A 144,179-nucleotide genomic window follows, 5' to 3' on the forward strand; every position below is an offset into this window, starting at 1 on the left:
ACTATTTTACTAGAAAATTTAATATTACTTACGTAATTTCGAAAGTATCCCAAATAATAAGACAATTATATAAATACACTAGACGCATGCGAGTTACTTTGCAATGCTTTTACACTGTTTTGCACCGTTTTCAACCGTTTTGCACAATGGCGTCACACGAATATATTAGTGATCCTCTACGGAGTGATCGGCATAACAGCAACCAAAATATTTCGCGTGAATTTTGCACGAAAAATCACGCGAAAAAGATCAGGATTTCAACTTTAAATTGCCGCCATTTTGTTTAAGATTAATAATTCGGAAATTTCTCTCCGTCAACCTGAGGATACATTAATATACTAACGAAATCTTTTTTGTTTTTTGATTTTAGATAATCTGGTTCCGAATGACATGCTCACCGCAAAACCAAATTTTGAAAAATGCTTGTGTGTCGGTTGTTACTTTATTATAAACGTAAATATTTTTCTACGAAAAAATTATCAAATGTTCTTTAAATGTTGCTCTTTTAAGCGCAAAAAGTTTTGTAAAATATACGCTTCCGCTTCTTCAAAAAAAAATCACAAATCTCTTTTCGGCCGCCTGACTAGGTATAACCCCTTAAGGCATTTTTGTCGGGTTAAAAATGTTATTTATTCATATTTTCTAAATTGAAATAAAACTACATGTTTTTGTCCCAATTACGGTGCCCTGAAAAGTGCGTTGTCCTATTACGGTGCCCCCAATTGCGGCGCCCTTTTTTGAGTAACGTTCCCGCGGTTAGGTTATGTTTTCGAACTTTGAACTGTTCAAAACATTTTTTTCTCTACGAGAGGTGTTTGTATGTAATTTTAATATTACCTTTTCATTACAAAAGCAAAATTTGCAAATATAAATTTCTGTTCACCCGTTCTGAGAAACGAAAGTAAGGTTAGGTTTAGCAGTTACAGAGAGAGCCAGTAGTGGACACCGAGGGGCTCGGTACTAGGGACAAGCGTTAAATTCCTGTCCCTATTACTGGCTTCACTTTAAAATTACGAAATCATTTCAAAAGTGCTCATTTTGCTATTTTTTCATAAAATTGGAACCTTTTATAATATAATTAACACCTGCCTGGAGTCTATCAGGGGGACCAAGCCGTCTTTGTTTGGCTGAAGTTTTCCCGTTTAGTTAGCACCGCATTGGTAGGAGGCGCTAGGTACATCACACACGCATACCTACGTGTATCAGTGAGCACGCAACACAACCTTTCGACGTTGGTGAAATGTTACCATGACGACCGTCGTCATTTAGAAATGTTTGGCGCAGACACGAGGAAGTGTCCTCACTTTCCCTGGTTTACCCTTTCTAAGGCTGTCTGACCATGGATTGTCGCGTCAGTGACGCGTATGCAGCAGATAGAAGGATATACAAAGAAATTGAATATATTTTCTTTTCCTAAGAAAAGAAGAAATATTCAATTTCAATGTTTATCCTTCTATCTGCTGCATACGTGTCGCTGGCGCGACGATCCGTGGACAGGTTTTAAAGTAAACGGTGCATTACACGTATACACATACACATACGTCCCGATTCACACCAATTCACACATTCACAGTTTAGTACGCACCTCATTGGTAGGAGGCGCTACAAACTCTGCTTCAACTTTCGTAAGAGGGAAGCTTGGCCCCCCTGGTTCCAAGTGCAGATAGAACAAAATCGTAGAGGAAAATTTTGCACTGTTTAATAAACTCTATCATCCTGCGCAGTTACTTTTTTCGTAGGTGCGGCGGTACACTTGAAAACTGCATTTGAACTCATTTTTTAAATGGAACCATACAATTTTGTTTACATGAATTTATTCCTTGCGTTATTCTGCGTATAAAAAGTATAAGGTAAGATAGTCGAAAACTCAATAGCTTACGAGATATTTAATTTTATATTGGAAAAAATATTAGTACGAAGTTTCATCGTTTGGGGGCGCCACTTTTGGCATATTTCGTAATAAAATTAAACATCTCGTAAGCTATTGAGTTTTCGACTATCTTACCTTATACTTTTTATACGCAGAATAACGCAAGGATTAAATTCGTGTAAACAAAATTGTATGGTTCCATTTAAAAAATGAGTTCAAATGCAGTTTTCAAGTGTACCGCCGCACTTACGAAAAAAGTAACTGCGTAGGATGATAGAGTTTATTAAACAGTGCAAAAATTTCCTCTACGATTTTGTTCTATCTGCACTTGGAACAGAGATACAGCCTGGCAAAGTTGCTTTTTATTACATGGGAAGAAATTAGATTTTTTTTCAATTGGGGGCGCCACTTTTGATCACGTTCCGATAGATGGCGAGCAGCGCCATTTTCTCGGGTTGGGTGTTCTGTTTTACCCTACTGTTAAATTTTCAAAAAACTTCTTCGAGCAATAAATAAACAATTTTATTTTGCAAATTAATTGCATAATAATCTATAAAGCCCCCAAAAGATGCCCACGACCTCAGATCGTAAATAAATAAATGTACCAACCTTTTGCGTGTTCGAGAACATAACCTTTCTTTCAGCGAATCGAACTACCGCAGGAAATGAATTAATTTGCATAATTTTGCAGTTGTATCTTAAAACACAAACCTCCTCCCACCTTCGTTATATTTAATTAATTGCTAACAGGTCAAATCCATCGCGGTCTTTAGTAAACGTTCATTTTATTCAATAAATTACAGACCCTAATAAACAATCAGTGTAAAAATAAAGTAAAATTAGGAACAGTTACCTTACAATAACAATACTTTGCATCGTTTCTATTAAATTACTTTCGGCCTCATATACACGTGTACATCATAAAAAAATACATCACATTTCGTAATAAAATTAAATATCTCGTAAGCTATTGAGTTTTCGACTATCTTACCTTATACTTTTTATACGCAGAATAACGCAAGGAATAAATTCATGTAAACAAAATTGTATGGTTCCATTTAAACAATGAGTTCAAATGCAGTTTTCAAGTGTACCGCCGCACCTACGAAAAAAGTAACTGCGCAGGATGATAGAGTTTATTAAACAGTGCAAAATTTTCCTCTACGATTTTGTTCTATCTGCACTTGGAACCAGGGGGGCCAAGCTTCCCTCTTACGAAAGTTGAAGCAGAGTTTGTAGCGCCTCCTACCAATGAGGTGCGTACTAAACTGTGAATGTGTGAATTGGTGTGAATCGGGACGTATGTGTATGTGTATACGTGTAATGCACCGTTTACTTTAAAACCTGTCCACGGATCGTCGCGCCAGCGACACGTATGCAGCAGATAGAAGGATAAACATTGAAATTGAATATTTCTTCTTTTCTTAGGAAAAGAAAATATATTCAATTTCTTTGTATATCCTTCTATCTGCTGCATACGCGTCACTGACGCGACAATCCATGGTCAGACAGCCTTAGAAAGGGTAAACCAGGGAAAGTGAGGACACTTCCTCGTGTCTGCGCCAAACATTTCTAAATGACGACGGTCGTCATGGTAACATTTCACCAACGTCGAAAGGTTGTGTTGCGTGCTCACTGATACACGTAGGTATGCGTGTGTGATGTACCTAGCGCCTCCTACCAATGCGGTGCTAACTAAACGGGAAAACTTCAGCCAAACAAAGACGGCTTGGTCCCCCTGGGCCAGCCCGGCCCTCTGAAGGTTAACCGAGGCATGATAGCGAGCTTGTGATGGCAACAATTAGCTGGACGCTGGTAGCGAGTCATCAACTACTGAAATTTTCAAGTTTCCTATTATTCATTGCATCTTCATGAAAGTGGTATCAATAGATTCCAGAGATTTTTCTAATCGGAATGAGTCCAGCGCTACACGTTATTCGGATTGTTTCTAATGCCCATACAGCACATTTCGTTACAGGAACGTTGCAGCAACCTTGCGATGTTGCATGGTTGTAGCGTAATATTACTGTAACGTTGCCGTGCAATATTGCACAGGGCGAACATAGGAATATTTTGCAGAATGTAGAAATTATTCCACTTGAATATCATTAAAAATCAATCCAATAGCAGTACTAGCACCGTGTTTCGACTTATTTTCATTCGAAAACTTTGAGGAATCCATTGCCAACACTTTTATAAAGATGCATTGGGATAATACATAGTGCTGGTCAGGCATTAGGGATTACAGTGATCAGACAGTAGCGCAGAGTCATTATTAGTCAGCCCCATAGACATATATAGACGGAGCAGAAGCTGGGGCTATCGGCGAGGGGAGCGGTAGGCTTGGAAGTGAAAAGGCAGACATGAATTTTAAAAAGAGCATTAAATACAGTGTCAAATAAACAGTTTGCAAAAGTTTTTTACAACTATGGTTAAAAAAAAATGATAAAAGAAGAATTAAGTAAACGTAAAATATTTTAAATTATCCATCATTAAGAGGGAGTAATTTTTCCCCATTTTCCGGTGCAAATTGCATTCCGATATCTTTTATAATTCAAAAGTTATACGAAAAAGGCCCCAAATTCTTCAACCCGGGCCGGGAAATTCCAAATAGCTCTTTGCGACGTTAATTTGAAAGAGACCATCCTAAAATTTTCGAAGCTCTGGAATTACTGCTGTCCAGCGGTCGCTGGCAGCTCTCCGACCGCCGGGCCGGTGCATGGTGTAGTGGAATGCGTCCGTGAAGCGCTGTTGCCATTTTACGTGTTCGCGCGAGCGCGGGTTGCGAGATAAAATGCTAACCCTGTATTAGATAATTAGGTGATATTAGATCGACGTTATCGAAGGAGTCGGTTGGTAGTAAAGGTGTTGAACAGTATAGAGACAAAAAGTGTAGAGGCAGATGGAGTAAAGGCAGACAGAATAGAAACAGAAGATGCCGATATAGACGGCGTACAGTCGAACAGAGTAGAAACAGCCGGAGTAGAATCAAACAGCGTAGAAGCGAAAGATACGTTCACATTGTTTCCCTTATTACCGAACGTAATATTTCGCGTTAATTCGTAATGCTAATGTACAACGCAGATGCCAAAGTATACATTAAAAGTCAGGTTTATTCTATATCTCATCTGTGATATTGCATAGTCCTGCTTTTAATGGGAATAGCTTTAAGATTATGCTTATACATTCTTCGAAAAGAATTTTGTAAACTATATTTATTTAGTTCAAACGTTCTATGTGAAATGATTTTATATTATCCATACTACTTCCGATTAGTTTTAACATAAAGCAAATGAGCGAAGGAGCGATGAATGGATAATTTAAAACGAGATATTGAAAGAAGCGAAAAGACGTATTTCTATTATTGTCTTCCTTTTATCCTTACATTAATAAAACGTTAAAGGATAAAATATGTAATATATTTGATGAATCTTTTGATGTTGGTGTGATGCAGATTTCAGATTCCGGTGTCTATACCTCTCAGCTCTTCTTTCGCTGTAACATTCGCGAAACCTTGATACTTAATAGGATAAGCTAATTGATTTCCTTTGTTCCAGGTATAGAGTTCCTAAAAGGAGAAAAAATTCAATTGGATATTTGCAAAACCATACCTTGATTTACTAAATTAGAAAAGGTTTACTTTTGTTTTATGGTTATAGCTCACTGCTGTAGTTTTATGGTAAGGATTTGTGAATGACAAATGAACGGGTATCGTAACATTTTTATAGAGATCGAAAGCCAATCTGAAAAAATTCGGAACATTAAGCAATTGAACTTTTCAAAGTTTTAGCAACTGCTGCGCGTCCTTCTTTCTTTGTAAACACATCGCTACCGTATTTTCATTGTTTCTTCAGTGACACTATGAACAGCATAAAGTACTCCTCCAGCAATAAACATTTCTCCAAATTTATGATTGTCGATACTAATATTCCATGCATACTGAATACTCATCTTATTCGCGTCCATTTTCATTACCACTGTATTATTCGACGGTAATCCATATATTATCCATAAGCCTATTATCAAAAGCAATCCAAAAGAAGATTTATCAATTTCGTTGCTAGGGAAGGTATTATTTAAAAAATAATTCGCGGTATAATTACCATTTTCATCGACATTAAAATCAACATAATTAAAGTTATGGTTCGGCGTGTAAAGATAATTTCTTGTGTTGACAAGTAATCCCGGAAGATATAACTCGCACCTCGAGGACTCTTTATCGCACCTTTGGTCAGAGGCTGATTGAAGATTGAAGCGATAAATAGACGATCGATTTATTGGATTGTAAAAAAAAGATCTATTATATACTATGTGCCCATTCCCCTATAAATGGACGAAATATAATGGAAGATTTCAATTTGAAAGTAGAAAAAGACACAAATCATTAAATAATACCTGAAATGGATAAGGTAACGTAATGGGATATGAACTAGCATTTTTAAAGTGGTCCTTTGATTTGTACTCGTAAATATAAGAGGTATCATTCTTTCGGGTAACCCATAGTTTATCATGATAGCCATCCGATCTTGAAGACGCATCGTGCATCCAACTGCCATAATGATCATCCATCGTGCCTTTTAAAACAGGTTTCCCTAATGCTTCTATTACGCCGTCTGCAGAATCGAATAAAGTAACAAGTTTGACAAGTCATCTACGTATTCAAACCGGGGGAAAATGGACCTAGTGATCCTCCAGGGAGTGATCGGTATAACCGCAGCCATTTTGGAGCAAAACCGGAAATAACATAACCTAAACGTTTATCTATCTCTTTCTATCAGTATTTCTCTCTGTCTTACTTTTTTACAGTTTCTTTCTCTGTCTGCATCCGCTTTTGCTCCAAATAGCGGCAACCAATCAGCGACGATACACGTTGTTCCGATCACTGCCTAGATTATCACTAAATGGACCCTACTTTACCTGCTAATCGCGGCGGAAGTCCAGTAAAATTGACGTTTCTGAGCGGCTGGACATTTAAATATTCGGCGACGTCTGTAAAGGTACATCTTAAAACAGGGCAAGCCGCGCAAGTTTCGTGCGGCGCGCAAAGCTCTTCTAAATCGACGTGTTGTGGTGCAGGCTCTCCATACGTAACATGTTGCTGCTTTGCTATCTTTAATCTTTCCATACTTTTCATGTCATCTGAAATTGTTTGGTGGAAATTTTAATGAAATAATTATTCAAAAAGTATAACCATCAAGATGGCTGAGAACATTAAAATATCCGACCATAGACTATAAATGTGCCTTTAGTGGTATCGATGTCATTTTTAGCAACGCAGTGATAGGTACCGTGATCATCCAAAGTTATTCTCGCAATCTTCAAGCGCATTTTAAGCTAGAAATCATTTAAAAATCTGTAAAGACGAATAAATTTGTCAACTAATATTATCGTATATTACCTTATACGCGTCTCTTCTATCGTAAACTTCTAGTCTGTATTTATTAGACATTTGAAGGCGACCACCGTCCCCGCGTTCCCAGTAAACATTCGGCTCTGGAAACGCCTCGACCTCGCATATCAGCGTTGCGGTACTCTGACTGCGTACAAGAATCATTTGACTGCGTATTCGAATGAAAGGCGGAACTGAAAAATAATACTTCCTCTGTCTCAAATCAAAGATAAAAAAAATACAGACACGCGTGTATAAAAATAACACTTACATTTAACTTGAAGCTTGAACCTTTTAAAGGCTCTTGGAGGAACCCCATTGTCAGCGACGCAGGTATATTCTCCCATGTGTTCTCTATTCACAACGCTGATGTTAAATGTATGCCCAATAACAGACGTCACTGTTTAATAAATTACATACTTATCAAATAATATGCTAAACTATTAAAATTCAATAATTGCTGAATTTTATTATAAGAATTTGTATTCGAAAGTACAGTGTCAGCATTTTATCTTGCAACCCGCGCTCGCGCGAGCACGTAAAATGGCAACAACGCCTCACGGACGCATTCCACTACAACCATGCACCGGCCCGGCGTTCGGAGAGCTGCCAGCGGCCGCTGGACAGCAGTGATGCCCGAGCTTCGAAAATTTTAGGATAGTCTTTTTCAAATTAACGTCGTAAAGAGCTATGTATTCGGTTGAAGAATTTTTTGTTAATGTCAGTTTTTTGAAACGCCATTATTGTGGCTTTTACACGCAGGTGGCGAAAAATCTCTCCGTACAGGGGTATAGCACCGCGGTCAACCCTGTCGTAGCTAAAGTTTTTGAAATTGAGACGGGTACGAGACCAGTCGACATTGTTTTCAAACCTCATTACAGTGATCTGGGGTGCGAGTGGTAAACCGATCATAAAAGCGGAGCGCGCGGCTCGATTACCTGGGCCGGGAAATTCCGCACAGCTCTTTGCGACGTTAATTTGGAAGAGACCATCCTAAAATTCTCGAAGCTCGGGCATCACTGCCAGTGGCAGCTCTCCGAACGCCGGGCCGGTGCATGGTTGTAGCGGAATACCTCCGTGAGGCGCTGTTGCCATTTTACCTGTTCGCGCGAGCGCGGATTACAAGATAAAATGCTGACCCTGTACAAGCATTGTGTTTTCTATTACCATGCCAAGACCCTACAGGAATCACAGCACCATCGACTCTGGACCACTGAATGACAGGTTGCGGTTTTCCACTCGATGCACATTTCAGTCGTACATTGGTTCCCTCGTGAACAGAAATTATTTCTGTAGAATTTAACGTGGCTGGTGACATTCTATCGTCTGAAAAGTTCCAACAGGAAAATGTTGTTTCACCAGATAAGAGTTTTGACAGTACCATTGTTTAAAAGGTCTTACCCAAAATGGTAGGAGGAATCAGTAAATCATGTACATTATAGTCATTCATGTTCATCTTCCAGGCTGTTATCCCTGGTCTGCCATCCTGTCCGGATAAGCCTTGTTTACCGGAGGGACCCATTTCTCCTAAAGTTGTTTACATCAGCACCGTATCTCTTTTTCATCCATGCGCAATTAGAATGAGGGAATTTGAAATAAGTTTAAGTTACCGCGCGGTCCAGGTGGTCCTTGTGGTCCCATTTGACCCGGCCTTCCTAAAAAAAAACAGTCGATATAAAAAGCTTTAAATTCATAAAGTAATAATCCCATCAAAAACATTTCATGTACAAAATTTAGCCAAGTCTCGTGACTCTTTACCCATAAAAAATTGGGAGATCTCATGTAGAACCGAGTCTAGTGCTCTCATTAATTCTGACACTTTCATTCACAAATCACTCCAAGTTTACATCTTTTGTTGAAGAACATTTTGTGACTTGGCAATTTTGAGCGAGCAGCCCGAAATCCCCGCAGAGAAAACGCGGATCACTACAGAAAATCCCCCCGGACGTCCCCAAACGCCCTAAAAAAAGAGGACAAATCCGGGGAAACCCGGACGGATGGCAGCCCTACTTTTACGTAATATTTTTTTAACCTTTCATATATCTTTTTTCGGTAAACGGGTGGGAGTATTTTTTCAAATTTTTTAGCGGACACCTGAGGGCTAAGAGGAACGTGCCTATCAAAATGCATGCTTATGGATTCGTGGTTCCAGAGAAATCGACTTTCTTTCATAAATTGTTAGTGAAGAAGATTTTTCCAGATTTTTTAATTTTTTCTTTCTTTGTATCCCAAACACTACCTTTCAGCCAAAGTTCAAGTTTCTAGGGCTGCGAGAAGTGTCTGATTGTTGATGATCGGTCAGTGTCGAAACAACGAAACTTTGAGTTCAAATATCTTATGAACTAGAAAAGATAGAAATGTGAAATTTCGAGCTTTAGTTCCGTTTGCAAAGTACTCTGGATAAATAGAAGTTTCAGGTTTCTGGGTAACTTCAGCACAAAGATATAGGGGGGTGAAAAGTACGCTGAGTTGCTTCCAGAAAAGAGTGCTACAGCTGTGCTTGCCCGACACGGCTCGGCGGGGACACTGCCGTGCCCGCAGATACGCGGTACGTACCATCTGTTCCATTCCGTCCAGGCCGACCAGGAGATCCATTTACACCTGGTTTACCATTTACTCCCGGTAGACCGTCCAAACCGCTACGTCCAGGAATTCCATCCAGACCAGGTTCGCCCGGTACACCGTCTCTTCCATCAAAACCAGGAGGTCCTACGTCACCTTTTGCTCCACGAGGTCCTGGAGGACCAGTTAAACCTGGACTTCCCGGCGCTCCCGGTAGCCCTGGTGGACAGTATTTCATTGAAGATCGACAAAAGTTTTCAATCGCGTCCACCTAAAACACGCAATGGCTATCAATAAAATTGGGCTGCACTACGGTATGACCCAACCACCGTATTGAACCGAAATTTTGAGGGGTTGGGCGGAAGGGGGAGAGAACCTCTAATATAAAATTTTAGCTGCGGGTATTTGTTAGTTTCTGAGATATTAATAAAAAACTTTCGGCATAATACATTGAAATCTACCGACAGTGGCTCTCAACCATAATCGTACGCTCTTTAAAATCGCATAACATTTTTAAAATTGGTCCAAACGACTTGAGTTTTTTTGAGAAGCTAGAAGGATTAGTTTGCTAAATGTTTCATCGTTTTGAAAAAAATGCAATTGGCCGAAGTAGCAAAAAAAAAAAAAATAGTAAAGGTCGTTTTTTCAACTTTTTTTGTGAGCCTGTAATGAAAATTCAAAAAACCTGTTTGTAGATTGAAGTAAGTTGTATACGTGCCTAAAATTTCATGAAAATCGGTTAACGTTGCTCTGAGCTATAAACGCTTAAAGATCGCAGAATAAGGTTGAGAAATATCCATGGCTAAAAGTTTACATTACAGGTCCCCCCTCCCTCCCGCCCAACACCTCGAAATTTCGGTTCATTCCGGTGGTCGGGTCATACCGTAGTATATCCTAAAATCATACACATATTCACGCTCTTTAATAATTTTAGAAGAATAGTAAGAAAATGAACCTGCACACGAGTATCCGCATTTAGCCAAACCCAATCGTGCCCCATAGGTGTAATAGGGGAGGACGCCAAACCTGGCATCGCTACGGGAGGCGAGGTCACCTTTTTAGACTCTTTTACCATATCTTTTTCCTCCCAAATCTGAAATACAAGAAATGCAAAATACAAGATATAACTTTTCATACACGGTATATAAACGACATATACTCCAGATGTATCCGAGACTTTATTATCTTCCGCCATAGGCAGCGCACTGCTTCTCTTTCGCCGTATTAATTTCTCAGCCTCTAAAATATCCTGTTTTCGCACGATACGAATGTCCGACTCCACGTCTACTACGTAATTGTAAAGGTAAATAGATGTTAAAAACTGCACCACGAATTGAATCAAGATAAGGAGAAAAAGGCTCCATGGCTGCAGCATCCATTGGACTGATTTTATTGAAGACTTCCTTTCCATGATCGTTATTTACTCCGTGTCCCTGAAAATCAATTAGTTTGTCGTTTATTGCTTTCGCGGGAAGAACAATGTTTCAACACTCACCGAAGAGAGGTTTTGTGTCCCTAAAGAGATCAATATCCCTAATACATCAAACGAGAGGGGAGAGCGCATAGATTCAAGTTGGTTGATTGGTTACTATCAAGTAATTTAACGGAGTACTGTACGTCTGTAACGTGTACCTATGCTAGTTCGATCGTTCAGGGATCATGAATTAGGATGACGATGCATTAAAGAGAATAAAGTACATTTGAGCTTACATAAATTGCGAGCATTTTTTTTTATTTAAAGTGTCATTATAATACTGGTCATTGTATTTCCAAAGGCTTAAATAATTTTTCGAATATTTGACGAATATACAACGAAAGAACTGTTCCTTGATAAATAATAAGTTATTCCCTAATAATTGCCACGGATATAGTAAATAGAAAATAGTCTCTTCTCATTACTGCAATGTAAACGTACGCATCTAAAGAATCTGACACTTTAGCCGGCAACCGGTGTTATCACACCGCTCATTACGCATGCGCGCATTACTTGCTCGTTCTTTCATGTTGCAAAAACAGAAACGCATACACTAGGCGCCAGAATCGGCTTCCCTTAGGAAGTTTGGCAACGTTGCATGTCACTAGGCACAACTCAGCGGTTCTAGTGACATGCAACGTTGCCAAATTTCCGAAGGGAAGCCGGTTCTGGCGCCTAGTGTACATACATATCGCGGCTTATATGCATGTAGTTTCTAATTTTAGATCAGCATGGCAGCAAATTTAAAAGGATTAAGGGCTCCCACAGACCGACGCAAATAGTCGCGGCGGCAGCGGATCCGCCGCGGTTCTGCCGCGGCTTATGGGCAGCCTTATTAGTCCAGTGAAATTAGACGGAAATCCGCCCAATCTACGGAATAATTCCCACCAAGCTAAAGTTTGGTATGGGCCTTTATTTGGTCGTTTTAAACAATATGTCAAAAGTCCCCATTGACCCGACCGCCGCTAAAAATTTTACAGAGAGTTGAAAAAAATAACGGGTTTTTCGCGAATATCTCATTATCTAGCAGTTTTACGACAAAAATAGTTATTATACAATTTATAGCTTAGGAAATTCTCTACAAAGAAGGTGCTGTGAGTTTTTTTGTAGGAGTAATCATTTTCGTGTATGTCGGGTTACCACGTTTCAACCCCCATACTTTTTATAAGAATAGATCTCGAACCCGGAAATTTAAAAATTATGAAACTCTATAAATATATAGGGGATGTCCTCCTGAGTACAACGCAATTTTGTTTGCTGCCCAAATTCACTACAACAGGGTGCAATAGACCCCCGTTTTTTTTGTTTTGTATTATTACTGGCAAACTGTATGATAGAAAAAAAATGTTCAGGAAAAAGTTACTTCTTTTAATTAGGACTATCATTTGGTAAATTATAGTTCTTACAGTTCTTATGGTTCGCGAGTTATAACACAAAATCGAAAAAAAACGGATTTTCAGGGGTGTAAGAACAGAATTACATATTTGTAAAGCGCGCCAAGCGACAAGGCGTTCGCCGTGGAGCGTCTGGCCGAAAATAGACGATCGAGGTAGGCCTCCGTCCGCAGTCGACTCGTCGAATAAAGTAGTTGTTGCTAACTAGCAGAACGAACGACACGTCTACGTTTTATTAACCTTCCCCGATTCCCTTACAGGGGTCCATTTCACCCCCCTAGAGTGAATTTGGGCAGTAAACAAAATTACGTTGTACTCAGGAGGCCATTCCCTACATATTTACAGAGTTTCATAATTTTTTGAATTTCCGGGTTCGAGATCTTCCCTTGTTAAAAATATGGGGTTGAAACTTGGTAACCCAACGTACATGAAAATGGTTACTCCTACGAAAAAAACTCATACAACCTTTTTTGTAGAGAATTTCCTAAGCTATAAATTGTGTAGTAACTATTTTGTCGCAAAACTGTTAGATAACGAGATATTCGCGAAAAACCGTTATTATTTTTCTCAACCCTCTGGAAAATTTTTAGAGGGTGAAAACGGACAAATAAAAGCACACACCAAAATATAGCTTGGTGGGAATTATTCCGAAGACAGATATCCTAATTTCACTGGACTATATCTGATCCGCCGCGGTTCAGCAGTTTTTTTATCCGTGGCTGCTTATGGGCAGCCTAAAGGCTGATTCAGACACGTCGACCAATTTAGTCGAGTAGCGAGTAATTTAGTACTTTTTCGTGTGTGAACACTAATATTTAGTCAAGTAGTTTAGTAGAACAATGCTAAATTACTAAATTACTCGCTAATCGACTAAATTGCTCGACGTGTCTGAATCAGCCTTTAGGCCCGTTGCAGACGAGCGGTTTGCGACAGTTTGCCGCTGCGTTCATTCGCGATGAAGCAATACGTGCGTCCGCCAAAACGAACGCAAACATACCTACCGCTTAGTAGCCGCAAAACTTAGCGTCCCGTGTGAACTGCCTAAATTTATGTTCTGCTAAAGGTGCGTCTCCACCAGCGTTCGCGAACTGTTCACGAACAGTATGAGAATTAAATTTCCTGTTCGCGAACTGTTCGCTGGTGAGGACGCACCTTTACACGAGCAATGGTTATAAAAAGTTTGCGAACAACTTGCGAGCATTGTTTGTGAACAGTGTTCAGTAACTGTTCGCTTGTGAGGACCCACCTTAAAACGCGCGCGGAAGAATGCCGCGGCGGCAAACTGCCGCAAACCGCTCGTCTGTACCGGGCCTTAAGGCTCCCACAGACCAACGCGAATATTCGCAGCGCGGAGCGGATCCGACGCGGATCAGATAAAGGCTCTCCCCAAACCGGCGTGAAGCGCATCCGCCGCGGATCAGATAACACTGCCCATAAGCCACCACGTATAAAAAAAACTGCTGCCTTATCTGATCCGGATATTCGCATTCGTTTGGGGGAGCCTTAAGGCTGCCCATAAGCAGCCACGTATAAAAAACTGCTGAACCACGTCGGATCCGCTCCGCGCCGCGAATATTCGCGTTGGTCTGTGGGAGCCCTTATAGGCCGTCGCCCATTACGCTGCAGCGAACGGCGGCGACCACAGCGAAATGTTCGTCGCCGCTGTTCTGTCTTATGAGCGATGCGTGGTCGCCGCGCGTCGGCCTAGTGGGCGACGACCTTATATGATCCGATTGCATAGAAATAACTAATAGAAGTATTTAGTGCTTCACTTATTAGAATTTGGTGTATTTTGAGAAAATAATCCCCTTCATATTAAACATCTCTGCATTTTATGAAATAAAGTCCGCGGTAGGCGTCTGCCTGTTGTTCGGGCTAATCTCCAGAACCAATGGACGAATTGCGATGCGGTTTTCAGTTTTATATAGTAATTCTCGGGGAAAGTCTGGGCGTATCAAACATTAACCTATGATAAAACTAAGTCGAGCAGTGATGATTTTAGTGGAGCATTCCTCGAGGTCGATCGCAGTCGCATCGCAGTCCGTCCAGTGGTTCTCGGGATTAGTCCGACCAAACAGACGGCTACCGGAGACTTTATTTTATACTATGCAGAGATACATATAACAAGCCCGGAAACGCCGGGTACTTTAAGCTAGTTAAATATAAAAATAATAATAATTTTGTTCAACACCTGCATGAAAATGGGTGTTTTTTTTTGCGCCTGCTGAGCGGGAGCAAACTGACCAATTTCAGACTAATTCGCGTTTTCCAATTTTCTCCCAAGGGAAAAAGACTTTACGCGCACGCGTATTCGCAATTTTTTACTCTGCTCCCAAGGAAACTGGAGTTTGGCGTTACCCTGTTGTATGAAGATGCATTTGGTTCGACTAATCGTTATCGATCATGGTTATTTTTTTGCGAATCGCTCAGCAGGCTATCAAAAGCACACCTTTCATGCAGGTGTTGAAAAAAGTATTGTGCGTGGCAAGGGAGAGACGCGGTTTTGCCTCGCGTGAAATGCTTCACGCTCGTCGAAATCGCTTTCTTCTCTCCCTTGTCACGCAATGTACTATTGTATTCACATAAATATACAAACGTAATACGTATTTATAAATTCGATGAATCTTTCCATCGAAAGTATTGCCGATACTAAAGTCATTTCTTCATCTTCTCTCACAGTCTTTTTCATTAAGTAACGCTATTTCTATACTGTTACCACTATTTTCTGTACTTATTTCCACGTTGTAAGTATTAGCCTATGAAAAGAAACAGTTCATGAAAATCTTTACAAAGTTTGAGATCGATATAGAGTATGATAAATCTGAAAATACCAGTTGCAACGAGGCTAAGAAATATCTGGCTACTTCGCAGGCAGGTTTGTCGCGAACCACATTGTCGAAATTACTCCTCTTTTGATCCAGGGCTTGCAAACTTTCTATTATGCGAGTTGCATAATCGCGAATTCGAAACGTAGGCCTGACTTCAGCCTCGGATAATTTCTCTTGTAAGGAAGCGTGCCATTTAGCTACAGTCTGGTCTAATTCCGTTGTAACGTCAGATTCTTTACAGATCTCCTTCATTTTATCCTCGATTAATGCCTGATAATCTGGCAATGAATAGGTCAAATCGGTATCTGAAATTGGCGTCTCTTGTTCATCGTTTTGTAAATTAGGGGGTTCTTCACTAATCTCGGGGGAATTGTCACGAATCGTTAATGGCAGTTCTACATCAGTAGGTGAAGAGCTTCTGCTCATTACATCATCGGTATTATTTTCAACCAAATCGTTTTGGTTTTCGGGAATACGAAAACCCAGTAAATCGGCAGCAACATCTGTCACAGCTTCGCATCGGGAAGTATCATTTTCTTTTTCCGTGCCGTTCAAGCACTCGTCAAAATTTTTCATAAAATCTTCCAATTCCTCTGGAAAAACGACGAGGCATACTTTAAAACTTCAGAATATCATTTTAAGACATCATCTGACTCGGTTGAACTTACGTTTACGCAAACTTTTAAACTTCTGTTTTGCTTGCGTAATGAAATCTCCTTCCTTTCTTGACGATTTAGCTTCACGTAAAACAAGCCTTGTTAAACACTCCGGTTTCCGCATTTTTGATGAACGCTTTCGTTTTTTCTAAAAGCAAAGAAATCATATACAAGGTGCTCAAAGTCGGTTATATCTAACTTTAAGGGCATACAGTATTTATTAAAAGAAACAAAAAATGATTCATGAACATGGGTCGAAAAATCATTTGTTTCGAAGTTGTAAAAGGTTTCATTTAGTAGAATGATACATATGTACTTCTGCAACTAATGTTCGAGATGTTCGCCATTCTTTTCAAAGCACAGTTGACAAAAAGAGATGTTAAATAAAAATTCCTAATAATACCAGGGACCTGGAACGAAATGTTTTTTCGTTTTGGTTCAGCTCCGATAATAATAATTTCATTTCGGTTAATATCGTTCCTGCTGAAAAATATTTCGTTTCCATTAGAACGAAAAACAAATTTTGTTCCGAACCGGTTACTTCATTTATAAAAAAAACTCGTATAAACTTATTTTAACAATTTTATTGCCTTTGGTACTTATATTATAAAATACTAGCGTCCCCCATCTCGGTTTCGCCCAAGATATTAGCGTGACTAATTCATGTTTATTAGAATTAATATCTTTTAAGGAAATTAAGTGTTTTGAAAAAAGCTTGATTTCTTCGTAATATTTCGGAGAAGATAACATTCTTGGTACAGTGATTTTCTGACATTAGGATGAATTGTTGCGCATCACCTGCCCGATCAATGATGGCAAATATTATCCATCGCTCCTATTTGAACTTCTTCTAAGTTAACATACCTAGTTAATTCCTGAATCATAATTCAATGCAAACCTTCCGGTAACATACACTCTTATAAGTCCAGGATTTACCAGCGCACCTTAATATATAAAGCCAAAAGTGTTTGTCGCCTAAAAATATTCGAACGGTAAACCTCAGAGGTAACGAAATTTGTTCCAGCTCATTTTATACCTACCTAATGCAGATGAACGTGGCTATTTCCACCAAAAGGATAAATAAATAAAAAACAATTTTTTTATAAAATCAGAATCTAAATTTCGGGTGAAGCTGAGTAGTAAAAGCTAGTATTGCATATGTCGAGCAGGAGTGGATGGATCTGGACAAATTTGATCGCACCCGCGACATAGTAGCATCCGCACATAAATCTACTACAGCAATTTATAGCCGTACGATCATTCTAAACATATATCTCCGCGGTAATCCACTTCTCTAGCGAGAAAGCGCGCGAAAAACTTTGCCATCTGGTGGTGACATCACGGTACTGCGGGCGAGGTATAGCGCGGGCCGAATATGCGCATGCGCGCGCGAAGTATACTGTCATATACACGGGTCACGTGGTCTGCAAAACAGCCGTACACATGAAATGTTTACACATAAATTACATGTTAATAACGCGTTTCTGAGACATGCTACATAGCCTATGTCCATCCTAGAGTATGCAGGAATAACGTGTTAAAATTTGAGGAAGATCGGTTCAATAGGTCTTGAGTTTTGCGCGAACATAAAAATCGGCTCTCTATATAATAGTATAGATAGATTATACGTTATAGTTATGTATTATAGAATATTATATATTATATCTTATGAAAAAAATTTAGAGTTTTGAAGCTTTCGGTTGCAAGCCGTGTCCACGAGTACAAGACTCCCAACTCCTCTCCCAGCACCGCTGTCAGCCCTATCAGGGTTCAGACTCCTTTTTTTGCCGGCGACTTTTTTACCGACACGAAACATGATGAAAATAAGGGGCGCGCTTAATTTAATTTTTTTAACCTGAAGTGTACAGAACATTATTAGTCGGAATTTTTATTTCGGTTATATCGTTTTCACTCCTGCAACAGGGTTAAGAATTTCGTTTCGTTCCTGTTCCGGAAAAATATTTCGTTCTTTTCGTTTCTGTTCCGTTCCGGGTCCCTGAATAATACTATTCATATGTTTACCTGCGATCATTTAGATAATGTAGATGGCAGTTGCGTGTAAGCATAAGAATCACATGTGTGTGTATTATTGTGTTTACTTTAGAGGAACTGATAGAGCATTACTCGCTGGCTTTTAAGTAGATATACAACCATTCTGTTACCGCTAGATAGACGAAAGCGTTTCATAATTCAGAAATAGATCATTTTTGGACCCACGTTCGTTAAACATTTCTTGTTCGTCTTAAATGAATACTATGGAAATGTTAAAAACAATCATACATACGTACCGAGCCAAATTTTGTTTCCAAAAGAGAGATATATTCTGGAAGCTTCAGAATGGATGAATTATTAGAGAAAACTTTTTTTATTCCTTGAACAAATGGCATTGGTTTCCAGTCGCACTCATTTAAATCATCTACGTAACATATTGACGTTTTTGTCGTTCGATTCCTAATAAAAATATCAATATATTTGATATTTATAACTGACTTAATGCCACGAATTTCAGAATTGGTACAAATATTTTTTTTAAAAGATACCCTCTTTTCCGCATGCCAAGGATTCCTTCAGTTTGCTGCTGATCTTCCTTAGAAATATGATTCTGTTGCTTGTAATCATTACCTTCGAATGTTTCTGTAACTTTATTATTCTTTTGACATTCGCCTTTAACTTCATTTTTCTGCACTGAACTTTCGCTTTCATACTTTTTTTCAGTTTGACTAATTTCTTTAGGATTCTGAAGCAAGATGTTCGTATCATGAATATCTGCCGAATCTTGCACCAAATTATTTTCAACATGCTCCTTGGAGAAATGTTTCTCAGCAATTAATCGCTGTAATGTGCTGGCATCGTCAAAGAGAATATCATGGTCATTGCTTATTGCACTTTCTTTTTCAGCAATTATCGACTCGTTTGTAAGGGCGACTCCCTCCGCTTGTGAAGAAAAATTATGTTCTTCCTCAAATTCTTCACGATTGGATGTGACAGACTCATTGTCATTCGGCGAGGTAGCTGAATGATACCCGGAGGTTCCAGTGCCGGGAGTTTTTGGTTCCGAGTATAAAGATAAAGAATTTCTTCCTTTCTGAACACGAGAGCCGAGCACACAAGTAAAGTCACACGGTGTTAATTCATCCACCAACATACCATCTGTATTTACAGCCTGATTACACCTTGAAATTAAAAATAAGCTATAGTAAAAGAAACGAAATAAAATATATTTTTGGTAAACTTGCCGATGAACAACATTCCCCTTTAGACTTTTTGACGCTCGGCCTTAGTTTCGGAGATATTAATAAAAAACTTTCGGCATAATATATTGAAAGCTACCTCCTCACCGATATCAATGACCTTGACATATGTTGCCAAAAACATATGAAAATCTTTCGGTATAAATTGAAATCTGTTTCACAGCCGACGGTATTAGTGTTGGTTGGGGCTAGATGGGGCGGGGAGCGCACGCCCGCTCGCGGGCGCGTAAAGCATGGTAGCGAACCGATGTGAGTATGTGTTAAACTCGGTAATTCTAGAGTGAAGTAAAGTTTTTTGCGAATATCTCGCAAACCAAAGCCGACCGCCAAAAAGTTTAAAGGGAAATGTTCAGAATGATGACCTTGACAACAATAGCGATATTGACCTCATCGCGCGATACTTGTAACCGCAGTCTCATTTTGAACATCCCCAAACTCACATCGGTTCGCTACCATGCTTTACGCGCCCGCGAGCGGGCGCGCGCCCCCCGCCGTGATCTAACCCCAATCAATACCAACTCTCTTAAACACCAACTTCCTCTTGTATGCTGATGATTTGAAATTGTTCAGAATTATCCGGGGAGGCGAGGATGCTCTCAGTATGCAGGATGATTTAGTAAGATTGGAGCAACGGTGTGGGATGAATAGGATGCAGCTGCACACGGCAAAGTGTGTTGTGCTTAGCGCCTCTCGTGCAAGGTCGTGTGTGAAATACCCCTATTACTTAAATAATGTGCTGCTTAGGGAATTATCTGAGGTAATCGATCATGGAGTCTGCATAACACCCAGCTGTGACTTCAGGCCTCATTATGCGCGCTGTACTAATACGGCCATGAGAACCGTAGGTTTTATCTCCAGGTTTGCTAGACATTTTAGAAACATTGAAACCCTAAAACTTTTATACGTTGCCCTTGTCAGGCCCCAGGTCGAATATGCATCGGTCATTTGGAGTCCTGGGCATGCAAAATTTATAAAATCAATAGAAAGGGTGCAGCATAGGTTTTTGAGGTTCGCCTCACGTACTCTGGGCAATCCTATGGATAGAACCGACCATGATTATCGCCCTGCACTTGCATCCCTTAAGTTAGCCACTCTTGAGGATCGAAGGCATATTGTGGACATGATATTTCTCTACGAGATTATTAATGGCCTTATAAGTTCTCCTGATTTGCTGATCTTGGTTATGTTTAATGCTCCGGTGAGGAACTTGCGGTCTAGGCCCCTCTGTCTCGAGGCTATCGAACTATCGGCATTATGCGTGCGACCCTGTTAATAGAGCGATGATTATTGCCAACCAATATTTCAACTGTATGGACCCCTTTCTGGGCTCCCTTAATTCTTTTAGGATGCTACTATACAGGCATGTTATGGACCTACACGTTGTTACTTAGTTTATCATTTTAGGTATAAGTAGTATGCTCACTTATGGATTAATTATTACTTAGTAGTGCTCAGACTCTGTGCATTGAACTTGTCTTCTTTTTCTTTTGTATACCATGGGAATTCCCGTTTAATAAAAATAATAAAAATAATAATAATAATAATAAAAAAAAATAATAATAATAAAAATAATAATAATAATACCATCGGCTATGAAACAGTCGACGGCGACGAGAAGATGGCTGTGTTAGTAACGTCTGTATAGGTAGATTTCAATGCATTACAGGGGTGAATTTGTGATTTTCGGGAGGGTGGGCGCAGGAGCGAATCCAAAATTTTCTTGAGGAGGGACCTCAAGAAAAGCCGATAAACCAGGGACCTTTCCTGATAATATTTTCCTGCTAAATGAAAGTGTTTTTCTTTGTATCAATTTGTCATATTTTCTCTGATATTGCTAAGTTAAAATAAGTATTTTGCAAATTTAAATAAGTATTTTTCCCTTGAGGGAGGGGCGCCTCCTCCCCACCCCTCTGAAACCGCCACTGATGCATTATGCTGAAAGTTTATATCAATATCTCTGAAACTAACAAATACCTGAAGCTAAAATTTTATATAAGAGGTCCTCCTCCCCTCTTTATCGAAAGAAGGACAAATGTTACACGCCACCGTGTGATGCTTCTGTCGCGCGAAGTCGTGTCCACTGTCAACATCACCCATGCATTTGTTCCTTCTCTACGATCTATTCTTAGAAGACATATTTATCTGCGCTGTATAAATGTACTTTATTGTCCTGAGTCACGTAGTATTTGAAAAATCTGTCGTGTAGGCACACCTTAGAAAAAGGTATCTGTTAAACTCGGTAGTTCTAGTGTTAAGTAAAGTTTTTTGCGAATATCTCTTAAACCAAAGCCGACCGCCAAAAAGTTTATAGGGAAATATTGTTCAGAATGACGACTTTGACAACATATGTGACGGTCACCGAAATCGGCGGGGGCCCAGTTCATCGGCAAGTGTACCATATTTTTACTTACCGAAAATCGTATTTATTTCCAATAATTTCCCCTAAAACATCATACATTTGAATCGGTATACACAATTGGCCCATATTGCTTTGAGTAAACCGGTGACTTAATAATTTCACTTTCTTTTGTGCCTCGAAGCGATTTTTCTGGTCAATATTTTTCCCAATGTCCTGTTCTAAGTCAATGATAACAAAGTTTTCAAAATCAACATAAGCTTTCTTAGAAGCCTTTTTCTCTTTGCATGTAGATGTTTTTACTTCCCCTTCCCTATTCAAAATATAAATGAATTAACGACTATAAAGCTTATATTCCATCAGGATGGGACGTAAATTATGATGCACTTGAACGCATGATTCTATTTATATAAATGTAAATAAAGCATTTGGAATAAAATTGGTAAGAGGTATCTTTGAGAAAATGTATTTTACAGATCCATTATACAATTTAAATGAATAATATACTGTTTTATTTCTACATTCTTATTTTGTTTGCTTCTTACTACGTTAAACATTAGTGATGTGTATATTAATTGTTACAAATGAAAGGAGTAAGTGAAAGTACCCGGGCACTTTCATTCTGTAATTTTAAAAAATGAATTATCCAACAAATAAATTTTGTCAAGCATTTTTCATTTATTTTCGCAGGGATAACATTAGTTTACAGTAATTTCTTTATGTAGACTCCGCTATGAAATTCTTATGTAAGGTGGTCCTCTAAACTCAAAAATCGACATGAGACGAAATCCTATGGATACGTTTTCGAGATATCGTCCGATGAAATATTTTGGTAATTTTTTAAGAAGATGACTCGACGTTTTTGGCCATATCTCGCGTTAGTGTTGACCGATTTGATCGGGACGACTGTTAAATAAAAGATAATCAAATTGCATACAACTTTTTCCTACAGTGTTTTCCAATCGGACCAATAGTTTAGGCGGAATCGAGCGAAACTTAAGAAAAATGTAATGTTTTGGGGCCGAAATTGAAATCGAAAATTCACTACATAGCCTGGAAGACATAGAAATTATTATGTCACGTCCAGTTTCTTATTTTTTACATAGATTGCGCACCTTTACGAAGAAAACAAGCCCAATCTGAGCAAAATCCATGTACAAATAAGGAAGTTATGGGCGATAGAGCGGGAGTGCCTATTTTCAACTTTTTCCCTATTTTTCCATTTCTTCGTGTTTCTTCGCAAATTTCGTATTTGTCTTCAATGAAAACAAATTTAAATGTATTTTATTTTTGAAAAGCAATTTTGGCTCTTTCTGTTTCTTTTGCCCGCATTGAGATCAGTTTCTCTTACAAAGAACCAGTCGTAGTCACCCATCATTGGCTCATCCCAAAATCCTTGGTACCGTCTCTCAATTCTTTTCATCTGCTGATGTAATCTCTCGCCATGTTCATCGCTTACAACACCCAGATTTGGTGTGATGAAATCCAAATGCGAGTTCAGGAAATGTAAAAAGCATGTTACAACAGAAGATCAATACAAATGATATTATTACAAACAGCACTACATACCGATTTTCTTATTGTTCTTGAGCAAATCATTTATGATTTCCACAAAGTCTGGACTTTTATTGTTGCCAAGAAAGCCAGCGACGACCAATCGAAACGAATTGAATTCGGCAGCTTCATTTCGCGATAAATGCAATTCAACTTGCTCACTTTCCAGCAACTTTTTGATCTGCGGCCCATCAAAAACGACTTCTTCTTGATCTTGGCGTCGGAAAGTTTCAGGAAAATGGTGTTCAAATATATGAATGCATTACCTGTTTGTAATAATTTCATATGTATCGATCATCTGCTGTAACATGCTTTTTACTTCTTTATTCTCTCAATATGGGCGTTAAGATGTCTTTGAAGATCCATTTCCTCCACTCGCATTTGGATTTCTTCCCACCAAATCTTGGTGTGGTAAGCGATGAACATGGCGAGAGATTTCATCAGCAGATGAAAAGAATTGAAAGATGGTACCAAGGATTTTGAGATGAGCCAATGATGGGTGACTACGACTGGTTCTTTGTAAGAGAAACTGATCTCAATGCAGGCAAAAGAAACAGAAAGAGCCAAAATTGCTTTTCAAAAATAAAATACATTTAAATTTGTTTTCATTGAAGACAAATACGAAATTTGCCAAGAAACAGGAAGAAATGCAAAAATAGGGAAAAAGTAGAAAATAGGCACTCCCGCTCTATCGCCCATAACTTCCTTATTTGTGCATGGATTTTGCTCAGATTGGGCTTGTTTTCTTCGTAAAGGTGCGCACTCTACGTAGAAAATAAGAAACTGGAATTTTCGATTTCAATTTCGGCCCCAAAACATTACATTTTTTTTTAAGTTTCGCTCGATTCCGTCTAAACTATTGGTTGGATTGGAAAACACTGTAGGAAAGAGTTGTAGGCAATTTGATTATCTTTTATTTAAGAGTTGTCCCGATCAAATCGGTCAACTCTAACACGAGATATGGCCAAAAACGTTGGGTCGTCTTCCTAAAAAATTACCAAAATATTCATCGGGCAATATCTCGAAAACGTATCCATAGGATTTCGTCTCATGTCGATTTTTGAGTTTAGGGGACCACCTTACATAAGAATTGCATAGTAGAGTCTCGATCGAAAATAATTTTTTGGATTTTGCAAACTAGTGTAATTATTCGTAATTCCTTTTTCTTAATTCCATTATCCTGCACCAGAAATTATGCCAGATCTTAGATTTAAGATCAATACTTACTCGTAGTCGAAGAATGCTTGCTTCAGGATTCCTATCTCGCTAACGAGACGTTCGATTCTCCGCACATATACATTCGTGGAATTCTGAAGAACAAGCGCCGCTTCCCCAAAATTTACGCTACACGGCTCTTCTAATAATGCGTAATATTCTTCTAGGATCTAAAACACAAGACAACAGCGTTCTTTTTGCAGTCAGTTATAATGATTCTAAAGTAACCTACCTGAGACAGTGGAAACTTCCAATCAGCGAGATCCTTTGCCGGCTGCATAAGTTGTACACTAATGTCCTGTAGTGTAACCATTTCGAAGACTAAATGTACTTATCCCTTTGAAGAATATTCTAGTTGCGGGAAGCACGGTTTGGTTTAAATCTTTTCGCAAATATTAATAATAACGGAGTAAATGTTATTATGATGAACCCTATCAGCGGTTCTATTTAATTTATCGGTTATAAAAAGGCAGATATGATATTTATACATAATCACGTGTTATCGTTTACAAACGAGTTTTGCATGATATTTCCCGCGACACATGTTTTCTTAATTCCAAGAGCTTCAGCTACTTGGTTGTAATCATACAAAGTAAATAGTGTAAATATGTACATGTATGTACATATGTGTTGTGTATCCAGTATATCATCGATCATAAAGTATGAAGATTGAAGATAGTATTAGATTCTAATCGCGCTGAATGAGAATGTATTGCAAATGAAATTCGGTCAAGATGGCGTCTGAGCAATACGATCAGGGCTCCACCTTGACCGAGTTTCATTTACAACACATTCTCATTATTTAAAACTTAAGGGGGCATTCTACCCAAAAATTCGATTTTGTTTTATTTTATAATAGTTTAGGGTTTCGAAAATATGTCCATAAAATATTAAGGTGAAATTCGTAGAACTCAGAGTTATAGGGGTTTAAGTCCGCAGCATGGCACGCAATCATTCCCTCAACCCTTGTATCTAAAGAGGCTATGGGCGCAGTCGCTACTTATTCTTAAGCAAATGCTTAAGCATGCGGCATCCTCTGCTAACCTAGTAGCTAATAAAGGATGCCGAATGCTTAAGCATTTGCTTAAGAATAAGTAGCGACTGAGAATACCGCCCTAATTGTATATTATTCTTAAGTATTAAATATGAATTGCATAGTTTTACACGATATATATTTTAAATTTACGTCAATATTTATATCTGTCATACAATTTTATATTTTATTATACGTGTACTTTTATTGCATTTAATAAAATTGTTTTCATATTTATATTTAATGTGTTTTTATCTTTAACTTAATCAGTTCATTATCTATTTTCTTCTTTTGGGCCATATATACATTTCCTTTTGTTTTATGTACGTTTATTTTTTATAACATCTTTTATTTAAAATAATAATTTCCAATTTTCACAGATGCACTCATTCGTTACGTATATCTCCCTTTATTACCGTTCAAATTTACCGCTGTAAAGTGAGAATCTTACTTCAGATTAAAATGGCGCCGGGATCTTCAAGTCGGTACACGGTTTTAACGCGGCTATCCAGTAGTCATATAGAGATCAGTGTATGTTTACTATAGGCTGATTCAGACACGTCGAGTAATTTAGTCGAGTAGCAAGTAACTTAGTAATTTTCCGTGTGTGGACGCTATAATTTAGTCACGTAGTTTAGTAAAACAATGGTAAATTACTACATTACTCGCTACTCGACTAAATTACTAGACGTGTCTGTTCCGGCCTTATAAGATATTATTACTGTTGCGGAGCCGGCTGGGAATTCTGACTATTTATGGGAATCTCGATGTGGACCGGTGTCCGTGGAACCTAAAAGGGTTCTGTTCGCGAATCGTGCGAAGTTGATTGAACAAGAACTAGTAACGAATAACTTTGAACCAAATAAAGATTATTGAACTGAACTGAATTTAATTATTGAATATAAACCCGAACTATTAAGAAGCGAAACAAAGATATTTAAAGATTCATCAAAGGTTAGGCTTTATTGTAATACGTCCGTGCTTTTACAACGTCGGTGATGAATTGCGAGGCGAAGAAACAGGTTTCTTCGTACGTTCGTTCCTCTTTTTTTATCAATACATAGTTTTTCGAGCAATAAGGAAGGAGGCGAAGACAAATTTCTAATGTTATAGACTTCATCCTTAACTCTTTAAAGTTCAAACTTCGCGCTTTAAGAACTTGCGCTAAACGCCGCTAGGGCGAGGATCGCAACTCGCAACATTACAGTAAGCATAAAGGTAGATTCACACTATCCGTCTAGCAGGCGGTATTTGGAAGGCTGCCGTCCATCGAAATAGTCTTCAATGGGTTTAAACGTTAGCCGTTAGACAGTCGTCGGACGGAAAAATGTGAATGTCACCATGTAAAACCCATTGAAGAATGCTTCGACGCATGGCAACTTGCGTGTGGAAACGTTGGAAACGAATAAAGTATGAATTTAAATTTGTGGCGGCCTGACCATCACCACGCCTCTACAGGCAAAATAACTAACCACTCAAGTCGCTGCAGCGCCATAGACTAGTCAACTATCAAAACAAACGACCACAGCTCTAGTGACTGCTCCCCAGTCTCCTTCGGTTTAATGACACGAAACGTGCCTTTATACTTTTATTATAATCATAAGACTGTTGTACCTGGAATACATTAAATTTACTAACACCGTGTTCATCCGGACCTTCACTCTTCGTTAGTGGGATCATTATAGCCCACAAATTTACGTTAATAGCGCCATCTCTGTATTTTAGAACGTATTTGAACTGTCATATCGACAAACGATATCGGTCATCTTTTGAGGCTAGCGGTTAGAAATACATTCGGAAATATCTGCCGCAATAAATGCAACGCTCTCTTACTTCCCTCCTTTCAAACGTGTATCTGTTTTCTCAACGCATTCCCGTAAGACATCCTCGAACTACACGAAGAGAAACTCATGTTTTTAGAAATGTCATTGGAATGATTGTTTATCCACCATTTTGTTTTGCTGTCGTCCTCACAGTTTTTCCTGGCACCGTGGCCTATTTTACAATGAACTAGATTGACTCAAATTTGAAAAAACCGTCGTACTCGACGGCATTCTGTGCTTCGGGAAGAAATTGCTTTCAGTCGGATTTCAGTCAGTTCCTCTTTCTAATGAATATTCCCGTTATGAGGTTTCGTGAAATCTCGCCTCGAGTTCTGACCCAACTTTCCTGACTTCTCCGATCAAATGGCGATTACTAGATAAAACGAACAGTTTTCGCGTCATTCGCCACGTAAGTTCGATATTTTAGCTACGATCACTGACATCGAACGCCTTTCAATTTAATGCCTCGGTTGCGAAAATGCTTCAAGATTATCTACGGGTAGCGCATTATTCTCGCCGCGGTGGTTCTCCGAAGCCGCGCAATATTTTCAATCTTTTGCGTTCTTGTAATTTATGCCGCGGCAGTGTTTAGGGATTGAAAGTTAAATACCTCGCGTAAGGCACACGAACGACTCGTTTTTCTTTCGCAGGATGTCGGGTCAGAGTGGAGGGCATCGCTTAAGGTTGTCCAAGCTCAACGACCAGCTGATGTGCAGATTATGCGGCGGATATTTCATCGACGCCACCACTATTATCGAGTGCTTGCATTCGTGTACGTTTATCCATTCGTCGCTCATTCGATACTTTTGTCATTGCCGAATTAATCGAATTTCGTGATCTCGAAATTCATGAGCGATGGCCCAACCGTTTCTATGTAAGCGGCGATTAAAGTCGCGCTACAGTTTGCAGGAGCTGTATCGTCAAGTATCTGGAGAACAACAAGTATTGCCCGATATGCGAGGTGCAGGTGCACAAAAGCAAGCCGTTACTCAACATTCGTCCGGACCATACTTTGCAGGACATTGTGTATAAATTAGTACCTGGATGCTACCAGAGTAAGTCCCACGATTGTTTGGCAAGAATCCTTAACACGAATACCTGACCCCCGCTTCTGTACTTTAGACGAGATGCGCTGTCGGAGGGAGTTCTACTCCAAACATCCAGAAGCATGTACTCAAGCTGCGTCTCCGGAGGCGAGAGGAGAGTCTACCGAATCGCACATATATTCGCCGGACGAATCCCTCAGTTTGTCGTTAGAATACTTTAGCCCATCCAAGGACGCCAAGGAGCTGGCTACGAAACCTTTGCAAAGACGGTATCTTCGCTGTCCCGCGGCGGTGACGATCTTTCATTTGCAAAAGCTCATACGAGCCAAGTACGGACTAACCGATGCACACAGGGTAGACGTAATGTACAAAGAGGAACCGCTGTGTAGTAGTTACACACTGATGGACGTGATGTACATTTACCATTGGAGGCGGGTAAATATTAAACGCAGGAATGGATTCGCGAATTTAACAATTTCATTCTCACGAATATTTCACTCTGTTTCAGAAAGTGCCATTGCATTTAAGCTACAGGATATTCGAATCTTCTCCGAAGCGAATAAAGCTTTCGGAGGACAATGTCAGTTACAAGACATCTTTGCTTCGCGCTGGAATCGATACTGTCGAATCAAAAGAAGATAAGCCAGTTAAGAGGGAGTGGAAGGAGGTTCAGTTGAAAATCTCCGAGACTGGTATAATGAGCATTACGGATATAACTGACCAACAGTTCAAGAAGAACGCGAGAGTCGAAGAACCTGTTGCCACCATGGAAACAATAGATTCGTCGATAGTCGAGGAGAATATTAGCGGAAGTAATGCTTCCGAGGTTAAAAAAGAAAACGAGCACCCTTCGGTTAGACAAATCGTTGTCGACTGCGACGTGTCTTCGAAATTAAGCGAATTTGATAAGAAGAACTGTAATCAAACAGAAGTCGAGGATACTTCGACAGGGGACGTAAAGAATGTCGTAAAGTCTGAAAGTAAGGAAGAACCGAAGGATACTTCGGATAACAATAACGTTGAAGATAAAACGGTTTTACAAAGTAACGTGCAATCGCGAGAAGCAACGCCAACTGTGGCTAAGGAGGAAGCCAGAGGCAATAATGTTGATGCAGATCAGAAAGAGTCGAAGAATAATAATAATATCATTGTTACGGAGAGTAAAGTAGAAACTCTTAAACGACACTCAAAGAGCGAGGTAAAGCTTGTAAATACGGGATCAAAAATCAATGCGCTAAGCGTGAAGTTGCAGTTTCAACCTAAGGTTGGACAGAACAGTAGTAGTAATACTTCGAAAAAGGTGGCAAAGGATAGAAAGATTTCGCCGCAGTCGCTTAAAAAAGACGCAAGGACAACTGAGATCTGCTCGAAATCTGTAGAACCGAAAAGTCCTTCTGATATCCCAAAAGCGCAAGCCGTGACAAATAATTGTGAAACGATAGCAAGCAAATCGTTAATCCCGTGCTCTTCGAAAACGATGTCACCGAAACCAGCGCCCGAGTCGGAAGAAAATAGAAAGTTCGTACCTTCGGCGCATACAGCCACCGCAATTAGTACAGAGCCTGAAACGAAATCCGGCGTGAAAAATGTGCAATCAGTTGACCAGAATCGGTGTCCTCTCCAAGAGGAATGTGCTTCAGAGAAGAAAACATCTTTACCGGATCAGACTTCGGTAGAGCCTGTTCAAAGAACGAATGACCAAACAAACACAATTCCCCAAAAATCACCATTTACGCAGGCCGAATCGTTAACGAATGAGAATCCGGCATCCCTTAATCTCTCTGCAACGATCGGCAACGGAATCAACTCGACCTCCGCATCAACAATAAGTACATCCACGCCTACGTTTTCATACACGGTTCAGGACCTGGTGAACAGTACTATGTTGAAGAATTCCCTTAAAAGTCTGACGCCGTCGGCCACTCAGAAATTATCTACTACTACGGTTTCGGAGAATACAGTAACCACGTCCGCGATATCGGAAAGTCCTACTGCATTTTCTATGCCTCCTATGTGCATCTCTCCTTCCGTGAAAAATAGTTACCCAAGCCCGGGAATAAGTACTTCGCGGGAGTCGACTTCGAAAACGAATTTGGAAATAACCGGTGCATATTCTATACCACCCTGCCCAGATGCTATTCCGATATCTCTGATGAAGCCAACGGTCCGGAGGAACGAAGTGGTCACGAAGGGCTCGAATTTAAATGAGATTTGCGCGAAGATTGGAGCGTCCGGGTCGAAGATTAATGACATTTGTGCTAAAATTGGAGAGAATTCCAAGGAGAAGAACAAAACAGAAGCGAGAAGTAAATCCGACATTCCAGATTTGTTGAAAATTGGGAGAAAAAATAGCTCGTCATCTGTCGCGATCGATTCTACTAACAAGCAACAACAGCATGCAAATATTCCGAACGTACCCGTTTACGCCCCTAGTAGCAACGCAATTACCACGGAGAACAAAAGTGTTTATTCGAACGTGAAGGATAGCCTCAGAGCCACATCATTGGTATCTACTTCTCCCGTGACATCGCACGCGATACAAAAGATCCCTTCTTCTGTTTCGAAGAAACAGAGTCAAGCGGTTGGTTATAAGACTCTTCGTGACCCTCCAAGATGCTGGAATCCTACGCTTTCCAAAAACAATTACGTGGCCGTTAAGAATCAAAGTAAAGAGACGCAAAGTCAATTGCATCAGACCACGTTCTCAGAAAGGAGTAAATCCATTCAATCTAAACCAGCTAAGATCTTTAAAATGAGGAACATGCCCAGATATTTAGGTAATCCTGCCTCCGGAGTGAAACCAATGTACGGGATCGGTAACGAAAGTAAAGAGAAAGAACAGCCGCCGATAACAACAACGACGACGACAAATACGTCTAGCAATTCGAAAAACGGGAACTTGAGCATGATGAAAATAGATCCTAAAACCCTTTCTCCAATTGTTTCTACGGTCAATTCGCCCATCGTCTCACCACCTCCGTATTCTCCCAGCGCAAGAAGTTATCCAAACCCTCCGTTCTCAAGAGATATTTGTCGAAGCAGCGGTTCACCTATATCTCCGAAAAACTCTCCAGTAAATATGCTTTCCACAAGCCCCTTTATACCTTCCCCGACACCCAACATGAATCCCAGATTAATTTATCCTCATTTCCCATCCCCATTTCCAGATGCTACGAGATTTCCGAATCCTTTGATTCGTTCACCAATAGGAATTCCATCTCCCAGTGCCTTCCATAGTAGTTTGCCTCCTTCGATTAATAAATTGTATCAGCGGTCCAGTTATATTCCACAAACTACTGGCTTTTCTCCAGTTTCTCAGCCCCCGACGGTTCAGAGAATACCACCAACCACATACTCTTCGCCTAAGTCACCTAAAACTACCTCCTTAACAGCCATCTCGCCCGCGTCCTACGGTTTGGCCAAATCTGAGATGCAAATAGTTGCAACAACATCTCTCGAAACTAGTAACTTGCTTCTTCCAGAAAACACACCGCAGGAAGATCTCAGTGCATTCAATCTGTCCAAGACCGGGAGCTTCTGCAATTCAGAGACAGTTAACATAGCAACAGAGATAATTCGAAATTCCAAGTCGACTACACATCCTCTTCCTTCGAATGTTGCCCAGGGCAAGAGCACACCGACGACCAATTCAAAGGCCAAGCCGGACACTTCTCAAGCGGGAAGTGGATACGATCAGAATAAGGAGAAGTCAGAGAAACAATCGAAGAGATGCGAGGAAGATAATTCTTATGCGTCGAAAGGACAGAATTTGGAGAAGAAGAGATCTGACGAAAGCAGTGACAGTGTAAATAAAAGAAAAGAGAAGTCGGTCTCTCATATGAACGGGGATGTTTCCCGTGAAAACAATGAGGAGGCACCAACAGAACAAGTTGCGGAACAACAGAAGGAGCAGAATGAAACAAAAGTGAAGCAAGTTTCAGACAAAGTTGTTGAGAACCCGCAAGGAGAATTCAAAACCGCGGAGTGTAAAAGCACCGAGGAACAAGGAAAGAGATCTGAGGCGCAAATTAGTAAAACGGAGACGTAATTTCAGAGTTCAAAAATCATTTCACATATGTACATTTTTTGTAAAATTCGAAAGCTTCAGTTATTACGACAGTCTGTCTTAGAGAAGATTTTAGTGGGCTACACTTTGTATTTCACACTTTTGACAAATTTTTTGATAATGTTCTCGATAAAAGATGAGTGCATATTATGCACTATTTTTAACTGTTACGATTTTCCAATCGCGAAGCATTAAGAACATTTGAAATAACATAGTTACCGATTGAAAGTCGTAATAATTGAAAATTGATGCATAGGCGGATTGCACAAAAAAAAAAAACAAAACGAAAGAAACGAGTAAATAGGCTCAGTCACTTGTGAAATAAGGAACATACGACGTTTACGTAGAAACGATTACGTATTATGAATCTATGTAACATTATTTGTGTAATGTCATCTGACAAGATGATTCCGTGAAGTCTCTTAGTTTACAGTATTTGTCATGCTTTCGAATGGATTTTATTGACCAGTCTTTGATGTGTATCAGTCAGCCAGATATCCAACCAAAGCCTCGAAAATTAAACGATCTTATCTACCAGAACCGATTTAGCCACAATAAGGGTTTTTTCGATTGGCTCTGTTTTCGTGTACTCTTTTTAAAAAGAAAGCAGTTATAGTAAAATATCCGAGGCCTTATCACAATAATCTTATATATGAAGTAACGTTAAAAATATCGATCAATAAGGGAGATCGCTGTTAAATGATTTACAAAAAAAAAAAAAAAAAGAAAAACTATTACGCCCCGAGTAATTTCTCTCTTTCCAGCTTAATTAGTTAATACTATCGATGTATCGTATTGCACCGAATTATTGAAATAGCACGCATGGACAAGGAAATCCACCATTAATTTTGCTAAGTGCCGGAAAGAAAGAAATAGTTAATGTATAGAGAAATTTTAATATTCGACGACCGTTTCTTTTTTTTTTAAGATACATTTACTTGTAAATAGTGTATAATGATTCAAAGAAATCTATATCACGTATTAGATATAAAAAAAATTATCGATTATTAATATAATTTAACATGCATATTTTTAGGAAGTAAGAACCGTAACGATAGTATTTTTTTGTCTAATACGAGAAAGCAATTTTTAGAGAGATGTCTGATTGTAGAGCAAAAAGCGAAATGTATTTTTAATAAGTTATTAGTTGTGTGTGCGCGCGGCTCTTTTGTATACAAGGTGTACCTGAGTGAGTGAGCGAGCGAGAGAGAGAGAGAGAGAGAGCGAGAGAGAGAGAGAGAGAGAGCGAGAGAGAGAGAGAAGCGTGTGTATAATTTTTGCGCGAGAAAAATTTCAATGACGCTCGAACCGGAGCGGTTCGGGCGAAGTTTTCGAGATTGTTTTATTTATAAAAGAAAAAAAACGTTGATCGTCATTTGTTTTCGAATTTATGCAAGTGTTCTGCGTATGCCTGTGTGCGCGCGCACATACGCTCCCACGCACGCGCGCGCGTTATCATTACAGTAATAATACTACGTGAAGTAGGGGATGTTTTAATTACAAAAATATAGTTGATTATACTTTACACAGTCTGTTATTTGTATAAGATTTTACCATTACACTTATACGCATAAAATTGAATTTATTATTAAACGATTATTATAATAATCCTTGTGTAAATGTTAATATACATGTATAATGTCATAAGTTGCTGATAATCATTTCCGTGGATCGCGCACGATACCGCAGGTAGTTGCAAACAGGCAGAGATGCTTGCAATAGAATCTTAAGACATCATACATGTGTAGTATTGTATTAAGTAAACCAACAACTCCGACGGTAGAGCTAAACGTTAGTCAGTTTCTCTGAGTATCTGATGGCATCTTTAAGCTTAAACACTAATTCCTGCAGCTGCTGTATTGTACATGAAAATGTTATATGGTTTATCGTTTCGTGTTCTTTAGTACTAAGTCGCACATGGTAAAGAGGAACACCCAGCGAATCGCACGTGTCCAACTGAAAATCATTTTCGTATAAATAAAGCGTCAGTGGATGAAACGTTCGGTGTTCTATTCACCGATCGATTACCTTGACGCGATAATCAAGGCGCCAGTCTACGTCGACGACGTGTCTTGGATTGATGCCAATCAATTCCAGCCGAGACTGTATCGTTTTCTTCTTACTACTGTACACTTCGCACAGTTTCCTTGACCTATCTCCGTCGATGCTCGCTCGGCACAAAAAGTTCCTCAGACTTTCCTCGTCTAAATCGTGCCGGGCTGCTTCTACAAACAAGCACATTATGTCGGCGAAGATCTTCTTTTCTGAACCTGCCTTCGAATCTGCTGCTTTAATAATGCCTATAATATTGTTATTACAGAATAAGTACGGGCTGTTTAAAACTACTAGTTTGAAAACTATACCCAAAGAAGGATACCTACATTTTGCCCCCACAGAGTTATCGCATACATGAGAAACAGCGGTGTCTAAAATTTGTGAGAAATTATCTTCGGTAATAATGCTTGTATTCAAAATATTAGTAACACCTTCTATGGTATCTTTCGATAACTCCATCATTATTACTACCAGTTCGCTTGAACTCGCTTACTGGCACACCAAGTTTGATTAAGAAGCAATTTATTATAAAAGAATGAAGTATCGAAGCGATTTCGTTACTTTTGTAATGTGCATTTGACGAAGTTGTTCAATCAACTTATAAACAATATTCAAACACTGTATAAAATTGTATAAAGTTTTGTAAAACTGAACGTTCGAAGATTATACGATTGTAAAGCAAATGGGATTAGAGGTTACCTTCAGGAATCAACAATATCCGAGTTGTTTAACCATTATTGTAGGTTTCGAAAACGCGCTGTGTTCGGTATAGTGTACAGTAAGACGATAAATTTTATTAATTTTGTTTAATATACTTAATACAATGTTACGCATATGTATACTCGTTCTCAAATATGAAGGAACCTGTCAACGGACGAGTTTAGACCGGTTCTGCGCAGGTGGACGCTCATTGGTGCCGGGAGAAGCCACTATTGGCTGTATCCCCACCAACGTTTTTTCGGAGCCAATGAGCTGAGTCTGCAGGCGCGAAACGGGTTCCTTCACATTCGAACGAACATAGTACTGCAGTCGACAGTTTACCGCACAATCCAACCGTAGGTAGTAATGCTACCTCACGAATTTAAACATATATACCAGGGGTTGAAACGGTTCCGAGAATAACTGTTTCAAACTGTTATATATCGTTATGTTTTGACTGAAACGGTTATGAAAAACCAATATTCTGAATAACTGTTATGAGGAACCGAAATTTCTGGCTATATCGATTTCGGTTACGGTTCTGCAGAACCGATATTATATCTGTTCCGTAACGATTATATATCGGTTTTATGACAGTAAGGAGGCACGCTACATTAATAAGTGTTTAACTTAAACGTAACTTAAAAAAAAAAATTATTTCAAACTCTTTTTGAGAATCAATTTATTCTTCATAGATTTATTATTTAATCATAATCTTAAAGGCGCTTACGCATGGTTGAGGCGAGCCCAGCCCATAGCGAGACTTTACTGTATAACCGATATATAACCGTTACGGAACCGATATAATATCGGTTCTGTAGAACCGAAACCGATATAATAGGCCAGAACCGTTTTCACTCGTAACTGTTTCAAGATTATTTCGGTTCTCATAACTGTTTTGAGAACCGAAACCGATATCATAACTGTTTTCAACCCCTGATATATACATACACACATCGATCCTTGTTGTGTAATGAAAATTTTAAATAACTTGAACATTATTTAAAAAATAAATAAATGCAAAAAACTTGTATAATAAAAATAATGGAAATGTCGGGACTTAAATAGATATCAGTCAATAGAAAAACACATATGCCCATACTGCACACTTCGTTGCAGCAACGTTGCGGTGCAATATTGCAGTGGCAACGTTCCGGCACTATGGGGAAGATGACTGCAACTTTTTCCCACCCATGACGCCACCAGCACACGTGCCACTTGTCATCGGTGTGTTATAAAACATTAATATGTAACTACCAACTTCATACATTCCACAAATGAAAAATTCGCGCCCAAACCATTCACACATGCGCACTCATGCAAAACCGCAGTACATGCGCTAGTGGCGCCATCTGCGCCGAGCTTTGCGGCATCTTCCGCATTGTTGCAATATTGCCGAGTAATATTGCGCACATATTGCCGTACAATATTACTGCAATATACCTACCTGCAGGGCCGGCTTTAAAGCGGGGCAGGCAGGGCGACCGCTCGGGGCGCCAAATCTGTAGGGGCGCCGCTGTATGCGTTCATTCATTTATATGCATTCTGCTAATTGTTTGTTTTTATTGTTTTCCTGTGTTTTAAGCAGGATAGCGTTGCAAGCTTGTTTTTGCTTATATTGCCCAACGAACTATAGTCCCATTTTTTCCCCCTCTCTCCTTCGGGTCCCAGCAGCAGCAGCGCACCGGGAGAAAGGTGGTCTCCCATCTTTCCCTAGTACACCGTCCCGTGATGCTTAACTTCGGTGATCTAACGAGAAACTGTGTTTTCTGCTAATTGATTTTAGTGCCGTTGGAGGGGCGCCATGACAATCTTGTCCGGGGTGCCAAGTACGCTAAACCCGGCCCTGCCTACCTGCCATATTGCGCACACGTTGCCGAGCAGTATTCCTGCAATGTCACCTACCATTTAAATCTAAAATATTTCCGTTGTTTTTAATGTTACGATTAAATGTCTAAGGAAAAGTGTTTGCTTCAGAGGGGCAATTATTGTGATATAGAAGAATTTTTCCTCAAGGTCATATTTTCGGAAATTTCAAGGTCATCGACGTTTTTTTTAGTGGGATAACGAATTTTTATTAGTGTAACGTTATAGCTAATAAAATGACAATTTCAATCATGTATAATTTGTTGTCCTTCAAATGACCTTCGGACAAATAAATCAAAACTTCGACAAAAGTTTCCCGCCCGCTGAAGTGGACGTGGTTGAACTGTTCATTGGCCAGCGATTTATTTCACTCGATTTTTTTTTTTTTAGGAACATTAAAAACTAAAAGTACCAACAATTGCTGATCATATGCGTCAACGTGTTAAGGCAGAATGCAGGAATATCCCCCCAAAATATTAAATAGTGTGCAATATTCTTTACGAAGCAGATTACAAAATATGTTTGAATACTAACGGCCACCATTTTGAACATATTCTTTAACATTCTAGTTTGGTACATTTAATAGTATGAAATAAAACATTGCATTTCCTGCGTACGTTAATTCATACTTTTTTAACCCTTAACTTGTATCCTGGGGTCGCTCGTGACCCCAAGCACCCAAATTTCCATATACAATTTTCGGTTGTCTCAGTTGGTAAACTGAATTTCTAATTAATTTTATAATAATAGTTTAACTTTCTACGATTCTATTATTTTCTACATTACCTAAGAAGAAAATATTCGTAGTGGTTGCTCTAGTGTCGACTTTACAAATTTCTGTGCCCTTTTTTATTTGGGGTCTGCCACGACCCCAGTATACCAGTCACGTTTGCCAAAAACAGTATACCAGTTAAGGGTTAAGAATAACTTCTCCGAAAGTTATTTGAAGTTCAATACATTGAACACGGTTGAATTTGTCTTTTTATTGGCTATAACGTTACACTAATGAAAATAAGTCATCCCAATTTAAAAAAAATAACGACGATCTTGGAATTTCGGGAAATATGACCGTCCGGAAAATTCTCCTCCATCACAATAATTGCCCCTCCGAAGCAAACATTTCCTCGCATCATAAAAAACAATGGGGATATTTTAAATTTAAATGTTAGTTGATTCACCCTGTATATTTTAACGTGTCGATTGACACTGGGTGGAAGTTATAGTACTTATAAAGGTACTTTTTTTCGGCGAACATAAAAAAGCCTCCGCTGCTATAGAATACCTAAACATTTGAAACAAACGTTATGGTATATCGCGTAAGGCACGATGGGTGCGCGTGTTAAATGTATGTTATTAATTTTTTTCCATCTGATGCAAGAAGGCCTAAAGCAAAAAACATGTGGATGCAAATTACACGCGATTACATTTCTTTCGTTCTGTAAAAGTTTAAATTTTAGCTACGATCGATTCGTAAAGATAGGAGAGGACGGCCGAGCATACGCCTGCGCCACGTGCTGTACATAGTCTTTTATTTCAAGTACTCACACGAAACGCACAGCAGTAACGGAAACGCAGCATGTACAGAGCCGGCTCTGTGATATTTCTTTCATGTGATATTTCGGGGGTGGCTGTGCAATAAGACGTTTGCGCAAAAAAAAAAGCGGCGAAGATGCGCAATAATGTGAGTCTCCGATGAACATCAATGGAGTTGCTCGAGGGAGACCATAGTTATCGCACTGTTGCCTTCCAACGATCGATCTATTATACCGAATGCCTGTCCCAATATTTCCCTTGTTCCTCCGCGTACTTCGTTTCCTTGTTCATCAGCTGACTACGTAGTAATCCGTTATAAAACGTCTGGCATGTAAGGCAAGGGGACTCTTGCAAGTTAAACTGTTTATGTTGCAGGAGGGATTGGCATTGCGTCTGTTACTGATACTAGTCTTATGCGCGGAAGCATACACAGCTGGAGCCAGGCATCTTATTAAGAAACGAAATTATAGCGACCAAAGTGTGAGAGGTTATTTGGCCGAGGTGAGCGGAAGATAAACAGACCATGGCTCCTTTCCCGAGTCACGGATTTCCCCGAAGTGTTTGCAGTGTGATTATCAATCGAAAAAGAGGTTTCTGTTTATAGCGAACTTGTTGGTGGAACGAAGTCTGCAAAGAAGAGTTTCACAGTAAGTTTCGATGCCGTTGCCCGAGGTGGTCCTACTGCCGTGCCCCAGGCAGATATTACGATGCGCATTGCAGTATGACGCGTACAGGTTACATTTGGACCCAGCCGGAGACTTCGTTGACGGTCGAAGTCAATAAATGATTCGCTTCAACGAACCCGTCTTTGTCAAATGTATTCCTTTATCAAATGGGAAGGCCTTAGGGCGCCCTGGGGTATTAAATTCGCATCCCGCGAATAGTCATATTTCATAGAGACTGATTGTGTAGGCTAGAAAACGAATTCGCAATTTATATCGATAGATGTTGGCATGATCTTTGCACATCTCGATCTGTCCGTTTTATAAAGGATATTTACGTTCTACTTGAAGCGAAACAGTATTTTTCGTGAATCGTTACTCATCTCTAACCTCTTTCCATCTCTTTTATTCTCTCTTCCCAGCTGTTAATGCTTTACAAATTGTAAAGGAAATAACAGAAATTATTCATCCGCAAAAGATGGTTCGCACGAGTGTGTACATACAAGCCAAATTGACAAACGAAAACGTAATATGCATTTATCCAATTTTATCGTTATAGTGTTAAAATAAAAAGATAATTGCGTAAGAGATTTTTTACTAAATAAAAATAATCGTTAATAGAAATTTCCTTGTTATTCTTATTTGTTACTGATCAAATGTTTTCTCCCTAAAAAAGCAATTCCTTGACAAACTTATTTGAAATTAAACAATTTGCAAAGCTGCTGTCAGCAAAACATTTCTTTGCTTCTTATGTAAAAACAATTTTTATAATATAATTTAATGAGAAAATATATATTAATTCATTGATATTTATGTCATGTAATAAAAAAAACTAAAATATATTAGAGATATATAACATAATATTATAATTATAAAAGGACTACAGTTAATTATATTAATCGTATATAACATTTTTGTATTGTTTATTAAACACTTCGTTAAACTTAATATGTAGATTAATTCTGCAAATCTGCGAAGAATTAATAGGAAGTTCTTTTGTTTAAAAAAAAACCGCAATAATAATGGACCTAAATTTTATAACTGTCACTAAACTATAAATAAATTGTATAATATAATAACGATATAAAATAAAATATTTCGTACTTAATTAACTAACAATGGCAGTGTTGTTGTAATGAAAACATAATCAGAATTTTAAAAAAGAAATTACAGTGGAGTGATTAAAGGATAATACAATGTTCGTCTTTATTACATTAACAGTTTATAGTACATTAGTGCACAGTTAGTTCTGCTTCTGTGATGTAAAGGCTGAGATTCAGCAAAATGGTGTTTTAAAATTTTACCGCTATACTTAAATCGTACAAGAGCTGCTGCACACTAACGGTAAGTCCATACCCATACAGCACACTTTGTTGCAGAAACGTTGCGGCACTATTGCAAGTTTCATTGCAATATTTCTGCAATATTGTGGAAACGTGGCAACGTTCGTGCAATATTTCTGCAATATTGTGGAAACGTGGCAACGTTCGTGCAATATTTCGGCAATATTGTACACATATCTGTGGCCAGATGGCTAAACCTGATATGTGCGGTTTTTCTGCTTTTACAGTGTAGCAAGAATGGGTTATAGACTCAGGGTTGAAACCCTTAGAATGAATTAGCGCCTCTAACCCATTTTCACGGTTTGAATCAGCGCGGTCGGTTCTACTGCACGTATGGGTCTGTATCTACGCGTGCCTCCGGCGCGAGCGTGCTAGGGGCAATTGCTCCGCGTCAGCTGTTTCGGTTTAAACCGCGCGGCCCAGCAGTTCGACCGCTAATATTCAACTGCTAATATCTCGAGAACGAAGCCTCAGATCCCAAAACAGTAAAGGACTTTTCGATGTCTTCTTTTATGAGGATATTGCATATTCCGGATTGTCTCTAAATTCTGGGACACTGCTGAATGTGTTACAGCACTGTGACTGCTGTAGCGTCCGTCACACAGTGGTCCCGTCTTATTGATGACGTAGCGGGACAAAAGTCCAAAATCATGATCCATCCAAAATGAATGAACCCTTATCATACCACAAGCTACTGAGTCAGAGATATCGGAATGATATGGTTTGCAAATTTGTATGTATTTTATAAAAATGACGATCGTCCAAACGTACTCGCGCCGGGCCCTTAGTAACAGTTTGTTAGAATGCATCAGAATCAGCTACAAATCAGTAGTGCTCCGTTGTATCGCAATTAAAATCGTTAGTATTTTACAAAATGAATTGCAGACAAGTAACTAGTACATGAAGTTTCAGCCATGAATATTTTAATTTCCAACGTACAGAATTAAAATATGATCATAAAAATGGTGGATTTTTTCAAAAGCTTTCGTTGGAAAAGCTCTAGATATCCGGGCACCTCGTGGAACCTACAAATTTTGTGGGGTTTTGTTCTATTTGCTTTATAGAATACACATTGACAAGTTACAGCTGCAAATATTTGCAACTCTGCATTATTAAACTATTTGCTTATTCGCGAGTCATAGCACAAAATCGGAATATAGCCGGATTTTCAGGGGTCAATTTTACCCCCTTAGACTGAATTTTTGGGCAGTAAAAAAAATGCGTAATACATACCGATATATCCTCTACATACCCCCAAAGTTTCATAACTTTAGGAATTTTCGTGTTGGGGATCTTCCCTTGTGAGGGGTGAACGTTTTAAGGGTGGTAAACCACTGTGGATGGTGTTTTCCAAACATTTTCATCTAATTGATGATTTATGGACGAACCGTGACTTTTGTCCCGCTAGCTTCTTAATAGACGGACCACTGTGCGTCACCGAGAATCCAGTTTCAACCGCCGCGGCTATGTGCCTCAGTCTCCCTGTCGTGGCATCCATCAAAAGTACGGATGCTGGTCCATTTTCCAAGGGCCCTTCTCGCGCTGTCCCCTCAGTCTCTTTTATATTTTTTTTGTCTGGTCCATATGATTCCCACAGGTCTGCCGGAAATATGTGTTCGCCCCCACAGAGCCTGCTATGCGGGAGTAAGGCTAAGTACAATGGAGGGTCACCTGGTACCCGAAAGGCATTGTTCGTGACACCATGACCCCGGTACCATTCATTCCTCGGCACGATAGCTCCCACCTTGGATTGGGGAGCTGGTCCGCGGTAAGGCCTTTGCTCATCCCGTTTTTAAGTCCACCGAGGTTCACTTATAGTGCCCGGTAACCATCACCATCCACGGCCCCTTCTCTCGCCTCGACCCGGTCACCGTGTGGTGATCCAGTGCGCGATGATCAGGGAGCCGTTTCACGTCACCGTCCTCCTATCCGCCACCTGGTGACACGCTCGGATGGTGCTCAACCTATTTTGATCGACACGGGTTGATCTACATCCCCGCTCCATTTACGGAGGTTGGGGAACGGCCGACACTGAATTATATTAATAAAGTAAACTTTCTTCAATGTTTCAAGTAGATGTACTGAACTGGAAATAGGTATTTAAACTTTTTATTTGATTTATTATTAAAAGTGGTGTTACGTTTTTTATCTTCATAGTTCAATACATTATTAAGCTTTCAGTTGGAAATAAAGTATACCTAAGGTCGTTTTCAGATATATTGGCCGGTGAGTTTCGTGACGGGTATTCTCCCACCATACCGCTTGCCGCCGCGCGGTGGGGATTCGGTGCCCGTGAGGTACGTATCCCCACCACTTTCTCGTTTCTTTCTTGCTCTCGTTCCATCTCGCTCTCACCTTCGCAGAACAAGAGCGAGTCAGAAGTGGTGGGGAGAGCGCCGAGCTCCTGACGTGTAGCCCAAACCGAGTTCTTAGCGTAGAGATACATACACCAGAATAGGTGCGCGTTAGGTCCGAAAAAATTTAGGAGCTTTATTGGTCAGAACATTGATTCTTTCTCGATAGCTTCATTTCGTATTGGTTTACGCATAGCTTCGTAACGCACACAACTACTACGCTAAGAATAAACAACAGCCACATGGCTTCGTTCAGGCGGAGCCGAGCAGCGTTGCCACTGATTTCTCCTCGCGTGTTGCTCGCGAAACCGAACTCGCCGGCCAATATATCTGAACACGAGCTTAGTACAGAAGTATTAACTTTGAAATATAATTATTTTATACTTAATTCTTTATGTTGCAATGTTTAATGTAGTTCTGTAGACTTTAATCTATATTTTGCACAGCTATACGAAATATAGGATATCACTTTGTTATGAACAAGGAATGCTGAAATATATAATTATTTCTTTAATTAGCCCCAATTAAGAAAGGTGAAAATTTTAAATAAATATAATTCTCGATTAATTCAGCATTTTTATTAATACCTAATGATGACATTTATAAAAAGTATTTTCTCGATTACACACATTAACTTCCAGTAAAAATTATGATAAAGTACAATAAAATATAATATACAATTTTTGCGAAGTGTGTTCTTAAATAAGTCTAATAAATAATTATTAATTATGATATCAATTATGTACATGTTTTATATATCAAATATATTCAATTCATAGAGCAATGCCTAAATTATATTAAATAATATAACGAAATTGACTTACACGAAATATTAAAGATTAAGAATATAAAGGATTCGATGAGAAATGGATTGACGAATATGAGCTTTAGTTAAGAAAGTCAATATATACAAAAATATTCTTACCTTCAAATATATTTACACATTAAACACTATGGTTCATAAGTTACTTTACCAAGAAACAAATACTACTTTCGAAGAATAACTAATAATTATAGAAATAATGTTAATTTTATGAGAAATATGTATATATAGTTTATTTCTAAAAGTATATAACTGCCTAAATTGTGCATCCATGTATTACATTCTAAAACCCTAATATATTTTTATATAACATGTAGTCATAATATTTTTGTGTTATGCATTGTTCAATTATAAATTTGAAAAAAATAATTTTTTTTATATACCATATAGCATAGCTTTTGATACTATTATTGCATCCTAGTAAATAAAATGATAAAACACTGCTTAATATTATTATTGTACCAGATAGAACAGAGACTTTAAAATAATCCTCTAAAGGTGCGTATCAACTTTACAATGTAGAACACGAAAATTTCATAAACAGTCATGTAGGGTGCATAAATCTACCAATTTAAACGCTGATTAGATTAGAGCTTCAACCCAGATCGTTATATATTTTTAGAAACTTCTTACATTATGTAAATACATAAATAAATCGTGAGATTTGATAGTAAATTGTACTGTGCCATGTAATTTGTACTATCCCAATAGTTAGTTATTAAAAACTATATACAATTGCACTGTTATCGCAATAAAGTTATTAGCGATCTTCAAAATAATATTAAAATAATCCTATAAAAATCTCAAACTACTTAGTTTCTTTTATTGCAATCAATTCCGTGCTTAGTGTGATATATTTTCCTTTCTAAGGCATGAGATGTTTCACCTAGCTTTTTTCTTCCCTCATTTTATACACCTATCTTTTGATTTAAGATAAATTTGATATTTTAATTCATTCGCATATATATTTTAAATATAGTTGTTTAAAAACCAAGGAATTAAAACAAAATTAAAATAAAAAATTAAATGTTTATACAATTACTTGAAAAAATAAAAAAAATCATAACACAAAATGAGCTTTTCAAACTGATAGTTACTTAATACTTGGATGTGTTTGTTGATGTCTCTAACTGCAGAGATTTATACATAAAAAGTCACTGATAAAAGTCTACATTTTATTTTTTTTTTTAAGAACTTGGTGCCAATTTTAGTCTCAATATCAATATTCGCTAAGCCCAACGTGTATAACATCTCATAGAAAACTATTACACAATTGTAACAATAAAAAGTAAATATATTTATTTAAGAAATAATATCGGGGCATTTAAAATACTAACACATAACGCAACATAATTTGTTATGCCATCAAAGTAATCAGTTGTGTAAAAATAAATATAATGCAAAGAACAAAAATGACAACTAAAATAAAAAAAATAATAAAAAATAAAATAATTCTATAATTTTCTAATCGATATAATCGTCATCATCGTCATCAACAAATCTAATATTCTGGTCATAAAAGGACCCCTGGTTTGTGCAAAATGTTTCTATTCCATAATCAGGGCTTTGAATATGTAAAGATGTATCAACATCCTTGTTATTTAGCTTCCGAACCTGAGCAAAATGTTTCAAAGGACTTCCTGATAATTCTGTCATAGGAATGTTTACTGTGTCCTTTTTACTTATAAATGGCTGGGTGCACTCTGTTAACTCTTTATATTTGCAGCGCGCATTTATTACGTCCTCATCCTCATCTTTGGAAACTTTTTTTTGATTGGAGCTGTGCTTTACCTTTGGCAAATCTTCTTGCAGAACATTTTTTTGAGTAGAACTTAACTTTCCCTTATTATTCTCGCCATTATCATGTAAATTTGTAGGGCTCCCAAGAAGACTTCTGGAAGCATTTGATTCTTCTCCTGATTCTTCATCTCTATTTATACGAACCCTATGGAAAGAAAGAAATAAATTTTCAGCATTAGTGGCTCTTATTTTCAACTTTTGAATTTTCTTCACAGCCCCCCCCCCCCAGAATAGGTCCAAATAATAAAAAAGAAATCTGTGTAAAGTTTGAGCCCGACACCATGATTTCGAGTAAAATGAATTTGAATACCTCACTTTTGATGTCTACATCTTCGAAATTTTTGCGAATTTCAGTCCCAATTTTTCAGGAAACATTCATGACATAACAAACACTGAAAATGTGGAGAAACTTCTTTTTATCTTTTTCGCATATCTCGGTATATGTCCCCCTTAAATGTTTAAAAAAATAGCCCTCGAAAATAAAAATTACAATTTCTTTTCGTCTTCATAAATAAAAAGTGTTCGAGAAGGATTTAAATTTTCGAAATTTGAAAAAAGAATGTTTCTCCAGTTTTTCGGACTTTTTTCGAATACCGTTTGTCGCACGAGAAAAAGTAATACAACATAAAAGATGCTCCTGGTCCGGATCTACAACTTTTGTTTGACATATTTTTTTATGTAATCAATAACTTGGAGGATATTATATAAAATCGACTTTGTGAGCTGTTAAATAATTATTTAAACGTTCAAGGGCCCAGGGACACCTTTTCCCGTTATCCGATCGGGCTCAAACTTTCCACAGATATTCTTTATTATTTGGAACTATTCTGGGGTGTGCTGCGAAGAAAATCTTGAAGAAAATTTCACCAAGAGCAAATATGAGCCACCCTACTGTACACATACGCTATATGAAGCAAAGGAAATGTGTACTGTTGCACCATTCTGAAGGATCTATTAAGCACTTAGAAGTAAGTACTCTCAAGATATAAGGGCCACTTTTACCCTTTTTAAGTAGTATAATATGTGTCTTGTTTATGGTGTATAGTCGTGACTCTTCACGTGAATACAATAACACATAAGTGGAGGGTCATTCAAGGCTTTAAATCTCTTTGTTATACATATACCTAACCTCGAACGTGCTTATGACACGATATAAGCACGTGTCCGTTATGCGGGCGTTTAAATGGTAGTCACTGGATACTTGTTACCCATATGTGTACAGCTTTTGACTTATTTAAAGAATTATTATCAAACCATAAACCAAAAGATACATGGTTGTATGCAGAAGGTAAAAAGATGACTGTCACGTGGCGAATTTTTTAAACAAGAAAAAGTCCAGACCATGTCTCCTAAATTATGCAACTTTCTATACTACAATATTTTCTACTTGCATAGCTTTGAAGACATTTAGGTGGTAACATTTCTTAGACTCTTCGGATGTACTTCTGAATGGCCCCAGTGGCCAATCGACACGAGGTTTGAGGAGAGGGGTGGGGAGGATCTGTGGACCCTTAATCTAAAATTGTTGCTTCGGGAATTAATTATTTTCCGAGATATTAATAAAAAAACTTTTAGTATTTCTGTTGACTTATTCCGACACAACGCGTTTCACTTTCCAACTTGTTCCGGATATTAGTATTGGCTGGGGCTAGATTAGCGGGGGGGGGGGGGCGTCCGCTTGCTGGCGCGTAAGGCATGGTAGCGAACCGATGTGAGTTTGGAGTTTGGTGATTTGTACCAGAAACTTGCGGATGCGAACCATCCTATTATACAGGGTGGATACCTATTACTCCATTGATAGTTAATACTATAGAGGGTGATACTACATGCCAAAATAAGACGAAAATATAAAATACAATTTATTAATATCGCGCTTCGTTTTCGAGAAAATTGGTTCTGAATTTCAGCTAAATAAGAGTGCCTTTTAGGCGCCTGAGGAGCACACGGAGGTAAGGGGAACGCGTCCAGCTGTTCGTAGAACAGATTGTGGGGCGAGGGGGGGGGGGGAGGGGGGTGGCCGTAGGATGGACCCCCGTTAGGGCTACGTGTATGCAGTTCAAAAAAATAATATGTAAAAGAAAATTAGTCATTTTTTATTGATATTGCGGAAACTAATAAATACCCGAAGCTACAATTTTAGATGTAGGGTCGACACCCCCTCCCCACCACTCCCATCAAACCTGGTGTCGATCGGTCACTGGGGCCATTCGGAAGAATATCCGACTACCCTATGTATATAATTTACATCAATAAATTGTTGAACAAGAATTTAGTTTCTGATTAATTTAACTTATAATAATAATCTACTGCATTTTTCTACGTTTATTCTGTTAAGAAGGAATTCATTGTTCTTTGGCTATGAACATTTTTGTGGATAAACGGATTATTAAACATATACAAATGATCTTAACATGCACTTTAAAATCAATATTCAAAACGAGAACGATATGAGTACCCATTATGATTTGCTATTTTATACTTCACTGATATTATAAAAAATGAACTTAGGTACTAATACATATACTTTACATATTTTGTACGTTAATATTAATATTTTTGTCTTCTAATTGTAAGTCATTATATGTAATAAAATGTTTAATTTCATAAAAAGGACTCAATAAATTGTATCACGAATTCACAAGTATGATGCCTTTCCTGTTTTATTAAATTCAAATTTTGAGACAGTACTTATATACAGTATGTCCGTTTTAACTGAAAATGGTGGAATAATTCGTAAGGAACTGAAGGTATCAGACAATAGTTTTTACAGAAGTTATTTGATATGGAGGGTGGCATTTTGGGGTTCACACAGAGGCAGATTTGGGTATAGGCTAAGTAGGCTGCAGCCGTAGGTGGCAAATTTGGGGGAGCGGCAAATTTTGGGGAGCGATAAATTTTGGGTAGCATCAAATTTTGGGGAGCGACAGATTTTCAGCGAAACAAATTGCAGAAGGTTTAAACATAGATGGTTTGAGACAACTTTAAAAACAATTCACTTTTGTTTCATAGCGAATTGGCAACGACCCCTATGCGAGTTACCATACTGAATAAATTTTTAAATTGTCTCGACTCTTTTAAATTAATATATTCGAGGTCCCCAAATCTTCAAATCCGCCCCTGGTGGCAGCTATAATATAAATAGTTTCTCTACAGATAGAGAAATGGGAGAGATTTCAAGAGCAATCTAATTATTTTTGAGTGGGGCTATATATTTTTTATTCATAATATGATAACGGTGGTTGAGAAGAGTTCAAGAATGTGTCAACATTCTGGAATGTTGGAGGCCCAGGAGGTTCAGCTCAGAGCTGTTCATCAGTGGGGCCCCTCAGGGGCCTGCTTCCCCTTCCAACCGCTCCGTCCCCACACAATATTCGCGACGAATACATATTATGTAGTAGTAACATTTCTTTGCTGTGGTGACGTGCGTCACTCTTTAGCGTCGCGCGGTATCCTTGACGACGCGAACGGGAGTGGGCGAACCCCAAAGGGCTCGTTGGGGCCCGCCCTGGCCTGGACAGCGGACAGCGGCGATTTCAGCAGCTTTAGCTGCTCAAAGGTACCCGACATGCATTGAACTCATTTCAACAAACGCTTTAATATTATAAATAAAAAATATAGTGTCTTATTTAAATATTTAAGATGGCATTGATATCTCTCCCATTTCTCCATCTATAGAGAAACTATCCATATTGTTGCGAGCACCGTGTACATATAACTTCATAGCCTACTGGTGCTCACATCCCAAGTTAGAAGACGGTCGGCCCCCTCCAACGACAATCACGATATCGATCAGATGGCCTGTCTTGTACCGAACGCCAATACGACCGGACGTATCAGATTAGCTAGTTCTAACATTGTAAACCTATAACTAGTGGCAAATATAGTTTTATTGTGTGTTCGTTCATCTATTATCCAATCCTTTGCGCTGGGATGGCCAGCGAGGAAACACCCCGGAGTAACAGTATGTATACCACATACAGTATTGTCTCGTTAACGGCTCGCTGGCCGGGACCGACGTTGAGCCCTTATCGTGAACGGAGCCCTAATTCCGAGTGCTCGTTTCTCGCTTCTTTCTGGGCAAAGGGGGAAGCGAGATGGAACATTGCGTGCGCGACGAGCGTGCGCGATCAGAGTTTGGAGGGATTCGGCTCCACTGATGGAGGGGGAAACACCTACAGGAGCGGTGGTAATGTGTGTGACTGACGCAGGCGCAGGTCATGCACATAGAGCCGTTCCTGGGTTTTGGCCGCTGAGGTGCAAAAACAATATTGCCGCCCTTATTAATTCAATATTCTTTAATTAAGAATTTAATATGCAGTGTTTACTTTCATATCTATACATACATAATTTTAAACAGTTATCATGGTATAGAGTTTGGATTAATATTCTTATTAACCAAAATTTTATACATAATAAACGGCCTGCGACCGCCTTTAGGCTTGGCCGCCCAGGTGCGGGGCACCTTTTGCACCCCCGCCAGGAACGGCCCTGTGCACGCGTTACCACCAATCCTGTGTAGGGGTTTCCCCCTCTATCAGTGGAGCCGAATCTCTTCGAACTCTGTGCGCGATGGTCGCCAGAGCAGACTGTGAGCGGGGCCTGCATTAAGATTTTGCGAAATGGTTTCGTGCTCACGGTAAGCGCTTGCGACCATCGCGCACGGAAAGGACGGAGTGTCAAGCGTCCGAAAGATTGAGCGAGACAAAACATCAACGCGTCGTCTGCCTCGCACCGTTCTCGCTCGCTCTCGCCTTCGCCGGACAAGAGTGAGTCAGAAGTGGTGGGGATAGCAGAGAGTCCGTATCGTGTACACCAAACCGAGCCCATAACGAGACAATACTGTAATGTCCCCCTCCATATCAAACAACTTTTGTATAAGAACAATTTGTTGATTCCTTCAGTTCCTTACGAAATATTCCACTGTTTCCAGTTAAAACGTGTACACTGTATGTATATTCTACATATACTTGACAATTTATTACTTAAGTTATATTTAGATAAATAAAGATGATCGACTTACCTCCTGTTTGGAATAACACAATATTGTTTATGTTCAAGAACACCAGACACAGATTCCATGCTCACTTTAATGCTAGAATCTTCAAGAAGTTTCCGAACAGGAATTAATTTCTCGAATGTCCTTGTTCTAGGAGTTCCGGGAGTTTCATCCAGAATTAGATTTCCGTAGTCAAAATTGTGACAACTCCTTTCGTCTTTTTTCAAATATCTTTCACTGTTGACGTAAAGGTAATTAATTTTACGATGGAAATAGAAAGAATATATTTATGAAAAATTCTGTTCGCAATTTCATGTACATATAAAGACCATTAATGCTGCCACTGTGCTAGTGAATATTAGTTTATATTAGAAATAGGTATTGTCAGTTAATGAATTCAATCATACTCGGTAAATTTATTTGTAATCTAAATAATATGCTAATATCATTCTTTAATTAAAACAATAGATAAAAGAAGTAAACTACTTTACCAGTGGCGGATTTAAGAAAAAAGGCCCAGGTGGTAAACGTTCTGAGGGGCCCATTTTTCGGGAAAATAAAGCGGTAGTTTACTAAAAACGGGCTCAGTGTGATAATATAGAAAAAAAATATACTTTGGATAAAATCATAATTTCTTTTAAGGATAGGGCCCTGGGGGGCCTTCTGAGCAGGGGCCCAGATGGCAATTGCTCATCGGCCACCCTGTTAAATCCACTACTGTACTTTACTTAGCTTACATCAATTTAGCATTAATAATAATACTGGCTTATGAATGATACTTATAGAACGTTAAAATAAGTACATATCTTTATTATTTACCCTTGCTCGAATCCAAATTCAATATCTTCAAAGCTAGATAATTGCATTCTTCTGTATTCAGAGGGTGTTAATGCAGCACCTTCGGTTTCAAGAGCTAAAATCGAGCTCCTTTTGTTTCTGTAAATAACTAACTAGTTATTTCATATGTAATACTAATATTACCACTAAATACCTGTACAATAAGGATGCTAATTACCCTAAAAAGAGATCCTCTGTATCGAGTTTCAAGTCTTCAATTGGTGGAATCCAGACTAAAAATGCAGGATCCATTCCCAAGTACGATCCAGGAACAGCACTAGTATTTGCTACATTATAATCATAGTAATCCAATTCCAGTTCTGAATCGGGATTTGTTAAACTAAATTCCGATCCTGGCCCTTGTAAAAGTTTCTCACGGTTTCTTCTTTCTTTCGTTTCCTTGCCACTTCCTAAGGTTGATGGACTCGAAAGGACACTTTCAGGAGAAGATTCCTACACATTTAAAAATGATATTAAATAATTAAATTCGCTTATATAGGGTGTCCCAGAATTGAGGGGCAAATTCCTTTACCATCGAAATGTCCTTTACCGCTTTAAGATCCGAGGCTTCGTTCTCGAGATATTAACAGTTGAATATTAGGGGCCGAACTGCTGGGCCGCGCGGTTTAAACCGAAACAGCTGACGCGGAGCAATGACCCCTAGCACGCACACGCCGGAGGCACGCGTAGATACAGACCCATGCACGCAGTAGAACCGACTGGTTTCGGCTTTGAACCTCGCGGCACGGAAGTTGCACCGCTAATATTCAATCGTTAATATCTCGAGAACGAAGCCTCGGATCCCAAAACGGCAAAGGACTTTTCGATGCAGCAAGATACAGCATGTTCCGGATTGTCCCTCAATTCTGGGACACCCTGTATATAAGACATTTATTACCACATAAATATACCTTTTCAGAAGAAGAATTAGCATCCTTGTTATCATTTGATTTTTCATTCTCCACGTTTAATGCCTTTTCTTCTGGGCTATTGGACTCTATTGTTCGTAATCTATATAACAATTAATATTTACAGATAATCTATAATTGTAATAAACAAGTTCCGAAATTACTCTATGGTGTAATCCCTTTTTCGTTTAAAGCGTTTAGGGAATAATAATAGTTACAATCACAATAGTCACTTTCTTTGTTACAATAATTATAAAAAGAATAATGATCGTTACGACTTCTCGATAAATAATTATTTTTACAAAACTGTGTCACATCATGTATTAGTTCCAGCAGAAAATATACAGGGAGAAGGATATTTTAAGAAAACAGATAATCGAATTTTTCGAAAATGTAGATTTTACTCACCTTACAGGATAGGCATATTTTACTTCTGGTTTATTGTAAACGAGAATACTGGAAGCTGATAATAATTTATCATAGTTCGATGTCATTGATGTTATAGTCTTGTCTGAAGAAGTTTCCACAGTATTGCTCAATTTTAATGTACTGGTGCTCAGCGTGGATCCATCTTTGTATCTATATTTAAAAAGTATTAATTACTGTTTAATGTGAAAAATCTCCCTTCCTTTTCTATCATTATAGAACTAGAAAATTTCTTGTCATCTTTTAAAATGAATAATTTGATTTCTATTTTTACCCAGTTAAAGTTTCAGTACTATTGTAATGTTCTTCTGTGTTGGACAAAGTTTCTTTTGGGGAGTCTTTTGCTGCTGCTTCTATCATTGATATCACTTCTGAGATAATTGTACTCGTAGATAAAAACTTTGATCTTCCAGGCATTAATTCTAATTACCAAAAAAAAATTTACGACAATTAATTTATAATTTATTTAACCCTTTGTGGTCACACGGGGTGTATTGTACCCCAAGAATAATTTTCGAGTTAAAATGTCGCGTCTTTACGACTACCAAAGGGGATTTATCGCAAAAAAAAAATATAAAAAAAATTTAAAAATCGGTTTTGATCACAGAACCGTGAAAAATCGCTCATTTTCAACTACAAATTTTATCATATCAAAATTTACATTTCTAGAAAAAGACTATTAGACTTCAAAAACACGAAAATGGTAACTCAAAAAATGACGCTAGGGTACAGTGAACCCCGTGTGACCAACTTGTGATTATAAGGTGTGACCACGAAGAGTTAAATTGCTTTATTAATTTACTGTATTGCAATTTGAAACGTGTAATATTATGTAATGATAGTTTCACATTCACTATGTAATAATTTAAAAATATTTATACTGTTCATAAAGTAGTGGCTAATACTATTTATAAAGTAATATTCCTTTTCATTACCCATACAGCACACTCTAGTTGCAGCAAAGTTGCAGGATCGTTGCGGTGCAATATTGCAACGCAACATTGATGCAACTATGCAGCAATAATTCTATGTCAATGCAATGTTGCACGGCAACGTCGCAGCAACGTTACATGGACATTGCGCTGCAACCATGCAACACTGCAAGGTTACTGCACCGATCCTGCAACGTTGCCGCCACTAAGTGTGCTGTACGGGTATACTCTATGTAAGTAATACAAAATACAATTACATATATTTTTACCAGAAACATCGCTGAAACTGTCCAGATCCTCTGCAATACGATATTTTCTGTATTTTATAACGAACTGTAGGGTCAAGAAAATAGAAATAATAAATATGAGTATCATGAGCAAAGCAGTCACTAAGTGTGCTGGTTTCCAAAAGATCCATTCTTTCTCAACGTTAGCTGTATTTACTTCAAAAGGCACAACGGTTATACTTCCATTTCTCTTTAAATATTTTTTATCTGTAATTGAATCATAGGAGATTTCTGAAAATTTTGGTACATTGTAACTGTTCATTTTTCTGTGAAATTAAATTACTTTCAAATTTCTTTTTAAATAAGAGACCAATGAACGGAAATAATACTGTACCTAGTACAGCCGCATGAGCAAGAAAGCCGCCAATGCACGCATCTCCAGATGCTGTGAGCTCGTCGCTGAAAAATTCCAGTAGCAAATTTGATCCAGAGCTGATCAGTGTTTTTACTCTGTGCTCCATTTTATCCGAAGCAACGTCAGTCAGAAGATCTGCGTTCAAGGAGTTACCATCCCGAACACGAAAATATTGCCCAGGGCAAGGAAATTGTAGCTGATCTAAATACAATCCAATTACGAAATTCGCCTGTGCCTGGACAAATCAAGTTAGGATAATTGTAATAATTAATAAGGGCGTATTGCTATTAATATTATTTTTCGCCATATTAAATGAACTGTTTTTAAAAAATTAGTAGAAAATAATTATCGGGGTTTCCCTTAAACGACCTGAAAAGGAGCGCGATATTTGCGATTTTTTTTAAAGAGAATCCCTCAAATTATATTAATTGAAAACGTTATACCTATATTCGTACATATTTAGGCAACATCTAAAAAAAAATTATTTAGGAAAAACGGTAGCTAAAACTTTAAACGCGTTTTTCTCAAAATGATGTTTTTCGAATTGGTTAGCATGATATCTCAAAAGCCAATCACCCAATTTACTTCAAACTTGGTATATATCTTCAGTAGATGTCCCATTCTCGTTGTTACTAAAACTAAGTCGGTTTTTGCAAAATTAGATTTTTGCGACTTAAAAAACCAGCGAATTTTTTGCAGAAATCTATTTTTGTTTTAGACACTGCCATTTTTTTTTACTTTTCAGTATTTCTCATTTAATTTAGTTCAGGCGATAGCCGCACTCACACAGATTACGCAAATTTTAAAATTTTCTATTTCGGACAACTACAACGGCTGAGTTTATGCTAACCATGCGCATATGATTTTTGTAAGGCGCTCTATTTGAAGCACTGTAACTCCGGATATAACCACTATTTTTGCATACAATTTTTTTCTTCATATTCTCTAAAGCTTAACAAATAAAGCCACGAAGTTGGAAGTAAATATATTTAATAGTTTTGTTTTAAAAAATTCCCAAAGTTCGCATCATTTTTCGCCCGTGAAGGTAGGGACACCCCTTAATTTTTTTTTTCGGATATAAATATAACAAAATCCTAATCTCTTGACATCAAACTTGGGAATTGAATTTATTGATACTCATGAGTATGATAATAACCCTGAAGCACCCACTAACAAATAATCTCACCATAAATGAATATTAAAACAAATATTATTTTGCTCAGTTGATAATGGTTTAATATTACCTGTAAGAGCCAAAAAGATCGACCAGGACACGCTTGAGTACTGGCTCCAAGTATTTTTCTAGTGAATTGTTCCTGCAATGCAATGCGACACCCGCATCGGCATTGCAACCCAATCTCAGCTGCGACTTCTGGTTTTGTTGCAGCCAAAATTGCACCACTACACTCGGAGCTTTCGATACGATTTTGCCATTCACTTTTATTGGAATCTTCCGAGAAAATTTTGCCACATAATTCAGTTTCTACTGCCTTCCCCTGTGATTTAAAAATAATTATCAAGTGTTTAGTTTAAGGATCACCTTGAATTAACCGTGCTTTACTATTCAGTTCACTGATTAAAGTAACTTGATTCGTACCTGACAAAATTTTGCTCCATACTTTGGGGGAGGAGTGTCGCAAAATCGATAGCGATTTCGAATACCCCCGAAGCAGGAACTGCTGCAAGGACTCCAAGGACTCCAAGGTCCCCATCCGGCAGCATCGCCTTCTATGCAAGTAAACACAAGTACAGTACAGGGCAAATGGCTAAAACTTAAAATACAGCATGTAAGTATGTATATGATAACGTGTATCAATTCCAAAACTTTAAGCAAATTTAAAATTACTTTGTTCGACAATTTTAAATTTATTAAAATTAATGGGTGAACACTTCATATATATACCTATACAGGATAAATTAGTAGAAACACAATATCTGAATGTCTTCGTCGTAATTAAAGATATAATACAAAATATTAAATAATTTAAGGGGGTATTCCCGTTTAGAAGGCCAATTTTTTGCCTTTCTTTAGGGATGATGCACAAATAGGCTACACAGTTTTTACTAATGACCATTATCCACACATATTTATTAGCATTTCAATAAGTTATAAAAAAAATGTTGAGACATATCAGTGGCGGATTTAAGAAAAAAGGCCCAGATGGAAAAGGTCTGAGGGGCCCATTTTTGGGGGGAAATGTAGAGGTAGTTTATTAAAAGGGGATAAGTGTACAGAAAAGTATAAAAAGAATAATGCTGGATAAAATCATAATTTCTTTTTGAAGATAGGGCTCTAGGGGGGCTTCTGAACAGGGGCCCATTTTTCGGAAAAATAAAGCGGTAGTTTACTAAAAACGGGTTCAGTGTAATAATACAGAACAAAAATATACTTTGGATAAAATCATAATTTTTTTTAAGGATGGGGCCCTGGATGGGACTTCTGAGCAGGGGCCCAGGTGGCAACCGAGACGTGGGTCAGCTCGCAAAGTGTGTGCAAAAAATCTTTTCTCGTGGCGCACACGATTCCGGTTGTTCTGCTGATCTAAAACGAAAAGCCTAAAGGATTCTTAATCCGTAAGAGTGTGGCTATCGGTGGTAGCAGATTTATAAATAAAAAAAATTAAAAAACGGCAGCACTTCGAATTCAAACTTTCATTTTTTGCGTTTCTTTCCGTCTTTAAATCGTTTTAAAAAGTGAATAAAAACTATTTTGACTTGATTCTGCTACCTGCTAAAATTATATGTTTTCTGAAGGTGTACGAAAAAAATGGAGTAGATTGGTGCACTAGAAGTTGAGATATCGTGTACGCCGTCAGGAAAAACACCGTTTTGAGAAAAACCCATATCCCAATTAATTATTATTATATAGGGCTGAAATTTTTTTTCCAACTCACTGAACTGTTAATAAATATTACGTAAGGGTAATATTGGCGAATTCTTACCCCCTCCTTCCCCCAGTATAAGAATTCGTAAGATTTGATATTCCACCCCCTCCCCCACCCTTACGTAATATTGTTTGCATTATATTTTTTCAGTTATTAAAATTCTTTTAAAGGTTTATGTAATTCATTTAACTCGGTTTTGCAACAAAAATTGGGACTTAGGCCCCTCCAAATACCCTTCAGGACACTAATTAGACAGATACCCTTCTGGTACCCAAAAGTTGCAAAATTTCGTATTTCGCAGCGAAAACTGTTTCTAGGGGGACTTCCAACAAAAATTGGGACTTAGGCCCCTCCAAATTCCTTTCAAGACACTAATTAGACAGGTACCCTTCTGGTACCCAAAAGTTGCAAAATTTCGTATTTCGAAGCGAAAATTGTTTCTAGAGGGACTTCCAACAAAAATTGGGACTTAGGCCCCTCCAAATTCCCTTCAGGACACTAATTAGACAGGTACCCTTCTGGTACCCAAAAGTTGCAAAATTTCGTATTTCGCAGCGAGAACTGTTTCGAGGGGGACTTCCAACAAAAATTGTGGTCATCTTAGGCGCCTTATTATATAGGATAGTAATGCCCAGCGAAGGCAGGCTAAAAAACTAGTACCGCCGTAAAAGATTTATGTCTCAATTCTACCTTGAAAAGGGAACGTTGGTATGCAGGATATTTTAACATCGATCATGGCGCCCGTGATTGCTTGACTCACGTAGACAAAACAATATTCGACGAATTTCTCCGTAAAAAGATCGCAGTCGAATGTCAGAGAGTGTTTGCCGGGTATCGATCTGGATTCCGTAATGTAATGAAGACTGGATGGCGAAGCAACGGAAGTAACGTCAGCTTTCAGACGACCGTAGATGCGAACACGATCACCTTCTAGTCGACAGGAAGGATATTCGAAAAGGACGGCCACACCACCTGGTCCTTCGCAAGGATATATCGATCTCGCGTGGACCGTCAGTTTGAATTCTTCGGACCATTTTACCTTGAATTCGAAAAACGAGACGATCAGTTATGCGAAGGTGCTCTCTTCGCGTTACTTTACTAAACGTATCACTTAAAAAGAATTAACTACTCTTTTAGCCGAGAAAATTCTTTAACGCAAAGAGGTCTTAACTTATTAATTAATTAATTAATTACCTTAAAATACACACTGGTATTTGGTGCAGTGGGATTAATGTTCGAAGCTTTCAACTTGACGGCGTAATTCCCGGGCAATCCAAAGAATTCACAACGGAAGTAGATAGTCTTTGGGGGTATAAAACCTTTCACTTCTTCGTAATACAGAACCTGAAAGGGTGAAATCATTTTCGTAAACGATAATTGTTATTACGAACATGTGTTTGAATTGAAAATAACTGTATAGGCATGTGAGAGAATTCCGTCGTAATTTTATACGTGCAGTTTTTAAGCTGCTCATAATAAACGAAGAAGCTCCTAATCAGTAGAATGTTTTTGTGCTTGTTTCGTACCCAGATAGCACACGACGCCTTAAAACCCTTCGTTGACATTCTGGGTGTGAGCCACCCATAAGTTGATTTTGACGCTCTGTACATTCTATATGCAAAATAAATAGTTTTTTTCCAAAGCCGACGTTCAAACTATTTTCTCCCTCAAAGTATTACATCCCAACAACAACTCTGTAGATTTTTAGCTTCTAATATTGAAATTTGTAAAAGTTACAATTTTTTAAAAATTTTCTTCGTTTTTTTCGACATATGGTAATCTAGATTTTTTTTTACGAAAACTGCCATAAAATTTCAATCAAAGAACTATTGGAATACATTCTAGAGACCTTGAAATTGATCCATGATTTTTTCCATAATAATTGGATTGTTTAGATGAGAATGGCAGTCGTTCAATTCAAAAACTTCTGAAATGAATATATAGGGGATTTCCTCCTGATTACAACGCAATTTTTGTTCGCTGCCCAAATTCACTCTAAGCGGGTGGAATTAACCCCTGAAAATTCGGCTATTTTCCAATTTTATTTTATAACTCGCAATCTGTAAGAGGTAGGGAAAAAGTTTCAAGACAAAAGTTACTTCTTTTAATTAGATCTAGCATTTGTGAAAAATATTTTACAGTTCACGAGTTATAACACAAAATCGAAAAATTTTCAGGGGTCAATTACACCCTCTTAGAGTGAATTTGGGCAGCAAACAAAAATGGCGCTGTAATCAGGAGGAAATTCCCTACATATTCACAAAGTTTCAGAATTTTTCGAAATTGTAAATTTTATTTACTTAAAATTTATGCGTGTATACCATCAAAATGGCCGGCAAATTATCCAAATTCTTAGGTGGCCACTATGGTGGCCAGCCCGGCCCTCTAAAGGTTAATGAAGATCTTAGAAGACGCTACGCAATAGTTTTGTGTATTGAAAGTATGACATATTTTTTTGTTTGTAAAAAAACTTTCTAATAACAATTTCATAATTTCTTAATCATTATAATATCAAGCCCTGTTTGAAGACTGTTTACTTAAGATAATAAACTACTGTACCAAGAAATTAATGTATTGTAAAACAAAAACCCCAACAATTGCGAAACACGAACTGCATCAGAATTTCTGCATGGTGGGGGTTAAATAAAAGTGATTAAATTTATTGGCAATAATTACACAAATTCCACTCTGAATTCAACAGTAAAATGTCTGTAGGTACACATTAATAAAAGAATACTCGCTCATATACATATAGTAATCGCCACTCAAGAAAGATTCTACAATTTAGTTTGCCAAGTAATTACTATTTCACTGGGTTCTCCTAATTTAACACCATCATCTATTTCGGTCGTTACAAAATTTTCTAAATGATTAAAAGCATCAATATCGGTGAGAAAGACATAGTTACAGTCTCGGAATATTTTCAATTGAGAAACGTAAATTTTTAGACGAATGGGATAAGGAAATTGCCTAGAGAATCCAGAAATTAGCCCCATTAATTAATTTCATCGTAACGCTGCATACAGCACACTCTCGTTGCAACCAGGTTGCAGGATCGTTGCAGTGCAAGATTGCAATGTTTCACGCAACGTTGCCGCAAGGGTGCAGCAAAAATTCTGCGTCCGCCCCGTGCAATGTTGCGCGGCAACGTCGCAGCAACGTTACATCGACATTGCGCTGCAACCATGCAACACTGCAAGGTTACCGCAACGTTCCTGCAACGTTGCCGCCACGAACTGTGCTGTATAGGGCCGCGAATAAGAAAAGCGGTAGAATTTCCTCACAAACCTAATATGCGTAGTAAAAAAGAAGAAGCAACATAATGGAGAACATAATAAAACTGTTGAAGGTGGAATGGAGAGACTAAAAGTAAGTTGTCCATTTACTTGAGTATGAGTGTTGTTCTGTAGATAACAAGCGGTTACGCTGGATCCGCAATATATTAATTGTAAAATATAAACAGCTACAGGAACATTTTCTGACGGATTGCAGTTCGTTCCAGCGTATCTTACGACGGTTGTGACACGTCTGTTCGGATAAGTAGCAATTTGCTGGGATTCCAAGAAAATCGTTGGTGTCGGCCACTTCACGTCCACTAATCTACTCGTCTGTGAACAATAATGCTGTTCGTTATATAAAAATTTCGCACACTGCAAACAGGAGCCGGTGAAAAAAAATTGTTACAACCTGATAGAGAGAGGCAACAGGCACTGTTGAATTTTTGTACTTGTACTCGACTCGCAGAGCATAAATTCCACCGCGAGCGAAATACCCACAGGGTATAACAATTGAAATGGTTTCATTGTCCGAAGGCAGCTTGTCCAATCGAATTTCTCCGATTAATTCTGATATGTCGTCGAGAAGGTACAATATTCTACGAACAATATTAATAATCAGATATGACGAAATAATAATTCCATGGATTTGAACCCGCGGAAACTTTTTGTTTTACTCATATTAGGTTGGCAAGGATGAAATTTGTAGTTAAGAATATTGCCAACTTTAACAGCTTATTATTTGACATTGGCTTAATGTTTTACCGTTCTGTTTTTTTTGTTAGAAAGTTAAGTATCTCGCCTGTTTGAGGAAATCATTGTAAGCACTACTAAAATATTAAAAACTTTTTTTAAAAATTAATTTTGTTGAAAATGGAACGGTCGGAAATCCGCACTATTATATAGTTCTTACGTGGAACTAAGGCGTCGCAGATCGCGCGAAACATTAATAGTGTATTTGGCTCTACTGTTACTACAAAGCAGACAGTATCAAGTTGGTTCGCCAAATTTCGTACAGGTAACTTTGACCTCACAAATGAGCCACGCGGTCGCCCAGGATCAAAGTCAATAATGACGAACTAAAGATCACCGTTGAGTCTGACCCATCTCAGAGTGCCTATGAATTATCGCTGAAGTTTGGTGTCAGCAAACAAACAATATTAGCGCATTTAGCTCGAATCGGTAAAGTGAAAAAGTTGGATAAGTGGGTTCCACATGAACTCAGTGAAGAACGGAAACAAAAGCGTTTGGAAGCTTGCTTGATGTTGCTTCCTCACCACAAGTCTGATCCATTTTTGAATCGGATTGTCACTTGTGATGAGAAATGGATCCAATGTGACAATCGCAAACTTTCAGCACAGTGGTTGGACAAGGATGAATTACCAAAACGCACTCCAAAGCGCAATATTCATCAAAAGAAGCTGATGGTGACTGTTTGGTGGTCTAGCGCAGGTGTGATCCATTATGATTTCATGAAACCCGGCTCAGCGATCATAGCAGAAACATACTGCAACCAACTGGACGAATTGATGCAAAAGCTTAAAGAAAAACAGCCTAGATTGGTCAACGGATCGACTCCTATCTTATTGCACGATAACGCTAGACCACGCGCTGCAAAACTACAGGAATTGGAGTTGGAACTTTTTCATCATCATCCATACTCACCGGACCTAGCCCCCACTGACTACCACTTCTTCGGCAATATGGACAACTTTTTAATAGGAATTTAATTCCGACAATGCTGTAAAACTGGCCTTCCAGGAATTCATTGACTCTCGTCCGCCAGGGTTTTATACCACCGGCCTGAACAACCTGCCGCTTAAGGGGAGGTTCCGGTCTAAAAGTCGATTTTTTTTTATTTTATTTTTCGAATGTTCAAGCTTTTAGGAATACGTGTTTAAAAGGATTTATTGAAATTCGTAAAATTCACGAAGTTATAGGCATTTGAGTAGCGGCAAATGCATGGGTAACCCCCGGCCACTCGGCACTCACGTAAAACTTTAAACGCGTTTTTCTCGTAACAGTGGGACCTGTATCTCCAAAAGTTATTATCCGATTCGACTGAAACTTTTTTTACTTTGAAGAATATACTGCTGGCTAGGAGGGAAACTAGAAAAAATACAAAATATTGAAAATTTATAATTTTCAAAGCCGTTGAAAGGAAGAAAAATATAGGGGGAAAGTGATTTCAAACTTCAAGTGTCGTTATTTTCTTAAAAAATGTCATTTTTGCATTTTTTTCTGGTTTCCCCCCTAGCCAGAAGTATACTCTTCAAAATAAGAAAAGTTTCAGTCGAATCGAATAATAACTTTTGGGGATACAGGTCCCACCGATTTGGATCAATTTTTTGACGCCTTGACTTTAACGACTCCCCAGCGCCGTCTGTAATGATTAATTATAAAACAAAAAATATATTTCTATAACTTAAGACACCCTTAATACAATGCAACAACTCCCATTAAATTATATGCAGTAGTTTTCCTTTAATTAATTCCTAAAGATCACCTATTTTTGGGGGCTCTAGACCGGAACCTTCCCTTAAATGGCAAAAGGGTATAGACAATATGGGTGCATACTTTGATGAATAAAATAATTCCTTATATTTGTAAGTTATCAACCAACTTTGCCTGTTTTTTTTTCACAAATTTCATCCTTGACGACCTGGTATAATAATCTGGCACGATCGCAACGCGGAGCTTACGTCATAGAGCTTACCGTAATAGAGGAGACTCGTCGGAGAAATGTTCCACTTGCTGAGCGTTGTCATTACTTTCCTCGTTTAATTCGTTCCTATACTCTGCGTTTTCCAATGCCTCGTCTGATTTTGCAATGAAAACCGTAAGATCCCCCGAAAGAGCTACGTGAGAGGTCGGTGAATCAATTACTAACGCGCCAAACTCTTCCCTCTCTTTCACCATTGATCTCGTGAAACCTGAATTTTATATTTCATCAATTATTACTTACGTATCGATTACGGTGCACTTATGAGATACCATAATAAAATTGAGAAGTGAATGATGCTGCTTGCCATGCTTTCTTCCAAGCACAGCTAATTATGAAGTACTGAGATTAATGAAATTTATTAAAAATTTACCACATTCAAGGAGGACGATAATCAGTGTTCCAAGGGTGAGCCATTTAGATTTCAAATTCATATCCAGCTCGTCATCCGCGCTCGATTCCTGAGGAGCCGTGGAATTATAAACAGAAGGGGTGGCTATTTTATTTTACGCAATGGAATCCCAGCTGTGATTTAATTTCAGTACGACATGCGAACTTCCGAACTTACGTGTCCCTTATTTATCTCGCAAGCATCCTCTTTGAGAACTTTTTGCGGCTTGGAAGAAGGGAAAACATAAATGCGTCGCGGGTAGTGGATGCACCGCGGTAATTTACACAGGAATCGATATCGAAGGACGTACACCCCTAAACCTTCACTCCTTGTTCCTCCGCAGTTTTTTCATGTTCACGATTTAAAGGTACCTCATACTTATGACACCACAGGACATCGCGTCACGTCAAACGAACGCTAAAATCACCCTTTAATTTCGCTTTCAAGCTGAAAACATTAATCGAATGCAATTCATACTACAATCACTTTCACGTGCATTTAAAAAAAATAAAAATAAAGGTAATAAGTTCGGAAATGAGTTTGAGCGTTTAACGTAAAATCCTCCGGGCTTTTAACGAATTTTACGCCAAAGAGTTTACGCAGAGTCGTCTATAAATTTGACAAATTATCTCGGAGACGGTCTCGCGTATAGAAGTAATTGAAAAACTCGTCACTCTCTTATTTCCATGTTCGCGTAAACAAATATGTGCGCGTCTTATTCGGGGGTAAGCCATTCTCCAATATTCAACTGCGCGCATTTAAAGCACGACTCCGAAACAAGAAATCGGCATCGAAGGAATTGTAGGTACGCCGCGTAAATTGTGAGAGCAGAGTCCGCGACACGGCGGGCATTGTGATTTTGCGCGAAAAAAAACTTGGAAGCGTGAAAATCGATCGAGTACTATTAAACGCGTTCTGTAGCAGGATGTGCACCCAGAGTATACTTCGGCACGAATTTGCACCTTCTGTTTTCTTTGAACGACGCACAGATACGCACTCACACATGCACGCATTTAATGAAACGGAATATGATTGTTGAAAGACACGTTTGACGAGAGGAAAATACGAAGAGTTTCAGCGGAGATGAAGGGTGGAACACGAACGACGCGTACGGGGTTCATAAGGCAACTAACCGGGGTCGACGGCCAGCGTTCTCTCCCTTATTCGACGTCGGCTCGCCCCACTACGAAGGTCGTCCTTTGGGGGTAGAGAATTCTGACAGAACATCGACTTTAATCAATGGAGGGATTATATCGACCTGCAGCGTGCTTCTCCACAGGAGGTGCCTATTCTCCTCTTCCTTCCTTTTATTTCTCTTCTTTTTTTTTTGAGCTAAAGGGTCATTATTTTCTCGCGTTAAGGGTGCAACCATAATAGCTTCCTTTCAGCCGTATCGTCGAGAGTGTTTTAATTACCGAAACGCTTTTTTGCAATTATTTCCCTGAACCAACAAGTATGTAGATATTCGTAAGAATAATGTTCGCGTTCCAGTTTTTGGATTTATCCGTGCTCCTGATTTTTTTACCCTCTGGATGGATTCTTCTGTTGCGATCGAATCCAATCAGAAATGATTCTCATTTTATTGTACATACAGGGGTACAGAGTAGTCGGTAAAATGTTTGTAAATAAAACCGATGGTCCATTGAAGAGTGTAAGGATGTAAAAAGTGGGAATAGTTTTTTTTTAGGTAAGTGAAATATATTTAAGAATTTCTGTATATTTTCTCATGTAATATATACAATTGTAATAATTATATTGTAGATACTTTTCTAAGTTTTTCATTATATGTTGATGGTTATGATAAAACTGAGCTTACGTGTTTTCTTTATTATTTTAATTGTAATTAACTTGGAATTATTATTTTGACTGCAATTTCACGAGGTAAAAATAAATTTGGCGTAAACTAGGGAAACTGTTTTACAAGATATAAATATCGATATTTTAAGTTTTTACTTTTTCCCAAAAAGTACGATTCTTGGGATATGTGTACCTGACACGTATAAGAATAAGATTATCGAATTTTAATGAAGAAGACACATTAACGTGTTAATGTATCTTAATAAAAAAAAACATTAAATTATTATCACTTATTCTTACTTTATTTAGTTGTAAAAAAACTGACCATAAATATTAGTTTATCAAAAAATAAAATTATGTAGTTGACTTTATATTCAGACGCTATATCAAATTTTTTACAGGCACTTCTAATATAATTTATTTAAAATTATAATTATGGAAAGATGAACATTGATAAACTTGTAATTATGATAATGATAACAATACATGATGCAATTTTTATATTCGATATTTTATAAGTTATCTACTGTTATTTATCGTGTCGTTTTCGCGCCACTTATTATCTCCTGTTTTCCATCACTCAACAATAAACTTGATGCGCAACATCGAAAATAAAGTTACATTTGGATTGTGCGAAAGCTAGCGTTAAGCCGGAAATCCACTGGGAAGCTAATTTACGCTATGCGATGCTATGCTATGTAATGCTACGTTTTAACAAAATTACTTTCAATACATTCTTATGGACTCGTTTCCACCAAAAGCTACGTTCAAACATAGCATCGATTATAGCATAGTTTCCCGGTGGATTCCCGGCTTAACGTTTGTTATATTCCTCATAAACTCCATATTAAGGTTTATACATGTCTATTATTTGGTAAAAATATTTATTTGTTGGCTATTTAGGAGTACAATATACATATTTCAGAATACAATATTATTTAGTCTAAAGCGTACATTAAATTAAAAGAAGCATTGTACAATAAATTAAAGGAGACAGTCGTGGCGATTTGTTATACGAAGGTGTTGTGACAGATCTGGCCTAAGAAGGGAAGATCCCGAACCCGGATATTCAAAAAATTCTGAAACTTTGTGAATATGTAGGGGATTTCCTCCTGATTACAACGCAATTTTTGTTTCCGGCCCAAATTCACTCTAAGGGGATGTAATTGACCCCTGAAAATCCGGTTATTTTCCGATTTCGTGTTATAACGCGTGAACTGTAAAATATTTTTTTACCAAGTGCTAGATCTAATTAAAAGAAGTAACTTTTGTCTTGAAACTGCTTCTCTATCTCTTACAGTTCGCGAGTTATAACACAAAATCAGAAAATAGCCGAATTTTCAGGGGTTAATTTCACCCCCTTCGAGTGAATTTGGGCAGCAAACAAAAATTGCGTTGTAGTCAGGAGGAAATCCCCTACAAATTCACAAAGTTTCAGAATTTTTTGAATTTCCGGGTTCGCGATTTTTCCTTGTAAGTCAAATATCAAAACGTCGTCAATTACATAGTAGCCAAACACGCACATAGGCGGACGTAGATTGCAATCTATTGTCCATGAAACAGATCATAAAACAAATTTTGCAGACGCGCTTACAATCGTCCAATACGGCTGCGGTCACAATGGCATCGACATCGTTTGTCAGATGGTTTTTGTCAGATGTAGGGTGATTTGATCGGCCGACAGCTTGGTCACAATGGGTGCCATTGCGCACCGACATCCGACGTTTCGCCCGACGCCGGCCGAACTCGCCCGATCTTTTCAATCGCATTGGGAGGCACGCAGAGTTAGGAGCGATGGGGCCGCAGTGAATGGAGGGGGAAACACCTACAGGAGCGGTGGTAATGTGCGTGACTGACGCAGGCGCAATTCATGCACACGTAACCACCACTCCTGTAGGTGTTTCCCCCTCCATCACTGCGGCCCCATCGCTCCTGACTCTGGAGGCACGTGCGTGGCTGAGTGCAGCCGATCTGATTGTGAGCGTCACGTGTGAATCTCTCTATATACATATATGTATGTGCCGGTGCGAAATTGCAACGACGCCGGATCGCTCGTGTTCATCGGTTTTAACGACGTGACAGATTCGTAGGGCAGCTCTACACATACAGTACCGCCCAAACGTATTCGGACAAACAGCTTTCTTGGTTTATTTATTATTACTACTGTGGCCGAATACTTCTATCACTCACACTTTTGTTTGTTATATATATTTTGAAAATATATATTTTGTGTTGCGATTTGTTAAATTTGTTAATGTAATTTAATTATCATCCTGTCGTTTATAAACTATTTAATTAATTTAATGTTAATAGGTTAAGTATGCGAGTTTTTTTGTACGACTTCTTTAAGTGTAAAGGCACGGTAATAGGGACAGGGCACGGTAATTAGGACATCTACCCAAGGGACGCTTCGATCGATTCGGACCATACGGGGCCATCCTTAAATCTCGTAAGGATAATTTTGGCGATTTCTTCCTCCCTCTCCCAATATAAGAATTCGTAAGATTTTATATTCCAACCCTCTCCTCCTTCCTTACGTAATATTTTTTACATTGCATTTTTCAGTTATCAAAATTCTGTTAAAGGTTTATATAATTCATTTAACTTGGTTTCCTGTGTGCGATGAAACATCCTTTTTTTGGCCTCTCATATTGAAAATTAGGTTAAAAAAATAATACGTAAAATACTATCTGACCCTCGCCCCCCCGTAAGAAAATGTAAGAAATTCCCGACCGCTCCCCCCCCCCCTTTCCCAAAATCATCACGTAATTTAAGGACGACCCCTAACAAAAATGAGACGGCACCATTAAAAAAAATATATAAAAAAAATTTAAGTTAAACGATTTTATTTAACCCCTTGCCTTACGATTTAAATTCTGACGGCCGGCGCATAATCAACACCAGAGGTTGGTCAAGCGTCGAGCAATTTCACGGTTCGGTTGAGCGTCCGAAGGTGTTGTCAATCGCACACGTCTTATGATATGTAAATACATGTGTAAGGTACAAGTGGTTTAATTTTGTAAGTTTGATAAATAATTACGAACGATTCATCAGTGAAAAAGAATGATTTATTATCTTGAAGTGAATAATAAACCAGTAACATTTTATATAAATTTCTGAATAAATGGTTATTTTAAATTATGGTAAATGTTTAGATTAGGGGAGGATTCTCTGATTTCAATGACCTTCACATATGTTGTCAAGGTCATCATTCTGAACAACATTTCCCTCTAAACTTTTCGGCGTTCGGCTTTGGTTTACAAGATATTAACAAAAAACTTTACTTAACACTAGAACTGCCGACGGTATTGGTATTGGTTAGAGCTAAGTAAGTGCGGGGGGCGGGTAAAGCAAGGAGTCAATTCACTTTCCCGTCACCCACAGTTAACACTAGAATTACCGAGTTTAACACATACTCAGATCGGTTCGCTACCATGCTTTACGCCCCCCCCCCACCCTCCGGCCCTAATCTAGCCCAAACCAATACTAATACCGTCGGTTATGAAATCAACCCGTCGGTTGATTTCAATATATTATGCCAAAAGTTTTTTATTAATATCTCTGAAACTAAGGCAAAACGCCAAAAAGTTTAGAGAGAAATGTTGACAACATATGTGAAGGTCATTGAAATCGGTGAGGAGGTAGCTTTTCGACATGTTTACCATTTTTGGGGTGGGAATATTTATTCACGTATTTTATAAATATTTATCATATAATCAACAATTAGTGACATTAACTTACAAACAATACTGGCTGTGAAACAGTCGTCTGTACAGGCAGATTTCAATGTACAATTATGCCAAGTTTTTTGCAAATAGCTCGTAAACCAAAGCCGAGCGCCGAAAAGTTTAGAGGGAAATGTTGTTCAGAATGATGACCTTGACAACATATGTGAAGGTCATTGAAATCGGAGAATCCTCCCTTGATCTAAACATTTACCTAAATTATTAACGTTTTGAAAAAATTTACAGAAAATTAATAATCTTCAATCGTATGGTATCTTTGGAAGCATATTGGTACATGCAATGCAACTTTACATCTATTGCACTCCCACGTTGTTTCGCTCCGTTTGTTATGTCTTGTACAAACTTTACAAGTTCTTGATGGCTTTGATTTCGATGGTGTTGGGTCTATATGCTTGGGAAAATGACCCCAGTGTTGCGCGTGCAGTCTCTGTGGTAAATCTCCGTTCGATAATCGTCCTCGTCGTTTATAGTCTGGTAACGGTACATTTTTCAGTAATGATTCGGCAATTTCAATTCTATATTCAGCGTAACTCTGCTTCTTTCCGGTGCTTATTTTGTTGAACAAAATGTAGGAGTTGAACAGTGCAATGTCAAACACATAAAAGAAAACTTTTCGGTATCCTTTCGTATATTTTCTCATAGCGGGGAAGCACGCCAGCATTCGGTCTTGCCGATCAATCCCAATCATTCCTTTGTTGTACTCAATTACGCATTTCGGTTTCCAAGTAGGATTGAATTTATTTGTGTCTGGTTCAGTCATTTCTGCTGTTTCGTGTTTTGTAGAAATAATATAAACGTCTCGTTTATCTTTCCATTTCAATGCCAGTATTCCATTGCAGCTTCTCAGTCTAAATTCTCCCTTTTTTAATTTTGCTTTAACAAAAGCATTCGGCATATTCTTTCTGTTCGAACGTACTGTCCCAACGGCATTAGTTTTACTACTGACTAAAGTTATAAACAGTTCTGGTGAAGAGTACCAATTATCTAAGTATAAAGTATGCCCTTTATGTAACACTGACTGTGATAGCTCTTTGACAACACTTTCAGCTGCGCTATCATCAAAATTTCTTTTATCACGACCTGTGTATATTTTAAAGTCATAGCAATAGCCAGATTCTGACTCACATAATTTATAAAATTTAATACGGAATCTCGCCCTTTTCGATGGATTAAATTGCTTATAAGATGAGCGCCCCTTATATTTCAATAGCGATTCGCTGATAGCAATGTCCTCTTGCATTGTATACAGTTCTTTAAATCTCTGATTAAAAAAATTTGTCACCGGTTTTATTTTGCATAATTTATCTGTATTGTCAATCGTATTGTTATTTACAAAATGCAAACATCTTGTTATTTGCAGAAACCTTTTCAACGGCATCGTTTTTCTGAATATTGGCGTTTCTATAATGGCCCTCTTAGACCAATTCATTTGAATTGTTGGTTTCTTAACTTGAGCCATTATTATACATAATGCAAAATATATTTTTATTTCACCACAATCTACGGGAACCCAAGTTTTGTCTATTTCTCGTCTTTTAGTTTTATTGTGTTTTATTTGTTCCGCATAACGATTCGTCTCCGTTACGATATTTTCCCAAAACATATTATCAAATACTATATTAAAAATGTCTAATTCTTTTTTGTTTGCACCTAACTGACATAAAGCTGCCACCTTTATGCCAGGAGTCTCCGTATAATTCCAGATTTTTGGTTCATTATTTATTTCTTTCCAAATCCATCGCTCTGACTGTTGGTGATACGCATCGTTGATGCGGTCTTCATCATCGGTGTCATCTTCAATAACCAGTCGGTTACAACGTTTTCGTGCAGGAAATAAAATATCAGTACTGTCACTATCGCTATGAAAAATATCTATCAAATCATTAATTGCAATGTCTCTCAAACTCTCATTGTCCTCATCAACGCTAAATTTTCTTTTTGATAACATTATTAGGGATATTTTTCAAATATGATTAAAAAAATATCTAACCGCAATAAGGCGGTGAAGAATAGCACGTAACTGATATAAAGACATCGGCGAAAATTATCCATGAACCTGACCCGTGTTGTTTACGTTGAGCCCTATCTACAAACCATGAGCCTGAAACGCGTTGTTTACGTTTGGCTCGATCGACGTAGTACGGCTCTCACACGATACTGTAGGTCAAGGGGTTAAAATGCACTGAAAACTAAAAATAATTATTATCTTGTACTACAATTTCGATGGTGTTTTTTCACTTTAAATAAAATCGTGGAACAGGACATCTCCGTTTCGTGTGCGAATGGGCGCAGTGCATTGGCTGCGATCTCTGTAAGGATGTTGATTTAGAGCATATAAACATGGAGGAAGCATGCAATGGGTGAAAATGTGGACACATGGACCTGAAGGACAGTGCCTAGTTCCGGGGGGTTACAGCGAAAGACGGAATTGGCTGCGATGTGAGGGACGACTGCTGGTGTCCTCTACAGCCGAGTATAAGATTTAAAAATAGCGTCCTTCATTGGTATGTTACGGTACTGCGTGGTAAAACGTGAATGTAGCTTTTTGTTAGACGCGCCAAATTCGAATTGTAAAGGGAGGTAATCAAAACTATAAACAAAAACATTCCAATGAATACTACTTAGAGACGCTCGCTAAATAATATTGATCAAACATTGGTTTCGGTTGCTTTGCTATTAAATCACCGATACCTTGTAAAACGCTCATTTTTAATGAATGAAGAACCAATCAAATAATTCGTTAGATAATTAATTAAGAAACTATTTATATAATTGGATAACTTTATTAACAAAAGCATGTTACATTTCCAATCCTGAACAACGCCATTGTACATCGTCACTCGTTGATCAACGCCCAAAGCATTCAGACGTATTCTTCAAATTGTCCTACTTTAAAATAGAAATTAAGTTACAACAGAAACAAGTCTCAGTTTATATACCGACCCACCCTATTGGTCGACGCCATTGCTCTCCTAAACCGGAAATAGAGAGAGCAAGTAAATAAGATCTACCAATTGGATTCCATAACATTGAGCGAAAAGTGGGATCAACAGCAAACTTCATTTAATACTGAGGCGTGTGATCTGTTGCGAGTTGCAATCCTCGCCCTAGCGGCGTTTAGCGCAAGCTCTTAAAGTATGAAGTTCGAACTTTAAAGAGTTAAGGATGAAGTTTATTACATTAGAAATTTGTCTTCGCCTCCTTCCTTATCGCTCGGAAAACAATGTATTGATTAAAAAAGAGGAACGAACGTATGAAGAAGCCTGTTTCTTCGCCTGGCAATTCATTACCGACATTGTTAAAGCACAGACGTGTTACAATAAAGTTCAACCTTTGATTAATCTTTAAATATCTTTGTTTCGCTTCTTAATAGTTTCGGATGATATTCAATAATTTAATCTAGTTCAGTTCAATAAGCTTTATTCAGTTCAAAGTTATTCGTTACAAGTCGTTTCGTTCAATTAACTGCACACGTTTCGCGAGCAGAGCTCATTGGGGCTCCACGGATACCGGACCACATAGAAATTACCTCAAACCATCAGAATTCTCCAGCCGGCTCCGCAACAGATCTTTGAACTAAGGAAGGCAGTATTCTTTTAAAATGTGCCCGCCGATTTGTGACTTCCGCTATAGGACAAAATGGTGGACACATTTTCCGATCACTACCTAGGATCACTATTCGCAACAAGTTCCTTCGGTCTGAACGCACCTTGCATGCGCAGCAAAATTAATCGAAACCCTAGGCGTCTAGGGTTAATATAACATAACTAGAATTTATTACTATGCATCTAACGAAATGTTTCACATTCAAGTCTACGCATTATGAGTTTGTCGATTGTCATAATACCTTTGGCAGAAATATGGCGAAATTAAAACGTACGATTTGGGGACTCTCTTCTAATTTCGTTGCAAACCGATATTTTTCACGTTTGCTGACGTAAGTGAATTTTCATCTGAATACATCAATTAGTCGTTTTATATCAATTTGTAATGAATCTTGTACAAAAAGTTACCGGTTAACTTTCGTAACCGTGCGCAAAACATCAATGATCGAAATGTATGTTTTAAATCATTGTAGTCTTACGTGATTAATGCATTGACGAAAACTAACCTTAATTTATAGTTCTCCATGGTATAATGTATCTACAGTTTCGTCGTTGAGTGAGATGTCAACAGAAGCTGCTGTTAAACCCACAAATGATATAATCATTGCAGATAGCTGTGTTAAACGATTAAAAGTAGTCACGAATGATAATGCATATTTAAGAGTTACAGTAGAAGGTGGAGGGTGTTCTGGTTTCCAATACAAGTTTGACTTGGACACAAACATAAACGAAGATGACAAGTAAGATTATACAGAAAAGATAACTGGAATGCTGTTACCACTGCACTCTCGCTATGGAGATCAATTAGGTGCAATATAATGTTACAGAATATTTCAAAAGGATGGTGCCAAAGTGGTTATAGATTCAACATCTTTAGAATACATTAAAGGAGCAACAATAGAATATCACACAGAATTAATACGTTCTGCTTTTAGAATAACGAATAATCCTTTAGCTGAACAAGGTTGTAGCTGTGGAGCCAGTTTTTCAATTAAATTGTAGTAGTTCGCTTATGTACACGAAATATGTATATTTATATATTGAATTCAGACTAAAGAGATTTTAGCTATATTTATTATTTTTTCAAGACAACAGTCAAGAGTATCCTGTTAGTACTTTTCCTAGAGAGGCATATTTTTTCATTTCATTTAACAATTGTTACACATTGAATATTTAAAGATGTTCATATATATATGCGTATGTTTACATATTTTATTTTCTAACAAGTAAAATATGAACTAAAGTTGTAATTCAAGTTATTGAGGAACAGAGCATTCAATTGACATTGCAATGAACTGATTGTGAATATGTGTAAATGTTATTATCATGTATTTTATGATTCAATGTAAGATGTAAATTTTTGTATTATAAATATTCAGGAAATAAACGTTAATAATAAATCTTATTTTAATTTCATAAATAATGTAACATTGAGTTTAGAAGTCCTATAGCACAGGGCTGGGCAACCCGCGGCCCGTTCCCCGACTTGCCTACTCTGCAGAAGAACGATCCCCACCATACTCCTACAGTGTACGCCGTATCTATACAGGGTCATCCGTTAAAACTGCAACCTACGCGCGCGTGAACAGACAAAAATGGCAACACCACCTCACGGACGCATTCCACTACAACCATTCACCAGCTCGGCGTTTGGAGGGCTGCCAGCGACCGCTGAACAGCAGTGATGCCAGAGCTTCGAAAAATTTAGGATGGTCTCTTTCAAATTAACGTCGCAAAAAGCTATTGGAAATTTCCCGGCCCAGGTTGAAGAATTTGGGGCCTTTTTCGTATAACTTTTGAACTATAAAAGATATCGGAATGCAATTTGCGCCGAAAAATGAGGAAAAATTATTCCCTTTTAATGATGGATAATTTAAAATATTTTACGTTTATTTAATTTTTCTTTTATCAACTTTTTGACCATAATTGTTGTGAAAAAAAGCGACGTTAATTTGAAAGAGACCATCCTAAAATTTTCGAAGCTCGGGCATCACTGCTGTCCAGCGGTCGCTGGTAACCCTCCGAACACCGGGCCGGTGAATGGTTGTAGTGGAATGCGTCCGTAAGGCGGTGTTGCCACTTTCTTCTGTTCGCGTGCGCGTAGGTTGCAGTTTTAACGGGTGACCCTGTATATGACCGCACTCGTAGGAGTAAAAGGAAGGGACATGGAGCGGCGGCTAATCTGCTGATGGTGGGGGAACCGGCTAATTGGTAGTGGGGACTGTGCGGCCCACGGCGGCGAACAAGTTGCTCAGCCCTGCTTTAGCACATTAGTTGGGGGGTATGACTTAAACTTTTAATAATTGTTTATCAAGTATATGTTTCATATGTACAGGAAATTAAAGTTACCAATGATTTCGATTCATTTATGCTGCTGACGGAATGTCAATAATTGTTGACTTGTAATCTGATCTGTATCACTTCTGTTTTCCTTTTTTATTACTCTGAAAATGATTAAACCGTACTCAGAATATTTAAAACATTAGCATTTCTATTGACTATTAATGTTTACCTTGTTTGTCAGTTCAAACTTTAATTGTTGTATTTCTTCTGTCTGAGATATAAGTTTCTCGTTCATGTTTGCGAGGTGCTCGCTCATGGTGCTAAGTTGCGTCTTATAATTCCCTTCTTGTATTTCTTTGTCCTTTTGCAAAATATTACAAGTTGAAAGTGCTTCTGTGAGCGAGCACTCACATTTCCCTCTTTTTGATTCACTTGTATCTAAATGAATTTGCATAACTTCGCTCTGGAAAAGTTTTTTAAATAAACCATTTAATCTAATAATAATACAGTCCACGAGCAGCGAAGTATTAGAGAGTAATTTAATTACATTAGCAGCCATGGCTAAATTTTTAACGTGACAAATGTGTTTCTCCATTATTAACTTGTCGATCTCTTGTAGAAAATAATCTCTGATCTTTGCTTCTCGAGCTTCAATCTCTTCCGGTATTGTAAAAGGTACTGTGAGTCTCCCTATCTGTTATAAATATTTATTTATTAGAATTCAGGCTTGGGAATTAAGTGAACGCGGGCGGCCGATTTTCAGAGGCAACGCCTCCTTTCTCCCGCCGCGCGTCTTGACCCCCGCGGCGGCCTAGGTGCTTGGAGCGCTTCAGGCCCGTACCATATGAACCGCGCGTGGCGCATTGGGGCGACATTGTATCAAAAGGTTTCCACATCGTCCCAGACAGCACGATTTTCGATGCGATTTTGTTTCGTCAACGCGCCACGCGCGGTTCACGTGGTACGGGCCTCAGGCGCTCCAAGCACCGAAGCCGCCGCGGTGGCCAAGACGCGCGGCGGAAGAAAGGAGGCGTTGCCTCTGAAAATCGGCCGCCGCGTTCACTTAATTCCCAAGCCTGTGTTAGATTACAGAGTTCAAAAAGAGATCTGCATAAAAGTGTATAATTATTACCATATGATTTATTTTTGTTGGTTGTAAAGGCACATTTTCAATTTGCATATTACATAAATGTTCCTGTTGTTCTACTTCATCGTATTTTATTTTAAGAACGTAATACTGTGCCTTCCAGTAATTCATTTCTTTCTCTAAGTCGCATGATTTCGAAAGGTCAAAATCATTATCTTCCTCTTGCACTTTATGAGGCCGTCCTTCGCTGGTAGATTTCGACGATCTACGCGAGGCCAGTGGCGATGAAAACGGGGATGGCTCCATTTGACGATGATTAGAAAGTCCTATTCTGGCGTCGAAATCGTATCCATCTCGTTTACCTTCGTTACTGGACCATGACACTGTTTCCTCTTGTTTTTGTTTATCATTTAATTTCCTTTGCAAATCATTCTTTTCTCTCTCTAGCTTGTCTATCGTTCCTCGAAGCTGACATTCTAATTCTACCTTAGATTTTTCGCACTGGTCTAATTTATATTCTAATTGTTCTATCCTCTCATTTAAACTTTCAAGTTCGCTATCTTTATCACTGATTTGTGATAACAACTGAGCATTCTCCACTATTTTCTTCTGAAATTCTTCGTCTAAAATGTGATTCGGAGGCGCTGATATTTGACTATTATTTTCTGCTAATTTATTCTTTCCCTTTTTCGGTTTATTTTGTGTTTTATCAAGCTCTTCTTGTAACACAGTTATACGTTTAGTCAACTGTTGATTTCGGAATGATAGACTATCTAATTCTTGCTCCGCTCTCCGAAGTTCTACCTCCTTCTCCTTCAATTGTTCGCGGATATCTACATTACGCGCTTGTTCATCGATCACAGCCTTTTTTAGAACATTTGCTTGAGCACGGATCTATAAAATGAACATTTTAATTAAAGTTTTATAACAGCTAGATATAGATATTATTCTTCAACCTTTGGAGGGCCAGGCTGGCCACTACAGTGGGCACTTAAAAATGTGGATACTTTGCAGGCCATTTTGGTGGTATATATGCATAAATTTTAAGTAAATAAAATTTACAATTTCAATGAAAAAATCCCGGCCCTCTAAAGGTTAAAGGACAAGCAGGTTATATGAGCAGATAAACTTAAAATAATATGAAAATAAAACACAAGACTAATCGTTTTATAAATTTTTTAAAAATATTTATATTGTATAATTATTACATCGAGCATTCCTTACTTTCGAATATTCTGTGGCAATCTTTTGGTATTTGGTTTGTAGTTGCCCATTGACACCCTCCATCGCGTTCTCCACTCTCCTTTCCTTCTAAAAGTGTTACAATGGTTTTGCGTGATAATTATTAAAACCTGTTCATTGTTACAGTATCTACAGTAGCACAGTATTTCCTTACAGGAAATACATGCATAGTAACAGCTCGAGTTAGTGTCAATTTCCGACAACCTACAGTCAATTGCATTCGTACGGATAAAAGGCTATGTTTTTACACTGAATTCCCAAGAGGCCTTCGCAAACGAAAAACATGTACGGCCCAGACGCCCCCAATATGATACACTTTTATATGAATTATTGTATTAAGTGCGAACTGATCGTCAATTGTCAAGATATCTCACTGAAGAGAAGTTGGCTGTTGGTCGATTTTTAAATCGAACAAGAATGAATAGAACCAGGGGTGTGCACTTCCCGTATCAATCTGTTGGCAAAATTTAGTTAGCTGCACAATCCACCAGCGGCGCTGGGGTCAATAAAGTTGAAGGAATTTGGTAACAGATGGCGCTGATGAGATTATTTTATGATGGATTCAGGCAAGTGATACAGGTTATAGCGCTAGAGGTACTAAGAAATGAACAAACTAAGTATGTACAATCAGGGTTCACAGCGATTAATTGCAGTGAATGGAGGGGGAAACACCTACAGGAGTGGTGGTAATATGTGCGTGAACTGACGCCAGCGCGAAGCCAGCCAAGTGGCGACCGACGCCAGCGCCAGGCCAAGCCAAAGTTTTATATTTTATGTATATATTTTCTAACATCATTTCTGTCTACTTTATGTATATTTTGTATATACGAAATACAGAAATACGTTTTATCACCTTACACGTATAGTACATTATTGTGTAGATGAACGGACGCCAGCGCCAAGCGAGTGACGCTGCGGCCAACCAGCGTCGATAACATATTTCCCGGCGACGCTGGTTGGCCGTGGTGTCGGTTCGTTTCCCATCGTGGTGTCTCACGCAACATTACCACCGTTCCCTGTAGGTGTTTCCCCCACCAATAGGTGGGGAAACCGTGGCTCACCGTGGGCTCCTGCTACGTAGTTCAAGCCCGCCGAAGCTACGCTGACAGCGAGCCCACCCTGCTTAGTGACGTAAAAGCATGTGACGTCGCATACGCTTCGCGTTTTCGCCACTGGGCTGGCGTCAATTCCCGCACACATTACCACCGCGCCTGTAGGTGTTCCCCCTCCATCAGCAGTAGCTGGAGCCCGCCGATCCCTGCCGCTCGACAGCCAGATTAGGGATGGGCGATGTTGAGAAAGTATCGATGTTGGCATCGATTTTGACATCGATAGCTAAATATCGATAACCGATAATCATCGAACTCAAATCATCGATTTTCGACAACATCGACGATTTTACAACAAAGCGTAAAATGAACAAAACAGAACAATAACTTAACAACATTAATATTTTAAAAATGTTTTTTAAGAAACAAACTACTTAAACATATCAATTATGTACAGTACCGGACAAAAAGTTACCACATTTTTGGTTTATTTCATTTTTGTTGTTTTTTGTTTTGGCATTATGTAGCTTGAAGCTGTGGTGTTACGTGGTGCGTTCGCAAATTAGCTTAACAAAAGCAAATATTATCTTCGGTAGTTCATTATGGATGTTTAGTCCCCCATAATCGATATTTCGTAAACATCGATGAACATCGCCCACACCTTAAACTAGGCTGTCTTGCCGACAGCCACCAGAGTGTCGTCCGCGTAGCAGATCATCGACACCTTAAAAAAAGTGCAGTTTTCAGCGGATTTGAAATCGAGATCTTGCATTTATAAGTCAGAGTACTAACCCATTTGGACGTTCACTAATTCTGTATGGAATAGACATATCACCCAATGTAATTTTGTGTTGCACGCTTGGGCGGCTCGCGAACCCCCTTACCATTTCCGTGTCACATACAACGTTACCAATTCAGAGTGAAATTTGATCGTCATCCTACTAGCGGTTAGAATTGAAACTAAATATGGTGAAAATTGGGCTAAACTTCTGAAAACGTCCATGCTCCGATTCGGATAAAATTTTACAAATAATTTAATTTTGTATAGAAATAATGTTTGCGAGAACGACTTTCGGCGATTCGGAAAATAATTTTTTACCATTTTAATGCCATTCCCTACCTTACCGACATAATGTAGTATAATTAATAATGGACAAACCTTTTAAAACAAATAATCACCGTGCGCAATCCTTTGGACTCGCATAATGCAAAAGTAAATATAAAACATTCATCAGGCGACAAAAATTACAATTACCAAAGTTACAGGCTTGGATTAGGTTTTGCACGAACTGAACTATCTGTTACATTGTAATCAACATTCCCGTTACCACAGACGAGGTATAGGATAGACCTATCACCTTATGGATGTTCGTGTCGCCACACAAACTGCATTACCGACCCATAATTTGAGGTCTGAATGTAGTGGCATCTGCTCATGAGCAGCCTCCAACTCAGCAACTACTCTGAAATGCGTTGAAATGCTGAAAGGTGCGAGCGTACTTGTATACGTCTGACTTGTTTAGAGAGAGAGTTTGACATAGAGGGCAGGCTTTTGCTACGCTATGCTTTGGCTCGGTTTGTCAACAACTCACGCAACTATTCATTTACACCAAGTTCAACTAAAATGTATTTATACATTATAAATAATACTATGTGATATGTATAAGCATTAACATTAATGTATCGAACGATTAAACATTGATAATAAAAGAGAATTCATTCGGCATAGAAAATTATTTGCAAATCCAAGGCCAAATGTTACTAATTTCTTGATATCTCGAGTTCGAGTTTTTCCAATGCAATTGCGACTTGCAAAACGATATTAAGGTAAAGCCTACGATCTAGTTTAAGAGTCCAGATCGACCTAAACTTACATTCGGTAAGTTTGGTTCGGTCTAGATATTTAATCAGAATTTGATTCTCTTTCAGGTAGGTATTTCTTCGATGGTTTTGCATGATTTATTTCATTTCGTCGTTTTTTTCGATGGTTTTGAACTCTGTACGTCCTTGACGAGGTATTCCACGTTACATCACGAAAGCATGTCTTCCACAAATAATGTTGTTGTTTATATTTTGTATGTTAAATAAATTTGTTTTGCGTTAAATAAACCTGAATAGGACAGCAAGGTTAAAAGGCGTATGTGTTTTTGTTTTGTTGTGATCCTTCTTTCTCGGTCGTTGCACGGAATACGTTTATAAAACGATCTTTAAATTGTTACGCTAACAAAATCATTTGTAAATCGCGGATTTCGATTGACTTAATTTTACACTTCTTGAATTCTAATTCCTACCACACGTAGCGTTACAATCTGTTTCGAGGCTTCATCGGTAACGTTGTATGCGACACAAAAATGGTAAGGGGATTCTAGACCCCCCAAATCGGTGACAGAAAAATGCATTGGTTAATAGGTCTATCCTATACCTCGTCTGTGGTTGATAGGTCTATCCTATATCTCGTCTGTGGTTGATAGGTCTATCCTATACCTCATCTGTGCCTATACCTTTTAAAAACAATTGAAAAAAACAGATTCTGAGACTTTAGACTACTTTAAAGGCAACTTCAAATCTGCCTAGAGCATACCCACGATTACGAATGTGTCGGTAACAGGGAGGGACACTCACATGGTAATTTTTTTTCAAGTCGCCAAAAAACCTTCTTGCAATCATCATTTTTGTCTGAAAGAACCTATCTCCAAAAAATCAGCCATTTCGGAACATAGGGGTTTTCGAAAGTGCAGTTAAAGCCATAAGTGAACACGGGACTCAGGTCAATTTACACTGCAGACGCATCGCTTTCTTCCTTTACTAAATTTACCGACTTCGGTGGTCGTGTTGTATTAGTTTCCAGAGTCGTCGTTCTTAAGCATAGAGTGCGTGCGAAAACCTCTGATTTTTCACGAAGTCGGTATTTCAGTTTATGTGTCACAAACTCCCATAAGACTTACACCATATGAGGCTTTGGGAGTAAAAAAGGACTAACGCACATTGAAAAAAAAATTAATTTTTCCAATTTTATATGATTAGTCAGCCTATTGGAATTCATTCTTGTTATTAATTCAATTTCGCATAAAATGTGAGTTAGTCCGTGTGTTTGCTCTCAATGCCTCATATATACTTATAAACACAGTTCCAGGTAACTGTCTTGACACAAAGATAAAATCGTCTACGTCACATTTATAAATATTTACGAAAATGCAATTCAATTATTGTTAAATTTAAAATCCTCTGGCGACAACCAAAAACACCTTGCGCTCTCTACTCTACATTTTTAATAACAGTACATAGATGGATGATTGCAGTAATACGCATGCGTGAGGCGGTGTTGCCGCTTCATCGGTTCTCGCGCGCGCGGGTTCCGCGTTAAGTGGATGATCCTGTACAGGGTGATTCTCTCACGACATTCTCTTGGGTACTGTTAAAAGTAGTGCTATTTACGTTGTGCTTAGGCTTATTTTCGCCAGAAAGACTTCAACGATCCATTGGTATTCCAATTTATCGTTCATAAAGCAAATGATACACTCGACTAGAAGATATCGTTTCAACTCGGCGATGAGTGGTTCAGTCTCACACGGTTGGCATCCGCATCACAGACACTTCTATAATATTTCGTGAATATTGTGTTGGGGCAAAGCTGCTGTCCAAAAGAGCTAGAGCTACCACTGTGGTGGTAGTTCGACATATTTTAGCTAAGTAATAAAAAATCGTAACATGTATGGGCCTTTTGAGGGGCTGAAGTGAAGATTCGGAACCGCGTTAGAGATGTGCTAACGTGATTTTCGCTTACGCGTGTTCGTCTGCGTATCGCACACAGGTATGTAGACGTGGGTTTACCTGAAGCCGTAACGATCTCAGTTAACGCCGGGTGCATTTGTGATGGAGAGATTCGCTAAGAAAGAAGCTCCAACGAGCGTGACTAATGCGGGGTTATACTTATACCTTTCTCTGGATAGATACAGAAAAGTGAGTAAAAAGGCAGCTGTAGCCACCGGTTCGCTTGACGAGATACTGGCCTCACTCACCGGGGTTGCAGACGGAAAACGTATTCAGGAGGTAAATGCAAGCGACGGAGAAGCTGTTATATTCGCCGACAAATACGACGCATCCCTCTTCGCTGTCGCCTGGAAAGAAAAAGTCTGTCGTGATATACCTCTAGTGCAAGAGAGACAAAGTAGGGTAAAGGGATCCGGGACGGGGAAGGGTGGTAGGGAAGAAGCAAGAGCAATGGAGTTTGTTACTTCGAACTCAATAAATAACAGAAATAACTAGGTATTCAATACCAATGACAATACAGAAGTTTTGTATTGTCCGCCATAATAAGTAAACATAATGAACAAAATCATCCTACAAAGACAAAAGTAAAATCTTATTTTTTTAAGCTACTTCGGGCTTAGATATGTCGGAGAAATATTCCATTTAAAAAAGTGGAAAGTAGAATAAAGTTTCGAATGTATTTTTGTTTAATTTTATAGTTGAGGATAAATGTGATTCGAATTATTACACAAGAATGTTAATATATTTTGCATATTTTAATAATTCGTTTAGGAAAATGTAACACCAATTGAAAATAGGTTTATGCTATTTTACATATATATTATGGTATATATATAGGTATATCACACTATTTTAAAGAATAAGGAGGTCACCTTTGTCCATTGGGGTTAACATGGTTGCGGGCTGATGAAGTGAAATGTCACGTACACTAGGGGAGAAGGTGGGAATATGGACTACTATTTTTGTTTCGAGAAAAACATGTAAAAAATGTAAAAATTGTGTAAACGAAAGGTGAAAATGGTAGCTTATAGATATGAGATAATATACTATCAGCTTTTATAGTGAAAATTCATCTACTTTGAAGCTATGCCGTTTTTACAAAAATTTGTCAAAAACATGATTTTAGAAATTGGGGTGGTACTATACAGATCAGAGTTGAAAAGGTAAAACACGCGTAACAAATAACTATTTTTTTTTACAGATTTTCATATTTGTAGTAAGTACGAATAAAAATTCCAAATTATTTAAGCCAAAAAATTAAACATTTTGAACAATTTGAACAGTAAGTAATTTCAGGAAAGTTAGAAAATGAGAGCAGAAAATGGAAAACAATAGAAAATAAAAAATTGTATGAACAGTTTTTGAAAAAAATTATGATTAATTAATGAAATTTACCATCTGTGCATATTGCCACCTCCCGCCTTCTTACACAATAACGTAAAAAGTATCCGCAGGAGTTAGAAAGCAGCTGCATATGAGTGGATGTCCACCATATGGCTAATAGCGAACGGTTGCCGGTAAAAAAGTGGAATAAAGTTTTGAAGAGGCCAAAGTTCGGGAAATCCGTAGCCAGTGTTTAGAAGTCGTTCAACTTGCACAGCTCGCTTTATTTCGAAACCTTTCAACTTCGTAAATATCTACTTAAATTAATGAAGAAACGTAAAAAATGCATTGATGCCCTTCCATTATCCTTGTGCCCCTTCTCTCCTTTCGCATCACAATTTTTGTACACATTTACGTTCAAGTTGATTAGGTCGTCTTCGAAGGACCGCGCAAGGAAGATGTTATTTAACTCCCAAGTTACGGTTTCTTCGTAAATAGGTCGTGCGATTCCATTATTCTTCTCTTCTCGTAAACTAAAAGTTTTTCCATACCGGCTTAAATACGAAAGAGATATCTTTCACCAGATTCGCTCACTCCCTTTTTCTATTTTCAGTAAATATTTCTATCCGACTGAGATAATACGTTTAGCCATATAAACTACCGGTCAAACGTGTCTGAATACTTAAAAGTTAAGTAAGTAAGTAGTGTATTACTTACAATTAGTGTTCTGTAATGTCAATATTTTCCAATAAAAATACTGTCGTTTGAAAGTCTATGTAAGTATCATACAAGCATTATGTTGCGTGGTATAAAAATTTTACTATTAGCAGATGTAAAATATTAAATATATGTGTACATATCCGCCCCACCGAAATATAATGGTTTGCGTTATTTTACACACGTTTGACAATGAATTTTTTTAACGTAGCTTCCTAATTTTCTTTCCACACTAACTATACTTGTGTCTGAAAGTATTTCTCAGATTTTCGATACGTATAGTCACCGGGCGTACTACGCATGGTAAAATTGGGGCTATAACGAGGACTTACTGTACAATGAAAAAAAAAACCGAGAAAAAATGAAATTTAAGTGTTTTTACACAATTGTCTCTAGCTTCGGTGTTTGTTCATAGATTTTCTTCAGTAGCGCCATGTTTTCTTTATAAAAGTGCAGACTCAACGTAAGAAATGAGTAACTGGGCCCATTTTTTGCGATTTCGATTGTTTCCAGATGATCAAAAGAATTGTCGATGTCAATTTCGGTCGAAAAAAAGACTTTTTTCACATATTTCCATCGATTGCACCCGAACTACTCAACCAATTTGAAAATTTTGTAAGGTGGATTTGTTGGTAATTCAATTATCTTTAATTTGAGATAATTTTCGACCATATCGGTCATTCACAACACGAAATATTCGCAATTTAGTGGGACCACTTTTTTGACAGACAGGTAAACAGTTCACCTGCCGAAATCTTGCAAACGTATCCGTAGAAATTTTTTTAGACCTTATTTTCGGAATCAGCGGGCCATTTTATATAAGAAAAAAATAGTGGCATCTGGTGCGCAAAAGTTTTTTTTTATTTTGTAAGCTAGTGTTTTTCTTCATTAGTAATTTCAATTGTTTAACTACTTAGGTTTTACACACTTTCCCTCAATCTGTTAGGTCACTGCCTTCCAAAAAATAAAATTATTGGCGATAAATCTTGTTTCCAGTAGGGTAGCGTACCCAATTAACGTGGTCAAATATTCTCGTTCCAGTATGCCTTTCATTTTCATCAAATGGCCGATACTTTTAACCTCGAAATAACTCATATTTAACTGTGTGTGTAATACGGTTAGAAATAACTTTTAATTCGATTTTCGGCAAATGAAAATTCGATATTTGTACCTATTGAAACATTTTCATGTGAGAACACTTCCAATTTCAAATTGTTTAAATTGAATATTTTCCTGCTCATTGAAGGGGTTACATCAGCGCTGCTCAAGGTCGCTCCCGCGGGAGATTGGGGTTCTCCCACTCTCGTCCGCGTTGCCAGGGATACCGCGCGACGCTAACCGCGGAGACGCTAACCCGGCTACACCGTCATGGTAGCCTTCTTAGCGTCGCGCGGTCTCCTTGACAACGAAAGGCGCGCTGTGCGAGAGAAAGATTGGAAGGGGAAGCAAGCGCGTGAGGGGCCCCACCGCTGGTCACGGCTGGGTTACATACTCCTGACAGGTCGGAAAATGGGGTCAACCTTATGATTTTTTTTTCATATAAAGAAACATCGTATTTAAAAATCAAGATATACACCTTGTTGTACATAAATTAAGCTGTATTTTCGTCAAAAATAAATTTGTTATCATAAGAAATGGTGCCGTAGCAGCTCCTTCTTTCGAGGACTCTTCATAGTTACAGCATTTACGGTGCTGAAAATATCTCAGAGATTAGTGGACCGATTTGAATAAAATTGTGCACAAATATTCATAAGACTATAATCTAGTAAGTACTTGTCGCGACGATTTTTCGATTAGTGCCTTGTTTTTTATTAACAAAAGAAGATGAAAATTTAGGTTAAAAATCATGTGCTTGAATTTGAGTAGTTGCCATTTTTCAAAAAAATAAATTTTTTCAAAACCGGCAAACTTATGCCAGCAATTAAAATTTGCGTTTTATATAGGTATAATGCCATTAAGTTCATGTGTTAAACCGCACAATGATTAATACATATGTAGATACATAGGTACAGCATATCTAAGTAGTTGCGATAGAACATATATTTTCCGGATAATGCAACATTCGAGATAATAGAACATTCAGATTTTCTGTCTAATAGTTACTTGGGCACTCATATACCGATTCCTGTGTGTCCGCGTGAAAGAATTAATACTGTAGGCGAATCACCTGGAACGAAGTTTTGGACACTGATTGCTGGCTGCTCAAGCTGAGCGAGTTGCTGCGCGCAAAGTTCGAGGCCAGCTCTTAGCGAATTAGCGGAGTCCTGTTGAATTTTGATGAAATTTGGTGGGGTGAATCTAAGGGTCGTATTATGATATTCTGTGAATATTCCGCGGCAAGGAGCAATAGTACCTTTACATCTCGAATCGGGCTGACAACATTTTCTTAAGGAGGTACCTACCGTCAGGAGGTAGAAAAAGAATCGATTCTTTGGGAATTTATTTCAGAAAGTACATGCATATTTTTATGCAATGGTTTTTGTATTCAAATGAGGGACACTTTAACACGTTATTATATTATGTTTTGGTATAAAAATATTGTAGGATGGTTGTTTCTATGGGTCACTACATGAATATATATATATATATATATATAGTCGGTGAGTCATGCCATCTCTCCCGGAATTCGTTATCAAGCGGTCTTCACGGTCAACGCGGCGTACGCCTCGCGACGTTGCCGCGTTGCTGATGGGATTCGTAGAATCCCATCGTTGTCGGCTCTTACAATATTTAGATATAGCAGAAACTGATTTCCCGGAAGCTGTTTTTAGACCGGTGACCACGATTTCTCCAAAACCGCATCATCAATCTTGCTGAAACTTTGTAGGTTTCTTCTAGATATTCAAATCTAGTCTTTAATCGAAGCATTTGTTTTTCCAATGCATAGTTTTTACTTTATGGATGAGAAATAAGTGTTTTTTCTACGAAAATCGATCATTTCACTTTAAACATCTGCCATTTTGTCCCAGATTAATATTTTATAAAACGGAACGATTAAAGACTAGATAAGTTATTGTACTAACCAAATCTTCTTCGTTATTTTGTATCAGATAACTCAGTTCCGAATAATGTTGGTCGCCGCAAAACATGTTTCTAAAAACAGCTTCCGGGAAATCAGTGGTAACTGTGCAATAACTAAATATTTTTATACCAAAACCTAATATAATAAGCTGTTAAAGTGTCCTTTATCTGAATACAAAAGCCATTGCATAAAAATATCCATGTAGTTTCTGAAATAAATTCCCACAGATTCGTTTCTTTTTCTACCTCCTGAGGTAGATAACTCCTTAAGGCTTGATGTGGCAGAAGGAATGTCTAATCTGATTGGCATAAAGTCGATTACAGAACTATTATAGAATCCGGACGAGAATGGATGCTACATATAACTGAATATAACTGGCTGAATATAACGATAATATAACTGCTAAAGAACCGATATAATAACCATAATCGAAATCGATACATTGAGAAAGGGTCTAGCCGGGCAAGTATAGTGAAAAGTACCCCCAACACAAATTGAACTTGATGTACAGCAATCGATAAGTTTCTCAAAGAAAACTGTTTCTGCCAAGTATCAACCCGATACCCCTACTACTAGGGTAATTACAGGGTGAAACGTAATTTGCAGTTTAAGATCCTTTACTTCTGTTCTAGTGAATAGAAACTTATAAATAAAATCAGAGACATTCTACATACGGTTGTACATGTTTGTGATTTTTCTCAAAATTTTCAGCTGCAAAACCGAATTTTAAAAAATTCAAACAGATTAAAAATGCCGATTTCATATGCGAATTAATAAGGCACCACATTTATATTTTTGCAGTTAACTCTAGACGTTTCAATCTCTGTTTCGCGTCGTAGACAATCTTCGACAACAAACGTAGCAGCCGTACTAACAGCATTTTTGTCAGCAACATTTCGTAAAATCCTCTTGCGATGTAGGATCGTTATTGAAACCGTGAAATGATAGATATGCACTTCGTGTTTGGACGAGCGAATGGAAACAATAGAGAATCGCAGCGTCTATTCGACAAAATATTCCATCTTGATGTTGTATACACTCATCCCTCGATTTACGCGGTACGCGGTAAATAATCCCTTTGTTTACACGGCGCATTTTTTTTTTACGTACGTTTTTGTACCAGCAGACTTCATTCACAGTATTTACAACAGCGTAAAAAATACACGTGGATCGAATACTCCGCGAAAATCGATATATGTCGTGTGGAACGTTTCCACCTGCTTATACTAATGCAGATGGAGCCACGGTTGTCAGAACACTTGGATCAGATGAATGAATGCTTGACACACACAACAAGTACAGAAACGTGTATAAAAAATAGCTGAAGTAGGGTAGATGCACCCTTTTTGGCCACTTTAAGGGATTGTACCAGTTTTGGCTTCTTCTTAAAAAATATAATATTTTTCAGTGTAAGCAATAAATGTAACCTTATATTTCTGGCGGGATACTGAACAAAATATTTATGATGTGAAAATCTCCACATAATAATGATCAGCAAGCAATTTATTTGTATTTGTATTTTTGTTCTCCTGTGTGTTTCTAACACAGGATGGTGCGTTTCAAGCATGTCGCTTATATTGCCAAACGAACGATAATAAGGTAAATGTCCCAATACCTGGGCACGTCCCAGTAGCTGGACACTACCCTGATAACCATCTGTCTCCAATCTGACATCAGATTGGGAGCAGGGTTTGCCACGAGAGCGCAGAATCTGACGTCAAAACTACAGCAGTCTGTGTCCGCATTTGGCTGCGTTCTGATGTGCAGAGCCTGAGGTGCAGTGCCTGATGTCAGATGGACAGCAGATCGACAGCAGATTTCGCCGTCTGCTAGGCACAGCAACAGCGCCATCTGCTAGGCACAGCAACAGCGCCATCTGTAGGCACAGCAACAGCGCCATCTGTAGGCAATTGCTTGGTAATTCTGGACCTCAGATGGCGCTGTTGCTGTGCCTAGCAGACGGCGAAATCTGCTGCCGATCTGCTGTCCATCTGACATCAGGCACTGCACCTCAGGCTCTGCACATAAGAACGCAGCCAAATGCGGACACAGACTGCTGCAGTTCTGACGTCAGATTCTGCTGCCAGATCTGGCTATCAGGGTAGTGTAAATAATACTGATTATTACATTTAATATTCGCTTTATCCATAAAATAACTATTTTGTTCAATTATTCAAATATTTAATAAAATATATTCATGTACATATTTTTTTGTAGTAAACTTGTAACATTCATAATAAAAATACATTTTCTTGAACTCTCCAGTTTACACCATTTTAGTATTGTTCTTATCTGATTTGCTAAACAGTCTCTACTTTTTCTTAAGCGAATATAATTAATAATGTTCAGTACATTGCTACAACTAATACATTTTTAGAAAACTGGTACATTGTAGTATTATTTTTTGATTGGAAGATTAAAATTAAAGGTGTTATTAGTTTTTTATTCGCGTGTCTATCTACTGGTACAGTGAAATTCCGGAACGGCCCTAAACCTGACCATGTGTGCAAACTGTGAAATAAGTACGAGTTATTGTTGACACGATATTAAAATCGTTATTTAACACCTTAGCAATTGTTACTTTGTATTCTTATTATCTTGTTTTAATGATAATATTCAATTCAATATTCATGTGTAAAATTCGCGCGTCACACACGAATACACATAACCTTAAAATTAGTCGTTCAATAATAAATTGTTTTTACTCAAGTTTCTTTACTGATTTGAATAAATTACTTATACAGAAAAAATATGCCAATAGGAAAAACTATTGTGTTGTTTTTTTTATTTAATTTCCCTAGAAAACATTCAAATTGCTGATGTTTCATCATATGTCCAGGTAATGGGACACTAAAATCGGGACAGCGGGACATACTAGTTAAGGAGGTTCGATACCGGAGCAAAAATAATGAGAAATCTTTGAAAAGTGTTTTGATCTAATGTCCAAAGTGTAGTCCGCATTGTGTTAAAATTTCAAGTCGATTGACAGCACGGTTTATGAAAAAATTGAAGTCAAAGTTGCGATTTTATACACAGGCTGTTATGGGAGAAGCGATAAAATTTCTATAAAATGTTACACAGAGTCCTTAAAAATAGTGAGAAAGTCCTAAAAAATGTTGCAATGAAAAGCTTAAGTATTCCTATGAAATTCTAAAAAAAAAATTGGACATTTACCGTACGGTTTATTAGATAATTGAATAAATAGACAGCAACGTGCTCGTATTTTTGGAATTGCCTGAAGGAACTGTTTGAAACGTGACAACGCTGTACGCCAGGTAGTTATCTATACAGTGTATACTTGTACAAAGGATACAGTAAAAATTTGTAAAAACACTACCAAACTGTAAACATGTATTTAGTAATTTGTTGCGAACCAGTACGAACGCGCAAAGGGACGCCACAAGTGTAAAGTGGAAAGAGAAAAAAAGATGGACGCAAAGCGACGTTGCCGCATTTCGCTCGCATATTTTACGCTACTTTTAATGAAAATATTATATTTCTAACTGCATTAAACATACTTTTTGTATAATTGAATACCAAAACAAAATATGTAGTAATAATTTTATTAGGAATAGACATGTAAAAAACATTTCTGTCTACATAATTTTTTTTATCTAAGATTGGTATCACTGCAGAGCTCCCATGTATAAGCATAGGCTTACCCCTCTCGCCGCCTGCCCCGCAAGTGAGGTATCGAACCTCCTTAAGCTGTCCAGGAATTGGGCCATTGTAAGGACTATGAATTTTCAATATTTTACAAAATTATTCAATTCAATAACATGTGGTTTTTGTTTTTTTTTAAATGATAAAGTACACGCAGTGCCCCACGTAATTGCAAAATCGTTTTCACATAAATCGACTTGTATAACTGCAAAATTCTCAATCGCGTTTCCCTCGTACCTTAAATGTCCAGGTATTGGGACATTTACCTACAGGTATTGGGACATTTACCTACCTTAGTCATCATTTTTCCTTTTTCCCTCCTCTCTCCTTCGGGTCCCAGCAGCAGCGACGCACCGGGGGACAGGTGGTCACCCATCTTTCCCCAGTACGCCGCCCCGTGATGCTTAACTTCGGTGGTGCAAACAATTTAGAAATAAGATAATTATGCACATGACCAAAAACAGTGCAATGGCCACAAACGGTACATCTACCCTAACTGCTTTATTACATTAAACTATATGAAGAGTTCAGAGAGTTTCATGTACAACTTGAGAACGTTGTAACTCGGAAACGAAAGACATTATTTTCTGCATATACTTAGGAGAGTATGTTTGCAACATTTTGTCAATTTAGGAACACCTTGCGTGTTACACATTCAAATTTAGTCAAATGTTTCGACAATTTCTATGGAAATAATTTGAAAAAGAAAACTTGACATGCAACTTGAGCCAGTTAGTTGTTTTATAAAGTTTCGACTTTACATAAGAAAGGCTACATCAAAGTGGTAATTAAATTCAGAGAACGGTTCATATTCTAATCGTTTAGCCGCACCCCCCTCGTATTTGCACCAGCATTCTCGAGCACTCCCCCATTTCCCGTAGCCATTATTTTCGTTGGCTTGAGGTTGGTTCTGACGTCCGGCAGCTCCTGCTGCTAGATTACTTAGTATTCTGCATATATTATGCACGTATACCCATTAGTCGATCGTCTGCGTTTTATTTGCAAACATATTTCCGGGAACATTGCTGTAGTCTATAGATTTAACAGGGAAACGTTCCCAAGCCGACAAGTCTGATGAAGCTGCGTGTGAATGTGGAGCATATTGGAGTATGCACGGAGGAACTGTTTTTCTGCAGAAATTCACCCTGAACGGGTGAAATCAGTCGTTATTGCGTTGTTTTTTTTGCATATAAATTTGTAACGATACAAGATGAAGCAAAACTTCAAATACAAAAATGATTCAATCTTATATGCTCTATAACATTAGCAGAAGAAGGTTTGATAATTATTTACTTTAAGGGGTTAGATAATTATTTACTTTACTTCATCACTAATTTCGGTGATCTTGAAATATGTTGTTGGGGGCATGATTCTGAATAACTTTTTCCTATGTTATGTACCTACCGCCGCTTGGCTTTAGTTTTCGAGATATTCATAAAAATATTTTGGTATTTATTCGGAATTAAGTACACTCGTGTTAGACAATTATTTTTGCAAATATTTCGGAAACTAAGGTCGAGCGGCGGTAACATGTATAGGAAACAATTGTTCAGAATGTGGAATTTTACAACATATTTAAATTTCATAAAAATCGGCGTTGAAGACTTAAAGTATTTACAATTCGAATTATAATAATTTATAATTATTTATTAATTATTTATATTTAGATTTTGTTTCCGAGTTTATAGAATTTTATAGTTAATATTTTGGTGTCTTATTTTTAAGTTTTCCAATTCCATTTTTGCCCGAATAACAATTTTAGACTGCAATTTCTAACTCTCAAGCAGGTACAATAAATTTTTCAGATGTTTGCACAGTCGACATTATGAAGTTTTGCGCAAAGAATAAATGAATAATAATAAATGAAGAACTTGAAAGAAATACAACCTTTGTATTTTATTCTAACTGCGCGCCACATTAACTTTCACCTAAATCGCCCAGACGAAAGGCGCCCTGCCTGTGGACGTTGTAATACTCATTACCATACGGCGAGCATTACAATATACATGTGTATATGATCATCAAAAGTGCAAAAGTGAAACCTGTTAAAATGTAAGCAGTTGCTCTATGTCGGAAGCCAATAAATTCGCATTTTCTGCTTTTTCGAGCCCTAACTTTCAGTATGTTTACTTTCAAAATTGTACAATAAAATATACAACCTTATGGCTGAATTCTTTTAATTTTACTTCCTTTAAATCCTTTAAATTTAGAACTCTACGCATTACATATTTGGAAAGAAACTAAGACCTCATCTTTTGGGGTTTGGGGGATGGTAAAACCCCTCATCAATGGGGTATCAATAGGGTTTTAGGTTCCTTTCATAAAAAAATAAGAGTTTTCATTAACCTTTAGAGAGCCGGGATTTTTTCATCGAATATGTAAATTTTATTTACTCAAAATTTATGTATATATACCACCAAAATGGCCGGCAAAGTATCCAAATTCTTAGGTGGCCACTATGGTGGCCAGCTCGGCCCTCTGAAGGCTAACTTTAACTTAGGTCTGGTCCGAAACTACATATTTTGTGAAGATGCTCGAATTTGTTTTGAATTGATTGGAACCTCCGTTTTTGAGTTATCACTGCAAAACGAAAGAAACTTTTTTTTAAAAAGCGTCTTTAGTGATCCATCTGTAGCGTCAAATACAATGCATATTTTTGCCTAAACAAGCAAGTTTTTGTAAAGCTTATGTTAACAAACTTCCTGCCAAAGAAGAAGTCTCACAAGGGGAGGACACCATGAGGTAGACACCGATTTTTATGAGCCTTGGCACGATGAATCTATGTCGAAAATAAGTAAACAGGTGTCCAAGCGTTTCTGCTAATGGGCCTTAATAATAGAGATACTTACATGGAAGTTATTAAAAATTTCATAGTGGCCGTGGGGTTTTAGTGGGTAAAAATCCCACACTACCCTGGCGTCCGCGGGAGATTCCCTTCTGGAGGCGTTGAGGTGCCTTTTGAAAATGTTTCCACATACTTGCGTTACTCATCGTCCTCCTCATCCTCGTCTGTATCCTCGGATGTTAGTTTGATGTACGGAAAATTCTAATATAAGAAGTCTGCTGGTGTTGAAGCCTGATCCATGTAACGACCAAATCCCAAATACCAAATAATTGCTAGTACATGGGCGCAGCAGCCAACAGTCCTTGCGCCATTTCGGCACTGACAGTAGTATGATACTACAGATTCGGGTGCAGACAATGCAGTATCAATTAAGATGAAAATGCAATCTACTTTCTGTGCACTATGCCGAGATTGTAGTTTAGCTTTAATAAATATCGGTGATTGAATATTAAGATTATAGGTCTGGAAGTTCGGAAGATAGTTTTCTTTGCTGACGAGGAATTCATATTTTCCCGCAAATAGGTGTATCTGAATCGTATAGAGAATCTGAAAACGCGTGCAATTTGAGTGACAACAGTGTTATTGTAAGATACGATTAAGCTGGAAAACGTGTTCGCCGCGTTATCTGATACTTTGGTTGGGGGCGCTGTGGCACGTGGATTGTTTATTTTCACATTTCCCACTCTTAGGGCTATGCGTTCCAAACAGTGTTTATACAACCAGCATCAGTGTTTTCAGAGTTGAACTCCGAGCATTAGATACATTTTGGTCGGCATAGCGTAAGTTTCTGTCGTGGTTTTAACCGAATTCGAAGTCTTGGTCGCAGACGTCGCGCAGTTTATACGCACACACACTCCTCTGCATTCTTGATGTTATATTTCAAAAACGAAATATTTCCCCAAGGTTTGACGCATATCATGTGAAAGGGCACAGAATAAGCTGCAAGTACTGAGTTTTTGATTAAAATCAGACGATACTTTTTTGGGGAAATGCCATTTTTTTGAATTTTCTGCACACGAGCAAACCGAAAAAACGCGTAAAATATATTTAAAAAAATATATATGATATATAAAACTTATATCATCAGAAAGCTTGATGTTTTTGTGATTTTTTGGCTTCAGTCGCGTGTCGATATGTTGATTTAGTCAAAAGTTATGACTTTCGATGCGTTTGGTGGCCAGCGCACTTTGACCCCCTCCCCCTCCCCTTCCTGTGGTCCTGCGGCAAATCTAAGGGGTGGCTTCGATCACCCGAATATCAATTTATTAATGTGCAAAACTTCAGGCAAATCCGTTTTGGGTACTTTTATAGGGTTTTTGAATGCGGTCCTTTAAATCTCTGTTAGTGGATCACTCCTGTCTTCACTGTCCTCGACTGTCGATCGCGTTAGCGATCTGGGGACTTTTAAAGGCTCTCCCACAGAGCAACGCGAATATTCGCGGCGGCAGCGGATCCGCCGCGGATCAGTGCCCATAAGCAACCACGTATAAAAAAACTGTTGAACCGCGGCGGATCCGTTGCCGTCGCGGATCAGATAAGGCAGCAGTTTTTTACACGTGGTGGCTTATGGGCAGTGTTATCTGATCCGCGGCGGATCCGCTCCGCGCCGCGAAATTCGCGTTGGTTTGGGGGAGCCTTAAATCTCGCTCGAGCGAGCCTCGAGCTCTGGGGCTCGTTCCGAGACCCAGATAAAAGAAACTGCTCCTTGGCTGAAAGTGTATAGTGTATACCACACTCCCGTATTGTATGCCGGGACCGCAAGCTGCGCACGCTATGGGAGCCACTATGTACTGTATACGAGCAGATGTGTTCAAGTCTGTATTCAAGCTGAAGGTGGTCTGTTGAAACATATCTTTTGAAGGTAGACAAATACTTGTCCAACAGAAAAAATATTCTGTAATATGCGCACATATTAAAAAAAAACTCTGAGTATGTGCGAGCGTGTTTGTGTGGGGGTGGGGGTGGGGGCACATTTGAAGGTTTTTTGTATTTTTGTTTTTGAGAATAACAATTTTGAAAATTCGTTAAGTACGCATCCACTTACCTATAGGGTCACACGAAGTCAATCGTGTACTCCGAAGATATCGAAAATGTTGATAAAAGGAAACAAAATATCGTTGAATACTTTCGTATAGTAGAAACTTATTGTCAGACATTATTCCATGGATACAATTTTGAATATAGCAACAAGCGTAACATTTTCAACAATTTCTCTTTTGAGGGAATTAATAAATAAACAAATTATTTAAAAATTCAAAACTATTGATATCCCTAATTTTTACGAACCCTGCAACTGAGTAAAAATACAAATCCATACAGATACCAAGCAAATCCTTGCCACGCGCATGCGTGTACGATAATTTTTCCAAATCAATTTTCCCGAAGTGTGTGCCTCAAATAAAAAAACCTTGATTGTACCTTTTTTTCAATTTTTGTACGACCAAGCACCACATCCCCGGATATATCGCCATTGCGGCAACACCCTGTATAGGTTATTTCAAGAGTTTGCCTATTTTGTGGAAGTACGTACATTGTGACACATTGTATGTGTTTGTTTTTGTTTATGCCAGTCCAATACATACGTGTAGGACCACAAAAAAAAATTGATAAAAAGGGAAATTACATTGACGAGTAAATATAGGTAATTATTCGCATATTTGTTTTTGTAATAAAGTTTATGTAAACATATCAGCCGCTTTTTTGGAAAGTAGGTATCAGTCCAATTTTGACTAAAATGAGTTAAAGCTAGTTTAAGCTTCAGATTTATGTCTACTTTTTTTTATTATTTATGATATTAAACTCTACACATTACAATATCTTCATAAACTAGGTAACAGAAGTTTGGCTGTTAAACGGAACTGCATAAATGTTTTTTTTTTATAGTGTCATATGTTGAGCAATAATGCAATAGTTGAGCAAGCAATAATGAAAAGGAGATTTAGTTCAATAAAAATTCTAAAAGGGGCAGCTGCGAAAAGAGAGAAAAATAAATTGGTTAACGATATACTGATGACATTTAAAATGGATGCACCGTATAAAATGTTTTATAAAACATGAGTGGGAGAAGAGGGTGGATTTAAAATTCTAGATTTATATCCAACACAAAGATGGGCAAACAATTTTGGTAAAATAACATTATTTTGTATAAAAATTCTGGACCTCAGTAGTACATTAGCTAAATGTCACGATATGAAGTTTGTTGCCTCAACTTTCTCAGAATTACAATAAAGAACACAATATTAGTACAAGTTATTAAATATTACAGTGTTTCCCAACCTTTTTTATGTCGCGACTCCCTTTTGAAATATTTAAATAACTTGCGACGCCCCTTCCTCCATATAAGGTAAGGTTTTATTAAGGTAAAGAAAACACATTAAAAATAGGTATTTCAAAATATAATTGTAACTTAATAATATTTAAAAAAAAACCTTAAAATACTTGGCGAGTACCCACAAAACACTTCGCGCCCCACCGGTTGGGAATCACTGAAATATTATCTATCCTTATGATGATATTTTATTACGCCAGGTAGTTCTTTTTTAAGCTGTTAACGAATGTGTATAATACATAATATAATTTGACATTCAATAATACATTTCTATTGTTTTTATTATTATAATTATTACTGTATTTTAAATTTATATATTAAAATAGTTTACTACTTCAATTGAAATCTATAGTATTATATAAAACTGAATTTGCATACTTTGAAATGCGGTTTCTCAGTAAATATGAACTTTACCCACAAGTGTGTTACATCACTTTGTTCGTCTTCGCGAGAGGAAGGTTCTAACGTTTTTATTTTTTTAAAATAATGATTTTTAAATAATAGTAGATCGCGAGGCGACCGCCAGGCGGCGACCGGGCGAGCGCTTCTCGCTTGCGAAATAGCACCGCGGCGGGAATAAGTGGCCGAGGGCTCTCGAGTTTACATATTGCAGATTACAGATTATGAATCAGTCACGCTAATATTTCGGGCGACACCGAGGCGGGGATGCTAGTCTAAACATAAATTTGCTGCAAACAAATCGCCCTCATTTTTCACCATTGAGGACCTTGCAGGAAGAGGGGTTAAGGGGTGTTCGATTCACCTCAAAGAATCGATTCAAAATAGAATTATAAGAATCGATCCTTCTAAAAAATCTGAACCAAAGAATCGATTCTGGAAGAATCGCCATAAAACTTTTTTTTCCAAAATTAGTACATATACATAGAAGTTGGATTTGAATAATTTTGGAAGAATCGATATAAAAATACTTTTACAAGGAACAATTTGGGATGGTTGTTGAAGGGCATTGTATTGAATGGAAGAAATATTTTGTATATCATGTAATTGCCATTCTTTCATTGATAAGGAATTTAAAACCAATAATTGCTGTAAATGTTCAGGTGATAAACTATTTCTGTGATCAGCTAAAATATTTCCGGTTTTGGAAAATACACAAGCAAGGAAGAAGGAAGAATGGTAAAGAAAGATCCAGAATGGATTCCCACTTTAAAGCCTCGTGGCCACTAGCAAATAAACTTGCGACATTTATTGCGCAAGAAACTTGCATGAGTGTTTACACTGCAGCAATTTTTTTTACGCAACTTCTTTCCTGTAAGTAGTTGCCAGAAAAATCCTGCGGAAGATATGTCCCGCGTGTCTACACCACGGTGTAATAGACAGGAGTTCCGACTGTGCACCTTTTACCCCATCGATTTTGTGTGCCGATTTCTGTTTAGTTTCCCTGGCCGCCGCGAGAGGCGTCGTGACTTAGAAGGCATATACATATGTGTTAATGAGATTGTGGTAGTAAATATTGTAATGGGCTGCCCAGAAAAATCCTACGTGTGACGGAGGGGAAACATGCCACACGCATGCGTGGCGCGTTCCCCTTTCACTACGAGTAGGAATTCCATACCAGGCCTGTATATATATGTAAATACCTTTACAACAGCCACGAAATCTGCCGGGCGCCAGAAGAACTAGGCCGAAAATGTCACACATTCTAGACAGGAGTCGGAACACCTGTCTATTACACCACTCTACACTGCAGTGTTACGCCTGAGAGTTGACAGCAAATGTTTATACATAAAGTATCTACTATAATGTCGGTCCAACAAACTAGAATTTAGAATTAGTTGGACCAAACATTACTAAAAGTGATACAAAAATGCTCGCGTGCACGTAGATTCGAAACCGAATACTATGGTCCAGCTACTTGCTTTCTACTCTCGCCAAAAATTTCCAATTCGTTTGGAAATAAAATTTTTTTCTCAAAGAGAGAAGATTATCGGGTGTCTACACTATGACAGAATTCAGTTGCTGAGACCAACTGTCGCAAGTAATCAGAACTTGCTAGAGTTACTCTCAGGCGTGTTTACACAGTGCTGACATCAACTCTCGCAATGAATGTCGCAAGTTTATTGCTAGTTGCCACGAGGCTTAAAGGACAATTTTCATGAACCAAGTAACGAACGGTACAGTGATACCCGAGTAAGGTTAAACTAATACTAAACAATTACTACATTCTTCGAAACTGTATTTCTCTTAACAGTATTTTTCAAACTGGTGGGATTCGTAACTTCAATGATAATTATAGGATTGACTTAAAATTGTACACGCATATTATTTACTGAAATGACTGTTTATCGTGGCACGTAGGAATTTTTTACATTAATCATAATTTTTTTCTTATGGTAAAAAAAGCATTTCGGTTTTGTCTGCATTTCAAATTTTTAACCACAATTGCCCGTAGTTTTAATATAAGTAAAAATATTTCGAAACCTATGTAGCACGAAAACCACGACTTTAATGAACAAGTATATACGCGAGTTTTTATTTACTGATGATTACGCAGACAGTTGGGATTCCCACCAAGGAGGCGTATTTTTTTTTTGCGTAGAGCTCCGGACTACGTGTAATAACTACTCCATTTGCAATGGGATTTCAACTTTTTAAACGATTTCATTTACCTTCACTCCTCTGTCCGTTTGTTTGGTTATTTGTTTGGTTCAAATATTCTAACTCGATTTTAATCCACTTCCACCAATCCAATGGACTTGAAATTAGCCTCGCGGGTTCTTCTCGAAAACGACAAAAAGTCGATGCGTTTCCCAGTAGTACCGCGGTTTCCGCAAATACAAAAATCGAGAAATCGTCAGTCACGTACAAATAGTTCAATTAGTTGTTCCAATTGTGTGCTTAGTAAAAAAAAAATTTAAAACTGTCCCAGGCGACAATAGACGACAAGTGTAATTAAATACACAATATAAATAAAAATGAAATATAAAAAACAATTTTTATGTTAAACGATTTTATTTAACTTGATCAAAGATGCACAAAAAAATAAAAAAAAAGAATTTTTTTAACTACAATTACGATGGTGTTTTTTTTTGCTTTAAATAAAATCGTGGGGCAGATATTTCATAACAGGATATGAATTAATTTAATATAGAAATGAATTTTTTGTAAAATATCCTGCCCCACGATTTTATTTAAATTGAAAAAATACCATCGTAATTGTAGTAGGTACAAGAAAATAATTATTTTTTAGTGTATTTTTCATCAAATAAGCAAAATCGCTTAACTTAAAAAAAAATTCTATCTTAATTCTTAAGAAACCTTAGTAAATTTGATGGTACACACGACTATGAGTTCAGTTTATTTATACGACTACGATAAATATCTAAACTTTGCCCACCTTTTCGGTTGATTATTGTGGTCTAACCTCTTAACTAGACCTTCCTGAACGTAAACTTATTGAGAAGTATAAATAGATGTTTGTAATATTCAAATTAATAATAAATCAATTTTTTTGCGCAAAAATCAGGACTTCAACTGTAAATAGCCGTCATTTTGTTTTAAATTAAGATCTCGGTAATTCCCTCCGCGACTCAGAGGATACATTAATATAGGTACCTACCAACGAAATCTTTTTTGCTTCTTACTCTTCGTGCTCACCCCAAAAAAACTTTTTAAAAAGGCTTCTTAGATGTCGGTTGTAATTTTATTGCAAACTTAAATATTTTTCTTAAAAAAAATTACCAAATCTCCTTTAAATGTTGCTCTTTTAAGTGCAAAAAATTCTGTAAAAATACATGCTTCCGATTTTTAGAAAAAAAATCATTAATATTCGCCTCTTTTCGGCCTTCTGACTAGGTATCACACCTTAAAACAACAAACAACCTTATTTCGTTAATATCATTTTACGTACTTGTAAATTAGTTGGTTAATGTGCACATATTTGAATTGATCTATGCAGTTCTATAGATCCTGCCAAACATGTATAAGTTAGGTACGAAATACCTAATACGAGCGTTGCTGGAGAATGTGTGATCCATGAATTCGGAGTATGTAGGTATACATAATGTGCTTATGTACTGTGGAGAACAACACATAAATACATACCTTTTTGCCATGCACGTGTGATATGCGATTTCATGGTATGTTGTATGGAATTCGTGTGTAATGTATGCGCGGTATGTACTACGTCGATATCACGCTGGAGCGTCGTAAACATGCAGGAGGCATATATGCATGCATATATGTACGTACATACATATTATGTTTGTAAACACGTTAACTCGTGGCTACTACTTTGTTATAAATGTCCTTCGTGATTGATCTTCGTTTGCGATTTGACTTTACAGGCACACACATGCTTCCTTTGACTTTCCCTTTCCTCTTTGTATCCTATATACAGTGACTCGCATTAATATTCGCACACCATGCTGTGTGCGAGATTATTGCTCTATACATTTGTTTACAATAGTGTTATTGATTTGATTGTTTTTTCGCAATATATTAAAACACTTATTGTAGTTAGTAGAAACATAAACTTTATTTATTTCACACGCATAGTTTTTTGCAAAATAAATGATAAAGTCAAGAATGTTGAAATTTAACATCGCAAAAATATTCGGACGCAACAGTTTGCTTGCTCTACTACAGTGGGTAAAAAAAGTATTGACACACCCACTTTTTTTTAAATATCTTTGTATATTGAAATGATATATTGATACAAAATATGTCTTTTAATGTCTTCTAACATACAGAAGTAATGTATTTTTTTCAGAACTCTGAATAATGTAATTTACGGAAATAACAAAAGAAAAACGAGAATTCCATACTCAAAAAAAGTATTGGCACACTTTAGACATAATTATTAAAGACACAGTTCTTTGAATTGTTAAGTACGATACAAGTGTTTAATATTTTGTATGCATGCCTTCGGTATTAATTATAGCTTGCAATCGATTTGGCATCTGTGGCCTAAAACAGGTGTTATGTACAATGTAGTAGCCGCTACTGCATTGTATGGAGGCCCGCACGCGGGTCCAGCTCGAGCACGAGCTGAAAGACGAAGCAAGACAAAGTATCGTGCTTTCTCTCTTTCGTATCCGAGGGTAGCTTCGAGTCGAATCTTTCCTCCTCTTCCGCTCGCTCACGAGTTCTCTCACTCTCCATTCCAAGAAGTGAGGAGACACAAACGCGCGCTCAACGCAGAGTCGAAATGTGCCGTTTATTTAGGCTCTCGTTGAGGCAAACGGAAAAGCGGTGTTGTAAGAGTGAATATGCTCCACAACTTTCTTGGATTCAGGGGCTTTGTCACGTATTAGTTGTTGTAATAATATCGAGAATTATTTCGTTTCTAGGGAGGGGGGTCTCAAATGTCGCCGGGCAGTGAGTCTGGGCATGTCTGTGACATAGGCCCCTCGAAATTTTCTTCAGGAGACCAATTAGACAGGTACCCTTGTGGCACCCAAAAGTTGTAAAATTTCGTATTTCGCAGCGAAAATTATTTCCAGGGGGGTTTAGCGCCTAGCTTAGGCGCCTTATCATATAGGATAATAATGCCTGGCGAAGGCAGGCTAAAGAACTAGTAGGGGAGAGCGGGAACAAACGTAACGGCGTCATGAAAGTAACACGCCTTCTGCCCCCTTCCGTAAACATTTCCAAAACGTTGTTACGCTATGCGCCAGGTTGGCGCCAGTAGACAAGGGTCGTCCCAAACCTGCGGCAAAGGACCAAGACATAACTCCTCGTTAGGTTCACCTGATAGATCCTAGCGCTAGATCTATCGGGACCTTCGCTATAGATTTGAGCGCTGGAACTCCTAAGAGGATCTTCCCGCCAAATCTTTCCGCCTGACTTTCCCGCCAAAAAGGATAGGAAAGCGTCGTGCCCTCATGGGGTATGAAACCCCTGGAGCCCCACCGACGCCAGAGACTCCAGTACGAACCTTCGACTCAAACACATTGTCAACGCGTTACCTTAAGCAGGGTTTTCATCCTTGTATTAAAAGTCTACCTACAAATAAGCTCTAAAGTTACTGAGAAAGCACGAGTGCCTTCTCTACCTCGTAACAACATTTGCTTTACACAGTTACAAGCGTATAGTGTCTCTTTTATTGTACTGACAATGAGTGACGCTGAGCAGTAACACGAATCGTATACCCTGGGCAAGATAAACTTGTTATTTAGATCACTCAGGTAAGTTTCTCCTATTTTGTTTTTTTTTTGTTAATATTCATAGTTAAACTATAGATATTAAACCAATTATTTGCTAGAGCGTTTTTAGATAGTGTCTTTATAAGTTCATGTATTTGATTTTAACAAGTCTGGTATAGTTTGTATGTTATAACAGTTCTATTCTGAAAAACATGGCTGGGGACTAAAGTAACACGTCGCTACGGGGACGAAAGTAACATGGGCGAGCAAAGTAGCACAGAGGATAGGAGTTCTTCAGATGATAATGATTGTCTATGTCTAGTTTGATGGTAAACAGGATGACTCGGAGGGTTGAGCTGTATGTTTATTTAGCTAATCACACCACCTTTGCCACTGCGGAGTGGGCTAAGCTAAGCACAGAAGTTGGCGAAGAAAGACACAATGGCACTTTCGACCCCTCCGCATGCGTCATTCGTGCGCGCTCAGCCTGCTCAGCGTATACGCATTCAGGTCTGGACCCAGCTGTACAAGTATCGCGATACATGCATCACCGTGTGAAATCGGTCTTAGACTACTGCCGGCACACGGTAGTTCATAGTTAGCTAGGTCAGGCGGCAGCACTGCCGTAGCTATAGAAAGACCCGCTTGGATGCATGTATGTATATGTGCTGTTTGAGTCCAATCGCTCGCACGCAGAGAGAGGAATTGAAGTGTTTAACACTTAATTCTGTCACGCCTGACTGTGTTCCCATTCGAACCGACCGACAAGGGTAGTGCATATATTGAACTCACGAAGAGTAAAGGGAAAAAGTAACAATGGGCACCTTCGGCCTAATTACTGTCAGTGTTTCAGCAGCCAAGGGCGATAAGGCCTGGGTCCGGAATGAATTCTACTAATGAAAATTTACATTTTTGTATTTATCATGATTTATTAGAATCTTTTAGGTATTTTGTGGTTTATCAGATTTTTATTAGATCTTCAAGCAACAATCTTATAAAGATCTAACCCAAAATATACCATTTTTTCACTCGCTGAGCATGAAGGCAGTATGTAGGGGAGAGTCGTGCAGTAGCGACCAGCATACAGTACCGACCAAAGCTAGTTCTCGCTCCTTCGACCAGATATTAGCACTTTATTTGAATTAGCAAATGAAAATCACAATTCTGTATAACCTATTTCGGGGCCATATTGTTTACTCCATTTCTTTCGATATTCCGAGGCATTAAAGGTGTACGTTGATATTCAGTGGGTTGAAAGTTATTTTTTAAATCTGATCTTTTGTTTCTCACGTGAGGAAATAAGTAGGATTTAATGAAGAATGATCATTTGACGAAGATTGGGTCCAGTGTATCGATTGTGAAGGTTGGGCACACGTCGAATGCACAGATCAGGAGAATATTAATTACTGGCTTTACTAGTCGGCTTTGCCCGATAAAATTTATAAATTTGAAAATGTCTCCACGTTAAAAAAAAACTTTATAATTTTTTTAATAAATTATTTTTTTTACAAATTATTTTTTATAATTATTTTTTTATAAATTATTTTTTCTATTAATTTTTTTTTTAACTTGGGGAAATCTTCAAAAGGCACCCCGAGTCCTCCAGAGGGGAATCCCCCGGGGGCGCCAGGGTAGTGTGGAAATTTTACCCACCAAAATAGCCACTATGAAATTTTTAATAATTTACATGTAAATATCTCTATTATTAAGGCTTATTGGTTGAAACACTCGGACACCTATTTACTTATTTTCGACATAGATCCATCGTGCCAAAGCTCACCCAAATCGATGTCTATCACATGGTGTCCTCTCCTTGTAAGACAGAAATAAAAATCAATGTAAATAGTAGTTATTTATTAAACAATTTAGTAGTTATTTATTAAACAATTTAATTTAATTTATTTTCTTTTTTATTTTATGTAGCGGCTACATGATTCGGGCGAAACTTTTCGCGGACCCGTGAGAAATTTCCGCGGACTAGTGCCGACCCACGGACGAGCGGTTGAGGAACACTGGTATAGCTCTTGGCTTCTAGTGTTCTTGCTGCGTTTGGGGAATGGTCCCTTCCTCTGAGTAAACAAAAAAAGTGGTGCGGATGATTTACAAACAGCGAGGGAGAAGAGCACGTATGCGACGTGCGGCGAGGAATTGCTATTTAAGGAATCTGTTTTGCAATCATGCTAAGAGGCAGATTGAAAACGACGGCCCGGATTTAAGCTCTAAGCAAATTGTAGGCAGCGCTTAGAATCTAGCGTAATCTAAACAGTGCTTCGGGTATTGAATTTAGTTAGCTCCTATGGATGACGATTAGATTCCCAGCGTATTGACAATGAGTTTAAGAGGTATGTACCTACTACATATATACTGTTACGCGGTGAACGTAATTTGCTGAACAAAACGCCAGCTAAGCCTTTCTCTATGTCCTATTCGGAACTGCATCGAGTATTAAAGGAGCTCCGAGTTTCTAGTTCCTATTAAAATAACTTCTACATGGTACATTTTGTATTCTAATATCCATGCTGCAGAGATAAGATAATTATTATAATAATTTTAATATTTTTAGTTGTTACATAATCAAGTTACTCAACTGTAAAAATTGGAAGGTAACGAACAAAGCCTATTTCAGACAACCTATCTTTTCAATTTCTAATATATAAGCCGCTCTTCTTACTGGCGTTAACTTTCAATGCGGCTGTACTTCTGAATAGCCCCAGTGGCCGATCGACACGAGATTTGTAGGGAGGGTTGGGGAGGGTGTTTGGACCCTAAATCTAAAATTGTTGCTTCGGAAATTTATTAGTTTACGAGATATTAATAAAAACTTTTTAGTATTTCTGTTGACTTATTCCGACATTATGCATTCCACTTCCCAACTTGTTCTGGATATTAGTATTGGTTGGGGCTAGATTAGTGTGGGGGGCGCGTAAAGCGATGTAAGTTTGGAGATTTGAATCAGAAACTTGGAGATGCGATCCATCCTATTATACAGGGTGGATACGTATTACTTTATTTATAGGCAATACTCTAGGGGGTGATTCTACAGGCCAAAATAAGACGAAAATATAGAATACAATTTATTAATATCGCGCTTCGTTTTCGAGAAAATTGGCTTTGAATTTCAGCTATATATGTATGCCATTTAAGTGCCTCAGGAGCACGCGGCGGTAAGGGGAACGCGTCCAGCTGTCCGTAGGACAAATTGGGGGAGGGCAGGATGAAACCCCGTTAGGGCTACGTGTATACAGTTCAAAAGAATAATTTGTAAACAAAATTAACAATAATTTTTTATTAATATTTCGGAAACTAATAAATTCCCGAAGCTACAATTTTAGATTTAGGTTCCACACCCCCTCCCCACCCATCCCCTCAAGTCTCGTGTCGATCGGCCACTAGGGCCATTCGGAAGTATATCCTTCAATGCCAATACACTATTAGGATATAAACCAACCAGTATCAAAAATCTTTCAAAACGATTTGGTTCCATTAGCAACGCAAAAGATTTCATTCATGGTCATGCGGAGCAATAAAAATCACCAGAAAAACAAAGTCCAACTATACGAACTCGCAATCACCCCACATCAATAAATAATTTCACTATCCAAAACTGACGAAAAAATTGTCACGGAGGTAGCAGATAAATTTATTTTGGTTTTAAAAGTATGTACTTTGTAACTTGATTATAAGTATGACATGCCAAATTACATTAATATTCAAAAACCTACGTTATAGGGCAGAATTGTCAATATGGTACTGGTCGCCTAACCAAATCGTACCTCATCAATTTCTCAATAATTAATGAATATAAACGACATGTAATGGTAAAAATATCATGTAAATGTGAAACGAGAAATACAAACAAAACCTTTCCAGCTCATATTTTGTGCGTGCAAACATTTAAAAGAATCAGGGATGATCGATGTAACTTTTTACCAGTTTACTTTAGCTGATAATAATCTAACAATGCAGTTTTATCCTGTATTTTTGTATTTCTCTAAAAGCGGATTTATTGTAGATATTACATTTATTATAAAGTTTAAATTTATATTTATAAATAAATTGATCATGTTTTCTAAATCGTGGCACAAAAAGATTATTATCATATTAATTTCCTCTGGACAAAAGCTTAAACATCTAATAGTAGGTGCCTAAAACACCAAGCTAAAATATCCTATATTAACTTGCGTTCAAATTAGTACCAAACATGAAGTATAACGTAAAATATTTTAAGTGGTACGATATAGGCAAGAGAGACCGCAAGAAAAAGCTGTTTTACTATACATGTTGCATTCATTTCACGCTGATATCCTCTGGAAAACATTGAAAGTATTGTGCAAGATCCCCCCTATGTTTACTTTCAAAATAAAGCGAGGTGGGAGATCGCTTTGTACTTCCCCGCCCTTAACGACCCTTCGCCCGCTCGGTAGTCCGTACCATATATCGTAATTCCGAATGAATTTCACTGGGTCGTAAATTTCGTCACGCGTTTTTCGCGACGAGATAAGGTCTTGTAATAATTTTAATACCACAAGATTGATTAAATGAATACAAAAATATATTTCTGCAAATCAGGAAGAATGAAATATGGGACAGTGTGTCGCGTGTAAAGTGAGTTAGATTGAAAATGGTTGACTTATTACCAAAAAATGTAGGATCAAATATGTTCTATTAGATCTTAATAAAAGTATCATCAAAGGAGTGGTGAGATTTTTTCGATGAAAATAACTCAAAATTTCACCAAATTCGGACTACTTTTATTTATATGTAAATTACAATAATTGGTCTATGGAGTTCAGAATTGATTCCAATCACGCATCAGTAAAGAAGTCACTGGCGATACGTTAGCAAAAATAAATGGAAGGGGTGACTTCTGAACACTAATCCGGGGAGTATCGTACTGAAAAATTCAAATTATAGCTGTCGATCCTTTCTATGCAGTGGCGGACTGATCAGGGTGTCAGCTTGCCCGATGGCAAGTGGGCCCATTTAGACATCAGATGATATGTTAAAAATGTTAATGAACTTTTAGTGGCTTGAAAATATAATAGATGTTCCAATATTACTACTGTGTGCAACTAAAATTTACTTTGTACATATTACGATTTTAATAAAAAAATTCAATAAAATCATTTTTCGAGGATACATTTAGTTCACAAAAATTTTAATTGTACTTTTTTGCCACGTATGTATTTTTTGAAAATTTTATTTATTTCTAATATAAATTAAATGATAGGCTTATACTTGTGGGTGGGCCCCCTTTGTCACCTGGCAGCCAATATTTTTAGATCCTAAGATATATCACTTTGTTTTTGGTAGATCCACAGCCACGAATTATGCTGTACTCGCAGTAAATCAACGCCAGTATGTAGATTGATTTCAATGTTATCGACTTTAGGGGGGTATTCTGGTCTGACGGGTAAAAAAAATCGATTTTTTTTTTGCATTTTCTAGTGGTATATTATATGGGTAATACGTGTGCAAAAGAATTTTTTCCAATTCGTAATATTTGCAGAGTTACAGGGTGCAGAATAGGTACTGTGCTCGGAAGGAAAGAAGTCGGTGGGGAAACTCTAGGGTCCGAATATCAGGCCCGAATAGTATATCCCTATTGGCCGGCGCGACAACGTCGACGAATAGAAAGTAAGCAAACGGGACACGGGCGGCGGGAGTCAATGCGAGCGAAGGACCCCTCTTTGTCGTAACCGTGAGGTTTATTTATTTATTATTTGTTTTTAATACTTAATTTGTTTATTACTCAATACAGTTATCCTTGTTTCTACATTAACAGGTTCTTACGCTAAGAGTTTTGCTCAGGGACTGCCCTTTCGTCTCCTAAGGGTCCCTATTTAAGGGGTTATGCCTAGTCAGGCGGCCGAAAAGAGGCGAATATTTGTGAATTTTTTTTGAAGAAGCGGATGCATATATTTTTACAAAACATTTTGCGCTTAAAAGAGCAACATTTAAAGAACATTTGGTAATTTTTCCGTAGAAAAATATTTACGTGTATAATAAAATAACAAGCGACATCCAAGAAGCATTTTTAAAAATTTGGTTTTGCGGTGAGCACTGCCATTCGGAACCAGATTATCTAAAATCAAAAAACAAAAAAGATTTCGTTAGCATATTAATGTATCTTCCGATTAACGGAGGGAATTTCCGAAATGTTAATTTAAAACAAAATGGCGGCTATTTGAAGTTGAAATCATGTTTTTTTCGTGCAAAAATTCAGCGAAAAAATCATGATTTTTTAGATTTGGCAGGCTGTTTTATTGTATCTTGAACTATTGTACTGAATTTTTGTGTGGCAGTGAAAAAAAATGGCAGCCTTTTGAAGAAGATGAAGCGCCCCGATTTGAGTCTGAAAAAGGTGTTGCCCCAAAATCGGGGAAACTTCTTTAAATAAAAAAGGAACGGTAAGTAACAGATGCGGCAATAAATCTACTATCACAGATAGCCCAGTTTATATAGATTAAGAATCTTTTTTCCTTTTGTGTTTCAGATAACCCTTATAGCACTTTCAGTCAACGCCAGGACAACTCGATTTCTTTTCCACGCCCTCAGTCAGCGCTCTTTTTTTTCACTGTCACACAAAAATTCAGAACAATAGCTAAAGATGCAATAAAACAGGATGCCAAACCTCAAATTCATTTGTCGAACCGTTTTTATACAAAAAAATCACAAAGAATTACCTATTTTTCGGCCCAACAAGGCGCAATCCCCCCTTAAGACGAGTCTAACGAGTATCGTAATGTAACACTTTAGATTAGTTCTTTTGGGACTAAATTATATTAAACGGAGAGGATTATAGGGCACGCAAAGTTCCGCACACTTTGGCTACATTTAATGGAACAATCGAAATCGTTGTAAAATGAGGATCATCCATTTAATTTGATAAAAAAATACAGAATTGGTGGTTGCAAGAAATATTTTCTCGATGTCTGCCTATAATACCAAGCACCACTGCCCCTATGCCCAGAACCACCTATATTATTTGCTATGACCCGAGAACACGGTATCAAATCATAAACAAATATCCCAGTAACGAGATGCAAACAGTGCGTTCACGGGACAACTGAGATGGTAGTAATGGTAGGTAACCAAAAGGGATGAAGACAAAAAGAGACGAGATCGACGAGGCGGGAGAGTACATGGGAGAGTACGAACGACGAGAAAAAGGAGGAATTGTGAGAGGGACAAGAAAATCAAAGGAAACAGAAGAATGGCACATAACAAAATATGAATATTAAGGTAAAGTAGAAGAACATATACTTGGGAAAGAATAAAAAACCAAACAGGGGTATAAAATGATGGAAAACTCTAATATTTTCCTTTACTTCAGCATCCACGGAATAAGCAGACACAACGATCTTATTGTCTCTTGAATCGTACGAGATAAAAGTCACAACTATGCCAAGTATATATATATATATAAGTTGGTCCTTGATGTATTTAATAATTAAATCCGAAACCGAAATGATAAGGCTGAACTATTATGTTTTGTATTATGACCTTTACTATTTGCTACGGTTTTTCTGATGATTTTTATTTTATATTGAAGTTATGTTGTTTCCTCGTGATGTACATACATATTTACAAAAAAAAACACAGTAGTGAAATCGCCATTTTAACTTATATTTTTTTTTAATAAAATTTAGAACAATGACAAGCAGACACATGTAGGAGGATTTAAGGAATTTAACGTTAAAGTTTCGATTAACTAATAGCGCACTTTATTTACTTAAAGTGATGCAGAGTATGTACATCGCATGTCAGCACAACCTAGGGGTAATGTGCATTAATATTTTCTGTGCAAGTATCTACGGTGATTTCATACTTATAGGAGGACTCCCCTTCGCCTGTTATGAAAAATCAATTTTTGAAAAGAAATTTAATCGAAATTCGAAGGAAAAGCTCGCATACGTATAACAGCTTTCGTGAAAGATGCCCAAGCGTTGAAATACTCTGCTCGTCCGCAGAGGAGATTGTTTTCTCATAATTGATTTTTCAAACTTATCCTCGGGGTTAATCAGAAATTTTATCCAAGCGAATAAAAATTTTAAATTTATATTTGCAATAAAATTTTCCCATTTAGTTTTGTAAGCATGAATTTTCGAGATTTTTTTTAACACGGTAAGAGAATTGTGAAAAATGTTATATAACCTTAAACTGTACTTTATAACAGTGTGTAAGATATTTCGGGAACACGTGCATAGCGAGTTCGACGCGCTTGTGCGGTCCAATTTGCTGGAATAGATTGAATCTAAAAAATTAACTGTGAGTTAATTTTTTTAACTGAAGATGAAAATGGCGATGATCAGGTATGTGAACTTTGAGATTTTTTCATGATTTAGTAAGCATATTTCTGATATGTTTACTAATACATAGTACTAATACATAGTTTTATATGTATACACCATGATAATGGTGGTTAATATAATTATTTCCCCGAGATAAGTAAATTTTTATATAATTTGGTGCAAAAAGGGGGCAGTTCCATGTGTAGGATGATTGTTACTACGGGGTCACTACAATGACTGCACTTTTAGAAGACTGAAATGGATATATATATATATATGAAAAAGAAAGAAGCAATGGTCACACAACAGCGGCCAGATGACGAATGTCGTGCCGTCTCGAACTTTCCTGTTGCCAGGTCGTCCCTACGGTCGACGCGGCGTACGCTTCGCGACGTTGCCGCGTTGCTGATGGGATTCGTAGAATCCCACCGTTGTCGGTTCTCACACATGCCTGTTCATAGGCGACAAATGATGATTGCCTTCTATCTTATGACACAAGCTGAAGTCTTTGTGAGTCATCTATAACTTAAACAGAGTATTTCGTAATTTTACTGGTGTTTGTAGAGGGCTTCTTTGCGTTTCTTGCGTTAGAATAAAAAAAGGGTAAGCAATGCATCTCTGATGTTAAAAAACATATATCAAACGAAAGCAGATTGATAGAATTCTACCCATGATTCTTAACATAACAAAGTAATAAAAACAAGATGCATGGCACGAAGTCGTCAAAGGGACTGTTTATAAAAATGTGCGACATTTTTTTTAAGAACCAGTGCTATTCACTAAAGTAATAAAAAAAGTTGGTATGCGCATATGTTCAATAATGCTTAGTTTTGCGGTTATGAGCATTATTTTATATTTCGTAAACTACGGTCCCGAAACGCCTATTAAAGTGGCATTTAACGAATCCCAGCTGTTTCCGCGGATCGATATATTAATTATCGTTTCGCCTTTGTTTTTTTAAAGGTGAAACCGAAAGGATATGAATGAAAACATAGTAGAGAAAAAGGGTGGTATTATGGTCCCCTGCTAGTAATTCGGCTCCCTCGTGATTTTCCTGTTTTAACAAAAATATCTAGCAGTTAATAGTGTCATCTGCTGCATCTAATATTTAGCTATATACACAAGGGAACATATTTACACTAGGTAGAGCATAGTCGTCGGTAATAATAAGCATAAATAACATAACCTGCAAAACAAAAGTTTTTCGTCTACCCGAAAAAGAAATATTTTTTGCACGTTAAGGGGTTATACCTAGCCAGGTGGCCGAAAGGAGGCAAATATGTTTGTGAATTTTTTTTGAAAAAGCGGAATTTCCGAAATATTAATTTAAAATAAAATGGCGGCTATTTAAAGTTGAAATCCTGATTTTGTCGTTACAAAAATCAGGATTGCAACTTTAAATAGCCGCCATTTTGTTTTAAATTAATATTTCGGAAGTTCCCTCCGTTAATCAGAGGATACATTAATATACTAACAAATTCTTTTTTTGTTTTTTCATTTTAGATAATCTGAAAACAAAAATTAAAAGGCTTCTTGTATGTCGGTTGTTACTTTATTACAAACGTAAATATTTTCTACGAAAAAATTACCAAATATTCTTTAAATGTTGCTCTTTCAAGTGCAAAAAATTCTGTAAGAATATATGCTTCCGCTTTTTCGAAAAAAAATCACAAACATTCGCCCCATTTCAGCCGCCTGACTAAGTAGGTATAACCCCTTAAGTGAGTTAACTGCTGTGATGTATTTGATAAAGGGTACGTAGAATCGATATTTATAAGCAAGGTCACTTAAGGGGGGAGCCTGGTGTAACTAAATGAAAATCGAGGCATTTTTCGGGATTTTTTTTTAAAGAAAGTATTTGATAGATCTTTCTGAAACTTTCAGGATATTGTATTAACAGGTTAAGGTATATAACAAAAAAAAATTATTAAAAAAGAGCGGCAAATAACAAAGTTATGCCCAGTCCGTTGGCGACGCAAATATTGCACTGCGGGCAACGTAGCGTCTTTTGGTTTCATCTGAAACCAAAAATCGAACAATTTTCTTTTAGTTTATGAGTGTACGCACAGAATGAAGTAATTTGAAACTTAAAAGATGCAAAATGAACAAATGGCGGCCTCTTGAATAAAAAGTTCACTGTTTCCAACGAAATTTTGCCTTAAATGTCTAAAAAAAAGTTATTTATTTAAACAATATCATTATACTAATAACTTAGTACTATAAAGAAAATATTCACAAATATCCCTGCACAAGGCCAAGTCGATTGGTTGAATATTTTTTGAGTTACATTGCCCGCAAAGTATAAAACTGTCGTTTCGAGAAAAACACATTTCAAGTTTTGCGGTAGCCTGGCGCTCCGTAGCAAAATCGGCTATATCCGCTTTAATTTTTCGAATTTCGTTTTGCGGCTTTGGGAACATATTGTCGTGATGTTCAACTATTGATTTATGCAAAAAAAAATCGATTTCTTCGACCCTCTACACTAGACTCCCCCCCTTAAATGTGTAAAAAAAGTTATTTATTTAAACAATATCATTATACCAATAACTTAGCTCTGTGAAGAAAATGTTCACAAATATCCGTGCACAAGGCCAAGTCGATTGGTTGAATATTTTTGGAGTAATATTGCCCGCAAAGTGTGAAACTGTCGTTTCGAGAAAAACGCATTTAAAGTTTTGTGGTAGCCTGGCGCTCCGTAGCAAAACCGGCTATATCCGCTTTAATTTTTCGAATTTCGTTTTGCGGCTTTGGGAACATATTGTCGTGATGTTCAACTATTGATTTATGCAACAAAAAAAAAATCGATTTCTTCGATCCGCTACACCAGGCTCCCCCCTTAATCTTTGATGCTATCAAATATAACCTCAAAAATTCCGAAACTATGCGTGTTGATACATTGGCCCCCCATAATGCAGAGTAAATATCGTCCTCGATGTAAGGCTTCGTCAGCTTCTCTCATAACTAGGTCGCCATGCAGCTTGAAAAGATTCCATAAAAAAGATAAATATGCGTGCGACTTTATTTCTAAACAATAGAGCTTACTTTATTCATTTACTCTTGGCCTCTAATATTAACAAAGAATTATGTTTTATGACTTTCGTTAAGGGCCATAATAAACACCCTGCATAGATGCATATGGGCAGTAGGTATTGCTTTCCACGGATCGGCGACGAATGCTCGCCGACACTCTTGCTTGCTAAATAGTATATGGCTGGTGGAGACGCTCGGTAAATGTTTCAACGTTCCAACGTGAATGTTCGCGAGAAGTCGCAAACGTTTACTCGAACTGCGCTCTTGACGGAAGCACGACTGTAGACGTGGGAAATGTTCGGAAGTGGAGCGATACAGGTATACGTGCATACATATACCGGCAGTTAGATGAGAATTTGCGAGAGTAGAAGCGGTTGAAGATGCCCTCTTACGGCAGTTACGGAAAGTATCACTATACACTATCATGTCCTTTCCTATTTCCAAACCTTTTAAAATCCATTGCATTTCCTAAGTTGCACTTCATTACTATTTCCAATTCACATCAGACTCAATTTAGTACAAATGCTATTATAACTGTTACGATTTATTCCAATTAAAGGAGTGTTGTTTCGGCGCACTGGTTCCGGCCTTCGAATATTTAAGCAAAAACTAATTGCAATTTTGAAACATTTTTTTAACAGTTTGCAAAGTTTCGGTCAATAATTCTGACCATTTTCAAGGAAAGTTAAAGTTTATTTTTTAAGAAGTGGAAATAAAAATTGATATTAAATGAACTTTTGAGTTTAAAAGATTGTGGAAATGTCGCGTTCGTAGTTGGACATACGACTCTCGAGTCCGCTGACTGGTGACTGAGGTAAACAGTGTTAAATCAGGCAAGGACATCCAAACAGTATGCCAAGGGGCACCCGAACGACGCCGAAGCGATAACCGTTGACAATTTAAAATGTTTTTGAAAAAACGAAACTCTATTAATTCACGCCAACATTGCCTGATATCTTTATTATTATTTATTTGGTGATAAATACATCCCTCGTAGGTGTCAAAAACCAAACAGTTACATAAATTAAGAAGTTATTATATGTAATAATAGTCCAATCATAGAGAAACAGAAAAACCAAAAGTACCTCAAATAGAATTTTGGTAATAATAGTTCAATCATAGAGAAACAGAAAAACCAAAATTTTATTAGAGTTTTGGTTTTTCTGTCTCTCTATGATTGGACTATTATTACATTACATTACAAATAAATTTTAACTTTCCTTGAAAATGGTCAGAATTATTGACCGAAACGTTGGAAACTGTTAAAAAAATGTTTCAAAATTGCAATTAGTTTTTGTTTAAATATTCGAAGGACCGAACCAGTGTGCCGAAACAACACTCTTTTAATTGGAACGATTTATGCGGTCGAAATTCAAATTATTTTATGTTACCATTTATATTTTTAATAGTTGCTATTATAACAGTGACCTTTACTACATATGTACATCTGTACAATTCCTCCTTATCCTCAGGCACATGTCTCGCAGCATGTAAAAATTCGGTTATACGCCCTATACCTAAATCACACGATTCAAGGGACGTTCGGCAACCCGGAAATTCTGAAAATTGTGAAACTCGGTGTGCAAGTAGAGTAGTTCATCCGTAACGCAACCCTGTCTTTTGCTGTTACAATAGTGCAGTTTTTGGAGGGGAAATCACCTCTTGAAAAAAATGCAGAATTTTCTTTTCCGTAAAATATCTCGAGAACGGCGAGCGGCATTGAAAAGAAGTTTAAACAAAAGTTGCATCCTTTTTTTATACCTACAAAACTGCGTTAAAATAATTCTCGAAAAATCCATACTTTTCAAGTTACCCCCACTACCAACCCTTAAAATTAAGGTTTTGTATTTTGTAAATATATGCTGAAATACCTCTGAATAATCTCTTTCCACACATATAAATAGTTTATGTGTTATATTTTTTCTTGTAAACAAATAAAACCTCTATTATCGAATTTGATGTCCATTTTAGCAGTTTTCATTAATAAAATGGTTTCTTAAATAAATATTTAAATTATTATTAATATAAAGTTTAGGCAGGTTTCAATAATTATTCAAGCAAAGTGCGTTAGGGTGTAGCGAAAATATATTTTTTCAGATACAATATTGATGTAGGTGTTAAAAGCTGCCCAAGGTGCTCCATAATCTGGGTTTGAAAGGACATTTCTCTTGGACTTTATCCTCAGGCTGCACATTGGCACCAATGTATACAATTTCTATGAAATTTTCAATTTTGGCCCACATAACTGATCGAGTCCTTAAAACTATTGATACAAAACAACTCGCCTGAATTATTCGAAGGCATTCGTCACGCTATGCCATGAACTACTTGCCGAACTATATAAACTCGGTGTAAAAGATTTAGCTGTCATAGATGCGCCTCGCATCTGAAAAATCATACACAGGAAGTGATCATAACGAAATCAAAAGTCAAAGCCAAAGTCGAAAGGAACCGATATTACAATATGAAAAAGAATCGTCAACAAGAAAATTTTCCTGTGTGTCGATTATTTTTAAATGCTTCAAGAAAATTTTTCATGTTACAAAAATGGCATGTATAATTATTTCTGTTTCTGTTTTTTTTTATAATGATTTTGTAAAAGGTATTGTTAGGTAACTAACAGTTTGAAACAGTTATTTTCAGAAACTTTCCAACCCCTATTTTCAACCCTTCTGAATGGTTTCGTATTCGTTCCATATTTTTGAAATGCTTGTTCTGCAAAGAAAGGGTATACAAATTAAGGGATTTTTCGAACAGTCGGTCCCAAGCAGTGAGCTCTTAACGAATAAATATTATAAATACTGTATTTCACAGCTAATAATAATTAATCATTGTACAGAGACTGGGTTATGATTTACCAGTATGGGAACATTTATGCTTTTTTTTTAATAAGGCGATAGCTTAATACCATAACTCAGGCTACACATTAAAATTATGTGGTAGTTAAGTAAGTGGCAGTTTATTTTCACACCGCAAATGTATGTACATTTTACCAACAGACTTTGTCACGCAATCCTTGCAAGCATGCACGCACTCCGCCCCACTTTCTTAACTAACGCTTTGAAACTTTCTTTCATCGACCTACGCCTCAAACAACCCCCTGACACCCCTCTGACACTACATTATTCTCTTAAAAAAAATCTATGACTACAGTGTTGAATTTTGTGTGACTTGACGCGATTTTGTTGTGAAACTTTTTATAATTTTCAGCGTAACAACTGAAATGCTTTTTAATCCACCGTATTTGTTCCTTCTAAGCTGTGGCGTGGATACATTACTTTCAAGGTGAAGTATGCATTTTTCTGAAACAACGATTTTTATCTAAAATCATACAGCGAAGTAATCAAATTGATAGCTCAGTAGCATTGCACTACGAAGTATTTCTTATTTGGTTTGAAGTACACTACAAGCAATCGTAGAAATGGACGAAAGCGAATACTATGTATTGGTTGATTCATTCCATTTTTAGTTTGGGGTTGAAAAAAAAAAGGAAATAGAACGGGAAAAGCATCCGAGGAGAGATCGTTCGATTAAACTCCCCAACCTCATTTCGCTCGAACGCACGAATGTCGTTAACGAAATTCGTTAACGACTCATGCGATCCTGTCGTCTCGCGAGATTGCTTCCTAGCCCACTTCAGGCTACGATCCGGGCGATTTTCTAGCAAAATGGGGAACCTGCATCCCCACCAATCCCAACTGTGACGCCTCCGCTACTCGACATTTGCATCTATTTTAAAGTGGCAAAGTGCCTATAGGTACCTAATATACCTCCTGTTTAAATATTCCAAATTTTTCGCACCCTTTTTAATCATTCTCCGGCGAAACTTGGGGCTCAGAATGTGGCACATAAATGAAAGCCAAGTCGAGTAAAATTTCTTACAAACGAATTTTGGAAATGCAGAAACCTAAATAAATCCAAGTAGTATTCATTACGCATTACACTTGAGTTACGAAATTAGTACCTTGGAGTACCAATTGGTATTCTATGGATGGAAAGGACAAAATATGTTGCTAGAGAAAAAGTTCCTAAAGGAGGTACTCTAGTGTCACTGCCCGTTTTTCAACGCCATCTTCGGGAATTTATTTAACTAAAACTATAAGTGTATACTATCTGGCGTTTTGCCTACATATTATTGTATGTTTAAAGTAACACTCAAAATTTTTTTGAACTTTTTTATCGCACATATACATAGATATAGTCGGTAACGCAAACTTCTTTAAACGAACTCTGTTTCAACGGGCGTTGATGTGGGAACTGTTCTAGTCATCCAAACTGGAAAAACTAAGGATTATTTTCTTTAGTATGTTTGTGGTTATGGTTGAAATCACAGGGGCCCTCTAACATTAAAAATTTGCAGAATGACAGCATTTTGAAAAAATGTTCGATTTTTGCTGATAAATTTAGCTGTTTTCGTTCTGCAGAATTAATTTTATACAAGATAGAAACTCGTCCGAGGTTCTAACCATAGCGACAACCATAATGAAGAAAATGAACCTTAGTTTTTCTATTTTGGATGACTAGAACAGTTCCCACATCAATGCCCGTCGGAAAAGAATTTTTTTTAAGAAGCTTGCTCCACCAACTATATCTATGCATATGTGCGACACAAAAGTCCAAAAAATTCTGAGTATTACTTCAAATATACCTTAATATGAAGACAAAACGCCAGATAGTATAAACTTATAGTTTTTATTAAATAAATTCCCGAAGTTGGCGTTGAAAAAAGTTAGGGCAGTTATAGAGACACTATAATCAGAGTCTGGCCACGAGCCACTATCCGCCATGTTTGGGCTAAACCCTACGAGAGAGAAAGAGATATACAACATTTCACTCTTAACCACTCTTAATAACTCTTACGTTTATGGCGGTATTTTACTTCTGTTTACTTCACGTAAATAGGTATATACATAGGTATATCAAGAAATTCTAATTGCGATTGGTTCATACAAACTGCATGGATGTAAAGCATCATTTTGCAAAAATGTATTACAATTAACATTGGTATAATTGACAGATTTAAAAATCAGCGGGAATAGACGAAAAATGGCGGGCCAATCTAAAGTGGCCAAACAAGGTTATGTTATGAAAGTGTTTATGAATATATATACATTATGTTTTTACTACCCAAATGCACATTTTCAGATAAATAGATATTACAAACAATTAGAATAGTATGGCAAAAAACCTTTTTTATTAACTTTCAAATATATATTTTTTTTTAAAAAATGTGTTACAATTAAGATTAGTATAATTGACAGATTTAAAAATTAGCGGGAATAGACCAAAAATGGCGGACCAATCAAAAGTGGCCTTCTCGTGACCAGACTCTGATTATTGGCAAAGGAATCTACCACCGCGGGAACGGTGGCGCTAGTGTAACATAACGAATATGGACGACGCAAGTATACCTTTTACTATATGTTTATATGGATCCAGTAGCATAAAAGTTTATTTCAAAGTTATTTCTTACGGTAAAAATGTTGACAATACAATTATACACAATTTAGGAATATGTAAAAGTATGTAATGTGAACAATTTTAGTTGCTCCACTTTTAGGCACTTTTATGAAAACTTAAATTGAGGTCATTGTTCATTATAGCGTTACAATTTGTTACACAACATTTATTTCTGAATACAGTTCTTCGATACTGTGAAAATTGGTAGATCGCAATAAATTGTATACTTGCGTCGGCCATTACTACTAGTTCGCTTACCGACCGCTAGTGTCGCATACTAATGTTCTACTCCCAATAGTGTCTCTAGGCAGTTACACTAGAGTACTCCCTTAACTTAAAAAAGATGGTGATTTCGGATTTATTAGTGGTTTGTGAAATAGGTTTGTTCGTGAGGTGATACATTTTAGCTTATGAAAGGACGTATCTGAGAGGATATATCGAATTAAAAAAAAATTAATTTATGTGGAATTGTTATGGAGAAATATTGGTAGCTAGTAGTGTCAAAAGTATGACAAGATCACGTGGGTATTATTCAAATAGATTCCATGTAGCATAATTGAGCAGGTTCGCCATAACCCTTGGCAAGAAACAGAGGAACGAGGGGTGAAATTACTTCGAGCGAGGCGTGAAACTACTTTTCAGACGGCGGTGGTGGGACAATGCAGAGATAAGCGACCTATGACGCAATGGCTATAAAGGCAAAGAGAAGCCATTAATCTGTCAGAAGGAAGATGAGAAGCCAAGAGGGTGCTGTTGTGTTTTACCGTTTTATATAACTGTGTCGTCACAGCAAACATGTGACTGACTGCGCCCAACGTCTTTTTCTTGGTAGAGTGAGTGGAGGGACTTAAAATCGGTTTCCCCAAAAACAAAACCAAGTTTGAAAGCATTTCATTCCATACTTTCGATTTACTCCTATACACGAAAAACCACTCCCTTTGGACTTGTACAATGTGCCCCACCCCATCGGTGACGTTCAATTTTATGTTCAATGTATTAATTGCAAGTTATAAATTTATTATAACTTTTCATTTTGTACGCGAATGTTAGCCTCCATTTGCATGATACTTGTATATCAGTAGCGTAATATGTATTAGCAGGGCCGGATTAAGATTTTTGGGGTCCGGGGCTATCGAACCTTCGAGGGTCCCCGTGACTGAAAACCGGGAGGGGGGGAGGTAACAAAATTTTGTAATACAACATTCAATAAATTGCATAAATCTTAAAAAATCAAAATTTATTGTACATAAAATTAAGTAACGTTCAATCATAATGAAAAATAATATTCAAAGACAAACATTGGAAAGGTATTGTAAAATGAACTTTTAGTTGAAATGTTTTTTCTTGACTATAATTTTGCAAAATCTTGTATCAAGAACGGGGCTCCCTGGAAAGTGGGGCCCGGGGCTGCAGACCCCTACCCCTCCTTTAATCTGGGCCTGTGTGTTACTTACTAGAACTCTTCGCTTTTTTTAACCGACTTAAAAAAGAAAGGGGTTCTCAGTTCGATGTGTTTGTATGTATGTTATACGTACCATGTTGGTCCGCGAATTTCTCCGTAACTACTGAACCGAATTTCGTGAAACTTATTGCATTTAGTTTGGCTTCAATCAACTTAGGTCATGGGACAGGAATTATCAAAATCGGTTAAGTAGTTTTGATGTTACACTAAAGAATAAGAAATCTGTTTCATTATAATACATTGTATGCGCGGACAGGCATAGGACGGAGTTTCGGGCGTCCGAAAAATAGAGCGAGCCAAAATATCGACGCGTCGTCTGTCTTGTATGTACCGTTTCTTGCTCGCTTTCAGTCCCTCTGATTCGCTCCCGTTCCATCTCGCTCTCGCCATCGGCAAAAACGGAGCGAAAACGATAACTCGGAATCGTGTCCCCTCCATGTTGTAATATTATATATTACGTATCATTATAATATACATATTATATATTATATTATTTACATAAATGTAGTTATATAACTTAAATAATTAAAAAGTACAAAATAAAAAAATTTAAAAAAAATTAAAACCGATTTCAAAAAAATAAAGATGCGCTAAAAAGTAGAAAATAATTTTGTTCCTTATTTAATCTACGACTCCCATTTTTTTTTATGTCGGCGCCTCATCATTTGCACTGTATAAATAAGGAACACAACTATTTTTTACTTTTTTGCGCATCTTTATTTTTTTGAAATCGGTTTTAATTTTTTTTTAATTTTTTCGTGCATGCTTCATCTTGTTTAGTAACCGAAGGAATTAACATTAATTCGTCAAAAGCGGAGCGTTTCACGTAACCACTCATAAACAATCAATGTTTACTCGGTGTTTATTACAGTGTGCATAATATGAAATTGTTGCTGTTTGGTGAGAATATATATTGCAAATAATCCGGTACAGTTGTTGCAAATGGAATTATTTTTACTCATTTCCAACGCAAATATATTCTTTACAGTATAGGTATCTAATAATATGTATGTTCCGCAAAGTTTGGTAAGTTTATATTAAAATAATATAAAATCGTTTAAAAAATGTTCTCTAAATGTATTGAACGAAATAATGCAGTTAAGTAACTAATTAGTCCATTTAGACAGATTATTTCATTGATGCAGTATTCATATCTTTTGTCGGCGGCCTTTCTTTCTGTATTTGCTAAAGGGTCTAGCAGAACGTACAAATGTTATATCGAATATATATTTATAATATATTGATCTTCATTAAATTATTTAACTATGTTCCACCATCTCGACTATCTTTAGGTTTTTATATATAATAACTCGATAATACAGCATTATTCTTAATTATTTTGGAGGTGGTCACTGAAAGGGTTGTTTCCATAAACCACCCCCAAAAAATTAATTTTTTTTCTACCCTTAATAATTGATTTATAATTTTTAGAAAAATATATGAAGTGCAGTTAGTATGTAGCTATTTTTCGTTTTTTTTTCATTTAAATATCTTAAGAAGCAACCGAGAAAAAAAATAACGTTAAGGGCGTTTACCCCCGTATTATCCTTAAACAGGGGGGTAGCGATCTAAAACTTTACATACTGGTGTTTCAGGGAAGGAGCATTGTTTAAAAAATAACTCCAAGAATCGGCATGAGGGCCGTTTGCCCATGCTTACCCTGCTAGACCTTTTTCACATTGCAATTGCAGAATGATGTGTTCGATGTATCTTTCTATATTCTCTACAGGCACACATTAAATATTTATGACTTTACAGAGGATAGTGTATATGCGTTAACTAGTTATGGACTGACAGTTGGTCGCTGATTGTGAGTCACTACTGAAACATTATATCGTGCATTATAAAGGCAGCTAGGGGTCTCCAGAGTATACTCTTCACCGATCCATGCCGCTACCCTTCTCCATCAACCCCTTATAGACCCATAAACATAATTAAATGAAACTCGCTTCTTACAAACCAAAGGAAAAGTCCCTTTCTGCTACTTGACTTTTGCGGGTCGCAGCGAAATTTTTTCGGATTAAAAGTAGAACTTCAAATGTCTGTCTAGACTCTAGAGTGCTGGGCCAAATTTAGGTAATCCTAATAGGTAATCTTGAACTTCCTGTCTCATAGAAAATGGTACTCAATGAACTAGTGCTATTAAAGATAAATAAAAATAACTTCCAAGGAAACACAGTTTATTTTATTCAACAAAATATAAAAAGGAACAAGCTAAATTAAGTTTTCTCATAACTTCTTAAGTTCATAGTTAGAATTATGTAGGTATATAAAAAAAGTATGTACCTATACTAAGTATTGATTGCAATGCGTAGTATACATAGTAGATTTATCACAAAATAAAATACTTATTTTCTAAAATTGTATTTTTTATCTGTTTCTGCTGTGTCCAATATTTGTTTTCTCTTCAGATTTAGCTAAATAAAAATCAAAACTTTCGCGTCAAATTTCTAATGCGTTGCCAACTTAACTATTTAATTCATTCAGTGATATATGGTGCGTTCGAGAAATGAAAGTTTTATTATACGTAATTTCATGCTGCAGAATAATTAGCTGTTTTTTTTTAAAGATTAAAGAGTAATATTTATCATATACCTAGAGAAATTACCAGCAAAAATGTAGACTGGAGAAATGTCATATAACCTGGAGTCTTACAAGGGGACCTTCAGGTTTGTCAATTTCAGAAAATTTGGATACTTAGTGTACATGAAGGTCTTCACTCGGACAGTAATTTCTCAAAGCAGTAACACGCGCTTTTCAGCCAAATTCGAGAAAATCGACTTTGAAAAATTCTGAGGTCCCTTATATACAGAATGTTCCTCTACCTATGGTCAATACTCTAGGGGGTGATTATCCAGGCAAAAATAAGACGAAAATCAAAAGTGACGAAATTGCGGTAATGGTTTAGTTTTCGAGAAAATTCACTTTGAAGCGTGCCCCTCAAGCGCCTACAATGCACGCGTGTTTAGGTGAAATTCAAAGTGAATTTTCTCGAAAACGAAGCCATTGCCGTAATTTCGTCACTTCTGATTTACGTCTTATTTTTGCCTGTATAACCACCCCCTAGGGCATTGACCATGGGTAGAGGAACACCCTGTATATAAGGGACCTCAGAATTTTTCAAAGTTGATTTTCTCAAATTTGGCGCGCCTTACTGCTTTGAGAAATTAATGTCCGAGTGAAGACCTTCAAGTACACTAAGTCTCAAAATTTTCTGAAATTGCCAAACCTGAAGGTCCCCTTGTTAGGGCGAAAATGGCATTGTAGGCAACCCTACAATAAAAAGCAAAAGAAAATTTCGTTTATTACATTACACGAAATCAGAAACACGATACAATATTAAAAGTGTTATAACATACATTACGAACAATACAATTAGGTTTCTAAGGTTGTCAAATAGAAATATGTAATACGCGTTATCTCCATTTCTGCCGTAAACCATTTATATTTTATTGTAATTCTTAATTCTATTACCCCGGGTCTCCACCAAGGCGAACACGAATTATTTTGTGTTTCATTGACCAATTCCCGGTACTTTTTTGACAGAATGTAATTATTCGTGGAAAAATAACAAAGTGTGGCGAGCGAAACGCATTGTAGCGGGTTCGTGGAAAGAGCTCAGACAATAACAAACGGTCGCGAAGCTCGACCTCTCCGCGTCCTTAGGAGAGCCGTTGGAACGGCAGCGTGGAGGGGTCGAGCGTGGACCAGACAGTTCGACGCGAGCTAGCAACAGCGAGCGACAGCGAGAGACTAGCGAATTCTAAATAAACGTTTGTATTATTTTTCTCAGTAGGAAAGTGTTTATAATTCCCTACAGCATCCCTACACAAAGGATAAAGCAAAATCATTTATGAGTGTATAAAACTATAGATTCATTGATATTTAATTAATGTTTGTATATTGTATATCAATATATAAGTATATTGTATAGTCGGCGATGTATAAAGATGATAAAACTTGTAGTGCCTCTTCACAAACTATTCAACATATTGGTCAAATTTGATTTTGCCGAAAACAAGACCTCGGGGGAAAGAATCGGGTTTTGCACTTTCGATCTATTTTCGTTATAGACCAAGGCGTAATTATTTACTGTGCTGTTATCCATTATTTAATAGTTTTTTCATAAATATATGTCGGTTTTTTTTGCGACGGCGTAATAAATAGAATGGGGTTATCCAGGAAAGTGTGAAGATGTAGAATTTAATTATTCTTTGTATATTATTGATAAACATTTCCTCTGCAGAGACCTATACTTAGCTCGATCCCTTTGTTTCTCTTTTACTGCTTTTAAGACCACCAATTTAGTGGACCTAAATAGAGGTAGAGCTAAATGGAATAACTGGAATCAACTCTCCATGGTTCTGGCCAGCCAATTAAGTTTTCATGAAGTGCGGAAATCTGCTGAACTGGTTACATTTCAGAGTTCGACACCTCGTGATGTTGGAGTTTGTGGGAGTGTGTGCATAATCTGTGTGGCGTAGTTGAGAAATACGTATATAGGGTGAGTCAATAAGAACTGCCATCTGAAATAACTCGTACTTTTATTGATATTAACAGAAACTGATTTGTGTAAAATTTATTGTAGGGATCAAGGTGATCGCGAGGTTTTTAAATGGTTGAAAGTCAGCTCAAGGTCATTTTGTTATAGCACTAACAAAAATATGCAGTGCCATTTAAAAAGCTCAAGGTCATCTTGATATCTCAGAAACTATAAGACATAAAAAAAATTAAAATGTGTCTGTTCGATGAGCTTCAACCAACTGCGTTATATTTCACATAAAACAGAGTTCTGCTGCAGATTCTAATATAGAAATATTAGAAATGTTTAAACCTAAAGTGTTACGAACAATAGTGACCGCCACATGATTCGTTATAAACGAAATAATAAGGAAAGATTAATTACAAATACTAACAGTGAAAGCAGAAATAGCTAACTATGGTGGAAAATACATCAAGAGACTTAATAATCACCCCAATCAGCTACCAGTAAACCTGCTGAACGGAGGAGAAGACACCAGAAGATTAAAACGCAATAAGCCTCTGGACTTCAATACATTTAAATAACTTCATAACTGTCAAACATTATGTAAATCTTTAAGTGTTGTGAGCTATTGGATGAATCTTAGATGCCAGCTAGAAGATTTACTCAATGCCGCTAGGCAGATTGTAAATAAATAGGACTATAAAAAAAATATAAAACAATTTGTGATCAAATCAACAAATAACGAGTTATTTTGAACGACAGCTCTTATTGACTCACCCTGTATATTCTAGCACTGCGTGTACATATAATTGGCTATAATATTATATGTACTTAATTTTAGTGAGAATGTAGACGTATTCCGTTCCCACTAAAATTATATAATGGAAATGTAATCCTCAGCAGTTGGAAACTAGGTCGCTAAGGACTTCCCTTACCAGAATTAAAAAACTTGCACGTCTGATGGGAATAAAAATAAAATGAAGAATGGAATTGGAGGTAGGTACCAAAGAAGGAAATATACGGAATATGATTACGAGTTGAAGTATCTCTGCGGTTAATCTACTAATAGCACAGAAGAGCTTTCTTTTCTTTGTAACTTCTTTTCTTCTACCATCTATTAAGTGGGACATTGGATTTCAATTGTGTCTGGACGATATATTTAATGATAAAGACCGAAGGAAAATAAGGCACTTGGCTCATACTTTGAGAATACAATTTAAAGTTATTATGTGGGAGAAGAGAATTAATAGAAAGTTTATAAACAAGTATAAAAAAGTATTATTTTAACACGAACGTTTAACTTTTGCACGTTTTATGAAAATGATTCTTCAAAGTTGATTTTGAAATGTAACTGCAATATGCACTACCGCTCAGAACTATTTAATCACTCGTTATACAGGGTGTCACAACAGTTCAGTCCACTTCAAATGTCTTCGTTATTTTAAGGGGTTACGCAGGGGCGGATTTGAAGATTTGGCGCCCCTAGCCTATTAAGCGTCTGACGCCCATTCCGTCAAACATTATCAAAAGAGTTGAGACAATTTTAAACCGCGGTTGTCACACTGGGTCAAATTGACCCGGATTTCAACTTTGCGATCAAATATCTTTGAGGCATCCTTGAGAATTATACTACTGGCGTCGTGTAGTAGTATTTTTATGTATCCTGTACAAGTAGAGATACTTCCCGACTGTATGGAAGCGTCAGAGCGTGTTTGAAAGCCGTCGAAATTTGAGGTAGGGTCAAATCGACCCATGCGTGACAACGGCGTCGTTTTTACTCCAAATCGGATACAGTCATTTTTGTGCCTGAAAGCAATCAGAAAAGTAAAAATTGAAGTATTTTCATACGAATTGTTCTTTCTTTTACCGAAGCGACAATCAGAACACATTTGTTATTGTATTACGGGGCACAAATGCAGTGTCCCACATCCTTGCGCCCGATGTGCGACCGGCACCGTACTTATTTATGTAATGACTTTGAGGGTCTACAATAGACTTGTTTTTAATTTAACATACTTTGTTACTGCTAAAATTAAATTATATATTCTTGGAATAATAATAAATGTTTTTTTCCTGTACAAATGCATGAGTTTTTCAACACAAATGATGCCACAATTCAGTATGCAAAATAAATACCTTTTTTGAAAGATCCGGTATAGGACTATTTTTCTGTCAAAGCAGCACACCTAAAGAGTATTTCTATAAATTTTTAGCTAAAAATATTAAAAATTAAAAAAGTTATGATTTTTTAAGCAAAAAAACCTTTCGTCGGAACACTAATTCGTTTAAATTTTTTTTAAGCATAATGATACTATAAACGTCAACTTTCAACGTTGGGCATATATTCTACAATGCTCAAACTTTATCTCAGAATTTTTGCAACTCAACTTAACAAATAGTTTTTACATAACAACTGATTGAAAATTTTGAATCCACATTCGTAATTGGCGCCCTCAAAAACATTGGTATACTCAGTTTTGTACAAATCAGAGGTCGCTTTTATATTATGGCCACGTTTTCGGGATTTGGCACCACTGTGTATCATACCCATTCGTAAATGAACATCAGGGTCCTTTAGGAGTTTCTCGCTAAGGACGAAAGGAACTTTCCGTGGCGCGGAATAGTTAGTCTCTTGTTGGCTAGAGTAGCGAAGTCCAGGTGGGCGGTCCGAGGACGCTAGCATTCATAGCGTCTTCTACATGCTGCGTGGAAGGGGGTGCTCGAAGCCAACGAAGCGGCGGACATGCAACGAATAGGGAAAACTCTAGTAATGTGCGTGTAGGCTCGTACCTTTAAGGTGAAATTCCACGGCGCGTGCTCGGCGAGTCACGCGCCGTGCAACTTTACCTTTAGGGCCTAAGGGCACACTACTAGAGTTTTCCCTATCCGTGGCATGCCCGCCGCTTCATTGGCTTCGAGCACCCCCTTCCACGCGGCACGAAGAAGACGCTATGGATGCTAGCGCCCTCGGACCGCCCACCTGGTCTTCGCTGCGCTATACAATTTGAAGTGAACCTTACGCAGGATAACCTTCTACCTCCGAGTCGCGTCAAAGTGTTTTGTAGTCCCTGTTCAAGCGTATAGACATAACGACTGTGGCGTACGTGCTAATTACCAAAATCAAATTTCAGCCGCTGCACAGTGCGGCTTGGCGTCACAACAGGGTAACATAGTGTAGGAATAGGTGACGTAATTCATACGTGTTAATCCGGGTTCCCTCTTCTTCTATGGGGGTTCCTGATCCCACACTAGTGTACAGAAGACGCATCAATACAACCTCACCAATTAACCCCAGTCTGAGTTCTTCCAACTGGTTCAATAAAGAACTATTGAAACACACGCAGAAGATACTAATCCTTTGAACGCTCACGGACCCCACGAACCTAATCTGACACCCTTCCTGCGAAGTTACCATGCGGAGCACAAGACTAATCAAAATTTGAATTTTTCTATTCTCTATTAGACATTCATGAAAGTACTATCAATGAAGGAGCGAGATTTTCCCGATGAAAATGAATCCACATACAACATTATTGGAGCTACTTTTAATTATACATAATCTTCGCTAGGCTAGGGAAACACCATTCAATCTTGCATTGTATATTCCCAAAATAAACATATAGGTAACGTGTAATTAAAAAGTCGAACCTTTCCATAATTCAGTACTTCTTATATACACTTGTATAAACACGATTTAGCTATTTTTAAAAACTATTAATTCAAAAAATTATTTTGCTATTATATTCCAATTTAAGGTAGATGTGTTTAAAAAATATAATACGTCGAAAAGAAAATTGCATTTTTATTCTTAAAAGGCACAAAATTCAATGACTGGTAGCAACCCCTAGTATGTAACAGAAAAAAATAAAATAAATACCATATAATTTAATCATAAGGGTGAATACATTGAAAAGAATTTTGGGGGTTAGTAAGCACCGCCCTAATGTACATGACATATGTAACATTAGGGTGGCCCTTATTTATACGTGTCGAATTTTTTCTGTTTTTCTTTGCTTTCACCCCCTAGTTCGGTGCTCGGCCCGCGTTCGGGCCAATCCGTTTACTGGCGGTCTATCAAAGCGTGCATTCGGGTCCGAATAATACCATGAAGTGGTCGCCGCAAATTTCATTCAACCCCGAACGCGCGCCGAACACCGATCGAGCAAAAAATCGGTGCGCGCCCGTTGCGCATTCGGGGCGAATGCACAGGTGAATACGCGGCTTTAGTCGTCTGGCTGGATCAGGAGGGACACGTAGGATGCAACAACAGCCGGTCAACAGTTGGTCAACTAATGTTGTAGCGTGAATGTAGTGTGTCACGTCCGTTGAGGTAAATATACACCTATCACTTCCGCGACGGTTCAGTGTGATCAGTGTCAGTGGTAAAAAATATCGTTTCCTTGTTTTGGAATGGAGCAGTTCATACTCACACTTGTCGGCTACTTTTATACAACATTTCAATGTTATATAAAAACGGACGATGCAATGGAATTTTACAAGATGTACAATGAAATATTCGCCGAGCAATGCGGCACCAACATGACAGATGTTCTGCACATCATGGACGTAGAGTAAGAAGTGTACTCAATAAGATCGTCCCGAATCGATGGATAGGACGCGGTGGACCAATTTCGTGGCCAGCTCGTTCACCGGACATAATACCGCTAGATCTTTTTCTGCGGGGAACACTGAAAAACATTATATGGCAGGAAAAACCTACCACGCCAGAAAATATGAGGCCGCGAATCGTTGCAGAATGTGTTGCAATCAGTCCGGGAATGATAAGAAATGTACGTGCTCAGCGATTTCTACGTTGCACCGATGTAAATGGATATCACCTCGAGCACCTCGTGTAATATAATTTACTCCATTCCTTAACGTCGAATGACCTTATGCTATAGGACACTTGTTGAAATCGTTTAAACGCCCCCTATTGTACCAATGAGGAGAGGACCAGAACTGGAAACGCGCTTTTGTAATGAGTAATGAGTCGTATATCAAATTGTAGGGCTCAACGAGCCGTTCAAGGAACACCCATTTTGGGGGTCATTTGAAATGGGGGAAATTGGTCATTTGTTTTCGAGATATTTGCGGTCCCAAAAATGAGGAGTGATTTTCCAAAAGGGCACATTTCCATATAGAACAAATTTTCAATAACCGCAAAAAACTGTGGTAGGTAAACAATTATTTTTTCTTAATCAGGGAATATGTATTAGCAAATTCTGTTGCACCCCATGGGGGTGTTGCTTGAGCGCATCGTCGAGCCCTAAAATTTGACATGTGACTCATTACAAAAATCCCTTTCCTAGTCCGCTCCTCGTAGGATAAAAGAGTATAATATGTAGTTTAAAAAAAATGAAGATGATATTGAAATCTCAAATCCGCCCCCATTCACAAAAGCACTATTACTGTTATGTTACGGACCCGTTGATACCAATCAATTTTCGTAAACAATATCTTTTCATATCTCTAAAAATAGCGAAGGACAGAGTTCTTTACTCACTGTATACATGAACATTTGACTTGTCCGGGCCAGAAAGGTTGATTGAAAATTGTATGGAACTATGTAAACAATGGCTGTGAAATCGTCATTAGGGAAACTTGTGTATCGGATTTGTATTATGGATCGCAGGCAGCGCTCCGTTTATTCGCTATTGTCTTCACTCGCAGCTGTCGAAATATGGATATATGAATTCTTGTTTACCTTTTTTTTTCAGTTGGTAATTTTGAAAGTGATTGAACGATATTTTGCTCTCACCGAGTAATATTTTCGTTGTGTTCGCTATGATTTACAAGATATTCAGAGCTAGAGGTCCAAATTGTCGGGCGAGAATTCATGCTTCCATAATTCAATGGGAACAGCTTTGTACATATGTAACACTTTCAGAGATTTATCGGGCAATAGAATAAACAAATTTTATGAATACAATTATTTGTCACATTTCCTGCAATCACTAGCACTCGTGACAACATCTACCCGCGTATAATATACAGGGCTGTTCCTGAAAAAGATAATTTCGTTAGGGGCAATAGTAGAGGATGAAAAATGAAGTAAAGAAATCATAGAAACCTGCCGTTGAAAATGTATAGCTACTTAACGCGATAGATGGCTTGAAGGTTTAGTATTATTAACATCATATAGCCATAATATATTCTCGGAATGATCACAATATTTCTGGACACATTCGTCGTAAACGTGACTGACGCATTTGTTGATGTTCATTTGGGATATTTCCTCCTGCAGCTAATATACGGTATACTAAAATGCAATTCTTTGCGATTTTCAATTGCGTTCGTATAAACGGTTTGCTTTGTTGCACTCCAAAGATAAAAGTCTACATGTGAAATATCCGACGATTGGGGACGTCATGAGAAAAATTATTATTTGCTTAATTTATTCATTTTTACTCTATCTATTAGACTTTGGTACTTTTATTATTCATGCCTTTAAGTATAAGATTTCAACATTGTGTTTATACAACTATTTTACTTCATTTTCCGTATCCAGTTGACTTTTACGAAAAAGTTTTCGTCACCTTTTTCACGGATACTCTATAGGTACATGTTCAGATGCAATAATATTATAGAACCGATTTCCTCAAGAACAATATCGAATAGGGAAAGATTGTGGTGTGATACTGACTTATTTTTGCACAGCACATCTCTTTTTTATCGCCTCTATTAAAAATACAGGGAAAGGTTATATATCCATCATTGGTACCATTTCTTCAACATTTTTTCAGCTGTTTTATCTGTCCAGATCGTCTCTTTGCATAAGAGTAGGTGATGAGATCAGGGCTAGATGACTAATTTTTTACAGTTCTAATTTTTATAAATAGACCATTGGTATTTTTTTGACTTGTTTTCTGTGACGTCCCGGCCCCACCACATGGGTCACGCCGGTTAGTCTCCGCCGGCGCCGCTAGAGGTCTATTCTTCTCGCAAGTCCTACCGTCCATTCTCGTTCGTATATATACAAGTTCCAAGTTTATTTCCTCTTAGTCCCCGTGTGTCTAGGGCAGGGGCCGTCAGCTATAGCCCTACTGAGATGAGTCTAGCTGACGGTCCCAAGACGAAACACGGCACATCTTGTTTCCTCCCGATCTTTAATGCCAATCCACCTGCCCCGCACAGTACTCCAAAAAGAGTGACTGGCCCGAGGGATTACGGTTAGGTACGCCGGAGGGGAGACGGGGCCAGATCCCTCTTTACGTTCCGGAATCAATCACCAATCACCATCTCAGTTTCGAACGTAACAGTTGCACACCATAAGTTTTTACAAATTTTATTAGGTATACAGGCTTAATTTTTAAAATTGTTTTAATTGGGTCTAGATAGTAGTTTTTATTATATTTAGAGTAGTGAGACGAATAATTCAACAAACCCCGGCTGTGGGGTTAGTTGACAAATATGATGGGGTTAGTTGACTTGACATTTACTTTTCAATTTTAACCCTTTGCCTGCGAACGGCGTATATATACGCTGTCATAGTTCCATCAATATATACGAAAGGCGTATATATACGCAGCCAATTCCATCAATATAGTATATGAAAGGCGTACATATATATCCTGCGACCAACAATTTTTAAAAAAATTTTCACTCCTTCACACTGTTATTTTTTTTTATTAAGTATCGTGGTGTTAGATATTGTAATTATTTTCTACTTGTTTGTAATGGTCTATTTGGAAGGCCTGAGAGTTTGAAGGGAGGATAGGGTGTTAAACTGGTAGGGGTGAGTTTGGGGGGATTTGTGGTGGGGGAAGTGGATTTGAGCAGCTAAACTCTTTGTCTCGACTGCATCTTGAGGATAAAAAGTGCAATTTTTAGTGGTGCATATTCCTATGCTTATTCAAGTAACCCCATCCGACATTGTCAACATGTTAAGGGTCGTACGTACAAAACCTCCACGCACCGGATAAAATAAAATACCCTAAATTATAGTCAATGTATCACGTTTCCACAAAATATTCATGAAGAAAAACATCAAGCAATACTTACTGGACAAAAATTCATAAATAGTCGAAACAAAAATATTTACTTTCCGCCGACCCTTTTAGATTTTTCATTCTCACTGATAGAACACGCAAGTTTTTGGCACGGTGACACATTAAATGGCAAGCTGGTCATCCATATGCTTCAATATCGCGAATCGTAGCACAATTACAACATAATACAACAATTAAAGGGAATTAGTCGACTAACCTCGTTAACCAACTAGCCCCGGTCTCCCCTACGTGTAAAATCAGTGAAAATTAAAATTGTTATAACTCAGCAACCGTTTAGTGAATTCGTTTAAAATTTTTGGAGCACACCAGGAAGATTAACAAGAACAATCTCACAAATTTTCATCAACTTGGTACCATTTTGAAGATAGCTCCGATACATTTTTAAAATGTATGACCCTTACTGTTTAAATATACCGCATGATCTTCCTTTAACTGCCTATATCGCATGTTTAATGCTATTGCACTAATAAGTTAAATGCTTATTCCTTACTTCGCTTCGTACTATTACTGTGAAACGCTTTTAATATTTTTAAGATTTAAGTTTGCACATTAAACAATTGTGATAAAAATACCAGGACTTTATTTTTATTTTTGAGTTACCAAATATATTTTTTTTTACACCCTACACCCAAATATGCGATATAAAATATGAGGAAGTTTTATCAGACGTTAGAAATATTGGCCGTTGAAAATTCGAATCAGAGGTTCTGATAGGAATTAATCCCAGATAATAACGTGCAGCAATGTACAAGTGATTACGAACTTGTTATATGCACATCTGATTTCAATTAAAAATAATTATCCGTCAATATTTCCGTGAGCGTCGACCAACCGAATGTCTAACTTTTTTCATTCCATTAATGTCTGGATTTGTTGCCGAGCGTGCATTTACAATTCATCGTCACGTACTTATATTCTGTCATATTTGATCTTTTTTCATATTCCGCAAAAAAGGTCTTCGCGGGGTTCTAATTAGGAAAGTATAGTACTACCGCGATCGATCCAGCGGCCGGGAAATGTTCCGTCAAGAACTTGATGAATTGTGATAGCATAATATGCCGCGTAATCATCATGCTGACATTACATTTGCGTTCGATATTCTAACAAGTACTTTTAAAGCATTTCCAAAGTTCCCTTCCCTCCGGTTAAGCTACGACCGGCATTAAAGGCCAGTAACTCTGTTTACCGATTATATCGCATTATACATTACTGCCCCGTGGGTGTTAATGTTGCACTTACCATATCAATGAAAATTTCAGATCAATAATGTAAATTTTAAGTATTTACGTGACCGTGGCTTGTAACTACCCAGGCATCTGTAAATAACGCCCCAGCAAATAATAACGCATCGACTTGTAATTGTTACAACGTCCACGGACAAAAAGATACATGATTACAAAGGCCGTAATGCAGGAATGCTCGAAACTCATGGAGTTCCTGATGCAGCTACATTCGAAAAGGATGAAAATGATGGCACGCGGAATACATAATGAACTTGATAACGATATGTCGCAATTAATTTCAATTTCGTGAGATCTAATTTGTGGAAAATTCGTTACCAGTTTTCATTCTGAACAATTCCATTTCTGCCGAACTACGGAATCAATTTCGCGAAACATTTCAACAATAATGATTTTTACTTCAATAATACGATCACAGTAAAGGTGAAGCAATTAAACCTTCCCTTTCCACTGTATTTCAGAATCAAAAAACAAAATCGAGGCTTTGTAACTGTTTTAATTCTTGACCGAATATATCTGTTATTAATTAGTAAACTAGGAGAATAGCACCTTAACTTGTCTTTAATTTTGCGAATTAAGAATACATTTTTCTTGTAGAAAAATAGAAGTCTCTTGTATAGCGAACGCAAGTCAAGCAACAACGATAACGATAGACGGACTGACTCGGGTTGTCTTTATGCTTGTGTCTTATATCGTTCAGAGATGGCGCCAGGGGTGTTTAAATCTCAAGGAGTTCGACTCTTCTTGATTGAAATGTTCATAGATTCTAACAGTAACGTCTTACGCGACATGGAACGTGGCACTGGCTGGCACAGATCCTCAGATCACCCGGGTGTATAAGCTTTTCTACATCTCAGCATGCGCTATTGCTGGTAGGGGCGTAAGCCTGCTCCGGTGAGTCCTTCTAAACAGGATCGAAGGCTGACGCCCCGTGAACTTGGAGCACAATCACTCTCCCCCCTCTCCCCTCGCCCCAAGGCCAAAGCCAATTGTCGGACCATCGGTGAGATGGGAGAAAAACCCCTTGCACCTATATGCCTGGGATTGAGGGGCGACGAGGACTTCGTGAACTCTTAAGGTGCGATCCCACGGCGCGCTGCTCGGCGAGTCTGTAGGCGAGTCATGGGCGTCCCCACCGCGCGGCTTTTCTTTGACTCGTGCCACACTTACCGGCAACGGACGGGAAGCCCGAGTCCAGCCGGGCGAGCCCGAGGTCATCATCCCCACGTTGCGTGACTCGGCGAGTACGGTGCGATATTCACCGGGCCAGCTGCCGCAGAATCGCACCTTTACATACCCCCGCGGGGCTGACTGGGGAGACCTTTGTTTGACTTCTATCTCGGCGCTCTTACATCCCCGTTAAGCCTAGGTGGGATTGTCACAATTCACAGAATGCTCCCAGTCGAATCTCTTGTACGATCTCAGCACTGGCAAGCCAGCTCTGAACAGCGGGTTCGTCAATTCCCGTCTTGAGGTCATGCTTTAGGGATGAAATTCCCTTCGAAGGCAAACCTCAAATACGGGGGACGTTTTTTTATGATATCACTGCAGGGACTCATTAAGCGGTTGCGTCCACCTAGAGGTGCGGGAAAAGCATACAAGTTCAGGATTTTTTGGGGGGAAAAGTAGAAGTGAAAATCGTACACAATGTTTTCTTACTAAAAGATACACCTTTTAACTATATTATTCTAAATTTTCGTGAGATGTTGTTATTAACTAAAGGAGATATCCGCTTGGATATGAGTCGTGTTCTTTTTAAGCGTTAGCTGGTGGATATTACCTAGGCTAAACGATGTATTTGAGAGCAAAAATTCTAAAATAGATTTTAAAAATAAATAACTTGCAGAAGTACCTGCGTTCTCATATTTTTAAATTTAGCTTTTAATATTGAAATAATGGAAAGCCGTGAAAAAAAATAAAATTTTCCACCAAAATTCGATATTTCAACTTCAAACGGTCGCCTTTTTTTTTACTAAAATACAATATTACAATTTGGAGAACGTCAGGTACTTCTAAAGCGGCTAAATAGCGGACAGTTACCTAGATCGAAATGTAATGTTTACTTTGAATGAAACATGCAAAAAGTTTTGCGAAAAAAAATAGTTTTATTTATACATTCATGTGTGGGATTTCTGTTCCATCAGTATCTTAACTGTATTATAAACTGACTAATTCTATCATTTTTAAATACATTTTTTATCGTATAATATACGACATCTTTGAAATTCCTAAAACTTAAAAAGTAATGGTGTTTTTTGGAAAATAAACAGAAAATCGTACGTAATATGATAAATAATGTAATTAGGAATATTAATGTCATATTCCATCAAAATCAGTTGAACAATATTCGAGTTGTCATTGATGTCAGCTAAAAAGTGCGGCTTCAAGAAAAACGCATCAAAAGTTTCATGTTTTTTTTTTATTATAGTAACTGTGGAATTTTGCATCTTACTTTCGATCAGCCAATTTAGATTCATAATACGATCTTTCCTGCGATGTCGAAGCATGTTTCTGTAATAATCTTGATTGCGTTTCAGCAATCTTGGACTCCTTCGAAAACTTCTGAGTGCTATGATCAGCAGATTAATGTTGTTATATTAATCTGAGCGCTGTTTAACTTCGTGGCAATTGGCTGAGCAGGAGGACCAACAACAAATCCCAGAACATCTATAATTCGTAGTACTGGTCTGTAGCCCTCCTTGGAAATGTAAGCTGCGATATATTGCAGTTTGCACCTTTCCTGCAACTCTGAACCATGTTTCAGGTGTTATTTGCAATATAAGCATTTTTATACTTGCATTATTATTTTGAGCGAAGCTTCCTACGCAACTTAAGACCAACTTATTATTACTTAATTCTTCATAAACGGACCGTATAACTTTTTGAATATTTAAGGGGTCATTCTGGTTAGCCCCCCGATAAATTCAGCGATTTTCAGGAATGTATTGCGAAGACAGGAATTATAGTAATGGAATAAAACTTTTTTCTATTGGTTAAACTACATTTCTACAATAAATAAAAAATATAAAAGTAATAAAATTATTGCTTTTAAAATGGTTTTGAAGACGATTTTGATTTCAGCAGTTGGACTTATCTGAGGCCAAAAATACAAACAGATTCTTGACCAGTATGACTGTCGCTATCTCCCGAACTAGAACAGATGATTTATCTTTAAAATTAATAAAATGATGGGCAAAATACAAGAATCAATGTATTTCGGCTGTGTTTTAATCTGACCTTTTCATTACAAAAGTAAAATTTTCAAATATAAATTTCTGTTCACCCGTTCTGAGAAACGAAAATAAGGTTAGGTTTAGCAGTTACAGAGGGAGCCACTGGGCTTCGAGTGGCACGGTAATAGGGACAAGCGTTAAATTCCTGTCCCAATTACCGGGTTCACTTTAAAAATACGAAAACTTTTCAAAAGTTCTCATTTTGCTATTTTTCCATAAATTTTGAACCTTTTATGATATAATAAACACTTTGCATAAGTGGAAATCATGATAATTATCAATTTATTCACTTCTGTAAAGTACGTGTTCCTTCCATCGAAATCTTCATGTGCATTTTTGAAATTTTTTTTACTGTGCTCAAATTGTTTAAAAATGCAACCATCTCGTTTGTAACACGTACATCAATAGATTAACTTAATTAAACAAATTTCTTTCCTTATTTGTTTATGCGAGTTTTTTTTGCACGGCTTCTTTAAGCACAAAGGCACGGTAATCGGGACATCTACCCTATGTTGTCAAGGTCATCATTCTGAAGAACATGTCCCATTTTGGCGCTCGACTTTGGTTTACGAGATATTCGCCAAAAACTTTGTTCCGCAAATCTTTTGTTTATACTTCGCTCAGTTATTTCATATTTTTACCGTTACATGTCGTCCATAATCAATAATAACAAAGAAATTGATGAGGTACGTCTTAGGAGACAGGTAGGATTTCAACATTCTTCCTTATATTGAAAGTAATGGCATGCTGAATGGGAAGATAGCTATTCGTCGTTTATTTGTACAGCAATTAGGGGAAGAAGTATGTTTTCCAACTATTGAAAATTGATCCTCGAACGTCTAAATAATGACACAATTTTATACAAAGTCTGCAGTTGAAAGCATGATAAACAGACTAGTCGCGACAACCGATGTCGCTTTAGTTCGAGGTTCTAAGCCACGACCAGAACGAGATGCTAGTAGACTAAAGCAAGTACCATAGTAAGACTGATATATATATGTGCCACGATGCTCCAATTAGAAACTGGAGAATATTGCTCAAATTCGTTTACCCAGAATCGATAGACGTATAAATAAATTAAACGCCGTCGGTTGGATAGACTGATAGTGGATAAAGACCCTTTAAGGGGACCAGGCAGTCGAAAAATCGATATTTTATTGCATTTTCCGAAAGTACTATCTTTTCTGAATAAAATGCCGCTTGGTTTATAGTAAAATTCGCAAAATTGTAGATTTGGCAGCTAAAAACTTCCAACCTCTAGCGTTGCCTTTGCCCAGAAACTTTAAACGCGTTTTTCTCGAATCTTGTTTTCTCTTGGTTTTGCCGTATTTGCGAATGAACGGAGGTTCAGATCGACTTGAAAAAATTACAGGATGTGTAAAACATGTGCCAGCTGAAAGAGAAACGAATTTTTAATTGAAAATAAATAGCAACATTATCGACAATAGTGTTGCATAAAAAAAATTTTAAAGTGGTCTTTCTCGGTGACGGTTTACAAAATATTAAATTCTGTCTCTGTTATATTATAATAACGTGCCCTTTGAAGGACTAAATGTACAATGTAAGAAACTATTTCCTTTGACAGGAAATAAATCGAGAAACAAGAACTGGCAGGGGTGCTTGGAAACTGATCTTTAATACTGAAAGGTACGAGACACCGGAACGGCAAATTTACGTACTAAAGAATACTCCACAGAAATAAAGGACAGTCGAAGAACGAAGTTTGAGTTCCGAGCGCTTCTAACAAAGCTTTACTCTTTCCCCTGCGCAGGAATATGACCGGTTTGTTTGACCTCTTGGATCTAAGCCAAATAGGAATTGGCTATTGACCAAACCAATGGTACCTAAATTACTGGCGTACCATGTGACTCGATGTATGTGGAGGGGGCGGGGGGGGGGGGGGTAGGTGCCTGGCTCTTGTTACGTGTCGTGTATTCGATTATCTACGTCGCGGTTTGTTACAGGCTAACGTCGCGACAGCCGTGCATCTGCTGCGATCACTACGGTAATCATCATCGTTGTCCGTCCCTTCGCTTCGTCGCAGATTTAGACCGGCTTCGCACTGGGGATTGTCAGGTGATAGTTTTGTCACGCGATAATCGCTTCGCCGACGTGTCCCTCTTCACGCTACAAGCGATTTCACTCAGAGCAACGAAAATAAAGCAGAAAATGTGGAAGCTCCATTATTTAATAGCATAAATGATTTAACGTGACTCGCGCGTTTCTCCCACTTGGTTATTGATTGCTGGTCACCCGCGCGGAGCAGGTTCCGGCGCGTGAAATGCGAGGCGAGCATATAGTGAAAGAGTGGGGTTTTTTTTTTCTCGCACAGGCTAGCATGCGGGCGAAACACGCGAAGGACAGATTGTCTACCACATGAAAGACGGAGTAAGATAGATTATCATACTCCGCCTGGCTTATATCGTTTCTCGCATGCTTTCATATTGTGGCGGATTTAAGACGTAAGGCCCAGCTGGCAAACGCTCTGAGGGGCCTGTTTTTTTTGGGGGGGGGGAAGGGGATGAAGAGGTGGTTTACTAAAAGGAGGTAAGTGTACAGAAAAGTATAGAAAAAAGTAATGCTGGATAAAATCATAATTTCTTTTCGAAGACAGGGCCCTAGGGCTTCTGAACAGGGGCCCAATTTTCAGGAAAATAAAGCGGTAGTTTGCTATAAACGGGCTTAGTGTAGTAATACAGAAAAAAATATACTTTGGATAAAAGCATAATTCTTTTTAAGGATGGGGCCCTGGGTGGGCTTCTGAACAGGGGCCCAATTTTCAGGAAAATAAAGCGATAGTTTGCTATAAACGGGCTTAGTGTAGTAATACAGAAAAAATATACTTTGAATAAAAGCATAATTCTTTTTAAGGATGGGGCCCTGGGTGGGCCTTCTGAACAGGGGCCCAATTTTCAGGAAAATAAAGCGGTAGTTTGCTATAAACGGGCTTAGTGTAATAATACAGAAGAAAATATACTTTGGATAAAAGCATAATTCTTTTTAAGGATGGGGCCCTGGGTGGGCTTCTGAACAGGGGTCCAATTTTCAGGAAAATAAAGCGGTAGTTTGCTATAAACGGGCTTAGTGTAATAATGCAGAAAAAATATACTTTGGATAAAAGCATAATTCGTTTTAAGGATGGGGCCCTGGGTGGGCCTTTTGAGCAGAGGCCCAGGTGGCAACTGCTCACCTGCCGCTCTGTTAAATCCGCCACTGCTTTCATACCTTTTGACTGCCCCCCATATAGAAATGGCGAGGATAGTGACGAGTGTATATGTATTGGATAGAAGACATCGAGCTTAAAGTCAGCGAATACTGTATTTGTAATTTAACACTTTCCGTGGCACTGGTGCTCACACGCCAAGAGATTCGCATCCTGTACACAGTTTTGGCGTGTTTTCACATCATACTTTCTAGAAAGCATCGAAAGTATTGTCTTGGAATCCCCGAATGATTACTTTGAAAACAAGCTCAGCTCGGAGTCCGCTTTATATAAAACTTTTCCGGCAAACCACCGTCCGGGGAGGACTGATTGCCTCAGAGCATTTTTCAAAACCTTAAACCACTTAAGAGGTTACGCTCAGTCAGGTGGCCGAAAAAGGTGCGATATTTGAGAATTTTTTTCTCAAAAACTATAAAACTTTATTCAAAAAATCTTTTTGTGTTTGAAAGGTAGTACATTTAGCTATGTCTCTGAATTTTTGCGATAAAAAATATTTATTAATAACAATATTATTTACAATCCCCTTGGTGTCCTGTTCCGAAAATCGACATTTTACGTTCGAACATTTGCCATTTTGTCCTAAATCAATTTTTCGAAAGACCCTTCGTCCGAGGACTAGATAATTTAATATATTAACTAATTTTTTTTGAATTTTCGATTTTAGATAATCCACGTCCGAGTAATCGTGGTCACTGCAAAACTATGCACTCGCTGTGGGCGAGATAAGCGAAATCACTTGTTGGCCAAAAACGTATATCACACTCTCGCACTGCGTGATAAGGCCATCAAACAGTGCACACTGTGTCAGGCACTACTGTAGCGTGCATTCCACGCGGAATATAAAATCTGAAAGCTCAATTCCGCCGATAAGGAATCCGCATGTCTTGAAATAAATATTCACATGAAAAGAATTTTGCGAAAAGTGCAATATAAAATCTAAGTAAAAAGGTTCTATTTTCTACTCTGAAAACGATCTGGAAAGAATACAGACAAATGCAGATACAGAATGCAGAAGTACATATTTCAGTAGAAACGCCAGTGAGAATTTTTCAAGCGGTTTCCTGAATTCTGCATACTCCTGGCATAAGCTTACTGAATAAAGCATGAACGTATGTACATATGTATGCACACAATACAGAAACGTTATGCTCCATCGAACTGTACTGAATGTTGGGATAAAACTCTAAATCTCCCAAGTTTTAATTAAAGCTTTTGAGTTTTCATGAAACTGTGTATATCATAAGATCAGTCCTAATTTATAACAATTATAAAGACTATAAACTAATCGTTGTATTTTCTCTTGAGAAATGCAATTCCTTTTTTTCATCAAGGAACTGGGCAACTTGTGAAATGCTCATGAAAGTCATCAGATTAAAATCGCAACTACAGAAGGTGGCCAAATTATTATAAGTACTTAAACAAAAAGGTTTGAGTTTTTGTAAGGTTAAGGGATGGAATGGCTGTAGGTATCTCTGCGAAAAATGGTAGCAAAAAATATTTTAAAAACGCATTTTGACGCTTGAGGTTTCTGGTTTTTGAATCAAGGACTCAACGTTTTTTGCACCCATCATGATACTGTTTTATCAAGATGAAGCGCAGGAAACGAAGTTTTAGAAATTTTATACTAGTTTGAACGTATGCCCGGGCCAAACGATTTTTTTCCCGGTAAATCCAATGAAGAGCTCTTATAGAGCAAGCATTTCTCTTTAATTTCGTTTGTTGGTTTTGTTGTATGATTTTTTTTTGACCGAGTTATTCGCGAGCAAAGTGAAAAAGGTACTTTTCACTTTGAACACCTATAATTAGCGAACTCATGATCGTAGACAATTTTTCATGAGTGTTTTGGAAAGCTAGGAAAGTTTCCTTTCAGAACTTTTAGTTGCCAATTTATGATTGTTTTTTAATCGTGTTAAATCCATTTTAAATTTATTCCAAAAACTGACGAAAATGTTTTTGAGTATAATAATTTGCCCACCCTCTGTAAATAGTGGTGGCTTCATTATCTAGATGCGGAGACGTGCAGGCGTGGGTTTGTACAGTATAAGCTACTTAGCGGACTGCAGCGCAGGGCGGAAAATTTCCGGCGAAAGAAATTGAAAACGCTACCAAAATGTTTTCATTTTGGCTGTTTTGACCGGGTGATCCTTAAAGGCTTAAGACAACTTTGAATACAATCCACGTTTTTCGTGTAGAAAATTATCAATAACTCATGTGAGTTGCCATATTGAATTAGTTTTAAAATTTTCTCAACTCTCTTATATTGAAGTATTGATGATATTTCACGAAAAGGGCGGCAGTCACTTGTTACCCTAGGAGCGCCAGATCTGAAAATCCGCCACCGAAGACACGTAATATTATGAAGTATATTAGAATAAAATTATTGCCTATCATTTTGAAAAAAGGCTATCAAAGGCATGTAATTAGAGTATTTCCCTAACCAACAAAATTTTTGGATTCTTCCTTTTTACATTTTTTGATAGCCCCAGATTA

The 144,179-nt window shown here is 37.7% G+C and overlaps 8 protein-coding genes and 1 long non-coding RNA gene across 11 annotated transcripts; 4 read left to right on the forward strand and 5 right to left on the reverse strand.

The window, feature by feature from the left end:
- Nucleotides 1-4,238: 4,238 nt before the first annotated feature.
- Nucleotides 4,239-11,456, reverse strand: LOC143368620 (uncharacterized). The gene is made up of 16 exons (XM_076811540.1): nt 11,317-11,456; nt 10,981-11,254; nt 10,777-10,914; nt 9,816-10,092; nt 8,870-8,914; nt 8,661-8,786; nt 8,427-8,585; nt 7,531-7,659; nt 7,269-7,453; nt 7,096-7,204; nt 6,788-7,009; nt 6,266-6,483; nt 5,974-6,193; nt 5,703-5,886; nt 5,511-5,613; nt 4,239-5,438 (listed from the first exon to the last, which is right to left on the reverse strand). The coding sequence occupies exons 2-16, from the start codon at nt 11,230-11,232 to the stop codon at nt 5,328-5,330; spliced, it is 2,478 nt and encodes an 825-aa protein (XP_076667655.1). The 5' UTR covers nt 11,233-11,254; nt 11,317-11,456; the 3' UTR covers nt 4,239-5,327.
- On the forward strand, nt 6,661-69,376 carry LOC143368637 (uncharacterized). The gene is made up of 3 exons (XR_013085269.1): nt 6,661-6,742; nt 21,026-21,069; nt 69,240-69,376. It is a non-coding gene; the product is annotated as an uncharacterized LOC143368637 (long non-coding RNA).
- Nucleotides 11,517-25,142, reverse strand: LOC143368621 (uncharacterized). The gene is made up of 9 exons (XM_076811541.1): nt 24,782-25,142; nt 24,562-24,719; nt 21,836-22,093; nt 18,714-19,346; nt 18,462-18,624; nt 16,186-16,321; nt 15,521-16,110; nt 15,272-15,445; nt 11,517-14,880 (listed from the first exon to the last, which is right to left on the reverse strand). Exons 1-8 carry the CDS (start codon nt 24,860-24,862, stop codon nt 15,353-15,355), a joined length of 2,112 nt encoding a protein of 703 aa, XP_076667656.1. The 5' UTR covers nt 24,863-25,142; the 3' UTR covers nt 11,517-14,880; nt 15,272-15,352.
- On the forward strand, nt 27,332-34,125 carry LOC143368604 (uncharacterized). Its single transcript, XM_076811504.1, has 5 exons — nt 27,332-27,814; nt 28,056-28,177; nt 28,308-28,460; nt 28,528-28,886; nt 28,960-34,125. The coding sequence occupies exons 2-5, from the start codon at nt 28,057-28,059 to the stop codon at nt 32,497-32,499; spliced, it is 4,173 nt and encodes a 1,390-aa protein (XP_076667619.1). The 5' UTR covers nt 27,332-27,814; nt 28,056; the 3' UTR covers nt 32,500-34,125.
- Nucleotides 34,033-35,430, reverse strand: LOC143368605 (COMM domain-containing protein 3). The gene is made up of 4 exons (XM_076811505.1): nt 35,272-35,430; nt 34,899-35,190; nt 34,546-34,817; nt 34,033-34,473 (listed from the first exon to the last, which is right to left on the reverse strand). Exons 2-4 carry the CDS (start codon nt 35,032-35,034, stop codon nt 34,303-34,305), a joined length of 579 nt encoding a protein of 192 aa, XP_076667620.1. The 5' UTR covers nt 35,035-35,190; nt 35,272-35,430; the 3' UTR covers nt 34,033-34,302.
- On the forward strand, nt 38,558-39,989 carry LOC143367595 (uncharacterized). Of its 3 annotated transcripts, none has more exons than XM_076809565.1 (3): nt 38,558-38,818; nt 39,046-39,171; nt 39,259-39,418. In XM_076809565.1, exons 1-3 carry the CDS (start codon nt 38,807-38,809, stop codon nt 39,319-39,321), a joined length of 201 nt encoding a protein of 66 aa, XP_076665680.1. In that variant the 5' UTR covers nt 38,558-38,806; the 3' UTR covers nt 39,322-39,418. The 3 variants fall into 3 exon arrangements, with proteins under 3 accessions (XP_076665680.1, XP_076665679.1, XP_076665678.1); XM_076809564.1 differs by having other exon boundaries at nt 38,618-38,818; nt 39,049-39,171; nt 39,275-39,989; XM_076809563.1 differs by having other exon boundaries at nt 38,621-38,818; nt 39,275-39,989.
- On the reverse strand, nt 43,754-65,010 carry Gogo (thrombospondin-1 like protein golden goal). The gene is made up of 19 exons (XM_076811528.1): nt 64,629-65,010; nt 63,844-64,113; nt 63,649-63,736; nt 63,270-63,486; nt 60,966-61,152; nt 60,665-60,886; nt 58,473-58,622; nt 57,969-58,317; nt 55,991-56,121; nt 55,638-55,889; nt 54,373-54,628; nt 54,021-54,269; nt 53,094-53,241; nt 52,802-52,972; nt 52,397-52,496; nt 51,664-51,938; nt 51,468-51,584; nt 50,673-50,885; nt 43,754-45,797 (listed from the first exon to the last, which is right to left on the reverse strand). Exons 3-19 carry the CDS (start codon nt 63,707-63,709, stop codon nt 45,317-45,319), a joined length of 3,579 nt encoding a protein of 1,192 aa, XP_076667643.1. The 5' UTR covers nt 63,710-63,736; nt 63,844-64,113; nt 64,629-65,010; the 3' UTR covers nt 43,754-45,316.
- Nucleotides 69,377-72,982: 3,606 nt separating the features above from the next.
- On the forward strand, nt 72,983-74,219 carry LOC143367634 (iron-sulfur cluster assembly 2 homolog, mitochondrial). The gene is made up of 3 exons (XM_076809639.1): nt 72,983-73,146; nt 73,333-73,554; nt 73,642-74,219. The coding sequence occupies exons 1-3, from the start codon at nt 72,992-72,994 to the stop codon at nt 73,814-73,816; spliced, it is 552 nt and encodes a 183-aa protein (XP_076665754.1). The 5' UTR covers nt 72,983-72,991; the 3' UTR covers nt 73,817-74,219.
- A 983-nt stretch (nt 74,220-75,202) lies between these two features.
- LOC143367633 (uncharacterized) lies at nt 75,203-77,841 on the reverse strand. The gene is made up of 5 exons (XM_076809638.1): nt 77,409-77,841; nt 76,230-77,078; nt 75,645-75,791; nt 75,327-75,560; nt 75,203-75,258 (listed from the first exon to the last, which is right to left on the reverse strand). Exons 1-5 carry the CDS (start codon nt 77,469-77,471, stop codon nt 75,232-75,234), a joined length of 1,320 nt encoding a protein of 439 aa, XP_076665753.1. The 5' UTR covers nt 77,472-77,841; the 3' UTR covers nt 75,203-75,231.
- Nucleotides 77,842-144,179: the final 66,338 nt, after the last annotated feature.

Source organism: Andrena cerasifolii, chromosome 4 (assembly GCF_050908995.1).
Source record: "Andrena cerasifolii isolate SP2316 chromosome 4, iyAndCera1_principal, whole genome shotgun sequence".
NCBI lineage: Eukaryota > Metazoa > Arthropoda > Insecta > Hymenoptera > Andrenidae > Andrena > Andrena cerasifolii.

What these genes read in the sequence shown, in the direction of transcription:
- LOC143368605 (XM_076811505.1), bottom strand. Translation starts at nt 35,034, where the DNA reads ATGATGGAGTTATCGAAAGATACCATAGAAGGTGTTACTAATATTTTG. An exon ending in TAACTCTGTGGGGGCAAAAT is followed by an intron (nt 34,818 to 34,898) that starts GTAGGTATCCTT and finishes ACAATATTATAG; the next exon opens with GCATTATTAAAGCAGCAGAT. An exon ending in GCCTTGATTATCGCGTCAAG is followed by an intron (nt 34,474 to 34,545) that starts GTAATCGATCGG and finishes AATGATTTTCAG; the next exon opens with TTGGACACGTGCGATTCGCT.
- LOC143368604 (XM_076811504.1), top strand. Translation starts at nt 28,057, where the DNA reads ATGTCGGGTCAGAGTGGAGGGCATCGCTTAAGGTTGTCCAAGCTCAAC. An exon ending in TATCGAGTGCTTGCATTCGT is followed by an intron (nt 28,178 to 28,307) that starts GTACGTTTATCC and finishes GTCGCGCTACAG; the next exon opens with TTTGCAGGAGCTGTATCGTC. An exon ending in ACATTTACCATTGGAGGCGG is followed by an intron (nt 28,887 to 28,959) that starts GTAAATATTAAA and finishes ACTCTGTTTCAG; the next exon opens with AAAGTGCCATTGCATTTAAG.
- Gogo (XM_076811528.1), bottom strand. Translation starts at nt 63,709, where the DNA reads ATGAATTTGAAATCTAAATGGCTCACCCTTGGAACACTGATTATCGTC. An exon ending in GACGAGTCTCCTCTATTACG is followed by an intron (nt 61,153 to 63,269) that starts GTAAGCTCTATG and finishes TATTGTTCGTAG; the next exon opens with AATATTGTACCTTCTCGACG. An exon ending in AGTACTGAAACTTTAACTGG is followed by an intron (nt 52,973 to 53,093) that starts GTAAAAATAGAA and finishes TTTTAAATATAG; the next exon opens with ATACAAAGATGGATCCACGC.
- LOC143368621 (XM_076811541.1), bottom strand. Translation starts at nt 24,862, where the DNA reads ATGGTTACACTACAGGACATTAGTGTACAACTTATGCAGCCGGCAAAG. An exon ending in GGAAGTTTCCACTGTCTCAG is followed by an intron (nt 24,720 to 24,781) that starts GTAGGTTACTTT and finishes CTTGTGTTTTAG; the next exon opens with ATCCTAGAAGAATATTACGC. An exon ending in TCTTAGCCTCGTTGCAACTG is followed by an intron (nt 15,446 to 15,520) that starts GTATTTTCAGAT and finishes TTCTTTTCATAG; the next exon opens with GCTAATACTTACAACGTGGA.
- LOC143367595 (XM_076809563.1), top strand. An exon ending in TGAGAGGTTATTTGGCCGAG is followed by an intron (nt 39,172 to 39,274) that starts GTGAGCGGAAGA and finishes TTCTGTTTATAG; the next exon opens with CGAACTTGTTGGTGGAACGA.
- LOC143367634 (XM_076809639.1), top strand. Translation starts at nt 72,992, where the DNA reads ATGCATCTAACGAAATGTTTCACATTCAAGTCTACGCATTATGAGTTT. An exon ending in TATTTTTCACGTTTGCTGAC is followed by an intron (nt 73,147 to 73,332) that starts GTAAGTGAATTT and finishes CTTAATTTATAG; the next exon opens with TTCTCCATGGTATAATGTAT. An exon ending in AACATAAACGAAGATGACAA is followed by an intron (nt 73,555 to 73,641) that starts GTAAGATTATAC and finishes ATAATGTTACAG; the next exon opens with AATATTTCAAAAGGATGGTG.
- LOC143368620 (XM_076811540.1), bottom strand. Translation starts at nt 11,232, where the DNA reads ATGGAAAGGAAGTCTTCAATAAAATCAGTCCAATGGATGCTGCAGCCA. An exon ending in AGGACCACCTGGACCGCGCG is followed by an intron (nt 8,787 to 8,869) that starts GTAACTTAAACT and finishes AAACAACTTTAG; the next exon opens with GAGAAATGGGTCCCTCCGGT. An exon ending in AGGCACATTTATAGTCTATG is followed by an intron (nt 7,010 to 7,095) that starts GTCGGATATTTT and finishes AAACAATTTCAG; the next exon opens with ATGACATGAAAAGTATGGAA.
- LOC143367633 (XM_076809638.1), bottom strand. Translation starts at nt 77,471, where the DNA reads ATGGAGGGTGTCAATGGGCAACTACAAACCAAATACCAAAAGATTGCC. An exon ending in CAACAAAAATAAATCATATG is followed by an intron (nt 75,792 to 76,229) that starts GTAATAATTATA and finishes TATTTATAACAG; the next exon opens with ATAGGGAGACTCACAGTACC. An exon ending in AGTTTGAACTGACAAACAAG is followed by an intron (nt 75,259 to 75,326) that starts GTAAACATTAAT and finishes AATCATTTTCAG; the next exon opens with AGTAATAAAAAAGGAAAACA.